The following is a 133091-nucleotide window of genomic DNA, read 5'->3' on the forward strand; positions in this document are numbered from 1 at the left end:
ACATTCATTCTGATTTTGAACACTGCTTCTTGTGAACTCATTCGTCAAGCTTTCCCCCTCTCTTGGACAGGTTCACCCTTTTCGCGAATACCTGGTGTCATTACTGACATGCTTGCCCTTTTCCCGAATACCTTGTGTCATTTTGGATTGTAGTGATCCATTCAAATAGCATTTACCACTATTTTGCTTTCTGTTTACGGCAAAACTTAACAAAGTTTTATTCTGAATTCAGTGAAGTTCAATATTTCTTGATTTGTTAGAAAAAAAGAAGTTCAGAATTTTACGAAATACTGTTTTTTTCAATCGCTTGAATTAGTAAATATTATATTCAGCTCACACAACATGTGCCACAATATTTGGTATTTGAAATCAGCTTGATGCAAATCTGTGCACAAATCTTACAACAATCAGTCATGCACATATCCATTATCTTGATATCGTCCTTTACACCACCAAATGACATCTGTTCCGGCAGATAATAGAGACTTATAATGTTCTGGTGTTGACGTTTTATATTTCAAAACCTAATAAAAGTTCATTCTGAATTCAGTGAAGTTAAATATTTGCAGACATCCATTATCTCCTGATCTTGTAAAAAGAACGGATTTCACATTAGAACCAGGAAAAACAACTGACATATTGTAAATGATGCATCACCAGGGAAAAATATTGACTCACGTTCCATAAACTGAACAAAGTGACTTCTAGTGACATTTTCCTGGCATAATGCTACGTCTGCTGACTCTTAAATAGTTTTGACAATGTATCTTATTTTCCAAAATGCTTATGATAGGCAATCCATTAACTTCGAAAATGTCAAAAGAGTACAAAATAACTTCACCCCTTGTGCACGGTATACTTTTTCAATGGTAACGGACACCTCACGTCAACATTTTAACAATAAAGATGGATATTTGCTTGGAGTGGAAATAACAATGTTTATGAAGACCACATAATTGACATAATGGTAATATTGATATCAAGGTTTAATCATTAACTGGCATTGAGATCCAATTCCTAAAGAAGTTTGTGCTCTGACACAAACTGGCGCAGTTTGGAATTTTCGATGTAGACTCCAGGAACTGCCGCAGCTGATCAACCACCAGAAGGTTCCGTCGCGTCTGCTGCAGAACGCTGCGGATGTGTCTCTGGGAAATGTATCGAAACATCCTTGCAGTAGTGCTCAAATGGTCCCATTCTGCGTTAATCATACTCAGACGCAGTCGAAGACGTGACTGCTTCTGCAATGTACAACAATAACAGCACATCAGTAATGTGTCATCGTGTGTCATCTGCCCTCTCCAAAGAGTTACACTGTACAACTCCTTGACGCAATGATTTAACTGAGTTCACAATCTTTGTTCTGTATTCACTGTAGGCTATATCGAGCATTAACAGCATATTCCCGATTTTTCTGTATGCAGGCTTTGGAACAGACGCCAGGTGCCGTCTCCACTCGGAGACTCTGTGTAGAGTGCTGCAGCACGAATCGGATCAGGTTGGGCATTGTCACAGGAATGGTGTCGGGAAGACAGCACTGTTACCTTTCCTGCACAATGTACAACAATAACAGCACATCAGTAATGTGTCATCGTGTTCATTTTTTTCCATTTCATTTACTTTTTCAATACAGGATCTACATAAACAAAAATTGAAAAATCTGGACAAAGTTCTTTAAAAGGGAGGAAAAGACTAACATATGTTCCTTATAACATCAAGATAACATATTTCCTTGTTCCCAACACTTTTAAGATGGCAAGATATAGCAGGTGACCTGATCCTATACTCTCAATCACAAAACAATATTAGCTAGACCCATCTATCAATCACCGACCTTCTTCATTACCAAAACACAACCAATCACCAGTGACAGCCTCAAACGGTAATAAACACTTCAAACAGCATGACACAGACTTGTTCCTGGCAATACGTCATTCTCCGTCAATCCCATGTCAGAAATTCCAAATTGACGATGCCATTTTGCCCTCCTTTTTTCTATCTGTGTCCCTCTATGGCCTGTATTTCCATGCTATTAGCCCAACGATTGATTACATCTAATGAACACCTCTTTGTATATCATCATTTCTCTTTCTTAATCAAACGCCCGACCCACTCAGTGAACCGGTCACTCTGGTCAAATACATCATTTTAATCTCACAACTGTCAATGATGTGAATAGTCCATAGCTGACAGTAAGCATTCCGAACCCTAATAGGACATTTTTATGTCTTTACGGGCCTTAAAAACAAGTAAAACCTAAATGCACCAAGCTTAAATACTATTAGGCATTCACTTCTTTATTCTGAAACGAAAGGGGTTTGTTACATTTTTTTACTATTATTTCCATAGGTTCTTTTAAAAACAGACTTCTTTTGCAAAGAATCACTGATGAAGGTTAGGATTCTGGAACATTGTAATGAAAAACAAAAAAGTTATTGTTTAGATTTCATAAAAGAAATAATTATGACTATGGTAGGAAATTACTTTTCATTTTCAATTGTCCACAAAAAGTATTTGCTGCAAAGTTGCAGGCTGTCTTATGGCTTAACTTGAAATGACTGAATAAGGCATGCATGAGTGAAGAGTTTTTTAGTAATATCCTGGAGTGTCAGATTCATATTTGGAGACCCAAAAGTGATGCATGCACACAGAAACATGTACAGCCCCATTGGGATTCCACAGTAGAATTGGTTTCCATCAGCCCTATATGACGACTACGAGGTGACTTAACTGATCTGGTGGTCTGACTCGCTAACTTGCATGATAGCATGTTCTAGTACCCTGACGTCGTGGATAATCACAGTTATTTACAGGCTGCCGTCATATAGCTGGAATGATGCTGAGTGCACCATTAACGTCAACCAAACAAAAACATATGTAACACCTAGGTATACCCTACAGCACAGGCTGAACCACCAAGGTTCATAATTCTATGTATATGTCTTACGAACCACCAAAACCAATGAGTCTCAATCTAGAGCCATAAGTTAAAACAGCAGTGACAACAACTCAGTCTTCCTGTGCCCCATAACCTATCCATGAATGGAAGACACCACAAAACATTGTTCTTGAGGTACTTGCTATCATACATACTTACTATCATAGAAACATCCTCTCTGACAATTTAACTCGTCACGATATGGCTGAAATATTGCCGATGTGACGTAAAGCATTAATTCACACACTCACTCTGACAATTTAAGTGATACGGTCTCTTGATGAAAACCTCAGAAAATATCTGTCCGTTACTTAGCCAATACCGCCTTGAACAAGCCAAATGATCCATTAATATTCTCGGTTTTCCTTTTGCCAGCGAAAGACATGATGGATAGACTGCCTATAAAATGAAAGTTAAAATTTATAATCACTGCCCATCTTCCCATTATTCCTGTCTGCTCGCCTACACCTTTTCTGACATTGTAATCACAATACTGATGCGGATGCTGACATTTGAAATAAATAGTGTAGTCATATTACCAGATGAATCATCTTCAACATTGCTTAAATTCTTTCCATATGAATTTCACCACTGCATGTAGATATACATTATATTCCAAACTAATACAACTTGTATTCAGAGTGTTGGCCCAAACAAAAATGTTTTCTGTCCCTTTCTCCATCCAAATCCCATATAATTTAACCAACAGCCCAAAACCAACAACTGTGGAGCATATATCATATAACACATGAAATATTTAAATGCATGAAATATTTTTTTCTATTTTTGTCCAAGCACACTATGATAAGGTTTAAGGTGCCAAAGAAAATATTTTTTAGCGTTAGAAAGCAGCTTGTGTCCCATGTTGGATTGGCTAAGAGGAAGAGATGGCTTTACCGGTCCCAGAGGGTAGGCTATGGACTGATCGGTTAACGGACTCTTGATGATCCCCTGGGAAGTATGCCCCCTAAAGTGAAGAAGACGCCTGCAGAACAGTATCAATTGAGCAAGCCATCACATACAGCAGTAGGTGTAATACTCAGGCAGATACACTTACACATCCAGCATCTCCCAACTCAAACTTTAGAAAGTTTCATACAAAACCACATCAGCCATTAGACACAGTGAATGATAATTACTGCCATGTCAGAATGTTGATAGAATTTGAACATTTTCTGCATTTCATCAACCTTTGATGTTGAATTAAATTGTGTTTTTCTTTCTTTTATTATGAGAACTGTGCCGATTAGATCAGAGACACAAATACATCCAGTCTGAAATTCACAACCATTACACATTAAAGAAAAGGTTGGAGCATCAGAACGTATACCTTATTCCTGTGGCGTTTATTCACGACCAGGCCCGCTCTAGGCATTCTGTTTGGATATTGTACAGAGCCCATGTTGCTGCACCATCCATTTTCAGCTTCGGTGAACTCAAATTGACTACAACTGCTGGTAAATGTTGCCATGATTTGAAAATCTATTCCAGTTCGGCGAGCCATTGCTGAATGAATAGGTGAGGAGACTGAGGTTTCTTGGCATCAGTGTATGCTAATTGTTTAACTATGTATGTAAGGTCTGGGAAAGGGAGAGATGTGCCTACGTTTGAATCAGTTACAGCTTTGGTGTATGGAATTAGGTATCAGTAACTTAATTCGTAATTAATCCTGAGCATTTCGGTTGACATATATAACATTAAACTCATGACTCAAGTGGTATCATTCAGACAGTATCATGTGACCAACAATGACTCGAGATGACAACATGACAACACTACATCAACATGACAAAACTTCTTCAAAATGATGTCAGACGGGTATTATGTGACCCTACTTCCTCAGGATAACACTACTCCAACACGACTACAGACCGATATCATGTGCCCAACCCCAGCATGACAACACAACTGCAACAAACACCAGATCAGTATCGTGCCATAAGGAAACATGACTACACTTCTTCAACATGACATCAGACAAGCATCATGTAACCCTACTTCAACATGACATCAGACAAGTATCATGTAACCCTACTTCAACATGACATCAGACAAGTATTATGTAACCATACTTCAACATGACATCAGACAAGTATCTTGTAACCATACTTCAACATGACATCAGACAAGTATTATGTAACCATACTTCAACATGACATCAGACAAGTATCATGTAACCCTACATCATCATGACATCAGACAAGTATCATGTAACCGTACTTCAACATGACATCAGACAAGTATCATGTAACCCTACTTCAACATGACATCAGACAAGTATCTTGTAACCATACTTCAACATGACATCAGACAAGTATCATGTAACCCTACTTCAACATGACATCAGACAAGTATTATGTAACCATACTTCAACATGACATCAGACAAGTATTATGTAACCCTACTTCAACATGACATCAGACAAGCATCATATAACCCTACTTCAACATGACATCAGACAAGCATCATGTAACCCTACTTCAACATAACATCAGACAAGTATCTTGTAACCCTACTTCAACATGACATCAGACGAGTATCATGTAACCCTACTTCAACATGACATCAGACAAGTATCTTGTAACCCTACTTCAACATGACATCAGACAAGTATCTTGTAACCATACTTCAACATGACATCAGACAAGTATCATGTAACCCTACATCAACATGACATCAGACAAGTATTATGTAACCATACTTCAACATGATATCAGACAAGTATTATGTAACCCTACTTCAACATGACATCAGACAAGTATGTTGTAACCATACTTCAACATGACATCAGACAAGTATCATGTAACCCTACTTCAACATGACATCAGACAAGTATTATGTAACCATACTTCAACATGACATCAGACAAGTATTATGTAACCCTACTTCAACATGACATCAGACAAGTATCATGTAACCCTACATCAACATGACATCAGACAAGCATCATGTAACCCTACTTCAACATGACATCAGACAAGCATCATGTAACCGTACTTTAACATGACATCAGACAAGTATCTTGTAACCCTACTTCAACATGACATCAGACAAGCATCATGTAACCCTACTACAACATGACATCAGACAAGTATCTTGTAACCCTACTTCAACATGACATCAGACAAGCATCATGTAACCCTACCTCAACATGCCATCAGACAAGCATCATATAACCCTACTTCAACATGACATCAGACAAGTATCTTGTAACCCTACTTCAACATGACATCAGACAAGCATCATATAACCCTACTTCAACATGACATCAGACAAGTATCTTGTAAACCTACTTCAACATGACATCAGACAAGCATCATGTAACCCTACTCCAACATGACATCAGACAAGCATCATATAACCCTACTTCAACATGACATCAGACAAGTATCTTGTAACCCTACTTCAACATGACATCAGACAAGCATCATGTAACCCTACTTCAACATGACATCAGACAAGCATCATGTAACCCTACTTCAACATGACATCAGACAAGTATCTTGTAACCCTACTTCAACATGACATCAGACAAGCATCATATAACCCTACTTCAACATGACATCAGACAAGTATCTTGTAAACCTACTTCAACATGACATCAGACAAGCATCATGTAACCCTACTCCAACATGACATCAGACAAGCATCATATAACCCTACTTCAACATGACATCAGACAAGTATCTTGTAACCCTACTTCAACATGACATCAGACAAGCATCATGTAACCCTACTTCAACATGACATCAGACAAGCATCATGTAACCCTACTTCAACATGACATCAGACAAGTATCTTGTAACCCTACTTCAACATGACATCAGACAAGCATCATGTAACCCTACTTCAACATGACATCAGACAAGCATCATATAACCCTACTTCAACATGACATCGGACAGGTATCTTGTAACCCTACTTCAACATGACATCAGACAAGCATCATGTAACCCTACTTCAACATAACATCAGACAAGTATCTTGTAACCCTACTTCAACATGACATCAGACGAGTATCATGTAACCCTACTTCAACATGACATCAGACAAGTATCTTGTAACCCTACTTCAACATGACATCAGACAAGTATCTTGTAACCATACTTCAACATGACATCAGACAAGTATCATGTAACCCTACATCAACATGACATCAGACAAGTATTATGTAACCATACTTCAACATGATATCAGACAAGTATTATGTAACCCTACTTCAACATGACATCAGACAAGTATGTTGTAACCATACTTCAACATGACATCAGACAAGTATCATGTAACCCTACTTCAACATGACATCAGACAAGTATTATGTAACCATACTTCAACATGACATCAGACAAGTATTATGTAACCCTACTTCAACATGACATCAGACAAGTATCATGTAACCCTACATCAACATGACATCAGACAAGCATCATGTAACCCTACTTCAACATGACATCAGACAAGCATCATGTAACCGTACTTTAACATGACATCAGACAAGTATCTTGTAACCCTACTTCAACATGACATCAGACAAGCATCATGTAACCCTACTACAACATGACATCAGACAAGTATCTTGTAACCCTACTTCAACATGACATCAGACAAGCATCATGTAACCCTACCTCAACATGCCATCAGACAAGCATCATATAACCCTACTTCAACATGACATCAGACAAGTATCTTGTAACCCTACTTCAACATGACATCAGACAAGCATCATATAACCCTACTTCAACATGACATCAGACAAGTATCTTGTAAACCTACTTCAACATGACATCAGACAAGCATCATGTAACCCTACTCCAACATGACATCAGACAAGCATCATATAACCCTACTTCAACATGACATCAGACAAGTATCTTGTAACCCTACTTCAACATGACATCAGACAAGCATCATGTAACCCTACTTCAACATGACATCAGACAAGCATCATGTAACCCTACTTCAACATGACATCAGACAAGTATCTTGTAACCCTACTTCAACATGACATCAGACAAGCATCATATAACCCTACTTCAACATGACATCAGACAAGTATCTTGTAAACCTACTTCAACATGACATCAGACAAGCATCATGTAACCCTACTCCAACATGACATCAGACAAGCATCATATAACCCTACTTCAACATGACATCAGACAAGTATCTTGTAACCCTACTTCAACATGACATCAGACAAGCATCATGTAACCCTACTTCAACATGACATCAGACAAGCATCATGTAACCCTACTTCAACATGACATCAGACAAGTATCTTGTAACCCTACTTCAACATGACATCAGACAAGCATCATGTAACCCTACTTCAACATGACATCAGACAAGCATCATATAACCCTACTTCAACATGACATCGGACAGGTATCTTGTAACCCTACTTCAACATGACATCAGACAAGCATCATGTAACCCTACTTCAACATAACATCCGTCAAGGACCATATAACCCTACTTCAACATGACATCATACAAGTATCTTGTAACCCTACATCAACATGACTTCCGGCAAGTATCATATAACCTTACTTCAACATGACATCAGACAAGTACCATGTAACCCTACTTCAACATGACATAAGATGGCTATGTTTTCATCACTATTCAACATGACATCCCGAAGGAAACATGTTTCAGATAACTGTTACATCTGTGTCAGATATTGTGTCTAGTTGAGTCATACAGCCACTAATACAGAATGACTGAACAATACAGATTATTAAAATTCGTCATTTTTTAAACCACAAGTAAAAACATTATCTTAACTAAGCCTATCTATCTAGCGATACAAATCCTTATAATTATTAAAATATGATTATAGCAATCCTCACTTGGAGGAGACATAAAACCGAGAAAACCTCAACATTAATGTCTTTGAAGACAGTTATCTTTCAGACATTAATGCCTGTATTGGCAGAACTGAAATGGCCTGCCGGTTCTAGTGGCACTTCAAAGAAATGCAATGCCTGCTTGATATTTCCATGTTGCAGAACATGATATGAACGATTGGAAGCCTGCTTCATGAATTGAAATGAAATAGTCTTGATTCCGCCACAGTGCACTGATAATTGAAATGTATAGCCTTCCTGCTATTCAAGAGTTGCAAAGAAATTGTAGCATATTCAACAACTTATTCTTGATATCCTGACGTTTATATTTTATGTCAATAAAATTGTAAATCATAAACACCGCAGAATCTGTGTTCGCCATTGTTCGAGTTGACACACTTCAAAAGAAAATGCTGTCTCCTCCCATATCATGTGGGATGCAAATAATCAGGTCTGGGATGGGCAAACAAGTTGTTGATTGCATGGGCAAAGATGTATGGTTGATTTATGGGTGATGCAATTCATGGTATGAGCAACGACCCATGTCGAATTCATGAACAAATATATACGACCAATTGCATGAGCAAAGACCTGTGGATGATGGCATGAGCAAAGACATATGCCATAAGAAACGAAACACCATCAGCCAGATCACATATTGTAATTAATCGAGTCTGGACCAGACAATCCAGTGATTTACATCATGATCATCGATCCACGTATGCATATACATGATATATATCATTTTTTTAACATTGATGCATGCTATTGTGAATATCTAGCAATGTCATGCGGATATACAATTAAACCCCAATTTTAGATAAATGTTGACGATGATTGAATCGGGGTTGAATTTTTAACATTGATGCATGTTATTGTGAATATATAGCAATGTTTTAAGGAAAATATATGCGCCTGTTAAAAAAATAAGCATGTGTCCTTTAGGAATGTTTACGTTATAAGGTAAACCATAACAAAATATACATGTAGCTGTGCATTACTATTGTCCCTGGACAGAGTTGAATACCCTACAACATTGTCCTACAACGTGATTAAGTTAAACCCAGGGTGCACATTCACGTCAACAAAAGGTATATTTTAAATCAAATTCTCATTTAAAATTCGTACCATTGTTGATTTATAACGGACCGTATACTCAACAAACGGGAAAATTGTACAGATAAGCTGTGTGTTAGTTTCGGCACTGGCTCTGATCAATTACCCACAACCTATTATCATTTAACTGAAGCATTAATTTCGCCATGAAATATAATCAAAGCAAATGAGATCAACGGTTCACGCGAGAAGGTGTACACAAACAACATGGGTATTAAATATGTGTAGGTATAGCATATTGTAACGTGCAGACGGTATGTTTGTTGTTTAACGCCCCACTCAGCAATATTCCAGTATATGACGGAAGGAAGACGATAATAAATTATATATTTTCAGTGGCAATCGGATATTAATGCAGGTAAAACTAAGATTATAACATCCTACAAAGAGCAGTGATGTTTTATAATAAATAATAAAACTTACTAAAGAAATATAATGTATATTCATGTATATTCCCATACAACACATTATCAGAATAAATGTTCAAACGAACTGATACGATCCTTAACCACACTGCGTTTACGTCAAATACAAACAGCTATTTCTTTTTACTGTGAACGCTAACGAAGGGAAATACTCCTCCAGACAGTGTCTTAGAAGTGAATTGTAAACATTTGGATTCATTCTGAAAGACATATAACGTCCGTTTGCAAACCACAAAAAACACTAGTGTATGACTTCTGTCAATAAATGACGTTAAGTATATTTACACGGCACTGAGAGGATAAACTTGACATTTTTATTTTATCATTTGAATGAAAAATATAATTAATTCATGTAATAAATGTTTAGTATACCATCCACATTTCCATAATCGATACGTTGCCCACTAAAAGACGCTACATTTCATACAGTATTGTGATCTAATGTTGTGCACTCTGACAAAGAGAAACTACTCGGTTTTCTAGTCAGAAATAATACTGTAGACCCATATTGTCGAATCGTTGTCTTCTACCATACCGTTTTTTGGCCTCAATTTTACCTTTCATAAGCTCCTAAGACAGGTGCGGCCCTTCCTTCCATAAAAGAGAGGCCAATTAAATACAATGAGATGTGGTTATAGGTCTGGATGTTATAACAAGATAATAACAATAATAATAATAATTTTCAAGGAGAGGCTATCTGAACGACCACTGCATCGAATTTATGTGCAGAAGATCAGCAATCCAGCATAGTCCTTCGCTTGGATGAGGTCCGCTGGCCAGAAAAGTGAAACAGAAGGCTTTCTGTTTGCTGCTCAGGACCAGTCACTTTCCACCTCGAAACCGTCAATGTGTGATTTTGCATCAAAATGTAAATATGAAATGTAGATTATGTAATAAATTTAATGAGACCCAACAATTGTCAGTGGATGCCCAGCTTAAGTGACATAATGGAGTGTCTAGATCATTTTATTACCGTCTTCGCCATGCTTGTGGTTTTGACACAGAGGTCCATCCATGGTACGACCCGGAATATGTAGAGGGCGTCATGGAAAATGATAAATACAAAATTCTTTGGAATGGGCGGCGTATCCAGGCCAACAAACATGTTCTTGTCCTTTTTGATAAATCCAATAATACCTTTATATATTATTGAATTTTCTGTCCCTTTTGACACCAATGTGATCGACAAGATTCAGGAAAAACATGGCAAATACGCGGACCTTGGTTTCGAAATGTCACGCTTGCATACCAAGTGCCAAGTTGTCCGAATCCCCATTGTTCTCGGTGCCTTAGGTTTGGTTCTGTTGACTGACATTGGGAGAGTACCCGGGTTTGCTACCAGGAATACAGCACTACTGACAATCTGGATAATGCAGAAGGATGCAGTACTGGGGAGTCTTCACATCCTCCGAAAACTTCTGGGTGGGTTTGACTAGGCACCGCTTCCTGGGAGAAGTCCCATTCGCTGTCTGGGCTGCGTGTAGAAGCGGCTAAGGCCCCGAGCTGATGATGAACCTAACCAGCCTGACTGTCCTCCACATGTCTACCATAAAACTTTTTGAAAGCTTGACTGAGGCCTTGAATGTTGTAACCTTGATCAAACTACTTCTGAACAAGGGTCGAATGACGCTCTTTGAAATCTTGGTAGAAAGAGCATGCTCGATTGTATCTCAAAAGTTGCGAAATGTAAACACCCAAGGCTGGAGCTGCTGGAATATAGCTCGAAATGGAGGGGAAATTGACAATTGGAAAGTTGAAGTCACCCCTCTTATCATACAGTCTTGTGGAGAGTGTTTTGTCACTCTGAATCTTTATGCATTGATCTAAATATGAAACAGATGAGGCGGTCTCACTGGTCTCCTTTATTTCTAGTTTAGATGGGTGAATCAGTGGATGGGAATTGGCTATTTGATTGCCATTGAACTATATCAGATCATCGATATACCTGAAGCTTAAGTTAAACCTCTTGGCCAAATTACCTTGTTTTGACTTTGCCAATCCGAACAGAAATTCCGATTCATATGCATCAAGAAACAGATCAGCAAGAAGGGGAGCACAATTTAGGTCCAAGGGGATGCCTACTTCTTGCCTAAATGTCCTACCCCCAAATTTTACGTAGACGTTATCAATGAGGAAGTCCAGCATTTCACATATTGTTTTCTCAATAAACTTCAGATTGCATTTGCTTTCATTTATTCACAAATTGTCCTGAACTTCTAAATAAAGGTACGTAACTGTATCTGTGTATACCACGTTTTGTAACAAAAGACCCATGGGTCAAGGAATGAAGCTTTTCCTTAAGTTTGTCATGTGGGATAGTGGTGTACAAAGTTGAAAAATCAAATGTTTTGACAGAATGGAACTTGGTTCTTTTCTGAGATTGCAAACAATCAAGCAAATCCTTTGAGTTTTTGAGAATCCACATGGTATGAATTCCACTTGTCTCAAATACTTTCTGTGAATATAAAGAAAGTGCTTCCTTGGTTGTATTATGGTCAGTCTTTGATACAGGGATTTAATGGTACATTTGCTGGACCCAGCAATATATCTCTCTATGTACGGTTTTATGGAGCTTTGGAATCCAGTACAAAAGAGGAATGGTCATGTCTTCAGGTTCTAGCGTCAAGTCAAAAGTTGACAGTACCGATTAATGGTTTGGGCAGATTTGTTCCTCAGTTAACATGCTGCCCTTATATGTAGCATATTTTTTATCTATCATTTATACCAAGTTCTACAATTTATGTAGTCATGCTTACATTTAACGGTTGTGTTATTTGAGGCCTTGTCAGTGGGAACAACTACAAACTTTTCATGTAGGACAGCCAGACTTTGGATAACAGCTGGCTGGGACAGAATAGGTTTATTCCAATTCAGTTTTCTCTTTTTAAGTTGGTGCATTCTACCAATGACAACATCACACACAGACTTACCCACTCTTAAAGACATTCAACAGGTTCCTCTTCTATTTTGGCTCATTTATTGGCCCAAAATTCTTCGACAGCATCCATAATGATTTTAAAGTTGTGATCACAATAGGTAGGAGGTTGCTCACGGTATTTTGGTCCATTTTTGAATAACAGACGAAGGTTGTTATTGTCAACAAAAGACTTACTAAAGTAACAATATAACTACAAGACAATCAATAACAATTTGCGGTAAATGATAAGGTTAAAACAAAAAAGTACACGCTGCCTTGGTCTCTGTTAATGGCTGGCTTTATCTTTGGATTTCAAAAGACCGTCTTAGTCTGAACTGGTACCAGCAGCCACACACGTGCATACACGTCGCTATGCAAGTGCAATAATCTTGGACTCGACGTTGAACCCCATTTCACCTCACCTCAGCATGATGATGCATAATAGAGGGACAGTTGAGACTTACTTTCCCATTTGACGCCTGTTAGCGTTAAGCATGGGAGGATCAGGTTTTTGCCTCGTTTTAAATCGAAGTGAAAATCAATGAGAGCAGCAGGAACTTTGTGGCAATGTGTTTTCCATTACAGGGTTGACACGTGTGCCGCAGGGAGCAAGAGGACCAACTTCAGGGCCCATTTACAACGTTTACATTTAGTAACAATTATTTATCATAAAAAGCGCAAAGCAAACTTCCGTATATATCAACCCCATGAAGCCACTGACTCTTTTTAGTTTATTTCTTGAAGAAAAATAGTTTCCACAGCGTAGGGGTTGTTTTAGCATGATAACATTCAACCACAGTCATATTGATTCCCCAACAGAGCTCCGTCATCTCAGATGGAACCTGTGATAGACATTTGTTGAAACCGTTAAATATTATTTGCACTTGAGTTCACAGCATTAGTCAGATTAAGACGACACGGGTCGACTACGTACGAAATATAACTGATGCTGAAATATAAACGTATACTTGTGTCTGATTTGTGAATGTCTGGTCGCAATGCTCTGAAATATTACTGAATCGGAAATAGGTAATATTGGTATACGTGTATCGATGTCTACACATCTCCATCCGGAACGGGTATATTATTTTGAACTACCGGGATCTGATGATCGTTCATTCGAATCATCATCATCATCATCATCATCATCATCATCATGCGTAACGTGACTTTTTCATCACAGGCCATCAGTTTACCCAGTCGACCAATGAGTGCCAGCACATCAACTCTGAAGACTCTTTAGACTAATCCTAATTTCCTTGTACAGACTTTGTTTGTTTGTGTTCAATACTTCCACAAATTCACAGCGGCTGTAAATTAGACACGACAGTGGTTGGTAGTATGAGCAACGTCCCATGACGTGGACAGCCATTCAACCAATCCCCCATCCTGATCATCCGATCCATTCTGTCGCCTTTTACGACACATATAGTTTACTGGGGACCTGCTCTAACAAGAAATCACCATGGAGTTATGTTACCAGATCAGAAGCAGGGGTCCTTTCCTTGCTTAAAATATCAGTTCATCTCATTGAACATGTTTTAAGGAATAACATTTGTGTTCGCACCTGAACGTATTATTCGCTAACTGTCATTTTGATTACCTTTGTTTACATCTATAATCTGCTTGTTATGCAGACATATGATAAAAGTCATTTTGTTTTGCGCTTTTTCGGAATCGACATCCATTCACAAAGCACGCACAGAATGGTTCAAATACATGCTGGATGAAACATAAAAGCAGTCGATTAGACAAAGCAAACGGGACATCATGGCCAACCAAAAGTTCATTATGGCTTGAGTCAATGGGTAAATTTTGATCTGTTGACGGACATTGTGCCTCCTTTATACAGGTCCTTGTTCTAGTAATCCCAATGGAACAACTATTTTTATACATGACAGATTTTAGATTTAATAGATTAATCGTGTTTTTTTAGGTTATGCAATTAATATTTGATTCACGTTGTGCTTTATGACCGGCCTGTCTTGACAATAAACTTGCCACACTTATGTACGAGAGGTTATACGCTAATTAGAGCTGCGTGCGTGTATGCGGCTGCTTGTATTAGTCCGGGTGCATGCCGGTTTTATCATGCTGGGCCACTCAGACACCACTGAGGCTTCCAGCCGACCAATCCTTGATTTTATCCCCTTAATGTCGAGCGCTAGGCAGGGAAAGAACACGTACCATCTTTCAACGAACCACGGACCTTCCTATCTGCGGGCAGACGCTCTGTCCACTCGACCACAGAGGTGGTCCTTAAGCAAGGAAACCGTTGTAACGTTAGTTTCAAAATAGCCTTTGTGAGGGTTATCCTACATTTTACAAACAGGTGGCTTAAGTTTTGTATTTCCCGCATATTCTCACAATCATCACGTCGATCATCTGTACATTTCCTCCTAATGTCGATTTCACATCTCCCACTTTGGGATGCGATCGTTCGGACACTGCGTTCATATGCATAGCCCAGCTACATCTATGGGGAACAACTTACTGGACACCTCCCTCTCAAAATCTTACGCCGTCCAATTTATGACGTTGCGATCGCATATTCGAATCTCCAGAAATGACGTCAAGATAGAACAATGTTTTATCGTGAAATAAACCACGCTTCGTTCTTCATTGTTCTTTGCGTTTTATCGCGTAGCTATCTTACACAAGGGGTTAGTGCCTATTGAGCATTTACAGTTCAAGTTCCTCCTTTTGATCACCGGAACAAGTCACGTTGGTTTTGCCGCGGATATCATTATGGTCACTGATGCCTCCAATTTAGAAATGTCCTCAATATGTATTGCACATAACCTTTTTTAAAAGATTTACTAATGCTTTACTTAGCTGTAATTAGTCATATGACGCTCTGTGGTTCATTGTAGAAAGTGAGTGAGTGAGTGAGTTTTGATTTTACGCCGCTTTCAGCAATATTCCAGCAATATCACTTCACGACACCAGAAATGGGCTTCACACATTGTACCCACGTCGGGAATAGAACCCGTGACGAGCGAACGCTTTAACCACTAGGCTACCCGACCGCCCCCATTGTAGAAAGAGCATGGTCGATACTGACAAGACATTTCTGTTTCACTCCACTTGGCTTATATTCCATTAATCGCGTCGGCTGATTGACAAACAATTCAGATAAACACCTTACCATGTAAAATAACGAGACACATGGTTGAAAACAAGAACGCAGAAATTTATAAATCTACATCGTAAATTATTCATGAATTTCTTCCCTGGGGGGAAGTGGGGGCCAGTCTTAGGCGCCGCGATTCGCTGGGCAGAGTCCCTTGGGCACGCCAGAAACCTATGATTGTGGGTTCGAATCACGGTTCGCCCCGATTATGTTTCTAGGTTTGTCAGCAGCATACCCGTGCTCGTGGGTTTCCCCAAAGTGGTAAACGTCTGAGACCTGCATCGCTTGGGGCTTTCCTCCCTCATTAAGCTGACACGCGGTGATATAACTGGAATACTGTTAAAAGCGGCGTTAAACCAAACTCACTCACTCACTGTTGCCTCAGACACATTTCCATATATTCAACACATCCTCAACACATGTGTAAATTTGATGCATTATTTGTTAAACGTATGAAAAGATTGGACACCTCCTCCATCTATCAATCAAAGATTAATTAGTTATGACATGGCAACCGATGGCACTTTTCTGGGCTTTTTTCTATGCAGACGAAAGGCTTACAAATACTTCATATGAAGCATTTAGTGAATCAGTTACAGACAAAGCAGGAGTACACGATGCAGATAATATCAAATAGATATGAGGGAAAGAATCTAAAGGAGAAAGAACATATTATTATACAGTGAAAATTGTCTCTGCCGACTTCTACTAAAGGCACGTGACTGCCTCCGTGGTCTAGTGGTAGAGTGTCCACCCGGAGAGCGGAAGGTCGAAGGTTCGATCCCCGGCCGCGTCATACCAAAAGACGTCATTCCAAAAGATGATATTTGTTGTTACCCTGCCTGGCGCTCGGCATTAAGGGGCTAAAACAAGGGCTGGTCGGCTCGGAGGTAGTATAGTCTGTCTGAATGGGGTATTCATGTTAAACTGCGACATGGTACCTCAGTGGGCTAGCACTTTTAAATTGGCATTACTCCGGACGAGTACAAGCAAACACACACACACACACACACACTAACACACACGCACACACACACACACACACACACGCACGCAAGCACCTTTTAAATGCAACAATCTTGGAGGTGACGTTTTACACCATTTCCCCTCACCACAAAAGGCACATACTTCAAGCAGTCAAAAATCCTTGAATATCCAGTGTATTTGTTATCCAGTCTATCATAATGTGCCCCCTGGACCCGTTTCTAACTCTTCATTTGTGGAGTGACGCCATCATCTCCAGCTCTCTCATCGGTGCAGAATTTCTCTCGCACATCAGTCTGATTTGATTGGATGGCTATTCAAGGAATCGCATGTCAGACTCAAAACGATGCCATGGCGGAGAGTAGCTGCGGGGTACTCATCATAATAGAATGGAAACATAAACATAATTCATAATTAACCGAATAATGGAGGATGTTTCCAAAGCACAGTTTCACAAAGTGATCTTAGAGCTGCGAGATGACTGTGAAATTTGTAGGTCCTGTATGCAAGCTACCTTCATTGTGTCTTAATTCAATATATACCACAGCTGTAATAAACATGAATCTGGCCACTTGACATGCAGAATGAAAACTATTTCTTTTCACAGATGGAACATCATAGCAAGTAATCGTAGACCCGCTACGTGTAGTATCAAATTCTGGGGTACGTGGAGTATCTCAAGTACCTTGGAGTATCAATACTGTACTGAACATGCTGAAGATAAAGGGGATGTTGGTGATTACAGTGCTGCTGCATGCCCAGCTAATGCAGAAACATCTACAGTGACTATGATGAACTCAAGAATACCAACACCATGCTAATTGTCAGTTGCAATGACTGAGGGAAACATCTACAGTGACTATGATGAACTCAAGAATACCGACACCATCTTAATTGTCAGTGGCAGGGGTTCACAGTCCACTTTATGACTGAGAGATAAACTATGTGTTTCAGTTACACAAGCATGTCATTGGTAATTCCATACTCACATAGCTGATATTTTGACAGAGGATATCTTTAATACTCCTTAGTTCACCTTTGCCACCCTTCAATTGTAACTTGAAATCAGAATATAACGCCGATTACTAGGTTGTTAAAATAAAAACAAATATAAGAACGAAACATTCTACAGTTTAAAGAATGCAGATGAAAATTCAATGTACATATTTCTTCATCTAACAAGCAGTCACATAGCACAGTCCCACTCACTCAGTAACAGTTTTTCCTGCAAGAAGAGTCAACTACAAAAACCAAATGACTTTCAGTCGTGACCATTGCCATCATGTCTCCTATCTTGACATGATTTACCTTGGGTTGCTGCACTGCACTTTTCCAATCTAATTACAGCTTCTTCCCAAGCATATTGGACAATAATAAACCTTTATACCTAGAACCTTAATATTCTACACCTCCAGAGCCCCAATCATTCACAAACCGTCTGGACAATGTCATGTACAATCATACATATGTACTTGTATATTCACAATACGTCCATGTTATTATTCCAATAACCGAAATCTACTGCAGGACTTGATGACGAACAAAATCACCTCTCTATATACATCATAAGGTTTAGGAGATTTTTCTTACTCAAAATCTATTCTTATGTCATAAAACATTGTAAATACGTGTACCTTATTATACAGACCACAAACACAATAACATATAAGTTGGCAAAATGTAAGATCCGATAAGATGGATTTCTAACACAAGTCAGGTATGTTGATGTGATTAATTATGACATCATTTTTGGCATCAAAATGGAGACACGGAGCTGAGTTCCATGCTGAGGTTTAACAATCGCTGCTTTTAATTGTAATTATACAAATGTAATAACTGAACGCGCAAAAGACGGTGTACAATAGTAGCAAACAAATAGTAATTCAACAAAAATCATCCATTATCAACAATAAGTTACATAAAACATGGTGAAGACTTAAAGTGAAAAAAAACGATTAAGAATAAAAGACAAACCATAAGTTCTTTTCGGTGTTCTTTAAGCACTTATTATATTTGCAACATCAATAGTTAGTTATCTATCAGTATTTATCCTTTCTGGTTACAAAAGTCTAACAGGTTAACGTAAATATCTTTCTTAGACCTAAAGCACAATAATGGCTATCAAAATGTGCAATGTTGAGCATTTTCTCCCAACTTCACACGATACAAATGTCATCACTGATGTTCAGTGGCCGATTCATATTATTTTTACCACTCTTTTGCCTTTTATGCCCAATGGAAACTTTTTTTTTTCAGATAATCGAGACTGATTATTCTCTGGCGTCGATGTTTTATAGTTACATAGTTTTACATATTCCCCCAAACAGATTCATCCTATTAAATCATAACAATCCATTTCACATGATTAAAACATGAATCATAATAATAGCATTAAAATACGTTATCCTGTTGGAATTATTAAATATTTTTCCACATATGCAATGATTATGAACACTAATACACCATGATAAAATGTGTTTAATTTACAGCACATTGATACCAAATCTTTATAAAATTAATAGTGTATGACAACAGTCATTACAATTGACTCCAAAATTCCAACCCACTTCCTGCTTACATCGGCTATCTTATATCAAATATTAGACAACAAAAACAGATCCAGAAAACCAATCACATCCTTATCCAACGATTTGTACCTTGAACTTCATTTATAAGCAATGAAGCAATGTTAGCACAGTTTTTCTTCATACAACCACATTCACACAAATATTCATAAACATACTCCTCAAATCTTAAACAACAAACTAACAATTCCTCAGACATCTGTAACGGAAACCTTATAACTGAAGTATTTGCTCTGTCCATCGTCTTGCTCTTTTGTCTACAATAACCTACCACCAATAATAAAGTAATCAGTAAATCATTTAAAAAGTATCAAACATTCATTCAGAATTACCCATAAAAATATATGTGTCGCTTTGATTTCCCAGTTCCAACCATTTTGAGTACAAACTGACATCATTAATGTTTCAGGTATAGTTCATCTTCTGTCTTTGAACTAATGCAGTTTCATCCGATTCTGAACAGAATATGTGACTGGCAATAATCCTAAACAAGACAGTACCACTGCTAGGTAAGCTACAACTACAATGCATATACCAAGAACATCAGCAAGATTCTTACAAAGGGAACGATATACTTAAACACTGCTTAATGGGCAAGTAAAGTCAACATAGTAACTTTGCATATTTTAATACTTCAGGGCATACTTCATCACAAATGCCTGACCAAACTTAAATTTGAATTTCGGAAATAGTGCAAAAAAAGAGTATAAACAACGACACGCGAAATCGTCCCCCAAAACCAAAAATATCCTTCTGTCAAGGGAATCCTCTTCCTGGAGCATAAATTCAACGATCGGGGCGGCGCCCAGTCTGCCTTGTGGTTCATTAGGGGTCTTCCTACTTGTCCCGCACCTACTTGTTATTGGTGCAAATTTAGATATGTGATAAGAGTTGTAATGAACAGACACCTAAACTTTTAAATCCATTATTAATTTCAGAGATTTAAACAGAAACTTGAAAGTAAGAACTCAAATGCTGCCTGGTTAAAGTTTCATTCAGACACTTCTACACCATCAAACACGAAACCCTCTCTGCCTCCCCTTCATAAAGTTTCCTTTGCTCATTGTGATCATGTAGATCTCCATTCCATTGCTTGTCAGGATTCAGTACAGGCATCATTTTGTTGTATGCATGTATCAAAGGACAATGCCCGCCATATTGAGACTTTAACAAGAGGTCACATAAGAACTGACCTGTGGTTGGATGCTAGGAGTGAAAGGTTTACTTCTTCTAAATTTGGTGATGTGTTGATGCGATACGACACAAAGCCGCATAATCTTCAGAAAGACGAATGTGGCTACAGAGACTTTTCTAATATCAGTTTTTTGTGAATGGCCATGATCCTGCAGCACGCAAGGTCTGTCAAACAGCAAACAAGTGCTGAGTCTGTGTGGAACAGTGTGGTCTTATTGTTAATCCAAAGTATCCACGAATAGCCCAGGTGGTTTGATACAGACTGTTGATGGACATACTGGTGGTGTTCTCCGGGTAAAGTGTCCTGCACGTTGTGACTTGATTGGAAATGGGTGGAGCCCAAGGGGTGTGCCACTGATCCTCGATTCTTCTGATCTGTTCATGAAAATTGCTGTGTTCTTTAAAAGGTTTCATAAGTATTATTATCAAATTCAGGGTCATATGGCTGTTATGTCATCGTATCCCAATCACTGGATTGTCTGGCCCAGATTCGATTATTTACAGACCGCCGTCATAAAGCTGGAATATTACTGAGTGCGGCGTTTAACACCAAACTAACAAATACTATAACCAAAGTGATCGGTGTTCTTTCCTATTGTACATTTACAGTGAAAACATATATCATGAATTCATTTCAATATAAGACAAAATATTTAAACAAAAGTCCAAAGATGAGCTGTAATATATAATATATGGTTCATATGAATCACTTTGTTGTTTTTTCTCATGCTGAGTTCTCAAAAGCTTTGTCAACTTGTTTTATAGCTTATAATAATTATCAGCCTAGCAGGTCAATTATATAGGTCATGCTTTTAAACATGTACCTGACATAACCATGATAACCAAGACACACATAGATCACTATCACTATGTTCAGATCAATATTGACTCACTGTCAACAACATGGATTGCTGTTGAACAGCTAGAGAGACATTCTTGATACAGTTTCATATTCAATGTGGTTTTTTTATTTCTTATGAAGTTCCTGGACCATTTAATGTAATATATTCAAGTCAAGTCTTTCTTGCAGTATTTAGGCCTCGGGCTAAGAGAATATTTTTATAAGCATAACTATAAATTATATGAAACATCACTATTTGGTATTTACATATGGATACCTTATTTTAACCGTGCACAGTTCACAAGCTTTCTTACTGGTTTATTGTATAATATAAACAAAAGCACATTTTCAAGCACAATATTTCAATATTTTAAAATATTTGTCCATACTACACTTGTGGCCTGACCTGCTCTAGCACTTGATATGTTCCCATGACACCACAGAATTCTCAGACGTCTTTATAATACACTCAATCTTCTGGTGGTATTCACACCATAGAGGCAAAGCAAAAAACATTTTCTTTTTAAAAATGTCTCATGATCACAAACAAGAAAATACAGACCATCGGAAAACCTGAATGAATCCTTTCAGCAAATAGGACATCGATTATCTCATGTACATGAAAATACCTCCAGTTGTCCGACCTTCACCAGAATAGTACCAATATGTTTCAAAGAGAACACGGTTTGGTAATATGCCTGACAATATGTTGCAGGCCTAACGAGGTCTGAACCCACTATGTCAAACAAACTTACATAATTCACAAAGTCATTATTTACAAGCTTTTTAAGTCTACACACATTACCAGAACTAATGTTAGAATTATTAATTGGCCTGACCCCGGTGGCAACTTTGCAATTTTTCAAACAAACACATATGCCATATTTCTGTTACCTGTGAAGCCATGTGATGTGAATAGTACCTTGTATTGTGCGAAAGTTTTCAATTCCTTCCATTAAACGCCCAACATGAATCCTCAAATGGGTATTATCTTGGTTACATACACCTCAGGTTGAGTCAGTTGGTGCTTTTTAGTTTTCATTGGGGGAATAATGAGATCATTACCTTGTCAAATCGGAGATTAAAAACTTTATCTACCATAATAGCATCACATTGCTCACACAGTTCAACAAGACCACTAAGCCTGGTGATCTGTCAGTCACTAAGCCTGATACTACCACAATACAAATCTGAATAGAATACTACAACATCCGAATCAATGCCTTCTAGACCACATGTGACTTGTAGTGACTGTATAAGAGTGACTTGGGCTGAAGTGAACTAGGTGTCTCTGTCCTAATATCTGTGCAATCTACAAATACTCTAGTGGTAGAACAATTTCTACCAAATGAATCTGGCAAGGTTGCATTTATTTTCCAAACTTGGCCACTGCACCAAAAATGAGAGCTGAACATACAAATAGTCAAACAACCTGTTTCAGAGTCTGCTGCATATTGCTCGTGAAATTCTAAATCTGTATGCTAAATCATCTAGTAACAGAAATAATCTTAGTCTCATTAGAATCATGAAACAATCATCCATCTCACTCACAGCATGTAGCGGCACACCATCAGATATGAGAGGGTATTCGGCGATTCATCATACATTTTATCAAACAAAGTCTCACATGTTGCCGAATCTGGAACCCCAGTGTAGAACACAACACATTCACTGAAACACATGATATCCTCATAGGTCAGTGTGAGTGTGCCAACTTGAATACCAACACTGTGAGTTGATGATTTATCTGTTTGAGTGCTTGCATTACAAAAGGTAATTGCATTGTCTAATGTCCAGGTGATGTGACTGGTTTTGAAAATGTTTGAGTACATGTATTAACAGAGAGACTGATCAACCACAGTTGTCATGGTGACTTAGGGAACGTTCCAGTCTTGATACAATCCCTGCAGGTAGACGTGAATCCTCTGCCGACACATCACTTAGACTTGTATCCTCCATATACGAAGCTATCTCATCAGCATTATCACTATACATATTCTCGCCAAAACCTTGATCCAAAACAATCTCACATATGCTTCCAGGCACAAGATGGGACGCATTCCGTTGAAGAAGAAGATAAAATAATCAAACATCAGCGGTGAAGTTTTTTAGAAACGTGTGTAGTTATTCAGGGGGAAATGTTATTTAATTCATTGGAAATACTGAAAGAGATAAGGTTCCCATACTTACCAAAATGTGTTGTGGCAGATATAATTATGTATATATTTTATTTGGAATTCCCATTTATTAAAGCCAAATTTACCCAGACTTAAATAAGGACTATCAAACATTAAACACAGTACTTGATTTAAATATGTACATACTATACGACTAGGCTCCTAAGGGACCAGTATCGCTGTTTTGACGGCATCTTGACCTGTGGCGTACTCAACAGCGCGAAATCCTGGAAGTAGACAAGCATTGACCAGCACATGCGCATCGTGTGTTTTTTATTGCGGCCACCGAGGACAGATAACTGACGTGAGAGATGGCAATAGCTGTCATGCATCACAAGTCAGCAAAATTATCAGCCAATGACAATGTCAGTAGCACTGTCACTTGATAAAAACTTCTGCTAAACTTCGGTCTAATACTGAGCCAATACTACACCGTACAAGCGTAAATGATCTATATATATTATCGGTTTTCATTTTGCCGGCTATAGACATGACAGGTAGACTGCCTATAAAGATGAACCTTGTCAGAAAGTTGAGAGAACATTTTGTGCAACCTTTGATGTTAAAATAAATTGCTTTATTCTTTCTTTTCAATATGAGAACTGTGCCGCTTAGATCGGAGACACAAATACATCCAGTCTGAAATTCACAACCATTCCACATTAAAGAAAAGGTTGGAGCACCAGTACGTGTCCACTATTTCTGTGGAGTTTATTCACGACCAGGCCCGCTCGAGTCAGTCTGCTTGGATATTGCATTGAGATCATGATGCTGCACAGCCATTTTTCAGCTTGGGTGAACCCAAATAGACTACAACTGCTTGTAAATGTGGTCGTGATTTAAAACTCTATCCCCGTTCGGTGAGCCATTGCTGTTGGAAGAGGTGAGGAGACTGAGGTTGGTTTTGCATCAGTGTAAGCTAATTGTTTAACTATGTAAGCAACGTCTGGGAAAGGGAGAGAGGTTTTAGGCCCTTGGTTTGACCAGATAGCTGCTTTCGTGAGACGTCAAGAATTTAGACGTTAACTATCAGTGACTCAATTCGTACATAATCCTGAACAGTTTGGTTGATTGATATCACATAACTCTGGGATATGTCGACATTGCCCAGGTTGCATCATTCAGATTGTATCATGCGAGTCAGTGAGTCTACATCCCCATGGCAACACACCTCCAATAAAACACAAGGCAAGTATCATGTGACCCTAGTTCAACGTGACAACACTACTCCAATAAAACACCAGACATGTATCATATGACCCTAGTTCAACGTGACACTACTTCAACAAAACACAAGACATGTATCATGTGACCCTAGTTCAACATGACAACACTACTTCAATAAAACACAAGGCATGTATCATGTGACCCTAGTTTAACGTGACAACACTACTCCAATAAAACACAAGACATGTATCATGTGACCCTTGTTCAACATGACCACACTACTTCAATAAAACACCAGACATGTATCATGTGACCCTAGTTCAACATGACCACACTACTTCAATAAAACACCAGACATGTATCATGTGACCCTACATCCTCATGACAACACCACTTCAATAAAACACCAGACATGTATCATGTGACCCTAGTTCAACATGACAACACTACTTCAACAAAACACCAGACATGTATCATGTGACCCTAGTTCAACATGACAACACTACTTCAACAAAACACCAGACATGTATCATGTGACCCTAGTTCAACATGACAACACTACTTCAACAAAACACCAGACATGTATCATGTGACCCTAGTTCAACATGACAACACTACTTCAACAAAACACCAGACAGGTTTGTGACCCTAGTTCAACACGACAACACTACTTCAACAAAACACCAGACAGGTATGTGATGCTACTTCAACACATGACAACACTACTTCAACAAAACACCAGACAGGTATGTGATGCTACTTCAACACATGACAACGCTACTTCAACAAAACACCAGACATGTATCATGTGACCCTAGTTCAACATGACAACACTACTTCAACAAAACACCAGACAGGTTTGTGACCCTAGTTCAACACGACAACACTACTTCAACAAAACACCAGACAGGTATGTGATGCTACTTCAACACATGACAACACTACTTCAACAAAACACCAGACAGGTATCACGTGACCCAAGTTAAACATGATGTCTGATGACTACTTTAACATGACACGAGATTGCTGTGATTTTATCTTACTTCTTTTAACATACTTCTAATATCTGTAAAATCAGCACAAAACAGATTATTTGCGTTCAACAGTTTTTACACCACAAGGCAAACCATATCCTAGCTAAACCTATCTATTTATCGATACAAAATATAATAAAACGAATCAAGAGACTTAAAACCTAGAAATCCTCAACATAAATGGCTTTGATTTCTTTTATGAAATTAATGCCTGTATTGGCAGAACTGAAGTGGCTCGCTAGTTCCAGTGGCACTTCAAAGAAATGCCATATCTGCTTGATAATTCAATGTTACAGAACATAACATGAACGATTGTCAGCCTGCTTTATGTATGAAATGAGGTAGTTTTTATTTAAAAAATTAACAACTCGTGGTCGTTGTTGATTTCCAATATGAGATAACAACATTTGGTTCAGCCTCATTAACTAAGTTCATATAATACACAAGCTTCAAAAAAAGTTACCCGTATTTAAATAATGATTATTTCCTGAATACAATCCGACCAGTTTATGAACACGGGGTCATGTTTGGTATTTCCCTGATATTCTAAAACATTTCACGTCCATTCTATGTACCTTTTCTCCCAAAACAGATTGTCATATCGCTCCCACTTTGGGATGCGATTGTCCAATTTACGATGTCATCAAGTTGCGGGAACATGTTCGAATCTCCAGATATGACGTCATGACAGAACAATGTTTTATCGTAAAGTGAACCAGTTCTTCATTGTTCTTTACGATTTATCGCGTAGCTATCTTATATCGTACGATAAACAAAAAACACGAGTCGTTTTTTTCTTATATGAGATAGATAGTTTTATCATGAAATAAATAACGCTTCTTCATTGGTTTTTGCGATTTTATATTACGTAATAATGTTCTGATGATTGAAATGTATAGCCTCCCTGTTGTTCAAGAATTGCAAACATTGTCTATTTCAATACTGCAACAGCGTTTCCAGACATGGGTTTCTGCTGCAATACCGTGCATCGGCTCTTTGTCCTAATGTGAGAAACACATCTTGCCAAATTCACTAGTCATTTTACTCCAAATGAGAGCGAGCGAGCGACTTAATACCACTTGAACATTATAGCAACTACTGTAAATCGACTGCTGACCACTGGCCAAAAATGCGACACAAAAACTATGCGCCTCCCCCTACTCCATCCCCAGTGGAATGATACCAATCCTTACCTCGATCCAATCAAACAGCAAATAACACCGCTTATTGATGTTACACTGTGATAACAATAAACTGTTTTCCTAAAAACATCAAGCATTAAGACAGTTCAAAGGCAATAAAATACTTAAATCAACAACAGTTCACTGATGCCTAGTTTGACACGAGTGGGTAGAACTCTTGACCCCAGCAGTGATAACTCACGGAATGTCTATTGTGTAATTACTATTCTTTAATTGACATTACTATGTACCTGTTACAACTGCTGCTCAATAAACCGTGTTCGTTATTTCCGCTATCCAAAGTGTGCGGTGAAACCGTCTTACTGTTGATAGTCATTTTGGTAGTCCAATCCAAATGCGAAGTTTCATTGATGCGAACAAAGACCACTCGCATTTTTTGCATTTAATTCACGTTCGCGTTAAATTCAAGATTTACAGTATATCACGCGTCAGTTTATGCGGGAGGAATGCCCAAAGGAAGTAGGTTGTAGATGTTTAGCCCATTGTGTGAAACCCACTGGTGTGGTGCTGTTAAAACAAAGGATAGGGACGATTTTTAGATTCAAACCTACATGTTTGTCCAACGGATCCTGGTATGGCTAAGGGACACAACTCTGTACAGCAAATCGCGGCATATTCAACAACAGGGTCACTAAAACTAAGAAACTTTCATGGTTTCAAATATAGTGAGTCTTGATATCATTACTTCATATTGGTAAAATTGTAATTCATTGTCCCTGCAGAACTCCTCTTAAGTTATAGTTGACGCACTTAATAAGACAGTGAATGTTATATCATACACAAACTGGGATAATCTTCCGCAGTAACTGTATCATGATACAGTTAGCAGTATCTGATTAGCAATCAGACTGCTAAGGGCCATCAAAATAGTGAAAACATGGCGCTAAGTACTTCTATTGTAATAACGCCCATTCGTTTCTTTTAGTCTTTTCTTTTATGTATGGTACAGTAAATACTTGGGTTACACTTCCTTTTGTTATGCTGTTTTCTTCATACATGAAACAGGGGTGGTCGGGTAGCCTAGTGGTTAAAGACACCGGTTCGATTCCGGTACAATGTGTGAAGCCCATTTATGGTGTCCCCCGCTGTAATATTGCTGGAATATTGCTAAAAGCGGCGTAAAACCTATCACTTACTCACTCATACATGAAACATGAACTATCCACACCCAATGTCCGCATCAACACGATTACTTTGTGATTATCTAGTGTATTTCTGGTTACACAGTAGTGTACAGATTAACAGAGCACTCGTCCTGTCGTTACACTTGAAGTGAATATACTATACGTTACATTACATTATTTAGGAAACTCAACAGTTTAGCAATAGCCTTTCCATATAACATACAATGCATCAAAAAAGGGAAATTGTTGGAGAACACAATAACGATGCTGTAAAACTGGTTGTCGACGTCCATATGCAACTGATAATCTGATTTATAGAGTCTCAAGTGTAATCATAACCAATTACAGACCAAAATATGTCTTATTATCTTATAACTGCTGCGTTATGTCTGCCATACCGCTTGCAGAAAGTCAAAGGTCACCAAAGAAGAACAGGGTCACTTGTGTCCCAGAGGTAGGATAGCAGATCTGGTAGAAAGGCAAAGGACAAAATGTTCATGTCTTCTTCAGTAAGGGCAAACCACTTCATGTTAGTGTTGACATGCTTACCTTTTGTCGTAAACAACTTGTGTCATCACTGATTTTCAGTGATTCATTCAAAAAGTATTCACCGCTATTCGTAACTTTGCGCTCAAGGGAAACTGACTGATGACCGAGACTGATTATTCTCTGCCTATGATTTTTATATACGTATAATTCTGTCAGCACTACTCCAGCTATTGTGTGGTAACCTATAAAAAAACAGTCTTGGCTTAGAGCATGAGCAATAAGAAAAGTGTTTGCATTATATGCAAAAACAGAAGCAGTCCAATCCAAACCGTGTGCCTCTAGCTACCTTAATTAGAAAGTTACAAGAGGAGATTGATGCAGAGCATCAATTGTTCCCCGCCATATAATGTAATGTGGAGAGGAAGGAAGTGTAAGCTATGGGTGGAGAGAATTAGTGTAAAGTACAAATTGGTTGTTATTAATGTAGTTATCTTTGGAAAGGACAATAAAAGAAACAGTGTCTTTAAATGGTCAAGAAAATCCAGGCAAGAAAACTGAGCCTGTCAGGCAGAACATGATAGACACCCACTATTAGTACCAATGAAATAAAAAAAATAATTAATTACAAATCCCATATAGATAACACAACAAATGTCGTTCTTAAACAAGCTTTGGCAACAAATATCAATATTTCTGGTCAAAATATTGGTTGGGTTAAATAAAACAAACTATTTAAATAGTAAACACACAAAAAATGTCATGAATCCACTGAAAATAAACTTGAGTTCAAATGTAAAAATTCCCCCATTCATTAAGGGATTCCCATTAATCTAACAGCAAGTTAAGAACATACAGGTTGGTCAGGTCATCAGTAAATATGAAGAACTATCTTACATATTGTTAAACCAAAGGTCATTGGTCAACATTTCTAAAAACTTCGTTTAAGTAATCACAAACTAAAAAATTAAACTGGTAGATATACAAAACACCAACCCCATTGGAACAACGTCTCTGTAAAACATGTGATGTCTCAGAAGATGAGCAACATTACGCACTGTCCTGTTTAAAATACAACCAAGAAAGAGAATCACAAATAATCCTCAATCATGATAAAGAACTTGGTACACTCTGTTAAAAAGGAAACGTTAATAATTTTACCCACAGTTATCCAGAAACAACTTCCAAGATCTGTTATCATATCAACAATAAGAAGCAAATTATTTGTATGTACAACATTGCCATAGTTTTGCTCAATTCTCATATTGTTTCTATATCACTATAATACATTTGGTTTAAAATAAAATTGTTATAATGTACATCCTTTGTATTTTGAATGTACCTGTGTTTTTTTAATTGTCACTTATTGTGCATATATTTTGTAGTTTGTGATAGTGTAATATTGCCACTGTTTCTTCATGGAATGTTACGCAATACATATCTCATCTAAAACATCTTTGGGCCAAACGCCTAAGGGGCTGCTACTCGCTATGCAGAGTTGGTCACGCCAGAAACCTATGACAGTGTGTTTGAATCCCGGTTCGCCCAGTTTCATTGTCAGCACAAAACCCGTGCTCGTGGGTTTCACCAAAGTGGTGAACGTCTAAGACCTGCGTTACTTCGGGCTTTCATCCCACATCAAGCTAACACGGAATATTATTCAAAACGGCGTTAAACCCAACTCCCTCACTCACTCTTGAGTACGGTTCCGTTTTATCTGGGTTTGTGTTGTGATTGCTTCCAGTTTAGATTTAAAGTATGTTTAGAAGAATGTGACTATGTTCAACCCGAACATCGTGAATATATCATGCAACAGTATTATTGTTTAGGAAAATAATTGCAAACTAGAGACCAACCATTTGATTTCCTATCACACTCTGGCACAACGATGGCTTAGCATAACACCACTGCCACAGGCTAATTTGCATATCACGTGACCGGACTTTTCTCTTGTTTGTAAACAAACGTGCTTTTTCAGAAATCAGTATAGAACGGACTTATGCAAGAATTTGGGGGCTCTTTACATATTGTTTTGCATAATTATATAGATATGCTTCTATAACTGCGACAGTGAGTTGCATGACAATACATATTTACACATCAAAGTGACCATATCGCTAGCTCTCCGTTGGGCTTCAATGACAGCACGTGGAGCCGTACAACCAATGTAAACATAGGATAACTACGCAAATGGAAATAGTTTTTCACGATTTAGGATATTTTCTCAATGAAAGTTAACAATTCCATGACATATGTTTATCTAGATATGTAGACTTGTCAAAAATGAAACAGATGAAAAACATGTGCAATATCTTAAATTGACTGTGTAGGATGTGACGAATCGTCACATGGCGCTGGATTGTGGCAGATGTACTATGTTGGTCGCGTGGATTCTGGGTAGGAGAGTGGATTTCCTATGTATCCAGAAGCAAAGAACATATACGGGTGTATAATCTCTGTCGGAAATTCCTCCCTGGAACCTTTCTCGATGGCTGCCTGAATAACATACGATACATTGCAAAGGTGGTGCGTTATAGAGCTGTTTGGGTAAGGGAGATAATCACTCACTCTCAGTGATACGATGTACAGCATTGCAAGGTCAGTGCAAGGTTCATTAAAGGGTTTCCCGTTCAATTCTTCTTTCAAGTCCAATACTGAACAGGCTTAATATACACACACATGCAAGTTTGTTTTCACAAAGCGTGATTGATTAACAATATAGTGAGTGAGTGAGTGAGTTGGGTTTAACGCCGCTTTTAACAGTATTCCATTTATATCACGGCGTGTCAGCTTAATGTGGGAGGAAAGCCCGAAGTGATGCAGGTCTCAGACGTTTACCACTTCGGTGAAACCCACGAGCACGGTATGGTGCTGACAAACCTAGAAACATAATCGGGGCGAACCGGGATTCGAACCCACAATCATAGGTTTCTGGCGTGCCCAAGGGACGCAACTCTGCACAGCGAAACGCGGCGCCTTAGACGACTGGGCCACCCATGCCCCCCGATTAACAATATAACGATGAAGCCTGTGGGATTAACGAAAGAGAAGGCAGTTAATAACAAGGAACTGATATGGTAACAACCCAACAATAAGACAGTCAGTAAGTTCATTTGTGGTTAAAGATGGGGTTAAAGCTCAGTAGAGTACACACTGGGCATGGGAGGCTTTGATCTCTGTTAATGGATTTCTGTTTAGTTTCTATTTTTGCAGTGATTAATACGGATGTTTGTATGGAGAATTTTGGTTTGCTGCCAGGAAATATGATGATCAGGATTGTTCATGACGGTTTCTGAAAAAGGTCTTGTGTTCTTGCATTTTCGTGGCAATGGGATGTGAAGTCTCTCCAATGTATTGCTCTCCCAGGATGCATCCTACAGGGTCTAGACCACCAATATACAATGTACCTAAAGCCAAGTTGAACTTAAAAGCAGAAATTCTGACTTGTGTGCATAATGAAATAATGAATATAACAACTATTGAATGCCTTGCTCGCCAACGGTACCATGTACGCACGGGAAATATAGTCCTCGATGTGCCTTCGTATATGATGATACAATGAAGTCAGATATGTCACAGGTCTACTATACTGGTAATCGAGCCAAAGTAGAGGTGAGGTGAAGTGAGGTTTAAGGTCGCGTTCAAGACTATGCACTTATATAGCGACGAGCATGCACGTGTGAGCTTGTGAGTGGCTGCTTGTACAAGTCCAAGACTAATGCCGATTTTATAGTGAAACAGTGCCACACTTTAACATGAATACCATGAACACAGTATACTGACTCCGAGCCGACCAGTCCTTGTTTTAGTCCCTTAATGCCGACAGGGTAACAACAAGTACCACCTTTTGCCGTCTTTTGGTATGACGCGGCCGGGGATAGAACTCCCGACCTTGCGCTCTAGTCTAAATAGGCTAGTTAGAGGTTGGGATTAATAAAGCACTAAACAAGATCACAACACATAGTTCATCTTATCAGCTTCTTATTCCGATTTATGCCACCAACAAATTGCACACCATGCATCCAAATCATATACTTGCCAATAATACCATGTGTTTAATGCTTTTCATATCAATTTAACTGAAATATTACAGAAGGTTCATTATTGTCATATAGAAACTACTATCCGAACCTCAGCATGATGAGATATAATAGAGGGACAGTTGAGACTTACTTCCCCGTTTGACGCCTGTTAGCGTTAAGCATGGGAGGATCAGGTTTTTATCGTCTTAAATCGAAGTGAAAATCAATGAGAGTAGCAAGAACTTTGTGGTAATGTGTATTCAATCACAGGGTTGACACGTGGGCCGCAGGGAGCAAGAGTTAAAATGCACCGTTTACATTTGGTAACAACTATTTTCCATAAAAAGTGCAACCTCATGAAGCCATAAACTCTTTTTAATTTATTTCTGGAAGAAAAATAGTTTGCACAGCATAGGGTCTGTTGGAGCATGATTAAAATCAACCACCGTCATATTTATTCCCCAGCTGAGCTCCGTCATCTCAGATGGAACCATGTGTGATACATTTGTTGAAACCGTTAAATATAATTGCACTCGAGTTCACAGAATATTGTCACGGGCCGACCACTTGCGAAGCATAAAACGTATACTTCTGTCTGATCTGTGCATGTCTGGTTGCAATGCTCTTTCGTTACGTGGCATTGAGACTTTTGAAATTGCTTATGACAGAGAGGGGGCACGGGTTGTCCACTCGTCTAAGGCGCCGCGATTCACTGTGCAGAGTTGCGTCCCTTGGGTACTCCAGAAACCTATGATTGTGGGTTCGAATCCCGTTTCGCCCCAATTATACGTCTAGGTTTGTCAGCACCATACCGTGCTCGTGGGTTTCACCATAGTGGTAAACGTCTGAGACCTGCATCACTTTTGGCTTTCCTCCCACATTATGCTCACACGCCGCGATATAACTGGAATAATGTTAAAAGCGGCGTTAAACCCAACTCACTCACTTATGACAGAGCTCTGAAATATTACCGAATCGGAAAAAGGTAATCTTGACATGCATTCATTGATGTATTATCTTGAAGTACCTGGATGTGCTTTTCGTCTATTCAAATCTCCGATTGTCACCACAACGAACCTTTAGAAATGAAGAACACTGAGCTTTTCTGTGTGAGTTCAAGGAAGTGTTACATTATTATCACTATCACCATCATCATCATCATCATTGTATCACGTGACCTCATCAGCCGTTATCAGTTTACTTATTCGACTTATGGGTGCCAGCAAATCTTTTTTCAGAAGATTCATTACGTCCTTGTACAGGTTTGTTTGTTTGTTAGTTTGTTTTCCACACACAGTAATACTCCAGCAAATTCAGGGCGTCTGTAAATCAGACAAAACAGAGGTTGATAGTATCAGCAACGTCCCATGAAGGTGAGGTACGATGAGATCCATTCCGTCGTCTTTTAAGACACGTATAGTTTACTGGGACCTGTTCTGACAAGGAATCAGCGTGTAGCCATGCAGAGGTTATCAGATCAGAATCAGTGGACTTTTTTTCACTTGAAGCATCCGCTCACTGCACAAGCTTTATAGCTTTAGAGATAAACCAATGAAGAACATATTGACGAATATGAACATCCTATTCTCAAACTCTTGAATGTTTAAACTTCTTTGATAGGCATTTAGAAGTTGGAGTACTAAGTAGAATAAGAATTTATGGATGAACAACTTCTTTATTACAATTAACGGAACCTACACCGAAACGTCGCTCTTAATTGTAATAAAGAAGTTGTTCATCCATAAATTCTTATCCTTACTCTTGAATGTTGGACAGGAATTTAGTAATAGTCCCTTTCTTTCGCACTTTTCCATAATGGATGTCCATGTTCAAATGCACACAGAATAGCTCATAGAATGCAACAAAATAGCAGTCCCTTACACAAAGCAAACGGGACATTTTGACCAAACCAAAAGTTGATTATGTCAATGTTTTATAGTCCCAGGTCACTCAGGCACATTGAGACTCCCAACCGACCAGTCTTTGATTGTATCCTTTTTATGTCGAGCGCCAGGCAGGGAAAGAACAAGTACCATCTGATTTTAAAATATTTTTATTCCGTGAATCTGGATCGGTAAAGAAGCCAAAAGGTTTATGTTAATACCTCTCCAGTACAAGTTATATTCATGAAAGCATTAAACAAAATAATACATGATGATCAACTAAATACGTTAACAAGAGTGGTCATTGACAACAGTTTGGTTTAATGAGTAGAAAAAATAATATATAAGCGGGATTTATAGTCTCACGTGAGTTTAAACCTTTTGGAATGAAGTATGTATGAATGTACTGATTTTAAGATTAAGATTAGATTAGTTTTTGCAACATTAGTATTACCATTCAATATAGTGTTAAGATCAACTCCCTCAAAGGAGAAGAATGAATCATTTCTCACTTCATTATAAAAGGGACAGGAAAAGAAATAGTGTGATACATTTTCATATCCATAAGAACATGCTGCATTGTCAGAAATGTGTTTTTCATTTCGATGGGCATTTAGATCGCTACAATCAAGTCTGAGGCGAGAATGTACAATCTGACAAAATCTACTTCCAAAATTAAGATCAATATACAAATTGGTATTTTTATTCTATTTTGAAACTCTCTTAAATTTACCAACAGTTTCTGCATTAATAACGCCATCAGGCAAATGGTTCCAACGCTTAATAGTGTCTGGTAAAACGATTCAGCATAACAATTTGTCCTTTATCTCATAGTCTAAATTTTGACTGTCTCTCAGTCTATAGCTACTGTTAGCAGAGACATTTCGGGGTATGAGGTGAGAATGATATTCAGGCACGAAGCGATCGATATTTTTTAGAAAAGAACTAGTTTTGAGTTATGTCGTCTCTGGACCAGTGGTAGGAAATTTGTCTCAGCAAACAAGTTATCGTGACTTGTACTGTAAATAATCGAGTCTGGACCAGACATTTCAATGATTGATATCATGAGCATCGGAACATATTGAACAAGTTACAGTAGGATTTGCCGCGGACATCATTTTGGTCACTGATGCCTCAATTTGGGAAATGTCCTCCTTATGTCTAACACATATTTTGTGAGAGCAATACAGGCGCATTGAAAGCTATACTTAGTCATATAATTAGTTTCTTTGATTTCATTGAATAAAGGGACACAACCTTTTGGATATCCAATAGAAATATCTGCATAAAGCAGAGTTGATTTACGATTCCCACTATATCACGAGCATGTGTTTATGAATCACTATCAAATAGTAATGATACCAGGTGTTCGCGAAAAGGTGAGCGTATCCTGTCCCACGGATGACACCCGTCACAAACACATGTAAAGGCATGTCAATTGGTCACCTGAAAAAACACATTAACATGTGGTATAAGAAAGAACATGCTCAACACAGACAAGGCATTTGTGTTTTAATCCCTTTAAAATATGCCATTACTGCTTCAGCACAAACACTGTAAACATTAAAAATACTTATTTTGAGGTCTATGTTCGTAAAAACCCAAACGATTCTTTAAAATGTTTATGAGGAGGCGTGGTTTAAATAGCACGGCCAGCTGGGCCAGCAAGATGATTGGGTATTATCACCTATAGGGTACAGAATCTCGTTACACTAGTTGTGGGGGAGACCTTTGTTGTAAACCGGTTTGGATTCTACGCATGCAAAGAATACGGCTAGTGGGGGCTTATCAAGTAACCTTAATTTAACGTGAATTTTTAACATTGTAAGATGTTTGCCTTTCAATATTTTGTAATGTCTCCCAAGACCATATATGGAGCCTCTGAATATAAAAGGCTGTATTTTCTCTTCAGCCTTAAAAGTTTGAAATTGATAGACAGAACAACAGTACAAATAAGACGTCTTTACGCGCCGCTTTCGATGTTGTGGATACATTATTTGCATTTACGTTGTTACGATCTATCTAAATCTACAAAGTTGTATATACCAATGAGACTTGCACTTTAACATGTTAAATAACAAGACATTTTGGTCGAAAATAAGAACGCAGAATTTATTAATGTAGGTCGTAAATTATTCATGAATTTCTTCCCTCAGATACATTTCCTTATATTCATCACATCCTCAACACGTGGTGTAAATCTGATGCATTACTTGTGAAACATATGAAAAGATTGGACACCGCCTGACATCTATCAATTGTGAATTAATGACATGGCAACCAATGGCACTTTTTAGGGGGGGGGGGGGGGGGTTCTATGCAGACATACGGCTTACAAATACTTCAAATGAAGCATTTAGTGCATCAGGACACCAAAACAGACGTACACGACGAAGGTAATATTCAATACATGTGAGGGAAAAATCAAAAGGAGAAAAAATATTACTACATGCTGAACTTTCCCTGTCTCTTCCACTAAACGCACATACTTCAAGCACCCAAACATCCTCGAATATCCAGTAATTATCTCTATTCTACATGTATTAGTTATGGTGTCTTAAGTTGCCGTATACGTGTCATATTAGGTAAGCAAGAAAAATATTGTGAGCCGAGCCCAATATTTTTTCTGCTAACCTAATATGAAACCGTATAAGGCAACTAAAGACACCATAATGAATTTATTATGCCGAAAACTTTACATTATTTGGTATCTTTATTTATCCCACATGTCACGTCAAAAATGAAAACTTGACACTTACATCTGGTATAAACGACAGGACCAGTACATATGTTTTCCCGATACAACGCTTTAATGTAAACATAAACGTTAACAATGGAATATATAATGCACTAAATGTGAACGTTTAAACAAGTTTTATAGCTAAAATGAATAGAATTATCATAAAAATGCCCGCATCTTAACAGAAGTCTACGGGCCACTGTAACTTGATAACAGTCCGCTTTTCCCTAACGACGGGCTGCTATCTGCTCTATTGATGTGGCGTCATTGGCGTCACGTTTCTTGTTTGTGACGTCATCCTATATTATGTTCTATGATGCTCCTAATTGTAACTTAGTGACTTCCGTTGTAAGCTATTTTTCTCAATACGTTTTATTAATAAAGTCACGAACGTGATTTCTTTACAAATTAATGTTTTTGTACCTTACAAATAATGATATTAAAACATAAAACAGTGTCGAAAAACGAATTTCTGTACAAGAATTTTCAATTGAAATCTGTGAGGTGGGTGTCGGAAAATCTAAATGGCTGTTACTGACGGTCTACGGTCGCATATTTGGTCAGTAACAGCTATCTTGGATTTTACTGACGGGAAACGGGCTCATATGGGGTAAGTAGTTCTGCTCTCTGATTGGTCAATGTTACTTTGAAGCATAATAATATTATAATGTGCCCCCTGGACCCGTTTCTAAATCTTCATTTATGGAGTGACGTCATCATCTCCAGCTCTCTCATCAGTGCAGAATTTCTCTCGCTCGTCAGCAATATTATGGAAATAGCCTTGATCTGTGTAGTTCACTAAGCTCTAGTTGATTCAATTAATACCGAGGAAGAGTAATAATAAGATTGATGGTTGGTAAGTTTTTAGTTTGTTGTTGTTTCAAAGTAAACCTCAATTAGTCGAACTAGCATTTGCTCTTTACTTCATATTAACTTTACTAGTGATGCACTTCTACTGCGCTCGAATACATCCATTCATGTTGATTTGTAGTCATTCCCACCAATAAGAATATAATGTACTTCATTTGATTGAAAGTAACAAGAATGGGGACATACACGTTAATGCCCAAAATACAATACCATATAAGAAAAAATCACTCAAACATATCATGTGCAAAATATCAAACTTATTCTAAATGTAATAAACACGAATCTTGTTATAAAATTGCCATTTGACATACTGTATGAAAAATATTATTCTTTTCACAGATGGAATATCATAGCGAGTAATTGTAGACCCGCTACCCGCACACTTAGCAAGGCCAGGTTGTGGCCCCGGTTCAGTAATATGGAAATGATTCATCAATTCAATACACTGGTTGGTTTGCCATGTTCATTGTTCATCACTGAAAGTATTAAGTGCCCTGTTCGCTGCACTATGTGAGAAGAAGGGATTGTCTTGAAAAATTACAATCTCAACAAGTTCACTTGGAAACAGATTCTTACAGACTAAGCTATACATCGGTTCTGTTTCCATCTGCACATATCCCATAAACACATACAAGTATTTACATATGTATATACAACAAATCATCAATTCAGAATTAAAAAACTATGTGCTTCAGTTACACAAACATTTCTTTGGTAATTCCATACACACAGACCTGATACTTGGACAGAATATATACTTAATACTTCTTAGTTTACCTTTGCCATCCTTTAATTTGTCACTTGAAATCAGCATTACGCCCACTGCTATGTTGTTACAATAAAAACAAATATAAGAACAAACATTCGGAGCAGAAGGAATGCCGATGAAAATGCAGTGTACATATTTTCTTTATCTTACATTGTAAGTTACACAACACAATCCCACGCAATTAATAACAACATTTGTTCTGCAAGAAGCGTCAACTCCAATAACCAAATGACTTCCAGTTGTGTCCCAGTTGAATTAACGTCAGATGACAAAATTGGTTGTGAACCGTAATCGTAAAGGAAGCTATGCCATCATGTTTTCCTGTCTTGACATGAGTTACCTTGCATTACAACACTGCACTGTTCCAATTACAGCTACACCTTCAGAGCCCCAATCACCCAATACCAGTCTTGGTATTGTCATGAATAATCATACACATGTACTTGTATATTCACAAAACGATTAAGTCAATAGTATCATTATAATAACTGATTCTGCTGCCGGACTTGTAGGTACTTCATGCCAAACAAAATCACTTCTCATATACATCCTATTAGGTTTAGAAGATTAAGATCCCTCCAAATCTATTCTTATTTCATATAACGCTGTCACTACGTGTACCTAGTTATAAAGAGCACAAACACAATAACATAGAAGTTGGCAAATGTATTATCCGACAAGGAGGATTTCTAACACAAGTCAGGTAAGTTGATCTGATCATGACATCCTTTTTGGCATCAAAATGGACACGGGGGTCGGTACCATGCTGACATATTTCCATCATTGCGTGAAATTGTATTTAGACAATTGTAACAACTTTGCCCACAAAACACTCTCTACCAGAGTCCAAACAAATAGTAATTGTCTTGAGTCGATTATCAATAAAGGTTGCATAAAATACGTTGAAGAATTAAAATTCACGACTAAAAACAGACAAAAAACGAAAGGTTCTTTTCGATGCTCTTTTAATATCTTTTTATACTTAGTTAACTATGAGCACTTTTTCTTTATGAACATCTGGTTACGAACATCTGATAACAAAAGGCTACTAGATGTAACTTATTTATCATTCTTGAACGTAAAGCATAAACATGGCAATCACAACGTGCAATGTTGAACATTCTCTTTCAACTTCTCCCAAATCATAATGATCAGATTGTGACAAAGTTTCAAAATAATAGCCATCAATGAAAAAAGAAGGTTCTCCAGAAACCTTTCAGAGGATATAAATGCTTGTGGATTTTCGTGAACACCTGGTGTCATCACTGATTTTCGGTGATCTATTCATATAATTTTCACAACCATTTTACCTTTAACGCCAGAAGGAATCTGTTTTGACAGATAATCGAGACTAACCATTCTCTGGGGTCCATGTTTAATATCTACGTTCTAATACTTAATCCCAAACTCTATTGTAACATTAACATATTCATTCACAACATTCATTTCACCTTATTATACTATAATTCAAATACAAATATTAAAGTAAGTTATCTAACTGGAATTATTCAATCTAATTCAGATTGTTATTTATCTGTTGTTTCCTCATATGCGATGGTTATAAATTCAACAACAATACACCATGAGAAACTGCATTTAATTTACAGAAAACTTATAAATTAATAAATTAATAGTATATCATGACAATTAGCAATCACGATATATCTTCAAATTTCATCCCACTTACTTCTTACATCAGCTATATATCTTATTCAGTTCTATAAACAAAACTTAATCCATACAACCATAATCACATCATTAGCCATCAGTTTGCACTTTTAACATCACAACCACATTCACACAGATATTCATAGGAAATACAAACATACCCCTCAAATCTAAAACAACAAACAAACATTTCCTCAGACATCAAGAATAGAAGCCTCACAACTTAGCATTTGCTCAGTCTCCCGACTTATATTAGCCATCAATGAAAAGGATTGCTCTTCAGAAACCTTTCACATGACATAAAAGGCCCCTGCAACTACAGCTATACGTATGTGTGTGATACCCGTCCCAACCAGTTGGGTGAATTTGTCCAGCTTTCATCTTTTATCATTTATAAAGGTACTTTGGAATTATTAGATTAAAAATATAAAAAAGCGACATGTGACATGAAGAAATAAGTTTCTACTGCTAGTCATGGAATGCAGTGAAAACCGGCATGGACCAGTGGATTAAATGTGTGATATGTGATGTGTAGTTAGTGCTGAAGATCTGTGTGTATACAATTAATCTGATCCAGTCTCATCAAAATCAGATCTGAGGACATCCCATTACGGGTCACGTCAGAACGACCTCTCGCGAACTTTGATCGATAAATGAAATGAAAGCTTTCTCGAGTTTTACGACACTAGTTTCAAACTGGCGACTACGTATTTTTACTTATTCTCGCTTAAAAAATGTAAAACTGATAAAAAGAACATTCTTATGGCTTACAGATGGTCTAGATTGTATGGATATAATTAAAAAAAACGTAACTGTCGTTCGGAATACCCTCTGTTAAATATTTCGAGGTTGCATGATCAGAAAATACATTCCGTCTGTCACTTTCATGATCTGGTAAGCGACGCCCTGATTGGTTGGATGAAAGGTCGTTCTGACGTGACCCGTAATGGGATGTCCTCAGATCTTTGTTTAGCGATAGCCGTTTCTGTTGCCGTTTTGACTTTTTTCTGTGGCCGTTTTGACTTTTTTTCTGTGGACGTTTTGACTTTACCGTTGAGGCCTTCTGACATGGGGCAGTTTTGACCCCCCCCCCCCCCCCCCCCCCCCTTACTATCATACATACTTATCATACAAACGTCATTTGCATCTTCCCTGACAATATCAGTAACACTGTCTCTTGATAAAATCCCCTACTGAGTTAATACTACCATACTACCATGCCCAAATGATCTATTAATATTCTCTGTTTTCCTTTTTACCGGCTAAACACATGATATGTAGATTGCCTATAAACATAAAAGTCATTTCTTTACAATCGCTGTACATCTTCCCATGATTCCTCTCTGCTCGCCTATAGTGGGTTTTTTTTATAATGTAATCACTATACTGATGCGGATGCTGACATTTGAAATAAATAGTATAGTCATATTACCAGATGAATCATCTTCAACATTGCTTAAGGTGTCACCATTGGAATTTCACTACTACAAAAAAAATATTTCTGTCCTTTCTCCATCCAGCTTTCATATAATTTATTCAACAGCCAAATACAAACAACTGTGGAATGACAAGCCAAATGGGAGCATTTATCATAAAACAGATTTATTTAAATGTAAGAAGTACAAAAAATCCATTTTTTTCCAACCGCAGAAGATTGGGTTTTAGGTGCCATAGAAAATATTTATTTTCGTCCGAAAGCAGTTTGTGTCCCATGTTGGCTTGGTTTAGAGGAAGAGCTAGCTTTAGCGGACCTAGAGTACTGTCGGAAATGCTAGAAAACTGCTTTTTGCCTGTTAAAAAAGGACATATTTTTCACAGACTGTTGTTATTGAAATATCGAGTAACTACCGATCGCCCTACCTGTGGTTTGAAGTATTTCAGTCACAAGGAGTCCTATCGACAAATTTACAGGAGACAAATTCGAACTAAAACAGGAAGTTCACATTTATTCTCCAAGTCCAAAGATGGCAGTCTGAAACGGACTATAGAAACATGCGCACGTAACTCCGTTATAATGATAATAATGTAGTCTTCATAAAACATTTAATACACACAAAAATCATTTTGAGAAAATTCTAGAAGTGCATCTTCTAAAATGACAAAACGACGCTGCGTTTTTTGTTAAAATTGCTCCCATGATGCATGTTACATTACACTTGCACAGCCATAACAATGGTACACAATATGGAGTCTGTACTGGGAAATGTATACAAGTTCTTTACACTTTAGAGAGATAGAGGGAAACCATTTATCAATTTAGAGGGTGAATTACCGAATTGCCCAAGCTATGGGGTTTTCAATTCATACCACCAAGTCTTCGGTATGATAAGAAAACAAAACAGGTATAGGGGTCGTCTCAAAAACAAAACTGGGATGTAAAAGGATATTAGACAGCTTTGATACAAGGTGATTAGGCGTATAGGGTATAAGCTTTATGAGCAGAAGGTAACCCTGACTTGTAGTAGAATTTGGGAGGAATTAAAGATACGATTAATGTTTCCCGGACTGCACTAACTATTGCTCTCCAAGAGATGGGATTGCGATACATTGCGCGTGGCGATGACAGAGCACTATTCAGGGGGAAATATTCCATGCTGTCTATGAGGTCACATTATCTCCGAACCATTCATAACTATAATAGTCAGGGTGTCCAGATAATGTACCTTTATGAATCATTCCACTGACTAGGTTTGGCTATCTGCAGATGGACAAAAAGAACCCATGGTACTAACAACGCGAGTTGATTAATTAATAATTTGCATACTCGTATATGCAAGAGGCGACGTATGGTTCTCAGTAGGAAGTGACAAGTCGGAGACGATGGTTGCGGTATATACAGTTTTACTCTATACATGTACATCTATACATACAAAAGACACTATGTGCCAGGTCAGCACATAGTGGTTGTGGTTGTTGTCTAGGTGCCCAGGAGCACCCAGCCTAACCCTAGCTAGGCTAAGGGTAAGACCTTTCTTTTCTCCTTCTCTCTGGACCAAGGCTTATATAGTCAAGGTCACCTGACATTTAGTAAGTTATAAATATAAATGTAAACAGTAAATCATCAGTGACATACTTACACATCTCATTCAGGATGGCAGACGGTCGATGTACACAAAAATGGGGATTAACAAATAGGATTAGCATTAGCAAATAACAGCAATTAAGTGTTTCAAGGCATATAGATGTCATGGCTCCAGGGTAATGAGCCTTTGCAATTAAATGTTCTTCAGACAATGGGTGTCGTAGATCAGTCGCTATGACAGTACCAGCAGGTAAAGGTAATCGTGTCATTGTTTTGCACGCTGCAACCCATGATATGGGGCTTATTGATGGATGTGTGCTAGTTTTCGAGGCGAAAAAGAAAACTGGTGATTTTCATAAGGAAATTATAGGAGGTGATGTGTTCATAGACTGGTTGTTACTTCAGCTATTGCCCATTGTCAACAACGCCAGTGTTATTGTCATGGATAACGCCAGTTACTATAACGTCCGGGAATCAGATACTGTCGCCCAGACCATGAGTAGTCTGAAGGCGACCATACAGGAATATATGACATTGTGGACTTCAGACCATATGAAACGAAAGTTCAACTCATGGAGAAAATTCGGCTGAATAAGAAACCAGTAAAGTACAAGGCACTACACGGTAACGTTGTCTTACGTACGCCAGTCAGACATTGTGAGCTCAATCCTGTTGTGCCCATCTTGGCTAATCGCAACGGGTTCGTGGCAAGACAACATTCAAAAGTACAGATTCATATACGTCATCAGTGGAGATAAATGCTACCTCCAGAAACCATCTGTAGAACAACAAATACTTCTGGATTCCAAAACCGCAACCTTCTAATACTCATTCCGTTTCATAGCTCTTAACTAGTCCATCATGTTTCCAAGCAAATATAAAGCAGTACATATCCTAAATTGTTATCCCATCAACGCATGTTAATTAAGTACATTAACAGCAATATTTTGAGACCAACCCCAACTCGGTGACATTTGCACCTGGGAGAATGCACGGGACGGTGTGAGATCATCACCTCGGGACAGGTGTTAGGTAATTACCTCAGGTTATAGACCATTTCATACATGCATGACAACACACGAATATTTTCAAAGTTTATTATCCCTTTACATTTTAAGGGTAATCACCATGTCAGTTAGGACAGGCTAGATTAGGTCAATTTGCGTTATTTTGATATATGCTCTCTTCATAGTCCCATGACTCGTATTTATTAAATGAAGCCAGAAAAGCAGTATTCTAGCATTTCCGACAGTACTTTCGGGGGAGTTTCTGTAACGGACTGATCGGTTCCTTGGTGGAAATATGCCTTCTAAAATAATGAAGCAGCCTGCAGAACAGTATCAGATGAGCAGGCCATGCCACATACAGCAGTAGGTGCAATACTTGGGCAGATACCTCATGTGTCACACTTACACATCCAGCATCTGCCAACACAAACTTAATGAAGTTTCATACAAAACCACATCAGCCATTAGACACAGTGAATCATAATTACTGCCATGTAAGAAAGTTCATAGAATTTGAACATATTCTGCATATCATCAACCATTGATGTTGAATTAAATAATGTTTTTCTTTCCTTTATTATAAGAACTATGTCGATCAGATCGGAGACACAAATACATCCAGTCTGAAATTACAGCCATTATATATTAAAGAAAAGGTTGGAGCACCAGTACGTTTCCACTATTTCTGCGGCGTTTATTCACGACCAGGCCCGCTCGAGTCAGTCTGCTTAGATATTGCATTGAGACCATGATGCTGCTCAGCATTTTTCAGCTTGAGTGAACTCAGATAGACTACAACTGCTTGTAAATGTGGTTGTGATTTAAACATCTATCCCAGTTCGGTGAGCCATTGCTGTTTGGGGGGCACGGGTGGCCCAGTCGTCAAAGGCGCCGCGATTCGCTGTGCAGAGTTGCGTCCCTTGGGCGGGCCTGAAACCTATGATTGTGGGTTCGAATCACGGTTCGCCCCGATTATGTTTCTAGGTTTGTCAGCACCATACCCGTGCTCGTGGGTTTCACCGAAGTGGTAAATGTCTGAGACCTGCATCACTTCGGGCTTTCCTCCCACATTAAGCTGACACGCCGTGATATAACTGGAATACTGTAAAAAGCGGCGTTAAACCCAACTCACTCACTCACTCATTGCTGTTTGAATATTGAGGCGACTGAGGTTGGTTTAGCATCAGTGTAAGCTAATTGTTTAACTATGTATGCAAGGTCTGGGAAAGGGGGATAGATTTTTGGCCCCTGGTTTGACCAGTTACAGCTTTGGTGTGTGTGGGATGTCAAGAATGGGATGAGCTATTAGTAACTATATTTGTAATTAATGCTGAACATTTTGGTTGAAATATCTAACAAAAAAAGTCATTCATGAGACACGATGTGACAATAGTTCAACATGCCAACACTTCTTCAACCAAAACACCAGACAGGTATCATGTGACCCTACTTCAACATGGCATCCAACAGGTATGATGTTATCAATATTCAGCATGACATTCCGAAGTAAAAATGGTCCTTATATATGTAACATCTGTGCCCGATAGTCGCTGTGCTATACAAGCACTAATAGAGATTGTCATGTATGTCATGTCAGCATAAACCAGATTATTAAAACTCCGCATCTTTAAAACACAAGCCAAAACATTATCTTAACTGATTCTATCATTTTATCAAAACGAAACCCAACAATTATTAAAATATGATGATTACAGTCCTCTTAGTTCCCGGAGACTTTCAACCTAGAAAACCTCAACACTAATGGCTTTGAAGACAGTTATCTTTGTGACATTAATGACTGTATTGGCAGAACTGAAATGGCAAGAAAGACTGGCAGCCTGCTTCATGAATTGAAACGAAAATAGTCTTTATTCCGAAATAATATACGAATGATTGAAATGTATAGCCTTCCTGTTGTTCAAGAGTTGCAAACAGCGTCTATTCCAAAGCTGCAACAATGTTTCTAGACTGGGATTTCTGCTGCAACACAGTGCACTGCGTGGCTCTTTGTCCAAATGTGAGGTATATGGCTTGACAAATTCATCAGACCTGTTTCTCCAAATGAGAACGAGTGGCTTAATACCACTTGAACGTGATTGCAGCAATATATCGCGTCAGTTTTATGTGGGAGGAATGCCAAAAGGAAGTAGATTGTAGATGTTTACCCCTTTGGGGGAAACCCACAGATTGGGATGGGGACGAGGGATTGGGACGATTTTGAGATGCAAACCCATGTCCACAGGTCCTGGTACAGGACTCAACTCTCAACAGCAAACTGCGACATCTTTAATAACTGGGTAACTAAAAGTAGGAAACAATGGTTACAAATTTAGTGAGTCTTGATATCATAACTTCATATCAGTCGTTATCAGTCTTCTTTTCTTTTAAGTTATAGTTGTTACATTTGACAAGACAGTGGATGTCATATATATCATATACAAACAAGGATAAATTCCTCTATAACTGACATACTACTGATTAGCTACCAAACTGATAAGGGCAACCAAAATGGTGAAAACATGGGGCTAAGTAGTCATATTGTGATAACACTCGCTGGTTGCTGTTAGTCCTCTCCTGTGTCCTTATGTCTCGATGTATGGTACGATAAAGACTTGGGTTACACATCATGTCGTTACGCTATGTTTTCAAACAATACATGAATTTCGCGACATATATTCACACCCAATCTCCACATCAACAGGATTAATTTCTGACTTTACAGATAAATAAAACACATGTTACATGCTACTTTTCTGGATTTATGACAGAAGAGTTTTGCAACAGCCTTTCCATATAACGTACAATGCATCAAAAAAGGGAAATTGTTAGAGAACACAATAACGATGCAGTGAAGCTGATTATCGTCCTCCGCACGCAAGTGCAATCTGATTTAAAGAGTCTCAAGTGTAATCATAACCAATTACAGACCCAAATATGCCTTATTAGCTTTAAACTGTTGTGTTATGTCTGCCAAGCGGCTTGCAGAAAAGCAAAGGTCACTAAGGCAGGACAAACAAACTAATGCCCCAGCGATAGGATAGCGATCTGGTAGAAAGGCAAGGGACAAAGTACTCTTCTTCTTCAGTAAGGGCAATCCACTTGATGTGAGCGTTGACATGGTTACCCTTTTCGCAAACACCTGGTGTCATCACTGATTTTCAGTGATTCATTCAAAACGTTTTCACTGGAATGTAAAACTGTTACGGCCGATATTCTAGACTGGTTATTCTCTGGCGATAATGTTCTTTATATTGATGTCCCAATCGTTTCCTGAATTACCCACAAAGGTGCTTCTCGCAACCTAAATAACAAAGTTATAAGCACTTCCGGATTAATAATTTCGCTTCAGGTTTGGGAAGAAATGTTCCCAATGCAGTACAAGTTTGAAACAGAACGCCTTGTGCTGAAGCTACCTTATTAACAAATCATTGTTTGTAACGCCATTTCAGGGCTACTGCTTTCCCCTTTATCAGCTGAATATTGAAAACCATCATCATTTAAGGATTACGCCCACTTCTGCGAAGTTAACCCTAGGCCTAATGGGTTAATATATATATATGCAAATATGTTTAAGTGTAATTGATGTAAAAAGATAACAATATAAGAAGGAAGCCAATGGGAATAACGAAAGAGAAGCCAGTTAAATAGAATGAAGATGTAATAACGGAGCTGCGTGTAAAATATTTACGCCGCTTTTTGCAACACCAGTTTTCACAAGGGAGTGACTCTGTAACAATAAAACAATAAGACAGTCAATATGTTCATTTGTGGTTACAGAAAGGGTTAAAGCTCAGCGGAGTACACACCAGGTAGGTGGAAGCCTTGGTCCCTTTTAATGGCTTGCTGCTTTCTTTGGATTTCAAATATTTGTTGAAGTTTCCTCCTTTTCCAGTGATTGACGTTGGTAATTTTGGTTTGTTGCAAGAACATATGGTAGTCAGGATACTTGGTGAGGTTTTCCGAAACAGAGGTCTTGTGTTGTTTCATTCTGGTGGGCATGGGGCTTGAAGTTTCTGCAGTGTATTGGTCTCCACAGAAGTCTTCTGACCTGGGGGCGGTCGGGTAGCCTAGTGGTTAAAGCGTTCGCTCGTCACGCCGATGACCCGGGTTCGATTCCCGACATGGGTACATTGTGTGAAGCCCATTTCTGGAGTCCCCCGCCGTGATATTGCTGGAATATTGCTAAAAGCGGCGTAAAACCATACTCACTCACCCTTCTGACCTGGTGACTGGTACGATCTTGGTATTGGACGTTGATTATGATAGGTGATGGAGCTGGTTTGGGCTTGGAATCGGGACATTTTCTGGCTTTCCTGAATAGCTTTATCTTTCAGATGTTTGAAAGCTTACTCTTAGGGCGCTTTCCATGTTCTCTTATATTTCTAGGTCAGATGAGTAAATGAAGTGGAGGGAATTGACTATTTGACCATTATTAAGCTTAAGAGCAGAATTTCTGACTTGTGTGCATAAAGCAATAATGAATGTAATAACTAATGAATGTTGTGCCTCGCCCAAAACACCATTCATTCACGGGACATATATCCTCGATGGGGTGCTAGGATGAAGTCAGATATATCATAGTCGATCTAATCGGGTCTAAGTGGACAAGTTCAAGGTTGGGATCAATAAAGCACTTAACAAGATCACAAGAAACAGTTTATCTCATCAGCTCTTTATCCCCATTTCTGCAACCAACAAACTGTACATCATGCATCCAAATCGTATAATTGTCCAATTACTAGTACACCATTTGTTTAATGCTAGCCATGTAACGAGCCGTTAACGTCATGAGTTAATGTGATGTCACAACTGAACTACTGTGGTAGGTTCATTAAGGTATTACCGAAACTACTATCCCATAATGTAGGACTCCGATTCTAAGCATGATGATCCATAATAGAGGGACAGTTGACGTTGGACGCCTGTTAGCGTTAAGCATGGGAGGATCGGGTATTTCCCTCGTCTTAAATCGTAGTGAAAATCAATGAGAGCAGCAGGAAGTTTGTGGCAATGTGTATTCCATTACAGGGTTGACACGTGGGCCGCAGGGAGCAAGAGGACCAACTTCAGAACCGATTAGAGTGAAAATACGCGGTGTCGACGTTTTGATACATTTGGTAACAACTATTACAAAATCAAAAAGTGCATTTTTCCTGTCACTCTTTTACAAAAATCTAACGCAACGCATTTATTCGTAACTTCAGAACCCATTAGAGTTAAAATGCAACGTTTACATTTGATATCAACTATCGGTACATATCAACCCCATGAAGCCATAAACTCGGCTTTTTAAACATCGTTAAAACCAACCAATTGCAACGTCATATTCATTCCCCAACAGAGATCCGTCATCTCAGATGGAATCACGTGTGATAAAAGCGACAAACCCTGTACATATTCTGACATTTCTGCCCAAAATGAGTCGCGTGTACGATTCCGCATGTATTTATGAATCACTATCAAATAATGATGATACCGGGTGTTCACGAAAAGGGAATCGTATACGGCTATACCAATGGCACCCGTCACAAACACATGCAAAGGCAAGTCAGTTGTTCACCTGAAACAATGGTCTCCCATAAAACTTTCTAATAGCTTCACTAAGGCCTTGGATGTTATAACCTTGATCAACTTCTGAGCAAGAGTTGTTTGACCCTCTTTGAAATCTTGGTAGAAAGACCATGCTCGATTGTACCTCAAAAAGTGTGAAATGTAGACACCAAGTGCTAGAGCTGCAGGAATATTGCTCGAGATAAAGTGAAAGTTGACAATTGGAAAGTTGAAGTCACCCCTCTTGTCCTACAGCCCTGTCGAGAGTGTTTTGTCACTCTGAAACTTTATGCATATATACACATGCACAAAAGTTAAGCTCCACCCACCATATTTGAGAGCTGTTACTTTTGGCACTTAATGATGACTATCATAACGAGATGTACGATTGTTATAAGCCGTATATGTAAACCTCATGTGATGCAAAAGTTGTCCCAAAGCAAGTTTATCTTGTGTTCCAAAAGAATATGAGCAGAATGGAATTTTACCGAAGACCAGAAATTGAAGGATTAGAAAACATTGAAAAACTTTTTTTGTCATGTAACTGTCATGATATCAGCTGACCATATCAAGTGTCACATAGACACCCTAGGGAGTGCAGAGTCTATTGCAAGACAGAAACGTCAGTAACGTCAGTGTGTATGATCCACGGACATTGACCACAGTTTCAAACCTACGCCTCATACTCATTACAAGTCGTTGAATGCTTCTCTGAGGCAAACAGATCCATTCTCCATGAAGTGCGGTTTCAAATCAAGCGAGATTTTGAACTGGGGGATCACGATGTCTGATTTTCCGGCCAAGGATGTCCCAGAGATGCTCAATCGGATTAAGATCCGGACTACAGGCTGGCCAAGGAAGAGTGGCAAAAGCTTCTTGACGCAAATAAGCCAAAACTGCCCGAGATCTGTGTGGTCTAGCATTGTCGTCCAAATAAACAGATCTTTGGATGGTTGTCAAAATGAGGGACTACCACTGGACGAAGAACGACATCTTGGTATTGTTGGCCATTCAGGTTTCCACGAATTGTCACCAGCGGAAGTTTGCAGCCGAAGGAAACACAACCCTATATCATGACAGACCCCACATGCTAAGGTATTCTGGATGTTCCTTGGTGCAAAACGAGTGTTACGTTGCCTCCAAACACGTATTCGACCATCAACAGTTCGTAGCAGCTTTCGACACTCGTCAGACCAATGGATCCTTCTCCAGTTGGCCAAGTTCCATCGACTACGGGCACGACACCATATCAGACGATTCCGTATGTGCCTCTCAGTCAGTTGAGGACGTTTTACTGGTCTTCTGGCGTTATAACCAGCCGCGCTCTGAGGCGACGCCTTACGGTCATCGTCGAGTCTTTGATGGGTAATCCACTGCAGTCTTAAATCTGTTGGAGTGGCAAATGGATTTCGTCGGACTATCCTGAAAAGACGTCTATCCTCTCTGTTAGAGGTCTTTCTTGGCCTACCAGGCCTATGCCTGTCATTGACATCATTGGTTTGACCATGTTTGACAATCAAACGAGTGATAACACTGTGATGACGACCCATTTGTCTTGCAATGGCCCTGCATGACATGCCAGCATTTTTCATGCCTATCACTTGCCATCTTTAGAGCGTTCGTTAACTTTCTCCTCACCATGGCTGATTTTCAACCTCTATTGGAAGGGAATTGGAATCTCACACTGGAGCAAAATACAACCACGTGTCTGAAACTTGAATTTCACTATTTATAGGGTAGGGGAACTGCAGCAACACGTAAAGCACGCTTTCCTTGTGGTATCTGGACAAATTTGGGTTCATGAAACTATGGAAGCCTAATTCAGTCATACATCATCGCATTTCGTATTTCCGATTCCCACACGTGAAATAAAGAGATTATGAATATAGTGGCGCTTAACTTTTGTGCATGTGTATATTTAAATATGAAACAGATGAAGTCTGAAGCTAAAGTTAAACTTATTGACCAAAAGACCTTGTTTTGACTTTGCCAGTCCACCAGAAATTCGGATTCATATGCACAAGGAACAGATCAGCAAGAAGAGCAGCGCAATTGGTGACCATGGGGATGCCTTCGTCTTGCCGAAATTTCACAAAGATGTTATCCATTAGGAAGTCAAGCATTTCACACATTGTTTTCTCGGTCAACTTCAGATGGCATTTGCTTTCATTGTTCACAAATTGTCCTGAACCTCTGAAGATAGATATGTAACTGCATCTATGGTCACATCGTTCTGTAACAAAAGCCCCTTCGATCAAGGAAGGAACCTTTTCCTCAGGTTTGTCATGTGGGATAGTGGTGTACAATGATGTTGGTGTAATGTCAAATTGACATCCCGGTGGTGCAGGATGTGCTCACCTTTTCACAAACACTGAATTTTGAAGAGATTTCTCATGATAATAGAAAGGTTTTGTCGCTTTTAAGCTTCCTGACACTGGCGATCAAATGCATTTAAAAAGGGGTTCATGCCTCAGAGCATTTACAGTTCAAGTTGGAATGTTTACTTGAAGAAGAACTGGAACACTTGGAACAAGTCGGAATAGAATTTGCTGTGGACATGACCTTGGTCACTAATGCCTCAAACTTGAAGAAAGAGCATGCTCAATACTGACAAGGCATTTGTGCTTTAATCCACTTGAAATATTCTATTACTCGCATCAGCTGGTGGACAGACAACTCAGATAAACTCTTTAATATGTTAATAACAAGACACATGGTTGAAAATAAGAACGCAGAATTTATTTATGTTGATCGTAAATTATTCATGAATTTCTTCCCTCAGATACATTTCAATATATTCCTCACATCCTCAACACGTGGTGTAAATATGATGCACTACTTGTGAAACGTATGAAAAGATTGGACACCACCTGACATCTATCAATCAAACATTAATTGTGAATTAATGACATGGCAACCAATGGCACTTTTCAGGGCTTTTTTTCTGTGCAGACAAAAGGCTTACAAATACTTCAAATGAAGGATTTAGTGCATCAGTGACAGGCGTACATGACGCTGGTAATATTCAATAGATGTGAGGGACAGAATGAAATTACTATAGAGTGAAAACTTTCTCAATCCACTTCCACTAAAGGCACATACTTCAAGCAGCCAAACATCCTCGAATATCCACTATATTCTATCATAATATGCCCCTTGGACCGAATTCCAAATCTTCATTTGTGGAGTGATGTCATGATCTCCAGCTCTCTCATCATTGCAGAATTTCTCTCGCTCATCAGTCTGATGAATCGAATGTCAGACTCAAAACGATGCCATGGCAGAGTAGAGCTGCAGGGTACTCATCATAACAGAATGGACCCATAAACATTATTCATAATTTACTGAATAATGGAGGTTGTTTCCAAAGCACAATTTCCCAAAGTGATATTAGTGCTAAATATGCAACACAAAGATGACTATGTGAAACAGAGCCTAGTTCATATGTAATTTGTAGGTCCTGTATGCAAGCTATATTTGTTGTGTCACCATAGCAGTATGAAAATGGTTTGGCTCACGGATACCCTGGCAAGTTTCCTGATGCTAATTAATGGTTGTTGAGACATTTGGCCTGTCACAGCTAAGATACACCTTTTTAGACATAGTTTAATCCCTGAAAATAACAAAATGCCAATTTCCAAACATATTAGCATTTGCTCAAGTTGACCAGTATGTCAAGAAACATTGAACTATTCAGAACTGCCAACACAATTTCACATTATCAAATGACACATTTCTTCAACCATCTGGAATCAAACATACAGAAAAAGTGAATGAGTAACTAGTGCTTTAAGCCACAGCAGCAATAGTATAAAAAGAAATAGCCTCATTTCTAATAAGTATTGAGGAAATGACATTTTTGAATTCCCTAGGAAGTGTAATAATAAGAATGTTGGTTGGTTTGCCTGTTGTTGTTTCAAAGTAAAACTTAATTAGTCAAACTAGCATTTGCTCTTTACTTCATATTTACTTTACCAGCAATGCTCTTATACCGCGCTTAAAAGCTATGGTTCAGAGTTGGCAGCTCTGAATACATCCATTTATTTTGATTTGTATTCCTATCAATAAAAATATAAAGTACTTTGTTTGATTGGAATTACGAAGAATGAGGACATTCATGTTTATGCTCAAAATACAATACCATGTAAGAACAATTCACTCATGCATATCATGTGCAACATACAAAACTTATTCTAAATGTAATGAACATGAATCTGGTTGTTGGAGGGTCATTTGACATGCATAATGAAAACTAGTGTTCTTTATACAGATGGAATATCTTAGCAAGTATCTGTAGATCTGCTACGTGTAGTATCAAATCCTGGGGTAAGTGGAGTGTCTCCAGTAACTTTGATTATCAATACTGCACTGAACATGCTGGAGATAAAGGAGCTATGATTGCTTACAGCATTTCTGGATGCCCCACTAATTCAGAGACAATGAGGCAAACATCTACAGTGACTATAATGAACTCAAGAATACGGACACCATGTTAAATGTCAGTAACAATGGTTCATAGTCCACAACAAGAAACTCTTGGTGACAGTAGTCATTTTTGACTTTTTTATTTATGACAAAGAAGTCACAGCAAAGTGTTTGGTTTTTTAAATTTTTCATGCATCTACTTAGTAAGGCCAGGTTGTGGACCCAGTTCAATAACAGGGAAATAAATCAACAATTCTATACCAATGAAATGGTAGTCTCTGTTCATCAATGTAAGCGTTAAGTGGCTAGTTTGCTGCACTATGTGAGAAGAAGGGATTGTCTTGAAAAATTACAATCTCAACAAGTGCACTTGGAAACAGATTCTTAAGACTGAGCTATACATCGGTTTTGTTTTCATTTGCACATATTCTATAAATACATAAAAGTATTTACAAATCTATATACAATGAATCATAAACTCAAAAATAATAAAATATGGTGTTTCAGTCACACAATCATGTCATTGTAAATTTCATGTACACATAGTTCATACTTGGACAGGACATATACTTAATATTTCTTACTTTTACTTTTGCCATCCTTCAATTGTTACTTGAAATTAGAAATATGTCCATTACTAATTGTTACAATAAAAACAAATATAAGAACAAAAATAAAACAGCTTAAGGAATGCAGACGAGTGAGTGAGTGAGTGAGTTGGGTTTAATGCCGCTTTTAACAGTATTCCAGTTATATCGCAGCGTGTCAGCTTAATGTGGGAGGAAAGCTTGAAGTGATGCAGGTCTCGGACGTTTATAACTTCGCTGAAACCCACTAGCACAGGTATGGTGCTGACAACCCTAGAAACATAATCGGGGTGAACCGGGATTCGAACCCACAATCAGAGGTTTTTGGCTTGCCCAAGGGACGCAACTCTGCACAGCTAATCGTGGTGCCTTAGACGACTGGCCAACCGTGCCCCTGGAATGCAGACGAAAATTCAATGTACACATTTCTTCATCTAACATGCAGTCACATAGCACAATCCCACTCACTCAATAACAGTTTTTCCTGCAAGAAGAGTCAACTATAAAAACCATATGACCTTCAGTCAAGATCTTCTAGTTCTAGTTGAACTAACGTCAGATGAAATAAGAAAAACTTGTTGTGAACAATAACCATAAAAGAAACCATGCCATCATGTTTTCCTATCTTGATATGAGTTACCCTGGGTGGCTACAATGCACAAGCATAATGGACAATAATAATCCTTTATACCTAGGACCTTAACACTCTACACCTTCAGAGCCCCAATCATCCAATAACAGTCTGGACATGCATATGTATTTGTATATTCACAATACGTCCATAGTATCATTCCAATAGCTGGAAGCTACCACAGGACTTGCAGGTTCTTCATGCCAAACAGAATCACCTCTCTATATACATCCTAATAGGTTTAGGAGATGTTTCTGTTTCCAAATCTATAAAACATTGCAAATACATGTACCTAGTTATAATGAGCACAAACAAAATAACATAGAAGTTGACAAAAGGTATGATCCGATATGGAGGATTTCTAACACAAGTCAAGTAAGTTGATAAGATCATGACATCATTTTAGGCATCAAAATGGAGACACAGAGATAGGTACCATGCTGAGGTTTATCAATCATGTTGTTAAATTGCAATTATACTATTGTAATAACCGAACACACAAAAATACTGTATACCAGAGTGGCAAACAAATAGTTATTGTACAAAGTCAATTATCATTATACGTTGCATAAAACATGTTGAAGAATTAAAATTGCAAAAAATAAAGAACTTAAACAGACAAAATATTAAAGGTTCTTGAAATGTACTTTTTAATATTTAGTTAACTATGAGCACTTTTCCTTAATGAACATCTGGTTATGAACATCTGATAACAAAACTCTAATAGGTGCAACTTCAATATTTTTCTTGGACCTAAAGCATAATCACAGCCATCAAACTGATCAATATTGAGCATAATGATAATTTTGTAACAAAGTTTCAAAATATTAGCTGTCAATGAAAAAAGAATGCTGTTCAGAAACCTGACATAAATGCCCCTGAGGTTTCGTGAACACCTTGTGTAATCACTGATTTTTAGTGATCCATTCATATAATTTTCACAACTATTTAGCCTTTTATTCCCAAAGGAATCTATTTCATACATCAACCATTTTTATCAAATCTCAAATATTAGACAACAAAAATAGATCCATAAAACCAATCACATCATTATCCAAGATTATGCACCTTCAACATTAGTAAGTGCATTTTTTTCTTTATACAACCACATTCACACAAATATTCATATGAAATTGAAACATACTCCTCAATTCTAAAACAACAAACCAACATTTCCTCAGACATCAAGAATGTGTTATAACAAGCATCTGCTCAGTCCCCTGACTTGCTCTACTGTCTACAATAACCTACCACCAACAATAAAGTAATCAGAAAGTCATTTCAAAGGTATCAAACATTTATTCACAATTATCCCAAAATAAATACAAAATAAGTGTGCCTCTTTGACATGTCTCATCTTCTGTCTTTCATCTCATCCAGTTTGAACAGTGAGTGAGTGAGTGAGTGAGGTGGGTTTGAAGCCACTTTTGACAGTATTCCAGTTATATCGCGGCGTGTCAGCTTAATGTGGGAGGAAAGCCCCAAGTGATGCAGGTCTCAGACGTTTACCACTTCGGTGAAACCCACTAGCAGAGGTATGGTGCTGACAAACCTAGAAACATAATCTGGGGGAACCGGGATTCGAACCCACAATCATAGGTTTCTGGCGTGCCCAGTGACAGCTGGGCCAACCGTGCCCCCCAGTTTGAACAGAATGAGTGCCTGACAATAAACTTAAACAAGACATCGTTCTATCACTGCTCTGCAGCAAGACGTGCCAAGAGAAAAAATGCAACATTGTCACTGATGGCCCAGCAGTATACGGTGCTGCAATTTGCTGTACAGGTTTGCTTCCCTTACCCTTAGGTTTGTATACTAGATTCACTCAAATCATTATCCTGGACTTCATAAACCATACCCATGCTTTTCGTTTCAGGAAAGTGGTGTAAATCAATAATATGGACCACTTTGGAGTTTCTTTGTGATATAACACCATGATCAAACTCAAAAGCTTAAAGAAGCATGAAATCATTCATTCACTCACTCACTCCCGAACACTCACTACCATTCATACACTATCACTCACTCACTACTTCATTCGGTAACTGTTAAAATCACGGATTCGCAAAATAATTATCCTTTGTTTACTATCACTCACTCGCCATCACTCTTTCTCTCACTCGGTGATACCTAATTGTTCAAATCACAGATTCAGGCCATCACCTATCCTGCTTCTCCTGAGCCCAGCACCAGAAAGATGAATGCAGGTCAGATATGTGCAACATAAATCAGTCTTCACATGTGACATAATAAACTAATTGGCCTGACAGAGTGCTGTGGTCCAGACATTCCCCAGTGTGATGTAGAGCCCATCAGACTAAGCCCTGGGATGCAGCCAACACATCAGCAACACTTAACACTGACAGTTTTATGTCATACAATAGTTGCCATTTTTAATAACGAAATCTTTGGATGGCCTGGATTTATTTCTGTAAACACACATGAAAAGGTATATATGAATACCTGACAAAGTGGTATGATTTACAACGAAAAAATGCAGTCATTACGACACAATTCTATTTCATTCCAAAGCAAGGAGGAGTGATGGATCATAGCCTGTTATAATATTTGCCAATAACAGAAGATGCAGAAGTTTCGCTGAGAGTGACTGTGGCAAGTCCTGATGGCCAACATTCTATAGATGGTGATAAAAATCTAGTGCGGCTCCTGCACAAATGAATTCAACAACTCACTACAGGAATACACACCATACAATCAAAGGTATATTTTGGTGTAAGCTTTGGTCTCTCTTCCACTCAAGTTACAAATGGCCCAACTGGACCTTTTTTCAATTATTTGCAGTGTTTCTGTGTCAGAAATAAAAGGGTCCCTGGATCCTTGTGGTTTTCTGATATTTTCTGATACCCTGTTTTAAAAGTGATCCCTATATGTCTATATATGTTACACTGAGGTAATGACAAGAACATCTGACTTTCATTCTGATCCTGAGCTCTGCTTCTTGTGAACTCATATGTAAATTTTTGATTCTACATTCAAGGTAAGAGTGGCAGGTGCTACCGGTTGGACAGGACATGTTTACCATTTTTGAGAACATCTAGTGTCATGAATGATTTTCAGTGATCCATGCATATAATTTCCACTGCTGTTTTGCGTTTTACTCCCAATGGTATCTGTTCCTGCAGATAATCGAGACTGATTTATATTCTGGCGTTGATATTTCATATTTCAAAACTTAATAAAATTTCATTCTAAAGTCAGTGAGGTTCAATATTTGTTGTTTTGTGAGAAAACAAAAATTGTAGAATTTTACAAAATAATGAGTTTTTGTCTTGCTTGAATAAGTTAATATCATATTCAGCTCACACCACGAGGTGCCACAATATTAAGTAATGCAATCGGCTGGATGCAAAACTGTGCACAAATACTCCAAAGTTATCACAACAGTCTGTCATGCACACATCCATTATCCCTTGATCTTGTAAAAAGAACGGATTTCACATTAGAACTAGGAAAAACAACAGCAACTGACATATTGTAAATGATGCATCACCATGAAAAAATATTGACTCACGTTCCATAAACTGAACAAAGTGACTTCTAATGCTGTTTTCCTGCATAGTGCTACGTCTACTGACTCTTAAATCGTCTTGACAATTTATCTTATTTTCCAAAATGCTTATGATAGGCAATCCATCAGCTTTGAAAATGTCAAAACAGTGCAAAACAACTTCACCACTCGTGCACTGTAGATGTTTTAAATGGCAACAGATACCTCACGTCAACATTTTAAAAAACATGCATATTTGTCTGGAGTGGAAATAACAATGTTTACGGAGACCACATAATTGACATAACGGTAATATTAATATCAAGGTTTAATCATTAACTGGCATTGAGATCCAATTCCTGAAGAAGTTTGTGCTCTGACATAAACTGGCGCAGTTTGGAATTTTCGATGTAGACTCCATTGCTGGACTGGAGGAACTGCTGCAGCTGATCAACCACCAGAAGGTTCCGCCGCGTCTGCTGCAGAACGCTGTGGATGTGTTTCCGGGAAATGTATCGAAACATCCTTGCAGTAGTGCTCAAATGGTCCCATTCTGCGTTAATCATACTCAGACGCAGTCGAAGACGTGACTGCTTCTGTTGTAGGCTATATCGAGCATTAACAGCATATTCCCGATTTTTCTGTATACAGGCTTTGGAACAGACACCAAGAGCCGTCTCCACTCGGAGACTCTGTGTAGAGTGCTGCAGCACGAATCGGATCAGGTTGGGCATCGTCACAGGAATGGTGTCGGGGAAGACAGCGCTGTTAGCTTTCCTGCAATGTACAACAATAACAGCATTTCAGTAATGTGTCATTTTGTGCCCTGAGTCCTCTCATATTTATCAATGTCATGTTATGACCTATCAGTAATATCTTCCCACATATCAGTAAATCATGGCATATATCAGTATATGTCCTCTTATGATATATCCATATACAATGTATCCTTTCATTATGAATCTGTGAAATGTACTCAGTCATTTATATCATGACATAACTACAGCTATGTGTAATTATGTGATACCTTGCCAAACCATTTGGAGGAATTTGTCTATCTTTCATCTTTTATCATTTTGGTACTTTGGAATTATTAGATTGAAAACATAGAAAAGCGACATGACATGTGACACGAGGAAATTAGTTCCGACTGCCAGTCATGACTGGAATACAGTTAAACCCGGCTAATCGGAACAATGCGAAATCATCAAGATTGGCCAATCACATGTATCAAGAAATCATATGTACGCAGCAAAGCCTCATTGTAAAGATGGACTTTCACAAACGTCATCATCAAGAAGGTCCTGGAATATCGGGACAGTGTTAAATCATTCAGATTAGCGGGGCGGTTGGGTAGCCTAGTGGTTAAAACATTCCCTCGTCACGCCGAAGACCCAGGTTCGATCCCGACATGGGTACAATGTGTGAAGTCCATTTCTGGCGTCCCCCGCCGTGATATTGCTGGAATATGGCTAAAAGCGGCGTAAAACCATACACACTCACATTCAGATTAGCAAATATAACACGTCAGCGCCAGAGAATAACCAATCTCGATTATCTGACAAAACAGATTCCACTGGACGTAAAAGGCAATTAATAGCAGTACTAACATGTATTAACAAATCATGGATATAAAGATGGACGTTCATGACAGATCTGGCGTCCTGATAAGTAAGGTTTGGATTGAAGGGTTTTACCGTACAACTCTATGATTCAATGATCAACTGACTACACAATCTCTATTCTGCATTCACTGACAAAGTTAGAGGCACTATATTGAAATTTTCACAAGACACGAATTGATGTCGTCATTATATGTTGTCAATATCACTCCTTTCAAACTTCAAAAACATCAAAGAGGTTTCAAGACAAGAATTTATTACAATGAGTTCACAAAATTTAAGATGGTCACTTCAAATCTTTTTCATTTACTTTACTTTTCAAATACAGGATCTACATAAACAAAAGTTGAAAAATTAGGTCAAACTTCTTAAAAAAGGAAAAAAACACTTTCAAGACGAACATCTGTTCATTACAACATCAAGACAACGGATTTCCTTCTTCTTCCTAACACTTGAAAGATGGCAAGATATAGCAGGTGACCTGATCCTATACTCTCAATCACAAAACAATATTAGCTAGCCGCATCTATCAACCACCGACCTTCTTCATTACCAAAACTCCACCAATCACCAGTGACAGCCCCAAACGGTAATAAACACTTCAAACAGCATGACACAGACTTGTTCCTGGCAATACGTCATTCTCCGTCAATTCCATGTCAGATATTCCAAATTGACGATGCTATCTGGCCCTACATTTTTCTATCTGTGTCCCTCTATGGCCTGTATTTCCATGCTATTAGCCCAACGATTGATTACATCTAATGAACAGCTCTTTGTATATCATCATTTTTCTCTGTTGATGAAATGCACGACCCACTCAATGAACTGGTCACTCTGGTCAAATACATCATTTTAATCACATAACTGTCAATGGTGTGAATAGTCCATAGCTGACAGTAAGCATTCCATAACCCTATTATGACATTTTTATGTCTTTACGGTCCTTAAATACAAGAAAAACTCAATGAAATGCACCAAGCTTAAATACTTCTCTTAGGTGTTCACTTCTTTATACTGTGCCGCAAAAGGAATTGGGTTTCTTACATTTCTAACTATCATATTTCACAGGTTCTTGTAAAAACAGACTTCTTTGCAAAGAAGCAATGATGATGTTTCGGATTTTGTTACATTGTAATGGAAAAATATCATTGTTTAGATTGCCATAAAAGAAATAATCATGACTATGGGATGAAATTACTTTCTAGATTCGTTTGTCCACAAAAATGATTTGCTACAGAGTTGCCGGCTGTCTCATGGCTGAAGTTGTAGTCCACAAGGAAATGACAGTGGTACTTTCTGAATTTGAGAAGTCTTGGGCTAGCACACTTTATCAACTCAATTTGTATGAGTTATGGAACTGATTGAATCCAAGGCATCACTATTTATTTTATCTCACAATGGCCTACAATGTCTGATACAGCCATGAACAGGACAACAATTGGTAGAGTTAACCTTCACAATTAGGATGTGGGTTGGGTTAACATCACTTTCGGGAACCAAACCTAGGTCTTGGAAGTGACAAGCAAACACTCTCACCTCTGAGCTACACCACTACATTCCCAAAGCCACATTCAGTATTTTGGACCTGTGTCATAAAGTTATACGATATGAATAAATAGGTGAGGTGAAATGGGGTTAAACGTCTCATCCAAGATTATTGCACTTATATAGTGACGTGCATGCAGGTGTGTGGGTGGCTGCTTGTACTAGTCCGGATTGAAGCCAATTTGTAGTGCCATCTCACTGAGATACCATGCTGCAGTTTAACATGAATACCTCACTCAGACACAGTATACTGACTCCAAGCCGACCAGTCCTTGTTTTAGCCCCTTAATGCCGGGCGCCAGACAGGTTAACAACAAGTACCATCTTATTACGTCTTTAGGTAAGACACGGCCAGGGATCGAACCCCGGGCCTTCCGCTATCCGGGCGGGCGCTCTACCACTAGACCACGGAGGCAGTCATATGAACAAATAAGGATTGCATGATAGAGTTTTGTAGTGATATCCTGGCATGTCAGCTTCATACCTGGACACCCAAACGTGATTCACGCAGACACAGACATTTACAGCCCCATTGAGATTCCACACTAGAATTGGTTTCCATCAGCCCATTATGACTACTACAAGGCGACTTAATTGATCTGGTGGTCTGACTTGGTGACTTGGATGATAGCATGTCATCGTACCCTGACATCGTAGATAATCACTGTTATTCATAGGCTGCCGTCATATAACTGGAAGGTTGCTGAGTGCACCATTAACATCAACCAAACAAAAACATGTAACACCTAGGTATACCCTACAGCACAGGCTGATACACCATAATTCTATGCAACTGTTTTATGAATCACCAATCACCTGCCAATCAAGGGCCATAAGTTAAAAACAGCAGTGACAACAACTCAGACAACAGGACTTCCTGTTAGCCACAAACTGCCAAATAATGGAATTTTCCACACATCATTGCAGCATCTTAGACAACAGGGCAACCTGTGCAGCACAAACTATCCAGTAATGGAAGATACCACACACTAGCATCTCATCACACTGTTCTTGAGGTACTTACTATCATACATTCTTATTATCATACAAATGTCATTTACATCTTCCTGGACAATATCAGTAACATTGTCTCTTGATAAAATCGGAACAAGCCTAAATCATCTATTGATATTCTCGGGTTTCCTTTTGCCAGCGATAGACATGATTGCTAGACTGCCTATAAAGATGAAAGTCAAAATTTATAATCACTGTCCATCTTCCCATTATTCCCATCTGCTCCCCTCCACTTTTTCTGACATTGTAATCACTATACTGATGCGGATGCTGACATATATATTATTTTTTCATGAAATATTTCATTCAGAATGTTGGTCCAAACAAAAATGTTTTCTGTCCTTTTCTCCACCCAAATCACATATAATTTAATCAACAGCCAAAAACCAACAACTGAGGAATGACAAGCCAAATGGGAGCATGTATCATATTACAGATTGATTTAAATGCATGAAATAACTTTTCCATTTTTTTTCCATCCACAGCATGATTAGGTTTTAGTTGCCAAAGAAAATATTTATTGTCGTTAGAAAGCAGTTTGTATCCCATGTTGGCTTGGTTCAGAGGAAGAGCTGGCTTTAGCGGTCCTTGGGGGGAGTTTCTGTTACGGACTGATCGGTTAACCGACTCTTGATGATCCTTGGGGAAGTATGCCTCCTAAAATGATGAAGCAGCCTGCAGAACAGTATCAGATGAGCAGGCCATGCCACATACAGCAGTATGTGCACTACCATATTTTCTTGAGTATAGTGCACACTTTTCCCAAAAAAAACACAGCTGTGTAGAAGGGGGTGATCATTAAACATGCCATAATGAGTTTTGATTTCTTTTTTCCCTAAAGCAAACACATTACCGTGAGCACGTAACACCGGAAATACCACGTCAACAAATCCATACTGAAATGGGCAAATTAATGATGTAATTATACTGTCTTGTTATAAAAAGCGTTCATTGTATATCTGGACTTATGTTTGTAACTTATTTTAATCAATTTCGTCGAAATCGTGTGTGAAGCGATCGGAAGATCGCACAACTCACCGTTATTAACAGCAACCACGGTCAGATTACCGCTATTGACGCCTTAAAACAAACTTTAGTTCTCAGAGAATGGTTACATATATCATAAATTCCATACTTTGACTCGTTTAAATTCATATTTGTTGTAGTTTCACGATTATATGTCGACATGTAGTTCTCACGATCACGTGCACAGGAGCCTAACAGTGACTTGTCAAATTGTTCCAGCTAACAAAAATAACCGGCAATCACAATCAGCTGCACCAAAGTGCTACGCTTAGGGTTATTATTATTTTAAATATATTTAATTAAAGCTGCAACTATAATAACATGATATTGGAATATATTATTCCTGATGAAAAAAAAGTTTCAGATACAATTTTTCCCGATCCTTGCATTAAAATCCTTTAAGGTAAGTTTTAACCGAATCATTGTTGATTCCAAGAAAACGTGTGTACAGCTGATTGCTGTTTCCAGCTTAGTTTACGAGAAAATACGCTAGGTAATCTTAATCCCTGGATGTAAAACAATGCCTAGCAGATAAAAAAATACAATTTAAATGGTAGATGAACATGTCCGGTGATTTTGTATCTCAAATTTCAAATTTGAACTGACCAAGTTTCTTTTCACCCATTCATTTACCAGAATTCGCTGAAGTGGTACAAAGTAATTTTTTTCTGCGCATGTTTGAATGTTTTACTTGGGCAGATACCTCATGTGTCACACTTACACATCCAGCATCTGCCAACACAAACTTTAGAAAGTTTCAGACAAAACCACATCAGCCATAAGACACAGTGAATGATAATTACTGCCATGTCAGACAGTTGATAGAATTTAAACATTTTCTGCATTTCATCAACCTCTGATGTTGAATTAAATTGTGTTTTTCTTTCCTTCTTTAATTTTGAGAACTGAGCCGATCAGATTGGAGACACAAATACATCCAGTCTGAATTACAACTATTACACATTAAAGAAAACGTTGGAACACCAGTACGTGTTCCTTATTTTTGCGGCGATTATTCACAACCATGCTCGCACTAGTCAGTCTGCTTGGAAATTACTTCAACACGACAACACTACTTCAACAAAACACCAGACAGGTATGTGACGCTACTTCAACACATGACAACAACACTTCAACAAAACACAAGACATGTATCATGTGACCCTAGTTCAACACGACAACACTACTTCAACAAAACACCAGACAGGTATGTGACGCTACTTCAACACATGATAACAACACTTCAACAAACACCAGACATGTATCATGTGACCCTAGTTCACCATGACAACACCACTTCAACAAAGCACCAGACAGGTATGTGACGCTACTTCAACACATGACAAAACCACTTCAACAAAACACCAGACAGGTATGTGACCCTAGTCACCATGACAACACCACTTCAACAAAACACCAGACAGGTATGTGACCCTAGTTCAACACGACAACACCACTTCAACAAAACACCAGACATGTATATGTATCATGTGACCCTAGTTTAACACGACAACACTACTTCAATAAAACACCAGACATGTATCATGTGACCCTAGTTCAACACGACAACACTACTTCAATAAAACACCAGACATGTATCATGTGACCCTAGTTCAACATGACAACACTACTTCAATAAAACACCCGACATGTATCATGTGACCCTAGTTCAACATGACAACACTGCTTCAATAAAACACCAGACAGGTATCATGTGACCCTAGTTCAACATGACCACACTACTTCAACAAAACACAAGACATGTATCATGTGACCCTAGTTCAACATGACCACACTACTTCAACAAAACACAAGACATGTATCATGTGACCCTAGTTCAACACGACAACACTACTTCAACAAAACACAAGACATGTATCATGTGACCCTAGTTCAACATGACCACACTACTTCAACAGAACACCAGACATGTATCATGTGACCCTAGTTCAACATGACAACACTGCTTCAATAAAACACCAGACATGTATCATGTGACCCTAGTTCAACATGAGAACACTACTTCAACAAACACCAGACATGTATCATGTGACCCTAGTTCACCATGACAACACCACTTCAACAAAGCACCAGACAGGTATGTGACCCTAGTTCACCATGACAACACCACTTCAACAAAACACCAGACAGGTATATGACCCTACTTCAACTCATGACAACACTACTTCAACAAAACACCAGACAGGTATGTGACCCTAGTTCAACACGACAACACTACTCCTATAAAACACCAGACATGTATCATGTGACCCTAGTTCAACATGACAACACCACTTCAACAAAACACCAGACATGTATCATGTGACCCTAGTTCAACATGTTGTCTGATGACAACACGACAACACTACTTCAACATAACAGATTGCTTTGATTTTATCACTAAAGAAGCATACATCTAATATCTATAAAAACAGATTATTTACGTTCAACAGTTTATAAATCACAAGTCAAATCCTATCTTAGCTAAACCTATCTATTTGGTGATAACAAAAACTACAATTATTAAAATATGATTATAATAGTCCTCTTAGTTCCAGGAGACTTTAAACCTAGAAAACCTAAACACTAATGGCTTTGAAGACAGTTATCTTTGTGACATTAATGCCTGTATTGGCAGAACTGAAATGGCCTGCCAGTTCCATTGGCACTTCAAAGAAATGCAATGCCTGCTTGATATTTCATGTTGGAGAACATGACATGAGAGATTGGCAGCCTGCTTCAGGAATTGAAACGAAATAGTCTTTATTCCGAAATTATATACCAATGATTGAAATGTATAGCCTTCCTGTTGTTCAAGACAGACAAACAGCTTCTATTTCAATGCTGCAATAGTGTTTCAGACATGGATTTCTGCTGCAGCATAGTGTACTGCGTGGCTCTTTGTCCTTATGTGAGCTTGGTATATGTTTTGACACATTCACAGGTCCTGTTTCTCTAGATGAGCGCAAGCGAGTGGCTTCATACCACATGAACATTAATGCAGCGTGAAAACAAAGGGTCAGGTCGAGTCTGAGATTTAAACCCGTACATCAGGTCCTGGTATGGCTAAGGGACACAACTCTGAACAGCAAATTGCAGCATATTCAATAACTGGGTCACTAAAACTAAGAGGTGAGGTGAGGTGAGGTGAAATTGGGTTTAACGTCACGTTCAAGATTATTGCACTTACATAGCGACATGCATACACGTGTGTGTGTAACTGCTTGTACTAGTCCCGACTGATGCCGATTTATAGTGCTAGGCCACTGAGATACCATGCCGCAGTTTAACATGAATACCTCACTCAGACACAGTATACTGACCCAGAGCAGACCAGTCCTTGGTTTAGGCACTTAATGCCGAGCACCAGACAGGGTAACAACAAGTACCATCTTTTAACGTCTTTTGGTATGACGCGGCCGGGGATCGAACCCCGGATCTTCCGCTCTCCGGGCGGATGCTCGGACCACGGAGGCGGTTACTTAAACTAAGAAACCTTCATGGTTACAAATATAGTGAGTCTTGATATCATTGCTTCATATTGGTAAAAGTGTAATGGTGAAAACATGGTGCTAAGAACTTATATTGTAAAAACACTCATTGGTGGCTCTTAGTCCTTTCTTTTATGTATGGTACAGTAAACACTTGGGTTACACGTCCTTTTGTTATGCTGTTTTTTCATACATGAAACATGAATTAGCCACACCCAATCTCAACATCAACACGATTACTACGTGAGTACTCGTCCTACCGTTACACTTAAAGTCAGCATGTAAAGTGTTACTTTACATTTTTTAAGAAACTCAACAGTTTAGCAATAGCCTTTCCATATAACATACAATGTATCAAAAAAGGGAAATTGTTGGAGAACACAATAACGATGCTGCGAAGCTGGTTGTTGTCCTCCACATGCAACTGCTAATCTGATTTAAAGAGTTTCAAGTGTAATCATAACCAATTACAGACCAAAATATGTCTTATTATCTTAAAACTGCTGTGTTACGTCTGCCATACCGCTTGCAGAAAGTCAAAGGTCACCAAGAAAGGACAAGATAACTTGTGCCCAAGAGGTAGGATAGCACATCTGGTAGAAAGGCAAAGGACAAATGTTCATGACTTCTTCAGTTAGGGCAATCTACTTGATGTGATCAGTGAGTATTGTTTATGCCCCGGTCAGCAATATTCAAACTGCTGTATGGCAGTCTATAAACAACCCAATCTGGGCTGACAGCATGCACAACGGAAAAAGTCAGCCAGGCCCATCCCAACCTTTTTCTGAATTCCCGAATATGTGCTGCTAGGTACGTTAATAACAAAGCTTTAAGCACTTCTGGTTTAATACCAACAACATATGCAGTACTATTTAAAGTAGTAATAACTACCTCAATCAGAAAATGATATACCATTCCTGTTTCATAACATCCCTGCCAGTTTAGGAAAATACACGACCAATGCAAGTTCAAAACAGAAAGGCCTCTAATTACCTTAATAAGAAAGTTACCTGCACTACCTGTGGACTGATATTACTTCCGGTTGAATAAATATATGGCATATGCAGAAACAGAACGTCCCACGCCTCTAGGTGAGTGAGTGAGTGAGTGAGTGAGTGAGGGAGTCTGGTTTTACACCGCTTTTAGGAATATTCCAGCAATATCATGGCAGGGGACACCAGAAATGGGCTTCACACATTGAACCCATGTCGGGAATCGAACTCTGGTCTTCTGCGTAACGAGCGAACGCTTTAACCACTAGGCTACCCGACCCCCCTCTAGGTACATTAAATTACCTAGAAAGTTGCATTCACTCAATCCTGAGTTTGGAAAAAAACTACCTACCTCAATAACCTTGACCCTCAATTTCAGCCAATAACATGTTTGATTATTTCTTGTTGAAAACATGGGTGCCTGCTCTTACAAACATCTCATACAAACTCCATTACTGTGATCTTGACCTTCTCTGACTTTCACTCAGGACATTACAAATAAGAATTATATGAGCCAACTACAGTGAACACTTCTTGATTTCACACGAACATAATACATTTTTCAGTGCATGACTTTGAGAGTAAATTTGAACTTCAATCTCAGTGACAAGTATTTTAAGAACATTCCAAAGGGCTGTCCAGCACATAACCCAAATATGATGACTCTTGGTAGAATTCAACATAACAACAATAATGTAGCATGTGCTACTCATAAAAAATGTCACCGTGAACTACATTTGATATCAAATGATCGTCATTACTTGTAATACATAATTATAAAAGCAAACAAACAAACAGGTACAGGTACAAGACTTCTAAAACAAATGTCTACTGAAGAGGGGAAACAAATTTTATTGAATGACCTTCACAGTCAACTTGACATTATACGTAGGTCACCCACAACCTTTTCAAATAGTGTCCACAACCAAAGCTTGGCATAACCCAAATTTCATTTACATACAGTAAATGTTTTTTCAAGTTAAGGTTTAAATGTTTTTCTTCAAGCTATGCTTTTAAGGATCGACATGACTGATGAATGTGTCAAATCAATATTCTGAGGGCTATAAGGGCGATATATATGATATAATATCCTTGGCATGTCAAAATCAAAATCACAATGTAGTCCCCCCACCAAATCCCAAAGTGCAACGGTCTAATTGAGAGCCCACCCTAATCCCAGTCATTATTTGTTTCATAAAAATGGGGTTGGGTGTAACTGAGATTCCTCTCATAACCCCATAGGATCCACGTAGAAGTAATCCCAGAAAGTTCCATATTCCAGTGACATTTTTGTAGGGGTGACGGTGCTCATGATATCAACCACTAGCAAATTTCATTGGCCAAGTGTAGCCCGGAATATTGCTGAATTGGCTTGAATCAACATTCCCTCACTCACACACTGATATTCAACATTGCTGAACAGTGGTTAACCTCAATGACGCACATCACACTTAGCAGGCTCTGCCATTTTCAATATAAAGATTCACTGTTTCTAGAACACAACCAAAGTGACCAAAAATATATACGGCCAAATGCTTAAAATTTGAAGCTGAGAAATATTAACTGAAATTACTCACATATTAATCTTCTTTAAGGCAACATTGGGAAGGGTTTGAAAATTGCTCACATCATTCACTCTGGACATAATACAGTCTTTGCCAGCAACACATCTGCATCAAGGCTCTCTATAATCATCTCTATTCTAGGTGCTCCTTATCAATACGTGATGAAAGAAGCTTGCATGGAGTGACACTTTCTGTAGTTACAACGAAATTATTCTTCATTCAGATATATCACTGTAGGTCCCCCATCTAACCCCAAATAATCACTCACAGCCAGAATAACAGTCTGACAGTTTTATTATAGTTAACGATGCTTCGACAGATTCAAGGGACTATTAATGAAATAGCTCTTTACATTTTACAGGTTGAATAAAGCAGTTTTTGTTATTTCTGTCGAGGCTATCCCTGATGTAAGGACCGGTGACAATTACTCGGAAACAAAAGCCACTAAAAGTAAAGTTATCCCTTCTCCCTGGGTGACAGTTCAGAGTTCCCAAGAAAGCCTTCACTAATAAGTTCCAAGTCTGAGGGGACCTTAGCTGTGTTGAGGACCTAAGGATCAAAATTAATTGAAGTTATACGGTATTCTTGCCACCACTTATGAAGATGGATGTGTTGATACATGACGGATGGATGCTATCCATGAAAGTCATGTCTTTCTATCAAGGAGCTTAAACTCAATGCATCTTCCCAGGTTCAATGTCGATACATCTCTCTGGTAATCACCCAACCCTCCCTCCCTCCCTCCTCTCTCTCTCTCACACACACTAACACACACACACACACACACACACACACACACACACACACACACACACACACACACACACACACACACACACACACACACACACTAACACTAACACTAACACACACACACACACACTGACACACACACACTTACACACAGACTGACAGACACACACAGCTCCAAGTTGCGTATTCCCCCCCCCCCTAAATAAGTGTGGTAAGTTTCTTGTCCAGACACACACACATAGGCACACACAGAGACAGACATGGAGAGATTGAGGAGGATGAGTTTGAGGGGCTCAAAGAGACTAGAGCAATATATTTTGTCACCATACCATATTTATTGTCACTCCCATTGAGTTAGAACAGATTCATTTTATGTGGGAAAGAAGATGGTAGGATGGGGGACCCCTTCTTGACAGATTTAATACTTTTTTTCCTGCATGGCCAAACTCAGCAATATTCCAGCTATATGATAGCAGCCTGTAGACAATCAAGTGAATGTTATTGTGAGCCACAATCCATGCCATCAGAGTACTGGACACACAATCAACCCAGACACTGAGTCCATTATTGACCAGCCTAAGTTGATGGGGACCTATGTCACAGGATATATCCTGACGTACCCTATTTTCAAACAGTTAAGATGGCTAATATTTCCAGGGATGAGTGACTCAAAACTCAAATTCTGCTTCATACCATAGGTGAATTCAGCTACTTTCCGAAAGATTTTGTTTGTTTGTTTGTTGTTTAACGCCGCACTCAGCAATATTCCAGCTATATGACGGCGGTCTGTAAATAATCGAGTCTGGACCAGAAAATCCAGTGATTGACATCATGAGCATCTATCCACGCAATTGGAATACGATGACATACATCAACCAAGTCAGCGAGCCTTTCATGGCAAGCATTGGTAGCTGAAGACCTATTCTACCCCGGATCTTCACAGGTACTTTCCGAAAGAAAATCCGTCCTCCATAATTGGCGTTACCTCCATTGCGTCATCTGTAAACTTCCGCTGCACTCAAGTGACGTCGACACAGGTCGACATTAAAATCAAAACGTTATTGAAAGTTTGAAACCTTGTCACAAAATATAAATATTCATCAAATCATAGTGTTCACACTACTATTTCACTCCTCTTCATCATGACACAAGCACCAGAATTCTGAATGACATCGGACTTTTCTAACAGGTATACAACACTTCACAGGAACGCAAACTATCATGATATCATATATGATTGTCTATATTTTCAATATCTTTTGATTGTTTGATGTAAAGGGAGTGGATTTTGAATAATGTATAATTGTTGAAATGTTACACACTGTATTTTTTTTAAATGTGAATAAAGATTTAAATAATAAATATAAAAAAATACTTCACATAAACCCACTTTTAACGGGAAGAATGTCTGCATTCTCAAGTCGGCAGCTTTGATGATGTCACACATTTCATTACAATGCAACAAATCAATATCATATACTGCTGTTTGAAAATAGGTGTCATTTGAAAATAAGGTACCCAACAAGTATTATATTATAACATGAATGTAAATAATCCATCTTTATTTCAATCTGTCTTGAAAATAGATTCACAAATAAAAGTGGGGAAAGAGAAAGATCACAAGCAGTCCTAAAAAGGACCCAACCTTAACACAGAACACACAGGAAAAACACAACACTCATTATACAATTGTTGTGCACACAGAAACGCTAAGGGACCATAATCTTTTTGTTAACAAATAAACATGTTCCCCTAGGTCTGCAGACAATTCCCATCCCAGTCACTCACAAATGACTCATTCCAAACTTGACAAAACCACATCAACTTCAAACAGGAAGTAAAACACCCAGGCTTGAAAATTGGGCGAGTTTCTTATCAGGAACATAAAACGGTAGTGTCATTTATTGCAAAAAGCTAACACTCAGGTCATTTACTTCTACTTTGATGTTGAGGAGTGATCTAGTCACGTTCCACGACAGTTCAGACGATTGATGGGAGATAACCCATGTCACATTTCTTCACCTCCGTTACCCATAAAGCCCTCCATCCTCCCAGCTAGCATCGAGAGTAATTAAGAGTTGTAATTGCAGCTTGTCTAGCACAATACTTTGTCTAATCAGAAGCAAATAAAGAGTACAACTGAGCTCGTTTAAGCTGAGATTAAGTGGAATCTCATAGATTTCTGGAGATTGGTGCCGCCCATAATCACTATGAAGCCATGTTTACTTAATCTTGCCGCTAAGTCATACTAAAGGGATAACGATTGTAATCAGACAGTTGGATGTCCAATCAGAGTCAACAGTCAAAGACGATACCAGGAAACTTTTACACTGTAGTGTTAAAGGAGAGGTGGTGATTTATTGCATATCAGATTCGTACACAGATCAATACTCCTTCTTTTATTATAGCGACATTTGCTGTTTATTGCGACTCACAAGCACTGTGGGGATAGCAAAGCGAAACTGTGTCGGGGGCAAGATGGAATTGGGAGACAATGTTATCACAGTAAGATAACCTCTGCCCTACACTGTACTGCATTGTAGTTGTGGCCAGTCATCACAGCAACAGCTCCATCAGAGATCAAAAGGTAATGGCAGTATGGGTGCTGCTTCTCAGCTTCGTCTCATCTGTCAGCAAGCAAATGCTGCCAACTTCAGAATCGGAATGCTTACACAGGCAGAGACAAGTAGCAAAATATTGCCAATTCCAGCTTGGAACCATGTGTGCTTTATGGTATTGATCACTATGGCTACAGGCACCATCACAATAACTACACACTTGGAGAGAATGGGTCTGTGACTCTTGTAGAAATGGGGGCTTGTACTTCCTGAAGAGAACCCTTCAATCACATTTCATGATATTGCCAAGTGATGGTGTTTGTTTTTTCTCAAAATAGATTTTGCAACTGTCTGTATACGATGTACACAATTCAGGCTTAAATGGGGCTATTTCTGTGGGTGAGTGAGTGAGCGAGTGTATAGGGAGAATGAGTGATTCAAATTTAAATGTCAATAGTAGAACAAACCTACTAAAAGTTTGAGAAGTGAAAGAAAAGTGAAAATGCTGCGTTTGAAAACGTTTTTTCAAACAAATTGTGTTTCTGATGTTGAGATTAATATCTTGTCAAAAACTCTTTAATCGTTGGCCTTCTGAATTATTTTTTACAAGAAATTAATCTCAAATCAATCATTAACACACGTTTTCCTATCTTATTACTTTTGCCTCCATGAAAATCTGTAAAACAAACTTAAATTGGGGTGGCCTAAGAAAGATGCTTTGACCAGTATGATGCAGAAGAGAAGTCTTTCAAATTAAATATCTATGTTAAAATGAAATCAGAAATTCTCTAACATTTCCATAATTTTTTCAATCTGTAGGTCAGCTTGAGAATATCCTCAAAGTGGAACTCAATACCCCTGAGACCATTGTAATACTTCATTCATTTGATGAACTCGCCAGCTTGCAAAGCAAAAAGCACCTTTTATCTTTCCACGAGCATACTTGTGTCTCCAGGATTAATATCCCAGACATTTTCTAAAGGATAAAATCTCTTTTTTCTTTCTGCTTTGAATATTCTAAATGACAGTTGAGACCATATACAGACAACTCGATGCCACTGACCTCACCAATTGACTATATGCCTTGAGAGATGACAATTTTCATAATAGGTAAGACTTGCATTTGAAATGTTAAATCAGGACTTCACAGCTACATAAAAAAAACATCTCAAATCTATATTCAAGACAGAAAAGGATTCATATAAAAAGTCATTACCATGAAAAGAAGAAAACATCTGCATGATAATCCTTCCATCCTCACTAAAGGCATACAACATTCATAAAATAATTTGCATTTTGGTTGTCATGTTATTTTTGCTTGAATATGTATCACTAAATTATTTAGCAATGACGGGAAGAAAGGGGAGAACGCATGCACGCACGCACGACTCTATCCAGTCACTCACCTTCCACATCCACTCACTCACTCACCCTCCAGATCCACTCTCACTCACACTCCAGATCCACCTACTCACCCTCCAGATCCACTCACTCACCCTCCAGATCCACTCTCACTCACACTCCAGATCCACCTACTCACCCTCCAGATCCACTCTCACTCACCCTCCAGATCCACTCTCACTCACACTCCAGATCCACCTACTCACACTCCAGATCCACTCACTCACCCTCCAGATCCACTCTCACTCACACTCCAGATCCACCTACTCACCCTCCAGATCAACACACTCATCCTCCAGATCCACTCTCACTCACACTCCAGATCCACCTACTCACCCTCCAGATCAACACACTCATCCTCCACATCCACTCTCACTCACACTCCAGATCCACCTACTCACCCTCCAGATCCACCTACTCACCCTCCAGATCCACTCACTCACCCTCAAGATCCACTTACTCACTCACCATCCAGATCAACTCACTCACCCTCCAGATCAAGTCACTCACACTCCAGATCAAGTCACTCACACTCCAGATCAACCCTCACCCTCCTGATCGCTCGCCACACCGAAGTCCCGGGTTCGATTCCCGGCACGGCTTCAATGAGTAAAGCCCATTCCCCCCCGCCACCCCGCCACCCCCCTTTGATATTGCTGGAATACTGCTAAAAGCAGCGTAAAACCATACTCACTCGCTCACTAACCATCATCAACTCGCTCACACTTCCAATCAACTCACTCACTCTTACATCCACACCCTCCAAATGATGCAGTTCTTACCTGTTGGCTGGAAAGAAGATGATAGCTGGAAAAGACTCTACTGTAAATTCCCATGGAAGATCATTGGTATCACCATTTAGCCTGCAACAAAATGGCACAAAATGAAGACTCAGTCAGGCAATGCTTAGGTAGCCTTTCACGAACGCAACCATAAGTCCAGAGTGTTGATGGTAAGGCGAACATGAGTTTCAAACTGAGGGAAACTGTTCTTTGGTGCCCTGATACTGTACATTACATAGGCTTTCCCTCTGAGAAACAGGATTTGATATACCCTCTGTGTTGCTGTATACCCTGAGCTCTCTACATGGGTTACACCAAATCATATTTCCCTGAGGGATAAGTCCACAAATTTATCGAACCAGCATGTTTATCACTTACGACAGTCTAAAAACTAACGCAGATTGAGATGCAGAGCGTTTGCTTGTCACTATATTGCCAGTTGAGCTTCAGACAACAATGTGTTCATGTTTGGGCTCTGTGCATTACATACACATTAAATGCACCATTTCACTGTACAGGGCTTGAACTGGCGACATTACAGAGTTAGGCAAAATATTTCCTTCTGTGATGGCAGGGTGTATTTATTCCAGTTGTATCCTTTAGAAAGGTGATTGATTTGAACAGTATTACAGTAATGTCATGGCATGTCAGTTTCATAAGGGAGGAAAACCCCAAAGTGATGCAGATCTGAGACCTTACCACTTTGTCTTAACAGATGAAGATGCTATTGGGCTGATACACCAAGAAACACAATCAGAGTGAATCTGCTTCTTGGCAGTCCTAGAGGGGTGAGGTGAAATTGGATTTAACATTGCGATCATTGCATATACGAGGGGTGTTCTTTAAAGATTTCCCCTGACCCACTTCCGATGGACCTAGTGGAATGAAACTTGGCATAGGTATTAATCTTTCTCCACATAGGAACCACCAAGAGTTACACACTTCTCCCATCGTCTTATGCAACTATGTGCCCCCTCATAAGCTTATACAACTATCTGGAGCACTGAGGTCTGCACAGTCAACTGTTATGCTTCAGACATCTTAGACTGGGTCACCTGTGCCCCCTCATTACATATACTGGCTATCTGGAAGCACAAATACAGATGCAGACATCCCCTATTCCCTCTCTCTTGTCACATGATATAACACTAATTGTCTCTAATCCGTCGGGAGACCCAGCCCAGCATGATACATCCTGACAGTATCACCACATGACCACATGGCCACTTGACTCTTATCTGACTTGGAAATAATCTCCCAAATTATGTGTATTGATGGGCCTGTCAAGTCATTATGTGTTCTCTGTAGACATGCTCGGTGTTGAGAACCTCTGCAACACAATTATTAAGTCGTACATCTATGTAACTTATACTTTGGCTCAAGCTAAATTCACAAACACACTTTCAACATAAGGCTATGAAAAAATAAACTGTTTCATTCTCATTTGGCAAAGAACTTATTCAAATTTGTGAAAATGACAGCGGGCTGTAAATAACCAAGTCTGGACCAGATAATCCAGTGATTGACATCATGAACACAGATCCACACATTTGGGATACGATGACATGCAATCAACCAAGTCACCAAGTCTGACCACCCAATCTATTTAGTAGCCAGGTTGCTAGGGACCTACATTCTTACCCCATAATCCCCATGGGGGAAAGCCAAAAAGGATATCAAAACAAGACCAATGTCTACCTGAATGAGTATATAGGCTGTGATTGGATGACTCTAAACAGAGCATTCTTTGAGCTTCTGTATCAAATGGAAACAAAAAGTGACCTTTCTAAAATTTGTTGAGAAGTAAAATTGCTCCCGCAAAACTTAACAATAACTTCAAAATGGTTTTGTGCATAGAAATGTCTCCATTTATATTCGCATGTGTAGACAATCAGATATGGCTGAGATTTATACATTGTTTGGCTGCTGTCTGCAAAGCATATTCCTGGAGTCAGCTGCGTGAACCAGTTTAATATCATGTGTTAGTTTGTTGTTTAACATTGCACTCAGCAATATCACAGCTATATGACGCCATCTGTAAATAATCGAGTCTGGACCAGACAATCCAGTGATTAATATCATGAGCATGGATCCACGTAATACATGGATCAACCAAGTCACAGAGAGCCTGACCAACCGATCCCGTTAGTCACCTCTTACGACAAGCATAGTCACCTTTAACGGCAAGCATGGGTTGCTGAAGACCTATTCTACCCCGGATCTTCACGGGTCCAGTTTAATATTACGATGATGTGAGAGGCCTATCATTAACTTTTCCACTGCCTTACAGTCACGTGCCACAAAGATAAATATGATTTTCACATGATATCAGTCTGGCAGAGGAGTGTGGCCACACTGAATGACACTGATGACAAAATAGCATCAAAATAACTGGTCGTAATATACTTACAAATACTCTTTTTGACAGGAACACATATACACACATCACAATCTAGTTTTTACCATACTTTTTTTATGTCTTGTATGGTTCGAGTTTTGAATAATATCAATTTTGAAGAAAAGAAACTAATATGTTTTTGTCACTTTTTTTTTAAAACAATGTTACAGGAAGACGCCTTACTTTTTATATGGTTTGAGATACAAGGCAACTGAAAAACTTGAAAACTTGAGAAAAAGAGATTTATCATCAAATAAACAGGGCACCTAAAAAATATTTTTTCCACAGTAGTCAAGAGGAGAAGCATCTGAAGGATGTCTACTTGTCAGTGATCAAAAGTATAAACAAATATTATAAAAAATGTGTTAGTAATCTTCAAGTTTGTAAACCTATAAAACTGGTAAAGCAAAAAGTCAAAGTCATCGATATACCCTGCCCTTTTAAATGGGTGTATATATATTTTGTTTGTTACTTAACGCCATACTCAGCAATATTCCAGCTATATGACGGTGATCTGTAAATCATCAAGTCAGGCCAAACAATCCAGTGATTGACATCATGAGCATTGATCTACACAACTGGGATACGATGACATGCATCAACCATGTCAGTGAGCCTGACAACCCGATCCCGTTAGTCGCCTCTTACGACAAGCAAAGTCACCTTTTCGGGCAAGCATAGGCTGAAGACCTATTCTAACCCGGATCTGAGTGGGTTAGATCACTGACTTTGTGTGCTGGTGATAAGGTGCCTCACTCGGAGAGTGTGGGTTTGAATCCCGAATGGGACTCAATGAAGTATGCTATCTTCCAGACTAACAGTGTTCCTCTACAGCCTTCCAATGAGCACAAGAGGGCTGGAAACCCCGGTCCCCACAGGGTTGTCTTGACATGGAGCAGAGTGCTCTTGATGACTTGAATCTTAATCGATGACTTTCAGCTGCACTGCTTCAGCAATAGACCTGAACAATGCTGTTAGGGTTCAACGATACATGACAGTTGGAGTAGAGTGGTCAACACCAACTCATTCCAGCAGACACGCTTAACTTAAATTCTTGGCTACATGACACTCCATGTCCACAATTACCAGTGTTCAGTCAATATTAAAGCCAAAGTTGATATCAGAACTCATCTTCTCTCAAACACAATGATCTGCATTGATTGGAATCAACTCACCTGGCAAACACAATTTTCTGCACTAAAACGCAGTATTTAGCTCACCTAGCAAATACAATGTCCTGCACCAAACAGCAGTATTTAGCTCACCTGGCAAATACAATGTTCTGCACAAAAAAGCAGTTTGTAGCTCACCTGGCAATTACAATATTTCTAGCAGTTTTCAACTTATCTGACAAATACAAAGCTCTGCACTCACTGGAATTAATTAACTCACCTGGCAATAACAATGCCCTGCTCTAAATAGCAATATTTAACTGTGAATACAATGCTCTTCACCATCTAGCAGTGATTAACAAACACAATGCTCTAAACCATCTAGCAGGAATCCACTCACCTGGCAAACACGATGCTCTGCGCTGACTGGAAGTACTTGGCCAATGAGAGGTAGACATGATTGATGTTGGCACAGAAGCCACACCATGAGGCATACACAAACAGCAGTACATCCTGTGAACAGATGAATTAACATTAAACCTCTGGAAGCGCTCATTAATTTGCAAACTGTAGAAAAAGAACAATAAATCAATACACCATCAATATATAGTAGCAGAATTGTAAGTCTTGAATCATCCACCAGACTACCACAAGTACAGAAGCTCACCTTCAGCTCAATGAACAGGTTTCTTGCTTTCAAATACTTTGAACTGCCTTGATATGTCAAACAACAGCTTCTTATATGCTTATAGGCATTTGGAAGTGATTCACATAAGATGAAGAAGTAAGCATATACTACGAAACGTTGTGTTCCTCATAATAAAGAAGTTGACATCCATATATTCTCTTCCTTATGTTCAGGTGAGGTGAGGGGAAATGGGGTTTAACGTGCGTCCAAGATTATTGCACTTATATAGCGACGTGCATGCACGTGTATGTCTGGCTGCTTGTACTAGTCCGGACTGATGCCGATTTATAGTGCTAGCTCACTGAGATACCATGCTGCAGTTTAACATGAATACCAGAATCAGACACAGTATACTGACTCCGAGCCGACCAATCCTTGTTTTAGCCCCTTAATGCCGAGCGCCAGACAGGGTAACAACAACTACCATCTTTTAACGTCTTTTGGTATGACGCGGTCGGGGATCAAACCCCGGGCCTTCCACACTCCGGGCTGACGCTCCTTATGTTCAGAATGCTGTATGTATATTGGAAAGAATATTGAATACACCACAAATGTCCCCTATCCTGGTCAGAATCGTCGGACAGGTAGGATATTTCTTCACCAATAGCTTGAACTGAACATCTACAAAGAGGAACCGAGCCAGTGTGTGCCGGTCGAAAAGATGTTACATGCTGATTAACAGTAAATACACTTTAAGTCCTATCCTTATTTATGAACTTTTACAAAGTCAAATATTGCAAAAAAACTGTTATGAGTAACACTAAATGATCACACTGTGGTACAATTGTATCCTTCAGTGAATTTATGGCCTTGATAAACTATGAGTTAGGCCTTGCATTATTTATTTGGGTTACAGATCTGAAAACGAAAAGTTTTGGCAAAAAAAGTTTGATTAGTTACACATTGTTTTGTTTTTGTTAATTTTATGCTGTTTTGATAACTAAAAGAATCTCAAAGTATTTGACATCGATTGAAAGTTTGAAACGTACCAAGGTCATGAGGGCATTCAAAATTTAAAACACAGCTATCTATAATACTGGTGTCAAAACTTTTTTAAGTGCTTGTGGCACATTGATTGAAGTCCAATGTCTTGAGTGGGCTGTCATTTTGAATCGAGGAATTACATACAATAGTCTGTTAATAATTTAATAAGCTTTTTCTGAAGTTATTATTGTTGACATATCTATATACGTCAAAAGGTCGCGTTTAAAGATGTATAAATGATAAATTCGGTGTGCACACTTTGTGCAAATCTGCTACCCAGATCAACACAGCATGCACACCAGTTTGAACCTTCACACTTCCATAACCGAAAACAAATATTGAAGTCAATTCTTAATAATCGTCTACCTGTAGACAGGCACTGAAAGTGTGTAGCACAGCTTCTTCATAAGCCATGTGGCCAACCCTGAAGAGTGTGTGAGTCACTGAGTTGGGTTTAACACCGCTTTTAACAGTATTTCATTTATATCACGGCATGTCAGCTTCATGTGGGAGGAAAGCCCAAAGTGATGCAGACGTTTACCACTTCGGTGAAACCCACGAGCACGGGTATGGTGCTGACAAACCTAGAAACATAATCAGGGCGAACCAGGATTTGAACCCACAATCATAGGTTTCTGGTATGCCCAAGGGACGCAACTCTACACAGCGAATCGCAGCACGTTAGACGACTGGTCCACTCGTGCCCCCCAACCCTGAAGAAACTGGACCAAGCTTGCAATATTTAGTTACACATCACCCTTATGGCACCACAAAGTACAAGTAGCCACACACAATCATGCCTCCATGTTACTATACAAGTGCAATGATCTTGAACGGGACAATAAACTCCATTTCACCTCACCACACACAACAAAAACTAGAAACACGTTTTTGGCACATGAACATGTCAAGTTGAAACTGATACCCTTTTTTATTGGTTTAATGACACAAAACAATGAAACGCAGCATTTGCAATGGCCATATAGCCGAAAATAGTTTCATTGCAATGACAACAAGAAGCAATAATAAGGTTTTTGTTTTCATCAAGTTTTATGCTGGCAGTAAAAATGAAACATTCCCACATAGAATCTGAAGCATGAGTTACTTGACTGCTGATAACAGTCATGCAACAATAATCAGCATCCAAAGTGGTATAATGATAAAAACAATTGGGAGATATATCATCAACAAAATCATTGTATAACCAAATTAATTTCAGCACTTGCTGATATTCAGTAGAAATTATATGTATTAGGGTTAATTAAAACTGTCGATATTTTTATCACCTTGAAATTGATACGGACTTGCTCCATAGAGAAAATACCATGATATAAAATATCATAGAAAAATATTTGGAGACATCCCCTCAGTAAAATCATATCTGTTGCTGATGGATGCATGCGAGGAATATTCAAAAGAGAAGTTTTTGCGACTGTGTACAGTATATCACACAGAGTTGCATGTCATTTTTGCAAGAAACTTGCGATTTACAGCACAGGAAAGTGTTGCAAGCAACACCAGGCTATAAACCTAGTGAGTTATAAACCTTTTTTACCACATCAGAGAAGATATGAAAGTCTACCCACTGATCCAAGGTAGCTAATGGCAAAACAGACCTGTGGGGCTTTCAGAAACTCTCTTAATGCTAACCTTGTGCATCTGAAACTACAGATGTAACACAGTCCTGGAATTTTATTAGAGTGGGATGTTGGACTTATTCTGAAAATTCAGGTGTTCATTAGCTTTTTTGAGTAGCATAATATTAATAATCAGTTAGGGTGGCCTCTTGCCGACACAAGAAGTTCTTTTGCCTGTAAGTTCAGCACAAAAAAGTCAACCTGTAACAGTAAAGTTAGGCAACTGAATGTGATGCCTCAAGGTAATGCCAGTGAGTGAGTGAGTGAGTGAGTGAGTGAGTGAGTGAGTGAGTGAGTGCGTGGTTTTAAAGCGTATGGTTTTACGCTGCTTTTAGCAATATTCCAGCAATATATTTGACGGGGACACCGGAAAACAGGTTTCACTCATTGTACCCATGTGGGGTTGACAGGCCATCGCTTTAACCACTAGGCTACCCCACCGCCTCTGGTTATGCCAGTACTAGTTGATGCAATAGTCCTTGGCAACCTACTATGTTTATACAATGACATCTTGACCAGCCAGACATTTTGTTTCTATTAAATTAATTCTTGAAAAGTTTTTCAGGACAATGAGAATTGTGATGAACAGTCGACAAGGTGATCTCAAGACTAACTCACTATCATCATCACTACAATTAATGATAACTGACAATCTGACTAAGTGGTCGGAAAATAAATCCTGAATAAACTGACTAAAGATCTGTGACTTGTCCAATCATCTGGAAGACCAATTCATTGATACAATTGTCTGGGCCGGTTCGCCCCGATAGTGTTTCTAGGTTTGTCAGCACTAAACCCGTGCTCGTGGATTTCACCGAAGTGGTAAATGTCTGAGACCTGTATCACTTCGGGCTTTCCTCCCACATTAAGCTGACACGCCGCAGTATAACTGAAATACTGTTAAAAGCGGCATTAAACCCAACTCACACACACACACACACAATTGTCTGTGAAGGATTTCAGATTGATGCTATGATTGTTGCTTCTCCTAATTAACATTCAATTAGAAACTCCACATCATCAGGGCAGATAACTCTACAAGTAGTCTATTCCCAAGGTTAAGTTTCCAGAACATCCCAATAAGATTCGACTCATCATCATCATTGTCGATGAAAGTCTCATGCTTATATCGATAATCCTTCAGTGAGTGATTGAGTGAGTGAGTTCGGTATAAGACAGCTTTTCACAGTATTAGTTATATCGCGGCATGTCAGCTTAATGTGGGAGGAAAGCCCGAAATGATGCAGGTCTCAGACGTTTACTACTTCGGTGAAACCCACGAGCACGGGTATGGTGCTGACAACCTAGAAACATAATCGGGGCGAACCGGTATTCGAACCCACAATCATAGGTTTCTGGCGTGCCCAAGGGACGAAACTCTGCACAGCGAATTGCGGTGCCTAAGACAACTGGGCCACGGTGCCTCCTGATAATCCTTGACAGATGATAACGAGATATAGATGAGTTTAACACAACACTCGTAAGTCTATGTTGAAGTATGGAAGTTACGATCATCTTAGTATTAAGATCACTAGGTAGAACAGGTTCCAGAATCGGTCCCTAGTTTTGTTTACCGATACACATGATACACAGATTAATGTGGAAAGGCTGGATTATCGCAGACTGTGAAGTAAAACAATATTCTACGAACTTGGAAAATACTCAATTTTGATTGGTCAGAGGAATCAAATGACTGTCAACTCCTATTTTAAAGTCTAACTTGACATCTGCATTACCTGGGAAGCTAATATCTTGTAGGAAAGCAGTTCTTTCTCAATCATAGTTGGAAAGCACTTTCTGATAATAATATGAAGGTTATGAAATACATTGTTGCAAGAAATTTTGCTGTTCTTACGATATTAAGGTATGTTTGGTAATAAATTTTAATCAGAAGAGCTGTATCACACGCTTGAATGCCTGTTTGATTTGCGAGCAAAATAATATTGTTGTAAAAAGCAATGTTTTAGAATATACTAGCTGCATGTTCGGTTCAAAATTCAATTTACTGCAATCAAATCTGCAGGTAACATGGGGCTACAAAACACAATATGTTCATCTCCTTATTGACACACTCCCACTGGACACTGATGAATGTGAGATCCCCGTGGGGACCAGGAAATGCATCCTCATCAGTCTGCTCGTCGTAGGTGGTGACTTATTTGGATCAGACAGTCAGACCTGGCTGACTGTGGTTGACTTGGTTGGTTGACCCTGATCAAAGGAAAGGTTGATAAAAATACCAACTGGTTTGACTGGCCAAGACTCATTTATTTAAAGGCCGTCATGAAAAAGCTCTGAGCTCCAGGTAAACTGTGTATGTGAATAAAATACACACAATAACTCACCATTACAAAATTAATTTTGAGTTGCTTGTGCATACAAAAACTACCAGTATAACAACACTGCATAACTACCCAATGTATCCTCATCAACTGCACACACACATGATGCACACTACTGCAGTGAATACAGGCACTACATCTCGCTTAAGCCATGTATTCGCCATTGTGCTTATGTGACATGGTACATACTTTGGGCAGCACACAAACAGAAGTCACTTGAGTGAGTGAGTGAGTGAGTGAGTGAGTGAGTGAGTGAGTGAGTGAGTGAGTGAGTGAGTGAGTGAGTGAGTGAGTGAGTGAGTGAGTGAGTGAGTGAGTGAGTGAGTGAGTGAGTGAGTGAGTGAGTGAGTGAGTGAGTGAGTGAGTGCTCTTTTTAACAGTATAGAAGTCACTTGGAACAACACATAAGGCAGAATTGTTTAAAATCAATGTCTAACCAAATTTACAGATAACAATTTATTTAACATAATATTAAAGTGATGATTCCCTATAGATCATTACTCCGTTATCAAGCGGTATAAGGATATACACCGAAACATAGATTTAATACATGTAGTGTAACAAAGAGGTTGTTATCCACTAATTGTGTCTAATTTGTCATCCATCAACAATTCAACGTCTAATCTTTTTTGTAAAAATACACAATAGACTTGACAAGGGGAGTATAAATATATTGAATAACAAAAAGAATTATCACTACCCAATGTGAACGAATACATGTGAGTGTCTACTACTCCATGGCTAAAACATATATCTGGGGCCCTGATAGTAGTATAGTGCTGACTGCAGTGTGAAGCAACAAACAAAGCTGAAGTGAAGGACGCAAGTTCTTCACCCCTTCACTCAGTTCTTCTTCTGACTGACAGCTTCTACCACAACACAATCAACACTATTGATTCCGGACACAGACCTGTCACTGCCCCACTGTGATACTGGCAGTTCTTCTGTAACACAAGCTACTAGGCCTTAAGCTCCATGTTAAGCTAAACGTTTTATGTAGCAAATTATAACTTTTTAGCGGAAATCTCATAAATGAACAATATTACAATTATACCCTTATGGTGTGGAAGCAGTCCTCAAATAGCTTCAGGAGCCATATTGTAATTAAGAAACTTGAGCAATAATTGAAAATGTCTTCCTATTTAATTTAGTGAGAAAATTGTGCAATAACTTCACTGTAAACTAATCAATACTGAGATTACATTGGTGCTTTTTCTGTCGCTGTTTTTCAGTGGAATTGGCCAAAGGCTCACACCAATATCTGAGACGGGTTTCTTATCCCCTTTTGAGGGGAACCTGTCATCATTGTCAACTTGACACTTCACAGATGCTCTTTGAATGTATTTTCAATTTTTCATGTGCAGGAAGATGCTTTGTATTTCTGCATAATTGCCCCTTGAAAGTGTCACAAGACAGTATGAGAAGCAACAGGGTTTAGATCATTTTACTCTGTTTGATTATCACATTCAAGGAGCGATACTTGACTGAAAACATATTCGGCAGCTTTTTAATTTTCTTAATACTCTGTCAAATTTTCAAATAACTGCAACATTATGTATTGATTTTCTGAAAATTACACATTAAAGTCTTGAAGGAATTGAAAAGAGAGATATTTACAGTCAGTGAAATAAAATATGGATGAAACAAAATCAATAATTTCATCACTAGACTGCAAACCTCAACAATTAATAAAGATGATGGTTTTATGTCAAGTCTTTTGCTCAGTACACTCCACCACACCACAACACGACCAGCTCCCATCCATCCAAACCAACACAACAACATGACCAACTTACACCCACCCAAACCAACACAACACAACACAACACGACCAGCTCCCATCCATCCAAACCAACACAACAACATGACCAACTTACACCCACCCAAACCAGCACAACACAACACGACCAGCTCCCATCCATCCAAACCAACACAACAACATGACCAACTTACACCCACCCAAACCAGCACAACACAACACGACCAACTCCCATCAATCCAAACCAACACAACAACATGACCAACTTACACCCACCCAAAACAACACAACAACATGACCAACTTACACCCACCCAAACCAACACAACAACATGACCAACTTACACCCACCCAAACCAACACAACAACATGACCAACTTACACCCACCCAAAACAACACAACACAACACGACCAACTCCCATCAATCCAAACCAACACAACAACATGACCAACTTACACCCACCCAAACCAACACAACAACATGACCAACTTACACCCACCCAAAACAACACAACAACATGACCAACTTACACCCACCCAAACCAACACAACATCACACTACTAACCACACACACACATCACACTATTAACCACACACACACACACACACACACACACACACACACACACACACACACACACACACACACACACACACACACACACACACACACACGGCCAAACCTACACAACAAAGCGACCAATTACCACCCACCCAAACCAACACATCATCACTTAAAACCAACAATACATCACTACCCTCACCCCCAAACCAAAACAACAACACTATCCCTCCCCACCTGCCCAAACCAACAAAACATCACTACCCCCTGGCCAAACTAACACAACATCACTAACAACTCCCACCCACCCAAACTAACACAACATCACTACCCCCAACGGCCAAACCAACACAACATCACTACCCCCATGCCTAAACCAACAAAACATTGCCAACAACTCCCATCCACCCAAACAAACACAGTACCACTACCCCCTCACACACACACACACACACACACACACCCAAACCAACACAACATGACCAACTCCCACCCACACAAACCAACACAACATGACTACCCCCCACACCCAAACCAACACAACAACACGTCCAGCTCCCAACCAAGTAGAAACTACTTTCAGGCTTTGTACATCAATGCAATAAGTGCTTGTTCAATAAACTATTGATTAACGTTCCCAATAAGTTTAGATTGGATTTCCCGATGTGTATGTGTAGACAAACATGCCTACAAATCATGAATGGGGCAATTTACTCAAATTTAGTGTAATTACACAGTTTCTACACACTACTTTATTTAATAAACAATGTTTATTCCAAATATATGACATTTATGCTACAGAACACACTCAGCTAATAATCCCTGTTTACAAATACTGAAAGTTTTTTGGTTTTTTTTCAAAATTGATTAAACAGCTGGGGTTTTTTTATTAAAGAATCGAACTGTCAGATCATCAAACTTATCTTATTTTCATTTTTTTACAATGATTTTATACAATTTATAACATCAAATGATCGCATAAGTTATTCTGCTTTTAACAACAAATAATGAGACTCCCATATGCTCGTTTGTTTTCAAAAGTCATTGTGGAGGGAAGTCCATTTACTGGCGCCAAGACATCTAATCCAGTAAGGGGGTCCCACTCTTTTAATTGTTAACCACAGATCTGCAGCATTAAACTAAAAAAGCATAGCGACACAGAGTCTGAACATTCAACAGATTAAATATATAACACTTGTGCCGCCAACTTTCCGAGCAACATCAAATGTGCTTTCCTTTAGAACTAGCAAAGACTGCTTTCATTTCAAAACTGAACATCCATCTTGCTGTAAGAATGCTGGCAATGAGAGTCGTCACCCTAAATAACCTAACCTAAATTCCAAGGATGAACATCATAGCACTGGAATGTTTTATTGTGTTTATATGGACACAATTCTTTTGAAATTTGTCCTTTAGACAGTTTCCATTCATCTTAGTATCAAATTAATGAGCAGTAATCATGCATTTCACCTTCTAAGATCATGAATAATGTTGGCCAATTCATAAAACAATATAAAAAGTGTCAATTAGTAGTTTCTTCAGTCACACACTTAAACTGTCTTCCAGTCTCCTAAGCTCATATAAGATATACATGGCAAGGCTTGCTCCAATGATAATTATGCAAATAGACAAGCTCGGCCTTGCAGACTCAAATCATCTTCCCAAAGCTAGGGAGTAAACTAACTTTAACAGTTCAGTTTTCACCCTTGCCGAACCAGGCTGGAATTATGGAGTTAAATTTTGGCTGGACTATGCATAGTCCAATCAAATTCCCGAAACGAAATCAATATCAGGTTCACAAACAACATTGCAACTGCCGTGCCAAATTCGTTCAATCGCAGGATTTGTCGTAGCATGTGAACCATCAAATGGGCATTGACAGATATTTATCAAATCTTTTCATGTTTTTAATCCAGGTACTCAAGAGATCTGATGCACTTTGTGAGGTTAAACCTGTTTCATTACAATAAAGATCTTTATTATGGAAGTGATCGTCTTAAGTGGGGGCCACCATTTTATTTGAAATGCAAGTGACATGAGTGGTGAAATCTGATTGGTCAGAAGGGGGGACATGGAAGGGACTTAACTCCTGATAGAAACTGGTGGCGTGAGAATCAATCCATCTTCGTTCGGCAAGGGTGGAAACTGGAATTTTAAAATCAGTTAACTCCCTTGCCTCGGGAAGATGGACTCAAATAGTCTGGCACAGGCTGTATAACATGACTTCTTCACAAATGAAATGAAAAACAAGACTACAGCAATATTGAATTTGGTGAAACAATACACAACACAGTTGGTTTTGTATCAATACATATCATGTCCCTCTTTTCAACTACATTGTTCACACTACGTCATTCACAGAAACTGACCTTGAACTACCTTTTATAAACATTTATGGAAAAGTCCAAATACATAATAAAATGTCTCATATGACGTGTCTTTGGCAATAATAACACGTCCGCCACACATTAACCAGTCTAAACATGCATCAAGTTTCAAGAATAGCACTAATCTGAAATTCAAGTGACAGCTGACTTCATTGATGTGATTTTATATCCAAATAGTGACAGCCGAAATACAAAAGCTATTTCAAAACAGTGCTTCAAACTTCATCAACGAACAACCATGACTACAGGCATTGGAACTTCTGCCAATCAGGAGACAGATGCCTTCATTTACAGTCACACACTTCCAAACAAATCAGCATACAGGGAAAAACGTAAAATTTATTAAGCTTTGATCCGATAAAGATTCCTATTGACAGGAATTAAGGAACATTAAAGATCCAGTCAATCAGGTGTCTGATTAATGGCTTTCTAAGCACAGGGACAAATTTCCAGACAATTCTAGTTCAATTTTATTGAAAAAAATAATTAAAACAGCAATATGGTCTGAAAAAAAAACTACTTTCAGAAAATTTAAAGGTGACAGCTTGGCTGCCATATTTGGTTGTTGGTTAGTTTGTTGTTTAACGCCCCTCTCAGGAATATTCCAGCTATATGCATCGGTCTGATAAAAATTGAGTCTGGACCAGACAATCCAGTGATTGATATCATGAGCATCAATCCACGCAATTGGGATTGATGACATGCATCAACCAAGTCAGCGAGTCTGACCACCCCATCCTGTTAGTTGCCTCTTACGACAAGCATAGTCGCCTTTAACGGCAAGTATGGGTTGCTGAAGACCTATTCTACCCCGGATCGGCTGCCATATTTAATTTCAGATGTTGATGTAATGAGGAGACTCAGAAACACATAAAGCAAGTTTCAGCTCAACCATCATGAAACTACAATATGTTTCCAAAGGATGATGTTGTTCAACAGCAAAATATGTGGTGACAGGAGAAGAGGTTTACAGATGAAGCTGACAAGCAGGCCATGATATCAGCTCACTTCACTTTATCCTCACAAGGGTACAACATGTAGTGAAGTCCATTTCTGGTGTCCCTTACAGTGATATTGCCGGAATATCATAAAACCACGCACTAACTCAGCTTTACTCAGTCACTCACTCACTCAGCTTCACTCACTCAGCTTCACTCACTCACTCAGCTTCACTCACTCACTCACTCACTCAGCTTCACTCACTCAGCTTCACTCACTCACTCAGCTTCACTCACTCACTCAGCTTCACTCACTCACTCAGCTTCACTCACTCACTCAGCTTCACTCATTCAGCTTCACTCACTCACTCAGCTTCACTCACTCAGCTTCACTCAGCTTCACTCACTCACTCAGCTTCACTCACTCACTCAGCTTCACTCACTCACTCAGCTTCACTCACTCACTCAGCTTCACTCACTCAGCTTCACTCACTCACTCAGCTTCACTCACTCACTCAGCTTCACTCACTCAGCTTCACTCACTCACTCACTCACTCAGCTTCACTCACTCAGCTTCACTCACTCACTCAGCTTCACTCACTCACTCAGCTTCACTCACTCACTCAATCAGCTTCACTCACTCACTCAATCAGCTTCACTCACTCACACAGCTTCACTCACTCACACAGCTTCACTCACACAGCTTCACTCACTCACTCAGACTCACTCACTCAGCTTCACTCACTCACTCACTCACTCAGCTTCACTCACTCACTCAGCTTCACTCACTCAGCTTCACTCACTCAGCTTCACTCACTCAGCTTCACTCACTCACTCACTCACTCAGCTTCACTCACTCACTCAGCTTCACTCACTCACACAGCTTCACTCACTCACACAGCTTCACTCACTCACACAGCTTCACTCACTCACACAGCTTCACTCACTCTAACAGCTTCACTCACTCACACAGCTTCACTCACACAGCTTCACTCACTCACACAGCTTCACTCACACAGCTTCACTCACTCACACAGCTTCACTCACTCACTCAGCTTCACTCACACAGCTTCACTCACTCACACAGCTTCACTCACTCACACAGCTTCACTCACACAGCTTCACTCACTCACACAGCTTCACTCACTCACACAGCTTCACTCACACAGCTTCACTCACTCACACAGCTTCACTCACTCAGCTTCACTCACTCACACAGCTTCACTCACTCGCTCACTCAGATTCACTCACTCACACAGCTTCACTCACTCACACAGCTTCACTCACTCACTCACTCACTCAGCTTCACTCACACAGCTTCACTCACTCACACAGCTTCACTCACTCACACAGCTTCACTCACACAGCTTCACTCACTCACACAGCTTCACTCACTCGCTCACTCAGATTCACTCACTCACACAGCTTCACTCACTCACACAGCTTCACTCACTCACACAGCTTCACTCACACAGCTTTACTCACTCACACAGCTTCACTCACTCGCTCACTCAGATTCACTCACTCACTAAGCTTCACTCACTCAGCTTCACTCACTCAGCTTCACTCACTCAGCTTCATTCACTCACTCACTCAGATTCACTCACTCAGATTCACTCATTCACTCAGCTTCACTCACTCACTCAGCTTCACTTCAAGTCAGGTGAGCTAAGATCTGTTTGGGTAAAGGAGCCAAACTGAGATTGATACAGCCACTCAAAGGGAGATAACTGTAAACAAACCATAAACCTGCTATTCATCACAGTGCCATTCTTTTATTGTCAGACCAACGCCTTGCATGGGAAATCTCACTGTAATGGATCTCTCAATATCACCATGATCTCCACTTTTGACTTTATTTTTCAAACGTAATAAAATGATTTCAATGAATCCTGACTTAACTTGATGTTGCTTTTGACAGTGAATGTTTGCAAAGAAGTGTTTAGTTAAATTCATTTTGAAGCATCACATAGCAGTTAATGCCTGCTTAATGACGACACTTTGATCCTTTGATAAGAACATTAGTGTCATATATTGCAAGGAATATTCAATTTCACACTGTTTAATCACAACTGCTGATCACAAAGATTTTTCTATTTCATGTCCAAATTTCTTTTTTCAAAAGAGACAATGCTGTAATCAATAAACTTCAAACAAAAGCCTCAAGAAGAGGTACATAAAGTGAGTTCGAGGCTTTGAGAAAACTTTCCTCAAAGCAATCTACCATATCAACCAACAGTCACTTTGTTAGTCAGTGACATCAGCACACATGCTCCACACTTATGCACCACTTTTTAATTAGCACCTAAACTGAATATCTTGATTTTTTTTTCCTGTTTCAAAATATCAATTTGTATGGAAACAAAATCAATATCTCCCACTCTAGTTCTCAAGTAAAGTTCTGCCAGGTGCAGCTGAGTGGAGACTGTTGATAAACAAATTTCAATATTAACTTTAAGATGTTGTTCTTTTTAATTCCAACTCAAATGAGTGAGTAGTGTTTTACGCCGCTTTTAGTAATATTCCAGAATACAGCAGAAACATGCTTCACACATTGTACTTATCGTGGGAAATCGAACCCGGATCTTCGGTGTCTACTCAAGTGAAGTTAGAGAACACCTGATGACTTCATATGACTATGGTTAATCTGTAATGGCTAGTGGGTATAGCAACACACAGCCTTCCAAATTGTGGATGTTCTTTAACTATTGTTTAAGTAATACTCACACGCACACGCACACGCACACGCACACGCACACACACACACACACAGCACAGGCATATAATAAATGCATACAATAAATGCATGTTTTAATAATCAGATTTCCTATGATCTGAGACTAATTGTCTGCTCTAAAGAACACATAGCCTGTAGACTGACTGTTATGTAGGCTCACATCATACCTCACTTCCTTTGACCCTACATCACAGCTGAGTTGGTTGGTTGGTTTGTTGTTTAATGCCGCACTCAGCAATATTCCAGCTACATGACGGCGGTCTGTAAATAATCAAGTCTGGACCAAACAATCCAGTGATTAATATCATGAGCATCGATCCACATAATTGGATTGATGACATGCATTAACCAAGTCAGCGAGCCTGACCACCCAATCCCGTTAGTCGCCTCTTACGACAAGCATAGTCGCCTTTTTCAGCAAGCATGGGTTGCTGAAGACCTATTCTACCCCGGATCTTCACGGGTCAATTACACCAAATGATTTCTGGAAATTTAAAAAAAAATTCTGTTTTATGACTGAACAGTGGATAAAGATATAGATATTTCCCTTTTGATAAACGTCATCTATTCATTACGAAACTGTAAGACTGTCAGACGCCATCACTGCCTTCAGGTAGCCAGTGCCAAACTGTGGATCTGGTGGACAGTATGGTGACCTCACTGATGGTATATCGTCAATCACTATCGGACTATCTTATCCACTTCAAAATACATGTTCTGCAAATAAATGTGTGGTCCTTGGATGACTCCTAGTGCCCTGCGTCAATCAACAAATCTTCCTATCTCACCTTATGAGGATCCATGACGACAGTGTGGAATGTATTAGACGAGACTTCGACAACGCATACACTGGTCTCAGTTTTATCACAGGTAGAGGGGGCATAGGTCAGTGACCGCAGAGAACGGCCGGCATGACCACGGGTGAAGTTCAGGATAAAGGAGGCTGAAACACAAAAACAGAAATGGAAACCAGGCTCAAAAGAAAAACACCTAAATCATTTTCTGTTGTCTGGGTTAATAAGTCATTGCTTTCATGAATACTGCATGAAAACTGCATGAATACTGCATGAATCAGTGGAAAACCTCCCGTGACAACGTCTCATTCCTGCTTGTCGACCAAAACTAACAAATTCTGACACTGGTATAACATAATGTGCCACAAGCTTAGGGCTACAGTCCCTATACCAGTGGTCTGAAAATCTCGTCTCACACAACCTAGGATCTCAAAGTCTACAGTCCACCAATGACGAGTCCGAAAGTCTACAGTCCAACAGTGAGGAGTCCGAAAGTCTACAGTCCCACAGTGAGGAATTTGAAAATCTACAGTCCTACAGTGAGGGGTCCGAAAGTCTACAGTCCTACAGTGAGGGCTCTGAAAGTCTACAGTCCCACAGTGAGGAATCTGAAAATCTACAGTCCCACAGTGAGGAATCTGAAAGTCTACAGTCCAACAGTGAGGGGTCTGAAAGTCTAGTCCCACAGTGAGGAATCTGAAAGTCTACAGTCCTACAGTGAGGGGTCTGAAAGTCTACAGTCCAACAGTGAGGGGTCTGAAAGTCTACAGTCCCACAGTGAGGAATCTGAAAGTCTACAGTCCTGCAGTGAGGAATCTGAAAGTCTACAGTCCCACAGTGAGGGGTGTGAAAGTCTACAGTCCTGCAGTGAGGGGTGTGAAAGTCTACAGTCCTGCAGTGAGGAATCTGAAAGTCTACAGTCCTACAGTGAGGGGTCTGAAAGTCTACAGTCCTGCAGTGAGGAATCTGAAAGTCTACAGTCCCACAGTGAGGAATCTGAAAGTCTACAGTCCTGCAGTGAGGAATCTGAAAGTCTACAGTCCCACAGTGAGGAATCTGAAAGTCTACAGTCCTGCAGTGAGGAATCTGAAAGTCTACAGTCCCACAGTGAGGAATCTGAAAATCTACAGTCCTACAGTGAGGGGTCTGAAAGTCTACAGTCCCACAGTGAGGGGTGTGAAAGTCTACAGTCCTACAGTGAGGAATCTGGAAATCTACAGTCCACCAATGACGAGTCCGAAAGTCTACAGTCCAACAGTGAGGAGTCCGAAAGTCTACAGTCCCACAGTGAGGAATCTGGAAATCTACAGTCCTACAGTGAGGGGTCCGAAAGTCTACAGTCCTACAGTGAGGGGTCTGGAAGTCTACAGTCCCACAGTGAGGAATCTGAAAATCTACAGTCCTACAGTGAGTGGTCTGAAAGTCTACAGTCCAACAGTGAGGGGTCTGAAAGTCTAGTCCCACAGTGAGGAATCTGAAAGTCCACAGTCCTACAGTGAGGGGTCTGGAAGTCTACAGTCCCACAGTGAGGAATCTGGAAGTCCACAGTCCTACAGTGAGGAATCTGAAAGTCTCCAGTCCCACAGTGAGGTGTGTGAAAGTCTACAGTCCTGCAGTGAGGGGTGTGAAAGTCTACAGTCCTGCAGTGAGGAATCTGAAAGTCTACAGTCCTGCAGTGAGGAATCTGAAAGTCTACAGTCCTACAGTGAGGAATCTGAAAGTCCACAGTCCTACAGTGAGGGGTCTGAAAGTCTACAGTCCCACAGTGAGGGGTCTGGAAGTCTACAGTCCCACAGTGAGGGGTCTGGAAGTCCACAGTCCTACAGTGAGGAATCTGAAAGTCTACAGTCCCACAGTGAGGGGTGTGAAAGTCTACAGTCCTGCAGTGAGGGGTGTGAAAGTCTACAGTCCTGCAGTGAGGAATCTGAAAGTCTACAGTCCTGCAGTGAGGAATCTGAAAGTCTACAGTCCTACAGTGAGGGGTCTGGAAGTCTACAGTCCCACAGTGAGGAATCTGAAAGTCTACAGTCCTACAGTGAGGGGTCTGAAAGTCTACAGTCCCACAGTGAGGGGTCTGGAAGTCTACAGTCCCACAGTGAGGGGTCTGAAAGTCTACAGTCCTACAGTGAGGGGTCTGGAAGTCTACAGTCCCACAGTGAGGAATCTGAAAGTCTACAGTCCAACAGTGAGGAATCTGAAAGTCTACAGTCCCACAGTGAGGGGTCTGGAAGTCTACAGTCCCACAGTGAGGAATCTGGAAATCTACAGTCCAACAGTGAGGAATCTGGAAATCTACAGTCCTACAGTCCTACAGTGAGGGGTCTGGAAGTCTACAGTCCAACAGTGAGGAATCTGGAAATCTACAGTCCTACAGTCCTACAGTGAGGGGTCTGAAAGTCTACAGTCCTACAGTGAGGAATCTGAAAGTCTACAGTCCCACAGTGAGGAATCTGAAAGTCTACAGTCCTACAGTGAGGGGTCTGAAAGTCTACAGTCCTACAGTCTAATCTGGTATTTCTTGTTCCAACCCATTCAGTGGTCAACAATTTCCTTTGGATTCACCACACATTGTGTTCAGGACATCCTGTATGTCCACACATTGTGTTCAGTACATCCTGCATGTCCACACATTGTGTTCAGGACATCCTGCATGGCCACACATTGTGTTCAGGACATCCTGCATGTCCAGTGAACATTATTTTGGGCAGTCAAACCTGAGCACAGTGTCAATGGACATTCATTATGTGCTGCCTCTCCTTATGATACTGTTTTGCTGAGGTCAGCTTTTTTTCACCATAACATGGGAATATCAAGTTCAATCAATGATCATGTTTTGTTTGTTTGTTGTTTAACGTCACACTCAGCAATATTCCGGTTAAATGTCTTTGGTCTGTAAATAATCTTGTCTGGACCAGACAATTCAGTACATGACATAATGAGCATCGGTCTTTGCAACAAGGATATAATGACATGCATCAACCACCCGATCCTGTTTGTAGCCTTTTATGACAAGCATGGGGGGCTGAAGACCAATGTTTTCATCAATTGAACACAGTGGGTATCATGAAAGGCCTCTCAAGTAGTCTTGTTATGGCTAATGTGTATACATAAATTGAGAGGAGTACACTTTCCTCACATTAGATTAGGTCCTCAGATTAGGTCAGGAACTGAACTGAAGAATCTGGTTAAGATACAATTTGAATTTAGACAAAAGTTTGTAAAGACTCCATTCCCATAACATTTGGGAAAACTCTTTGGGCAAGTCTTAATTTAAGCTCATGCCTTGAAATCCTTAAACAGTCAATAACTTAATGTGTTAAAAAACATACTGTCCAACACTGTATCTCTGGACTTAAAACCTTGAAGAGAGGGCCTTGAATTTTTTAACATTATTTCCAATTCTTATCTTCACATTGTACAGTCGTTCAATAACTGGTACTTAGAAATAATAAAACCAAATGTGAATTCAATATCAAATCATAAACAGTTTCAGTTTGTAGCCAGAAGAAATAATTCAAAGTGGGATGATATGCTTAAGGGGAAATAACTCCTGTCCAAAATTCCGACAAAGCTCATCTCTCAATGTGTAGTTTCAGGCAATGGTTAAGAGGCAATAACTCAGGACTACACTTCACGACAAGGCTCCTGTTACTTTCTAAAATGACTTGAATAAGAAAAATATATTTGCCAACAACTCACCAACATTTTTGGCTGTAAAATTTTCTTTGAGCAAGTACTGTTCTTCATTCTATAAGTAAAACATATGTAAACTGTTGCTGGCAAATTCCAAACCAAAACAACACATCATGCATAAAACACATATTTCAAATTCTATTCTACATATATTGTACAAAACAAAAATCTGCTGGAATGTTTCTCCTTGTCATTTAAATTTATGCACCTTCACTTTGGAACTGTTGAAAATATGAATGTCATTGAATGATTGTCTCAACAGCAAGTTCTGTCGCTCTAACATTGGAAGAGATTAGCCAGAGAAACTGTCTGTAGCAGAGATGCTGAAAACTAACCGTAACATACACACAACATGTATAGAAACTGCAATTGACTGGAATAATATTAATTGTATTAAGCACTGAAAGAATTTCATTATCATCATCATCATCATATGTTTCATACTTACTTCCTTATCAAAAATAACAACCGCTGGATTCTGTGGTAAGGTTGACACATCCACACCAAGCCTCTCAGCAAACACAGAGTGCCGCACAGCATCCATTGCATAGAAGTTCACAGTCCGGTTACTACGACAACCCAAACCCGTAAAATTGACTGGAAGGGACTCTTCAAAGTTATAACTATTTTCATAAGGCACATGGCCCTGTAATTTCTGTAAAGTCAACCTTTTACACAACCGTTTTGGCTTATTTTCAATTTCTTGCCACACATACCTATCAGTCACTCTACGCTTCCCTGATCTGAAAGACATGGGTAAAAAGTCTGACTGGAGGACAGGCACTATGGAGGCAGTATCATCACCACACCACTGACAACAAAGACTATGATATTCATTAACATTATAATTCCCTATAGAGTTCCTACAGAAGTTGGTGTGCATCATAGTCCACTCCTCTACTTGAGGGTCAATGTCTAAACTGGAACACCCCGGCCCCATCTGTCTCGGTCGGTGGACACAGTATTCGCAGACATTGTGTGCCTTGCTGGACATCTCCTCCAGGGTTTTGGAAGCAAGGGAGACACAGCATTTGAAGTCGTAGAGTCCTACGTTACGTTGCTTGCGGTAGTTTGCACAGAACTCGACGACCTGGTGGTACTGGACCTGGGCGGACCTGACCTGGCTCCTCCAGTGTGAGATGGCATCCTCTAGGTTGTGGATCTCTTCACAGCTGTGGTACTGCAGCGCCAGGTCCTTCATCTGGAAACAAGGGACGAGCTGTGGGAGTGGGATTCACAGACACACGTACTGTTTCACCTTCACTAACAAACCTGGGGATCCACAGGACCCAATAATTATTTTAAGGGTACTGTAGTGTACATTTTGATGATTACTTTAATTTCAGGACCCTTCAATTTCTTGTCAAGAATTTGGTACAATGAATATTTTTGTGTGTCCCTCAGGACGCAACATATTCATTTATCTACATCCATTCAATATATTTTAACATTCTGGGTGCACATATTTGCGTCACGTAAAACCCTGAACACGTTTCCAGACAAGTCTCATTACTTAGTCAACTTTCTTTGTTCAGTTTGTTACATGTACCGTGGCTGTGCACAGTAAACGTTGAGGTGGGATACCGAGGTCCTTGTTAGGCCCACTGGATAGTTATGTTTCTTAACTATCAACTTTGAAAAAATGGTGGGTGGGTGAGTTGGGTTTAAAGCCGCTTTTAACAGTATTACAGTTATATCACGGTGTGTTAGCTTAATGTGGGAGAAAAGCCCGAAGTGATGCAGGTCTCGGAAGTTTACCACTTCGGTGAAACCAACGAGCACGGGCATGGTGCTGACGAACCTAGAAACATAATCGGGGCAAACCGGGATTCGAACCCACAATCATAGGTTTCTGGCGTGCCCAAGGGACGCAACTCTGCACAGCGAATCGCGGCACCTTAGACGACTGGGCCACCGTGCCCCCTTGACATGTACAAATTGCTGACAAAACTAGCCTTATTTCATTCTTCTGACATGATCAAATGCATGAGTTTGGCAAAAACGAGTGAAATAGGCTGATTTTTCTTTAAGAGTAGCTGTAAAGGGTGGTAAAATTAACAAAGTCTAGTTATCATTCATATGAGCAAGCTGATAAGTTATATATTTCTCAATTTCTAAAACATTTTGCTCAATTGATAACTTTTACAGAACCTGTGGCCAATCATTGCCCTCACAGTACCACCACTGTTGTTCAACAACCTGCATGTCTGCAGCATGAGGGCTAAGTATGCAAAGACAAATCTCATCATTCAATATAATGAGGCATTCTTTCTTTCATGGTACATCTCTTGTATTGAGATCTCACCATCATGATACTTATTGCATCATGAATTTGTGTATCCTTCCAAGTGAACTGGGGTTTCATGTTACTTTAAAGTACAGGATAAATCATGACTCCATTTTCTTGTTTGAAAATGTAAAACCGCGAGCGAGCTCAAGGTTTTACACTTTCAACTAAAACCAAAGTTGAGTGTTTTATCCAAAAATACCAGAAAAAAATTGACATACCTTGTAGTGAAACAATACAGTGTATCGCGGTATAAAAGGAACTCACTCAAACGTCCGAGAGAAAAACCATGTGCAGCATGGACTAGCTGGAGTCATGACATGCTAAACGGAACAACTTCTCATCACCTCCCTCGGTGGCTCAGTGGGACAACAGTGGTTTACAAAGCTTAACACGATATGTGAGGTTGCAGGTTCAATTCATGTTTACAGAATTTTCATGTTTAAAAAAAGAATTTGACCTTTAACCAATCACCAAACACAATTATGTTCACATCAACAGGAAAGTTTATAAAATGTTAATTGTAAAACCAAGGTTGAAATTGAAATGTATTCATCAGGTCCTGGGCATTCCACCGACATCAACATTCGTCAACGTACGTTGTACTCCATGAGGAATCAAACACAGGCTTTCGGAATGATGAGAGGACACATTGACCACTAGGCTACCCCACTGCCCCTGTCAGGTCCGGAATCCCCATGAGTTAGCAATGTACACACAAGGGAAAAGTTGATTATCAATAAGTTGTCCCCACATTATAAATGTTGTGACATTAAATCAAATCAGTCTCTCTGCCCACCATCACCCCGAGTGTCTACAAAGGAATCGGGGCGGTCGGGTAGCCTAATGGTTAAAGCGTTCACTCATCATGCCGAAGACCTGGGTTCGATTCCCGACATGGGTACAATGTGTGAAGCCCATTTCTGCTGTCCCCCGCCGTGATATTGCTGGAATATTGCTAAAAGCGGCGTAAAACCATACTCACACACTCACTCATTACAAAGGAATCATCACAAAGTATCTAATTAAGTTATAGTCTACTTACCACATGATATGGTTGGTTGGTGTCAAACAAGGGATTGAGGGCATAGAAGGCAATCACGGCTGGCCCCTGAGCCATCTCCTTTGACAATATCAAACTCTTCACTCCCAAAGGTGCCAGAGACCTTACCATAGGCTGAAAACAAATCAATAATTCATTCACATAAAAGTGTATCTTTGTTTTTTGTTCACCAACCTGGTCTCTGTGTGTTTAACGTGTCATGAAAGAATACCTATCAGTTTAAGAGATGACGCTCATTCAACCAAGTCACTGAGTCTGACCACCCAATCCATTCAGGCGCTGATTGGTTTTATTTTGTTCACCCTATGCTGTCTATGTCGAGCTATAAATAACTATCCTGAACACAATCTGAACCTAATGTACAAGAGTCATCAGGACATATTTCTTCCTCCCACCCGCCCCAAGTCTGATGCAGTTCGGAAATGGAGTTTGGCTACTTATACCCCCCTTTTGCTTCATTGTCATTGGATACCTTCAGGTAAGGGAAGAAAAAAATAATCCTGTTCTGTATTTTTCAACATCCTAGATCATCAAACAGTGCCAGTTCACCACTAGACTGTTCAGTATAGCATGTTCTGCTCCAGAAAACGAACACTACCATCATTTTGCAGTTAAGTGTCGTCATGAAAACAAAAAGACAATATAATAAAAATCCCTAATCATCAAAAGGCACCAGTTCTCAACTAGACTGATCTGTATAGCAAGATTCATCTAAACATATTCAACTGTTTTGGATTTGTGCTCCTGAAAACAAGCACTACCCTCATTTTCAGTGAAGTCCAACTTGTCATCATGGAAAAAAAATACAGATCCCATCATCAAAAGGCACCAGTTCACCTCTAGACTAATCTGAATAGCAAGTTTCAAAATGGGGGATAAAAATGGAAATGGAACAGAACATGATCTTGAACATTCTCCAATCAACTATTTATGCTTCTTACACTGTGTAGAGAATACTCACCATTGACGTTTCCTTGAAATGAATAAAAAATATAATACCTCCTTCCTCACAGGATAAAATGGATGATAATCTAATTATTTATCATATATATCTTACAAACCTATCATAATTATCCCAAAAAAAAATCCAAAAAAGTCACTTTGATCATTAGAGCAGAGTGTGATCAAGGTGTTGTCAGCAGTTGACAGGAACATACTTTTTGTCGATGTTGAAGACTCCAGGTCACAAGCTGGGAGCTGGTCAAGTTAAATTCTCGAGGATATTTCTGAAAATTAAACATTTCTATAATTATTTTATGTACACTAAAAGAAAATTAATATAAGAGACAACATATCATTATGATCAAATCATAAATATTATTGGTCTCCATTAATGAACGGAGGTAAAAAATCAACTTTGCCATGATGTTTTTCTGAAAGACAAGCATGAGTTTCAAACCACCCTCAATGGTTTGTTTATTTATGAAAAATCAGTTATTCCTGATGAGAGAAACAAAAACAACAAACAAAACAGAAACAAAAACAACAAATGAACATTCCGTATTCTGGTTTTGGCAAGGGTACATTTATGTATACAGAACGTTTCTTGGGTACATATCTGTAGAGCATGTGCCGACAACAACCCCTTCAGCGTCACTGATACACCTCAAATATTGTTTTGTTTGTTTATTGCCCCACTCAGCAATATTCCAGTAACATGACCACAGATTAGTAAATAATTCAGATTGGACCAGACAAATCAGTGATAGATATAATGAGCAATGATCTATGCTGCTGGTGTATGTTGACACGGCATCAGCCAAGTCACAGTCCGACACGACCTTTTTAGTTGCCTTGTACGACAAGCATAGGACCAACTGTAACCCAGAATCCAACAGGCTGCTCACATACTGGTAACAGGCATTATGTACTACTCCAAGGAAGTGAGTGAGTGAGTGAGTTGGGTTTAACGCTGCTTTTAACAGTATTACAGTTATATCATGGCGTGTCAGCTTAATGTGGGAGGAAATCCCCAAGTGATGCAGGTCTCAGACGTTTACCACTTCGGTGAAACCCACAAGCACGGGTATGGTGCTGACAATCCTAGAAACATAATTGGGGCGAACCGGATTCGAACCCACAATCATAGGTTTCTGGCGTGCCCAAGGGACGATACTCTGCACAGCGCATCGCGGCGCTTTAGACAACCGGGACCCCGCACACACACACACACCCCCCCCAAGAAAGTGAAAGAAAATAATACACCAAACACTCAATAAAAGTGAAAATAAGCAGTGAAAAATGTAAATATTTTCATCCATTGTGCCATACTTGACACTTCCAACCGTAAATTGTCAGTGTGCCAGGTATTTGGCCATCCCATCTATGAAAAAGATGGCTTTCAGACCACAGATAAAGAGCTAATGCAAGTATCATGATATGTATCGGATCGTGCATCTTCCCGAGGCAAGGGAGTTAACTCACTATAAAAGTTTCATTTCCTCCCTCGCCGAACTAGGCTGAATTTTCTGGGCTCAATCGAAGCACCACCAGTGGCTATTTTTAAGCGTTATGTCCCATCTATGTCCCTCCTATTGACCAATCAGGTTCCACCTCTCATATCATTTGCATTTGCTTCAAACAAATTGGCCACGCCCAGTGAAGATGATCAGATCGAATATCAAGATCTATGTTGTAACAAAACGGGTCTCACTTCGTGAAGTGCATCAAATCATGTGAGCACCTTGATTAAAAACATTAAAAGATTTTTAAAATATCTGTTGACGCTAATTAATGGTACCGGTACAAATGTTTAGCAAATATGCAGGGCATTTTACGGACAGGATGTTGATTCTTTAACTTCTTTTGAGGAGTATACAACACTCTGTCTTGTCCCTGATTGCTGTCAGGCATGTTACAGTCCTCACCAGTGTGGAGTTGGCAACACGCAGTAACATCACATCGTTACTTTGTGTCAAGTTGTAGGACTCTGCTAAAGACTTCCCCGGGAAGATGCAGAACTTGATCTGGTTGTAGGGATCTAATTACAGAAACAGTCATTGACAAACATTATCACTGCATTGATAAATGTCAGTTATCAAACAACTTAATCACAGAAATAAATGTGCTAGGAGCCTGTGTGAGGCTACACCAAATTCAGTAAAGTGCCACTGTTTTGAGACAGTATCCGACATCATTAGACTTATTGTCAAGCTATAGTTTTCTATTTGAAGGGATGGATCCAAGTTGACGAGCATCAATACCCCACATTTCAAACTCCTACTGGCATAACTGAATAGATTGAAATGTTAAGCAATGTTAGTCTCTGCAGTGCTTGATGTCAGCAAAGTGTTCATTGATTCCAATTGTATTGTGGACATATTTGATGGTGCAGAATGCAGCTAATAACGCTTTTTCTCTGCAAATATATAATTTTGATAGAAACATATAACTACATTTGAATAGAAAAGGAGCCCCAACAAGGTGGGAGATTGCACTTGAGGAAAATCTAGACTTGCTTCATTTAGGGCTCTGCATCATAGAAAGGGCTGGGCGGAAGGGAAACCAATTTGACTCAGAGAGTGTGAGACAGGCTACTAATAAGGTATGTCACCTTGATTGTTTTCACAAATCAGAAGCAGAGATGCCCAGGAAAGATTTGCCTGTATGTAAACTTGTGAACCTCTGAGAACTGTAAATATGTTGACACACTCTGCATTCCAAGTGTGTACATACATACAGGATGTGTGTACAATTAGCAGGATGTGGCTAGTGAGGACAGATAACTGATTCTAGCCTTCAGTCAGTTCAAGATTCTTAACTTTGTATGTGGTCAAATCTATTATAGCTAAAATGAATAAAATTATCATTAAACCCCCTGTTATCAAAAATGAGCGTGCCACTGTAACTTGATAATTGGGTATATTCTATGCCAGGCCAGAGGAAGGCCAAGATAATCAGTAAATAAATGTGTATATTCTATGCCAGGCCAGAGGAAGGCCATAATTATCAGTAAATCACTGTGTATATTCAATGCCAGACCCAAGGAAAGCCATAATTATCAATAAATCACTGTGTATATTCAATGCCAGCCCCTAGAAAGGCCATAATTATCAGTAAATCACTGTGTATATTCAATGCCAGGCCAGAGGAAGGTCAAGACTATCAGTAAATCATTGTGTATATTCAATGCCAACCCCTAGGAAGGCCATAATTATCAGTAAATCACCATGTATATTCAATGCCAGCCCCTAGGAAGGTCATAATTATCAGTAAATCACTGTGTATATTCAATGCCAGCCCCTAGGAAGGCCATAATTATCAGTAAATCACTGTGTATATTCAATGCCAGCCCCAAGGAAGGCCATAATTATCAGTAAATCACTTGTGTATATTCAATGCCAGCCCCTAGGAAGGTCAAGACCAGGGGTCCGGAAAATTTAAAATCAATTGCATTTAGGCCACGTCCCCTTCAAATATTGTATTTTTGTACGACTTTTCACACACATTACAAGTTGTTACGTACAGTGTTCCCTCGTTATTGCATGCTTCGGTTATAGAGCGCGGTAAAGCATAGCTCCCAAAATTTACTAACATTTTTGATAAACTCAGGTTTTCCAATGACAGCATGTTTTTCCCCCATCTCAGAAAACATTATCAGCTGATCACCGCGATCATGTAACACCGGAAATACCAGTCAACAAATCCGAACTGAAGTGTGCTAATCCTATCATTATAATATCTGGTGATAAAAAAATTGTTCATTGTTTATCTGGACTAGAGTTTGCAATATATTTTATTAATTTTATTCAATATTTCATTCAATAATTAGATCTATAATGATGTTTAGAAAATAATTTCGGCGAAATCGTATACGAAGTGATCGGTAGATCGCACAATTCACCGTTATTTACAGCAACCACGATCAGATTACCGCTATTGACGCCTTGAAATGAACTTTTGTTGCAAGAGAATGGATACACATATCATAAATGCTGTACCACGACTCGCTAAATGTCATATTTGAGGCAGTTTGACTATTAAATGTCAACATAACGTTTTCGCAGTTGAAATACATGTTGCGCGAGAAGTCCCTACGGTGACTCGTCAAAATCATTAGATTGGGAGCAAATGTGTGCACAGCTGATTGCTATTTCCGGCTTAGTTTACGAGAAAATACACACTGTAATCTTAATCTCTGCATATAAAACAATGCCTTGGAGAGCAGGAAATACATTTTTAATGGTAAATCATAATAACTAGTGATGTCTTATATCAAATTTCATACTTTTATTGACCAAGTTTGTTAAACCTGTTTATTCACCTGAATTCGCTGAAGGGATACAATAATGCTCATCAATTATTTGGACCCTGAAGGTAGCGGTGTTTGTTTTTTAAAATGTCCGGACAGAAAAATTTAAATGTCCGTGAAGCAATATTTTAAACCGGACGTTTGAGATTCCCAATCGGACATGTCCGGCGCATATGACCGTTTCCAGACCCCTGGTCAAGACTATCAGTAAATCAATGCCAGCCCCTAGGAAGGCCATAATTATCAGTAAATCACTGTGTATATTCAATGCCAGCCCCTAGGAAGGTCAAGACCATCAGTAAACCACTGTGTATATTCAATGCTAGCCCCTAGGAAGGTCAAGACCATCAGTAAACCACTGTGTATATTCAATGCCAGCCCCTAGGAAGGTCAAGACCATCAGTACACCACTGTGTATATTCAATGCCAGCCCCTAGGAAGGTCAAGACCATCAGTAAATCATTGTGTGTATTCAATGCTAGCCCCTAGGAAGGCCAAGACTATCAGCAAATCACTGTGTATATTCAATGCCAGCCCCTAGGAAGGTCAAGACCATCAGTAAACCACTGTGTATATTCAATGCCAGCCCCTAGGAAGGTCAAGACTATCAGCAAATCACTGTGTATATTCAATGCCAGCCCCTGGGAAGGTCAAGACCATCAGTAAACCACTGTGTATATTCAATGCCAGCCCCTGGGAAGGTCAAGACCATCAGTAAACCACTGTGTATATTCAATGCCAGCCCCTAGGAAGGTCAAGACCATCAGTAAATCATTGTGTATATTCAATGCCAACCCCTAGGAAGGCCATAATTATAAGTAAATCACTGTGTATATTCAATGCCAGCCCCTAGGAAGGTCATAATTATCAGTAAATCACTGTGTATATTCCATGCCAGCCCCAAGGAAGGCCATAATTATCAGCAAATCACTGTGTATATTCAATGCCAGCCCCTAGGAAGGTCAAGACTATCAGCAAATCACTGTGTATATTCCATGCCAGCCACTAGGAAGGCCAAGACTATCAGTACATCACTGTGTATATTCAATGCCAGCCCCTAGGAAGGTCAAGACTATCAGCAAATCACTGTGTATATTCCATGCTAGCCACTAGGAAGGCCAAGACTATCAGTACATCACTGTGTATATTCAATGCCAGCCCCTAGGAAGGCCTACCTTGTTCAAGCATCCTCATGGAGGCGAAATAGAACTGTTGGTAGCCTGGTGGTTGTGGGGAAGCGTTGAGGTCAAAGTAGCCCACCACAGCACTCTGGAACATGGAACAAGAAACAAGACATGAGATTTGTGACAAATTGTTGGATAAAATAAAATGCCAGAAAGTCATTTGACAGAAAAAAACTATTGACAAAAATCATTAAATTAGATCTTCACTTGAAGAAAGTAACGATTTGGGGATTCCGGATCAGAATGGGTCCCCAGTACATGATGCTCATCGCCATGTGTGAATTCCAGGTCAGAATATCAGGGTTTTACTTGACACAGAATGTGCCCCCATTATGCCCAAATGTATGAAATGAACATAGAAAAATATATATATATTGCATTGCGAGGGACGTAAATAATATTCATTGTACCAAAATTCTTGACAAGAAATATAAAGTTCCTGTAATTAAAGCAATTATTAGCTCTGACAGTACTTTACACCACAGTATCTCATTACTTTACAGGACCATCCTTTTTCCTGTATGGCCCTTTGGAATTAGTAGGTGGGGGTCCTCTGGACCCCTAGTTTTGTAGGTCAAGGTAAGACCCTGGAATATGTCCTCAATATATCAAGCTTGTCTTAATGTGGGGATTCTGGGTCAGAATAATTCCCCAGTACCTCATGCCTATCCTATCATGTATCTAAAGCTGGATCAGGATCTGTGACATGGCAAATCGTATGTCATAATGCCTTGACTTTGTTGCAGCTAGCCTTGATATGGCTCAAATGTTAACAGTGACATTGAGCCCGCTCACTCACAAGAAAAAACAAAAGACACAAGTCTTCTCCACAGTAGCACATGGAACACACTTACCTCCACTTTGTACTGTTTGTTTGTCGCTTAAAACCACAATCAGCAATATTCTAGCTATACCACAGCAGCCTGGACCAGACAAACCAGTGATTGATACAAAGAGCAATGCCACAGGGGTATTGACGCCATGCAATCGAAGGACCTTTACAGTCGGACAATCTTAGGAACATCATGTCGCATTGTTCAACTTACATCATGCCTGGCCACAAAGGCCTTCACCTGGTCATGAGAGTGGAAGGCTGTGATTGGATAGGTAAGGTCCTCCACAAACGTCACCATGTGCTCGGCCGCCATCTCACCTGGAATATGGTAAATGACATCATGAACAAAGACGAATCAAATAACACATATTGATGGTAAATAAGTTTCAAGAATTTCAGGTTTCATGAAGAGGAGTGATATCTTCCTCCAGAGACCAACACAACATACATGCATGTGCATTTCATTCTCCATCTATCCCCATCTTTTAAAGTATCCTGTGCCTGTATAGAGAAAGAAATTTCATTTCAAATGTGCCAGAGCATACCCAACAATGGTGGCATGAAATGGGGTTCAAGATTATTGCACTTATATAGTGACATGCACTCACACGTGTTTGTGTGTGTGTATGTGTGTGCATGTGTGTATGTTTGAGAGTGTATGCATGCGAGAGCGTGTGTGTGATTGAGTGTGCATGCACATGTCTACTTGTACTGTTCAAGACTAAATGCGACTTTAAAAGTGATAGTCCACTGAGATACCATGCTGCAGTTTAACCATCTTCCCGAGGCAAGGGAGTTCACTGACTAAAAGTCTAGTTTCCACTCTTGCCGAGTTAGGCTGGAATTTCTGGGCTCAATTTCGTTTAGCGATTTCGAATGGACTATGCAAAATATAACTCCATAATTCCAGCCTAGTTTGGCAAGGGTGGAAACTACACTTTTATAGTCAGCTAACTCCCTTGCCTCGGGAAGATGCAGTTTAACATGGATAGTATACCCCACTCAGACACAGTATGCTGACCCCAAGCTGACCTGTCCTTGTTTTATGCCTTTCACACCCAACAAAGTCTTTCAATCCATCTTAGATTTCAGTGAATGTCAATTTGCAGTGAATGGGATGATAAAAAAAAGTTTCCTTCCTTGTCATCGAGGTTGAGAATACACTTCAGCTTCTAAATCACAATGATTACGGTATTCGTCCCATTAAGCCCCCAGGGCGCTTAAAAAAAAGATGCTTATTGGGGACAAAAGGGTGGGCGCTTATTGGGGACAATTCAGGTCAAATTGGCGTAAATTCATCAGTAAGCCTTACCGTATTTTCTTGAGAATAGTGCACACCTTTTTTCCAAAAAACACAGCTGTGTAGAAGGGGGTGCGCATTATACACGAATTAATGAGTTTAGATGTTTTTTTCCCCATGGAAAGACATTACTGTGAGCACGTAACACCGGAAATACCATGTCAACAAATCTCTACTGAAGTTCGCAAATTATTCATGTTATTACACTGTCTGGCTATAAAAAGTGTTCTTTGTATATCTGGACTTTTGTTTGTAACTTATTTCATTAATTTTACTCAAAATTCCTTTTAATATTGTTTTAATTAATTTCGGCAAAATCGTGTGTGAAGAGATCGGAAGATCCCACAACTCACCGTTATTAACAGCAACCACGGTCAGATTACCGCTATTGACGCCTTGAAACGAAATTAAGTTGACAGAGAATGGATACATATATCATAATTGCCATACTTTGAATCGTTAAAAGTCATATTTGTTTTTGTTGGAGGATTCTATGTCAACACGTAATTCTCACGATCACGCTATCAGGTGCACGAGCCTTGACGGTGACTGGTCAAACTGGTTCCATGTAAAAAATAATACCTGGCAATAGCGATCAGCTGCTTCGCTTAGGGTTATTACTATTTTAAATATGTTTAGTAAAAGCTGCATCTAAATTAACAAGATATTGGAATATATTATTCCTGATGAAAAAATAGTTTCAGATACAACTTTTGCCGATCCTTGCATCTAAAATCCTGTAAAGTTATATCATTGGTGTGTCTTGACCGAATCACCGGTAGATTCCAAGAAAACGTGTGTACAGCTGATTGCTGTGTCCGGCTTAGTTTACGAGAAAATACACAAGGTAATCTTAATCCCTGGATATAAAACGATGCCTAGCTGAACAAAAAATACAATTTAAACGGTAAATCAACATGTCTGGTGATTTTTTTTATCTCAAATTTCGAATTTGTATACTGACGAAGTTTCTCATCACCCGTTCGTTTGCCGGACGCTCGGGGGGGGGCGCTTAATGGGTCGAATACAGTATTTAAGAACACTTATCACTGACTTTCTATCATAAACATTTTGGTTAACAAAACAGCCTTTCTAAGTGTGTCATTCAGGCACTGAGAACTTATTTTAACATGTTATTACAATAATACACAAACAGCATCTTTTCCCATCTAAGTATCTGAACCCATCTAGATGGGTGTGATACACAAACAGCATCTTTTCACACCTAAGTATCTGAACCCATCTAGATGTGTGTGATACACAAACAGCATCTTTTCACACCTAAGTATCTGAACTCATCTAGATGTGTGTGATACACAAACAGCATCTTTTCCCATCTAAGTATCTGAACCCATCTAGATGGGTGTGATACACAAACAGCATCTTTTCCCACCTAAGTATCTGAACCCATCTAGATGTGTGTGATACACAAACAGCATCTTTTCACACCTAGGTATCTGAACCCATCTAGATGGGTGTGATACACAAACAGCATCTTTTCACACCTAAGTATCTGAACCCATCTAGATGGGTGTGATACACAAACAGCATCTTTTCACACCTAAGTATCTGAACCCATCTAGATGTGTGTGATACACAAACAGCATCTTTTCACACCTAGGTATCTGAACCCATCTAGATGTGTGTGATACACAAATAGCATCTTTTCACACCTAAGTATCTGAACCCATCTAGATGTGTGTGATACACAAACAGCATCTTTTCCCATCTAAGTATCTGAACCCATCTAGATGTGTGTGATACACAAACAGCATCTTTTCACACCTAAGTATCTGAACCCATCTAGATGTGTGTGATACACAAACAGCATCTTTTCACACCTAAGTATCTGAACTCATCTAGATGTGTGTGATACACAAACAGCATCTTTTCCCACCTAAGTATCTGAACCCATCTAGATGTGTGTAATACACAAACAGCATCTTTTCCCACCTAAGTATCTGAACCCATCTAGATGTGTGTGATACACAAACAGCATCTTTTCCCACCTAAGTATCTGAACCCATCTAGATGTGTGTGATACACAAACAGCATCTTTTCCCACCTAAGTATCTGAACCCATCTAGATGTGTGTAATACACAAACAGCATCTTTTCCCACCTAAGTATCTGAACCCATCTAGATGTGTGTGATACACAAACAGCACGGGGAACATCAGGAACTTGTAGCGTTTCCGACACTGCCCATCCGGCCACCAGCAATTCACAGCCACAAACTTCACCTGCAATAAGATAAACACACTATACCAACTAATTCAGCAGTAGAAACAAACAGTTTTAATCCACTAGTCCTTATCGTCAGTGAGTTTGATTTTACGCCGCTTTTAGCATTATTCCAGCAATATCACGGCGGGGGACACCAGAAATAGGCTTCACACATTGTACCCATGTCGGGAATCGAACCCGGGTCTTCGGCGTAACGAGCGAACGCTTTAACCACTAGGCTACCCGACCGCCCCACTAGTCCTTATAATGATAACATATAGCAAAACCCTTAAAAAGAGCAAATTTCTACTAGTCCTCATGATACCATTACTATTGGGCAGTTTGGCAAGGACTATAGGACTAGAGCCAATTACTACTGTTGAACATAGTCATGTATACAACTAACAAAACAAACCTCAAATGCAATTGAAAAAAAACTAAAAACTTTGCTGCTCAGAACATTCAAAGGGACATATGTTTTTTATTTCAAGTCAATCAAGAATTATTGAATGAATATATGTATTTGTACATTATGTATGTTACATTTGCCACAAGACACAATAGCAGCTCTGAATATGCTGAAATCGATTACTTATTTTCCGATTTCCACAACTAGTTAATGACATGTTTATAGCCAGAAGTGAAACTTAGGCAGAGGTCTGGTGTACCTTATGATTTACGTGTATACTGTAATTGCATGTATAACAAAAGTGATCCTTGACGTAAAATATTCTAAGGCCTAGTAGAATTTTAGGCCTTATAGTTTTCGGGGGTGTTCTTATACATATTAAAGATGTTGGACACAATAAATGAAACCCGCTACAACGCTCTGAGATGTAACATGAAGAGAGTGTATATAGTATACTTGTACCGAATAATAAACCCAATATTACCTTTCCATGCTATATTTTGTTGTAGGTGGCACCCACGTATAGTGGGGTAGGCCCCAAATGACATGATTTACCATCACTATTAAAAATTACTTAAGTTGACTCCTTGAAACACATTAACCTAATAGTGTAATTAAAACTTACTTTGTAGTATTTATTACTATTTAAGTTTGTTAACTACATACAAGTATTGTGAAAAAAGGACAAAAAATAGAAACAGTTGAGGAAAAACAGCAACAAATTCAATGTGGCTCGGGTATCAAAGGAGCAAGTACTCATGTAAATAGTTATTAAGAAGATCAAAACCCACCACAAAGTCACCATTTTCACGCATTACGTACAATATCCACCAAGCAACATAAATTCAGAAAAAAAATCTGAAAATTCAGAGATGCATTGAAAAAGTTATTTTTTATTACTTATCGGCTCATGTTTGGGAAGTATAGCAAAGGTACATGTTTCAGGTTTCCACAATCATAAACAGACATGTCATTGCTTCTACCACCAATTATGTAGAAGACGGCGCATCAAGGGAGGTCATTCGTCACGGTACAGCGTGAACTGAGGTGTGCACGAACTCTTGTATCCAACGTCTTTAACTATGTCATCACTACTCTGGTTAGTGAAGCTCTCAGGTTAAGTGGCATCTGTGTCTTATATGTTATTAATGTCTATCTTCTCCATAAATACTGTTAATGTCAACGTGTATAATATCAGGAACAGAATATGTGGATGTCAACTTCTTTATTATGAGGAACACCATGTTTCGTAGTATATGCTTAGTCATTCATCAGGTGAATGAATATACTCCGAAACGTTGTGTTCCTCATAATGAAGAAGTTGACATCCACATATTCTCTTCCTTATGTGAATCACTTATAAATGCCTTTCAAAGACCTGATATATAATATCACCACAATATTGTGTAGGTTATTTATAACAGGAGATTCAATGACAATACTGGGTAAAATATTAACAATGACAAAATAGACAACACAGTCTCAACTGATGCAACTTTAGAAGTTAATTGCACATTTGCAACACAACCTTTATCAAATACCCAGGTTTAAGCGACAGGGTGAGCCATGCATGTCAAATTGGACACTGAAACCTCTTCTAATCAGCTGGATAGTTCAATGTTGAAAATCAATGAGAATTGTTCAGGTACGCATGCATTAGACTTAAGCAAAATGGATGCAAGAAATAATTCATTTGAGTGATCATTTATTCATCAGACTCCAATCCCAGATAAAAGAATCAATTTCACAACCCCGATGCATAAAGCAGTCACTGTGTTTAAACTGTCAACTTCAGACCTCAAAAACACTTTAAGTGTAGTGGCAGCAATAAGGCCTCGTGGAGTAGGTTCATAACAATAATAATGAGTACATTTCTGTGGCTCCAAATTCAATACCTGCTGTCATGCTCATAGCGAGTCAATGGATCACTGTACTCTCAATTTTCATTCTCAGCTCCCTGGGGAGTACACAACCCATGCTATTAGGCACTAGAAGGTCAAAAATCACTTTACCATCTCGCCCTACCATGTACCCATTTGCTGTTGAGTGAGCTGAGGCATATTTCAAACAAAGCTACCTTCCTAAGGACAAAACCACATATAACATCTGTGTCAGTGCAGGGCCCTTGAAACTCTCTGGAGTAAGGCTTGCAGATGCTCACCCATCCACCTACTCTCACCTGATTTGTGACACGTGAGCTGTACACATGACCATGTAACACTTGTGCACCCAAAAGGTATTCAAACAATAAAACTCTTGTTCTTAGATCAATTAGTCCCCAAGAAGAAATACTAGAATCAGGACAAAGGAAGAGTGAGTTGGGTTTAACGCCGCTTTTAACAGTATTACAGTTATATCACGGCGTGTCAGCTTAATATGGGAGGAAAGCCTTAAGTGATGCAGGTCTCAGACGTTTACCACTTCAGTGAACCCCACAAGGATGGGTATGGTGCTGACAAACCTAGGATCCGAACCCACAATCATAGGTTTCTGGCATGCCCAAGGAACGCAACTCTACACAACAAATCGTGGCGCCTTAGACGATTGGGCCAAACATGCCTCCTACAGGTTCTACTACACCAAATCAGAACTGGTTGTGACAGTGCGGTTTTCGTAGGGAGCCTTCAGTGCAGATCAAGAGACATCTGCAGGCTGTGATTGGATGATATTGTGTAAGATTTTTATGTCTTTTAAATGTACATCCATCCAGCAATTAAAACTGCCCATATTTTTCAATATTTGGTGCTGACTTTTTTAACAAGATGACTTGTGCTTTATGTGAGCACAGATATTTTCAAGTAGGCGACATTTGGTGCGGAACTGGGGTTGGTGTGTTCAGCTTCCTGTACTCGGAAAAGGAGCTGACTAACCTAGCCAAAATTTGTGTTTTTATTGCAGCTTTAAGGCCAGACTGTGCATATATGTAAATGTAATGGCTGTTGAATGCCTAGTTATTTTTTAAAAAGATATAACGTTACTATAGAAGTCTATGGGAAAACATTTGGTTGTGTGTAACCTACAAAGGAATATAATTTATGGATGTCAACATCTTTATTATGAGGAACGCCCATTTCTGGTGTCCCCCGCCGTAATATTGCTGGATATTGCTAAAAGCGGCGTAAAACCATACTCACTCACTCACTATTATGAGGAACACAACGTTTCGGAGTATACGCTTACTCCTTTATTAGATGAATGAATGCTACGAGGCAGAGAGCATGTATATGTACAGGTAAGAACAACAAAAGTAAAAAGATAACAAAAGGTGGAAACTCACAAGGGAAGCCAACAGATAATTGGCACTGATCGGTGAGAGCAATAGACAATGAAAGCCAACACTCTACAGTAATTAGCATGTATAATGTATATTGCTTCTAATTGCCTATAAAAGACAAGAATCAATTCTTTGAAATGTTTGATAGGCATTTCTTAGAAGTTGACGGTTGACAAAGTGGACACAATTTATGGACAACAACTTCATTATTTTACTGTAATGATAACGTTTCAGTAAAAATCCTCATACCGTTATTAAGCAAGTACAAGGGAATAAGGAACTATACCGAAACGTCGCCATTACAGTAAAATAACGAAGCTGTTATCCATAAATTGTCTACTAAGAATCAATACACATTCCCCAAAAAGTTCAGATAAATAAGATTTACAAAATGTGCCATTACTTATACATCATGCACACATTCCATAGACAGTTCTTGACCTTAAGTCAATGCATTATGTTCATCAATAAATGATATTTTACATGTTTTGTTTACGTAGTAAGGATCGCTGGAAACATGAAACTTCCAATACTGACTGTACTGAAGCAGGACAGTACTGCATTATCTTCCACATTATGACCAAGGACTTGCCCTTATTAAACTGCAATCACACTTCTTTCACTGGGGATCGACCATCACGTTTCACTGGTCTATTGTCTCTCTTTGATAAGCTAGCCTGAGCCATTATCCTTTCTTTAAGACACATTGTACTTAAATGCTGTCCATCTGATCCCCAACAAAACCCTGCCTGGGTCTGCTTATCTCTATAGTCAAAGTCATACCAAAGTACTGAAGCCCATGTGTAACGGCAGACTAATTCTCCAATCTTAGCAGTGTATGCGAGATAGCCAGTGATCTGGTCCCCTTGCAACTTATCCTCAACATCCTTATCCTTGACATCAAAAGCATGCGGTTTCTGGGTTTCTTTTTTGGCAGCAGCCGCACTATCAAAGAGCTTACTCATACGCAGCGCCCCTCAGCGATTTATGTATAGACTTGTTCATTCGTTGCCATGATTAATTTTTTCCATACCTCATGTTGCCATGATTAAATTTTGCCGCCACTGTATGCTTGCCAGCCACCGGATATGGAAGTACGCTAAACTAAAAACCGGACAAGCCTGTCCTAGGGGAGGTAACTCCTACCGTTTAAATTTTTTTCACTCTGGAAAAACACATTATGACCAAGGACCTGGAATACTTTCAGTGCTTAAACATTGCTATCAGTGCTATGATGTAGTAAAATATGCTTTAAGTGAACAGTTGTCTGAAACATAATTACTTAGGCTAGGTCTTTGAAAGGCATTTAGAAGTGATACACATCATCACACATTCTGATGAAGGAGTAAGCATATACTACAAAACATGTTCCTTATAATAAGGAAGTTGACATCCATATATTCTCTTCCTTACTTAGGCTAGCTTCGAATATTCAGGGATTTCTCAAGGATTCCAAACTTCGTGCCCTTGGCAGGCAAATTGGGTAAAAAATCTTGATATGTTCAAAATTGAATGTTTTTACTCAGTAATGTTCTTATTTTTGTACTTTCTGAGGAACAGTGAAATTTCTAATTAAAATTGGGAATTGTTAGTACTATTTCCTGCAGAAATTAACAAAATGGTGAACACCTGTTGGAAAAAAGCCTTTAGGGATACTCTAAAGACAGTCTATCTGTTGCCCCCTCAGCCTGCATCCTGACACGTACATGTCTCTGGGCAAAGATCACGATTTCCAGGTTACAAGCTGATCAAACACGATACAATACTACAAAAGGATCTTAGCCTTCTTGTTCCAGCTGTATTGTAGGATAGAACATGTTGGGAAGAATGTTGACCGAACATCGATTGTATCAAACATTGTATCAGATCACTTGTTTGATAGGCATTACTTATTGTATCAGATCTTAACATGTTTACTATCCTCATTTTTCTGTGAAAAACAATATTCTTACATTCGTTATCATGTCTGAAGTTTACAATTCATGAAACATGTTAAATTCCATTTGTTCACTTTCTTTAGTTTTCAAGTCATTTGATTAGGAAGTTCTCAAATTTGATCGTATTCACACAAACCCAAAGACAAATATCATCAACAAATCTTGTACATTTAAAGAAAATATATAAATAATGCTGTGTCAGGAAACTTTAAAATATATTGTATAATCAAATACTTATCCTATCTCACACTACACATTTCTTCCTTCTTTTTTCAATCCTATGTGGAAACTCGCATGAACAAAGTTTCAGCTTCAAAAAAACAAATCCTGGGGACTTTCTGAATCCCATCGGGGAGAAGAATTTGGGAGTGAGGGAAAGGATTTGGGAGAAGGGAGGGACTTGGTTGAAGAGAGGGGTCCTTACCTGTCCTTGCATGTGTTTTGCTGCCTTGTGGAACTCCCAGCGAGTGGCCATGGACCGAGAACACCATGGAGCATAGTACATGAGGAATATAAGCTCCTCCTTGGCAAGAAGACGGACCACCGGATCAAGTTCTCCATTAAAAAAATCATAAACTGGTGAGTTGTTTGGGAAAAATTTCTTCGGTGGTTTTGGTGGTACAGTGATAGGCTTCGGCCTCAAACTGAAAAGAAATGAACTGTTCACATCACACCCCAGCCTGTCTGGGTCTGCACAAAGTGTGTATGGGATCTTATATATCATTATGCATTGAAGTTTCAAACAACAAAGAGGGATCAATACACCAATCAGAATTATCATCTAAATGTTCAAGTTAATCCACAAGGTAGAAAAAGAAGACAATGTCATTTTGTTTTGTTCCTACGCCTTGTGAATAATTTGAGAGCATCATGAGACTGATTAAAGGATAAACAACATCGCCTTTTGCACTTCACAGTACTTGTACAACATATCTCAGCAGTGGTTGTGGATGAAATTACCCCAGAAAGGCTCATCAGCCAAAACAGTGATAAGAACACCTGCTTGGCCTGAAATTCTACCAGTGCAAATTTGTATCCCAGTGACAGATCCAGATTAATATCATCAAAGTCAGTACTTTTCGCAAGGCCGTAGTTAACTTTTTTTGACAGGGGAGGTGCAAATATTTGTACAAGTATCACTTGTCCCCAACTCGATTCAAATAAAACTGTTTTCTATAAAAAATATAGGGTGGCAATTGCCCCCCCTGCCCCCCGGCTGGCTACGGCACTGTTTTGTAATATTCAATCTTTAGGAATTTTAAAACAGTAATTCTAGTCATAAAAAAGAAATAGCTTCAAAATTTGCTATGTAATCTGACCTAAATACAAGGCCAAAGTAGGCTAAGATCCCATTAAGCTTAATAAATGTATAATGTTTACTATCTGATAACTGAGAACACCCCTAATCAATTCTTCTATAAGACGTTGCATAAATGGAAACCGCACACCAATGGCATAATTCAAATATTATTGAACAGCTGTCAAGGTATTGCACTTGATGCCACACATGAAACATCACTCGACATTCAAGAAGTGAGCTCTCTTTGAATAAACTTTCAAAACATTAAACACGTGAGTTTATCATGCGTGACAGGCACATAGATAGTCGATCATGTATAAAATCTACCTGCTCCCATATCGTGAAATGATGGTCAGCGACAAGCCAATAACAATCAGAAACAATTCTGGGTGTTTCGCCATCACTCTTCGAACTACATTTGTCGGGGCAGTGAGATCCGAATGAACTGCCACAACACTCGCCATTGGTTTCACTCCACGTCACATTAATTAAAACTACTTGCCTAAATACTAACTAGGGTAACTTGCAAATATATGTTACTAAATTACCATATTTATGACTATGGCTAGGTAATTTCATAATAAAATTGGAATTTTTTCATGTACGGTTTTAAATTGTTATATGTTTCAAACTCAGTAGATGTAACGTTCTCAAAACAAGGAAAATGCCAAAACACGTAGCCAATAACGGTGTAAGTTGTGTGGAATATAATATATTATTCCGGGATGCGTCGTAAAATCTCAAATACTAAAAGAGATCTTTTCTGTAGCAGCCGACGCAAAGAATTTTTCGGCTTCTTCTGTACCTTTTCAAAATTAATATATTCATTTACATATATAAATCCGTTGAATCATTATTACCTAATGACACAATACTAAGTGGATACGCGGGTATCTGCTGCAGAATAACTGTTTTAATAGGCGATGATCAAAGGGGGCGTGGCCGACCACACCTATGCCGGTTCGTGGATGAAATCGATATTTTGTTCTGCATTTTGAAACCACACGCGTGTTTAATTGACATGAACTTGGATTTTTCTAAGAGTAGTTTAATAGTGTATGAAATCGTAAGATCGCATATATTCTAAGTTAACTATAGTCTAGACAGGGTTTGGTGATTCGATTGCTGTGGCTGCAATAGTCTGCCAATTAAACAACGTTCAAAAAAGGTACTTATTGCCGTTTCGTTGCCTGGTGCTCGGCATTAAGGAGGTAAAACAGGGAGTGGCTGTCTCAGAGTCTGTATAATATGTTTGAGTGGGGTATCCAAAACTATCCATGTTAAAACAAAGGTGTGGTATATATGTCTCAGCATAGGACCATGTAGTCGTGCACCATGACCGTGGAATATATATATTTTATGAAAAAATAATAATCTAGATATGCATACAAAAGCAAGTCTAGCCAGCTCAAGCTAGCTCTATTCCACATCAGCATGCATAAGGATTTTATTTTATTTTTAGAGTCAAGAAGGATATTGTGTAATATAAGATTTCGGAGACTAAATGTTAGTCTAAGGACCATGTAACTGATAGTCTTCTAATGTAGAATATTAGTGACATTGTCCTGTGGTCTCACGAGTTAGCGCTATGAAACCGGTCGGGTCCGGCCTAGTACGACCAAGTGAAAGAATGCCAAACACCATTTCGACCTCACCTCATCTCAATATACATGTATATATGGGCCCAAGAATAAGATATATATCATGCTGGGAAGTGTAGTCTGACTCGCAAGGCAAATCGATTATTTGTTGTTCCGACTGATAGTATGCCAGTATTTGGAATTACTTAGAATATAACATTTGACCAGTTAGGCAAATAAACGCCAGTGTGATAATTACTTAACGAATTGTCTTCTTCGACATTTAGCATATATACAATAACAATTTGGTTCTCTAATATTATGGCTATGTCTGTGATAAACAGGTACCTGGATGGCCAGGTTGGCATCTGAGTATCCTTAGAATGTTGGGAATCAATTAAGTGGAAGATGTGTGGGCGGAGACAACTGCTATAAGTCCAAGAGGACAGAAAGAAGATATGTTGATTGACTACATAGTCATCCCTTTCTGGATTAAGTTGTGTATATCAAGCCTTAATGCAACCGTTCTCAGGAACAGAAGATGACCTAGCTGTATTCAACACCTGAGGGATTGAACGATCATTGTGAAACACGTTTGAGGATGACTAACACCATTCGAACTTTACAACCGTGTGGGTTGACACAGCGTACAACATCTACCAGATGAGGCAAACTTTTGTTTGTTTTATTTTGTTTGTTGTTTGAGGCCGCACTCAGCAATATTCCAGCTATATATGACGGCGGTCTGTAAATAATTAATCGTGTTTGGACCAGACAATCCAGTTATTGACATTATGAGCATCGCCCCCACGCAATTGTGATACGATGACATACATCTACCAAGTCAGCGAGCCTGACCACCCGATCCCGTTAGTCGCCTCTTACAACAAGCATAATTGCCTTTTACGACAGAATGGGTTGCTGTATCTTCACGGGTCCTTTCATGAATGGACTTGATTGGCCAGAAGAGGGTCAAATGTGAGGAAGTGAAGACAACAATTTGATGGTTACCAGACTGTCCCAAAAGAAAGTGAAAAATAAATTAGGTCGCTGATATGGAAGTGAAGAAACAACTAGATGCCCCTGACAGGCAAGGAAGAGGCGACTGGGTGGTAACTAGATGCCCCTGACAGGCAGGGAAGAGACGACTGGGTGGTAACTAGATGCCCCTGACAGGCAAGGAAGAGACGACTGGGTGGTAACTAGATGCCCCTGACAGGAAGGGAAGAGGCGACTGGATGGTAACTAGATGCCCCTGGCAGGAAGGGAAGAGGCGACTGGGTGGTAACTAGATGCCCCTGGCAGGAAGGGAAGAGGCGACTGGGTGGTAACTAGATGCCCCTGGCAGGCAGGGAAGAGACGACTTGGTGGTAACTAGATGCCCCTGACAGGCAGGGAAGAGGCGACTGGGTTGTAACTAGATGCCCCTGACAGGAAGGGAAGAGGCGACTGGGTGGTAACTTGATGCCCCTGACAGGCAGGGAAGAGGCGACTGGGTGGTAACTAGATGCCCGTGGCAGGAAGGGAAGAGGCGACTGGGTGGTAACTAGATGCCCCTGGCAGGAAGGGAAGAGGCGACTGGGTGGTAACTAGATGCCCCTGACAGGAAGGGAAGAGGCGACTGGGTGGTAACTAGATGCCCCTGGCAGGAAGGGAAGAGGCGACTGGGTGGTAACTAGATGCCCCTGGCAGGAAGGGAAGAGGCGACTGGGTGGTAACTAGATGCCCCTGGCAGGAAGGGAAGAGGCGACTGGATGACCACTGAAGTGAAGACAACAATTTGATGGTAACCAGACTGTCCCAAAAGAATAGTGAAAAGTAAATTAGGCCTCTGACATGGAAGTGAAGAAAAGACTAGATGCCCCTGGCAGGAAGGGAAGAGACGACTGGATGATCACTGGATGCCCTGGGTAGGAAGTGAAGAAACAGCTGGATGATCACTGGATGCCCTTGGCAGGACGTGAAGAAACAACTGGATGCCCCTGGCAGGAAAGGAAGAGATGACTGGATGATCACTGGATGCCCTTGGCAGGAAGTGAAGAAACAACTGGATGATCACTGGATGCCCTGGGTAGGAAGCGAAGAAACAACTGGATGATCACTGGATGCCCTGGGTAGGAAGTGAAGAAACAACTGGATGATCACTGGATGCCCTTGACAGGAAGTGAAGAAACAACTAGATGATCACTGGATGGCCCTGACCGGAAGTGAAGAAACAAATGGATTGTCACTGGATGCCCGTGTCAGGAAGTGAAGAGACTTTGATTAGAGGAGGCCAATGACAGGGAGTGAAGAAACAACTAGGTGATCAGAGGACGCCCCTGACAGGGGATGATGAGATAATAGGATAATAGGCTGAAGGCTGTTGGATGGCACTGCCAGGAAGTGCAGTCAGAATAGCTCGATGACCACTGAAGAGACCGCAATAGAATGTAAAGCCGCAAAATGTGTCAGTGACCCATGACAGGAAGCGAAGGGCAACTTAACGACACCAGATTGTCCCTGCTGGTATTAATTGAAGGGACACAACTTGATGGTCAGAGTCGTGTCTTGTCATAATGTGAGATGGCAAATAGAGGGGGATTCGGAGGCTACTACTGGAAACGCAGAGACAACAGCATATCTTCAGGGGAGGGTACTGCCGCGCAGTGAGGTGAACAGTTGTTGCAAGTGAGTGCATAGACAACTTGACTGCCACTAGATCCCACAGGTCTTTACGTGAAAAGATAAAGCTGAACCGTTGTTAGAGAATACTGCAAGGAAATAAGGAAACTTCAAGTTGATTGTAGCTTGAGGCTCCTGACAGGAAGTGAAATGACTTCAGATTGGTAGACACTGGAGGGCCAAACAGGAAATGAAAAGACTACAAGTTGATGGTTACTGGAGGCCCCAACAGGAAGGGAAAAGACTACAAGTTGATGGTTACTGGAGACCCCGATAGGAAGGGAAAAGATTACAAGTTGATGGTTACTGGAGGCCCCCGACAGGGAGGGAAAAGACTACAAGTTGATGGTTACTGGAGGCCCCAACAGGGAGGGAAAAGACTACAAGTTGATGGTTACTGGAGGCCCCAACAGGAAGGGAAAAGACTACAAGTTGATGGTTACTGGATGGCCCCAACAGGAAGGGAAAAGACTACAAGTTGATGGTTACTGGATGGCCCCAACAGGGAGGGAAAAGACTGCAAGTTGATGGTTACTTGAGGGCCAAACAGGAAGGGAAAATACTACAGGTTGATAGTTACTGGGGGACCCCAACAGGAAGGGAAAAGATCACAAGTTAATGGTCACTGAAGGGAAGTTTTATGCATATGATTACAACTATGATATCTCCATTAAATTATAAATCAACAAATTTAACATTTATGCCTATCATCATCATTTATCTCAGTGGTTTGCAATGCAGATTTCCCAAAATATCCTCTGGGTTCGTGAAGCTAGACCTCTCAAATGTTCCCTCAGAATTCTGATAATTTTCACATTTTGACTTATTATTTGAGCAAAACATCAGTGCAAACACAGCAATAGTAAGTTCACCATCTATTTGAGGCTAGTTTACTTATACATCAACTCAGTATACAGTGTGTTACTATTTTGATGAAACATATGGTATGCTCTTTGCTTATTTGACATTATTCATCTCTGTGTAGACTTTGAATCTTCTACTTTTTAAGACTCTGTTCTTCATTCAAAATGTAGTAGGTACTTTCACAACAGATATATAAAGAGGCAACTAATGGGATCGGGTGGTCAGGCTTGCTGACTTGGTTGATGCGTGTCATCGTATCCCAGTTGCATTGATCGATGCTCATGATTTTAATCACTGGATTGTCTGGTCCAGGCTTGATTATTTACAGACCGCCGTCATATAGATGGAATATTGCCGAGTACAGAGTTAAACAACAAACAAACACAACAGATGTACTCACTATTAATATGTGATTTTATTGTAAAGAACCAAATTACATTTTCAGCCTGCATAAATTCTGAAATTCTGTGAGAAATGTTAAGAAAACCATTGTTAGGGGTGGGGAACTGTTAGAGTTCTCCATCACTTGAGGTTCTTCATTACCTGGAGTTATCCTTCTGCCAAAGTAACATCAACTGGATGTTTTCATCAGTTGGACCCGAGTGGGATTCCAGGTTAGAGAAAGGTCCCCAGCAACATGTTTGTCATCTTCCCGAGGCAAGTGAGTTAACTGACTATAAAAGTCCAGTTTCCACCCTTGCTGAACTTGGCTGGTATTATGGAGTTACATTTTAGCTGGACTAATGAGTCTATGCATAGTCCAATCAAAATCGCGCACCAAAATCGAAATCCGGTTTGTAAAATGCAGATTTCGGTCGACTGCATAATTTGCAAAGCATGTGGAAACTTGACTTTTAAAGTCAGTTAACTCTCTTGCCACAAGGAAGACGCATGTTTGTAGTAAGTATGGTAAGACTTGACTAGACAGTCTGGGTTGTCAAACTTGATGTCAGGTGATTTGGTGCAGTGCATGACATCATAGGGCATTGCACATAACATCAATTACGGGTTTGTCTGGACCAAACTCACTTATTTACAGGCCACAGTAATATATAGCTGATATATGTCTGAGTGAGGCTTTACCAACGAACACATCAAAGCTGATGAAGAGCTCCAGCTGAGGATATCTACCTTTATGAACAAAACAAACCAAATCAAAGAGCGTCATGACATTTATTCAATCAGGATTTAAGTACACTGTACATGGAACACTTTGGTAATGATATATGTACCACGATTGTAATATGTATTTATGTATATATAGTTATATAACAAATATATAGCCCCACACCCTGATTGCTATGTTGGAAACCTCTCCCTTCAGTCTGTCTCTTGTACCTTTACTGTGTGAACTTGTACATCAGTGACAAAAGCCGAACAACTTCCTTATTTCCTGTACATTTCTCATTAAATTTCATTAATGGAGTATTTCAACCCAATACATTTTTAACATGAGTATTCCTAATGTGATGGATGTTATTACAGATACTAGTTCCCTTCAACCGTGGGTTTCAAAATTCAAAGAAATGTTCGTCTTGCCACGTGTGAAATTGAAATGTCAAGGCAAAGCAAATGTTTTTTGGCAATACATACAAAAGCACTTGTATCACAAAACTTTCAGGAGAGAATCTGCACAATATATATCTCAGATTAAAACAGACAGCTTCACATAATTGTAAATGTGCCAATTCATACAGTATATTTACAAAAAGAATCAAAACATTTTTCAAAAAGCATGAAAGACAAAAGTCTTCTGTATAGGCACTATGATATTTCAGCTTTCACAACCATTCACACAAACTAATGGAAAGTAATTCAATAAAATCTGTCTAAACGTTTCGTTAACAATACATGACCAATGTAAGGTCAGGCAACGTATTGGTGAACTTCATCACACTAGATCACAACAGATCATAATTTCACTCTGATACAAGAATCCTTGAAATCTATATGATCATAACAGAATTAAACACATTTGTTTACTAAACATTGGACGAATGCTCAAGCTGCTGTTTGAAATAGACATTATAGAAAATTAACAGCTGCTTTGTATAACTGCTTTCTGTTTCAGCAGTCAGGACGGTCTGTATTCAGGATGAAGATCGGTCACAGTAATTCAATCCACAATTCAATATGACAAATATACACAACCAGGTTTGTACATACATATAAAAAAGCATGTCTCAATATGAAACTTCAGTCAATATTATCGTCCATGCATACAATTTGACAATATTATAAAGAGATGTTTGTTAAATTTATATTCAATGGATTATGAAACCAGCAGAAATGTATTCGGAATGAGTGACACTTTACTTAACTTATAAACATACTTTGACCTCACAAGAATGTTTCAAAACAATTTTAAGCACAGTAGGATCTTAATCACCAGTAAACATATTGGGAAATGTCCTGTTAGGCAAAATGCCTGCAAGAAAAACATGATTCACTTTACACAAACCATGCAAATAGCAATAAAACTTCAAATGTCAGCATTTTGAGACAAATGTTCTTTAATTGTTTTGTATTTTTGTGACAAAAGACGGTAACACAGGTTTATGTCTGGATAATGAATTTCAACATTTACACATATTTATACTATGGTATATACACAATGAGATACAATCTCATTAAAATCAGATCTTAGTTCTCGCTATCGCTAAACAAAGATCTGAGGACATCCCATTACGGGTCACGTCAGAACAACCTTTCATCTGACCAATCAAAGCTTCACTTACCAGATCATGAAAGTGACAGTCGGTATGTGTTTTCTAATCATGCAACCTCGACATTAACACAGGGTATTCGGAACGACAGCTACGGCACGCACGACTGATATCGTCAAAATTATTGTCTATCTTTTGCTTCCGTGGGATAAACATTTGAATGGAGGAGGCGTTGCATAGTACATGGGAAGCACTGCCATACAATCTCAACTATATATTAGACATTCTGGAATGTTCGTTTGTTCAGTTTTCAAAATTTTAATCGAGAACTGTGTCAACATATTTTTCAAGCGTAGTCTGAAATGGAAGTCGCCAGGTTGAAACGAGTGCCGAAAATTTGAGAAGGCTGCTTTCTAATTGGCTGATGTCGACTTCGTGTTAGTCGTTTCAGTGGTCAGTCAAAATTCGCGAAAGGTCGTTCTGACGTGACCCGTAATGGGATGTCCTCAGATCTTTGTTTAGCGGCAGCGAGAACTTAGATCTGATTTTAATGAGATTGAATCAGATATATCAGGGCTGTCAAGCACACTCATGCCATTAATACCACCTTGGTATTGTCTCAGCTCAAAATAACCAGAGGCAGATCAGGGGGGTACGAAATGCCCATTTTTAAGTTATGGAGTAGGGTGAGTCCCATTTTCATATTTATTTCTTGTAGTTTCAGGAGTTTTTTAAGGGGTGTTCACATACGAATTACATTATGTCATTTTCAAAATGTGTGCTTCATCATGGCTAAATGTTAGGCTGATGTTTCAAGTCAGTCGTGCTGTAACAGTTGACCACAGACTTTGTGTACTGTGATATTCACCTCAAGGATCCTTCATTCTGTATTGTTTCCCAAACTGTATGCATTACTTGCACATCAGGTTGTTTTCAGATATTCTTGATATTCAAGCTTCATCATTTGAAATTCATGTGAACTACTCAAAAGTCGTGCCATGACAGATTATCTACAGTAATATGAAAGATCGGGTGTTCCTTAACCTTTTTGGAGTAGAATATAATCTGACCATGTACTGGAGATGTCTTAAAATAACATGAACGTTGATTCCAAAAATCTATATCAAACCTATATCAAATTTATGCACTAATACTCACAATAGAGTAAAATATTGTGATAAATTATGCCAATATATGTCAGTTTACTGTTTCATCCCTTTTCATTTACAAGAAAGTTTCAAAATATTTTTCAAAGACCTTTCAAATTAATTCAAACAAAACCCAACTATTTGAATATTAAAAAATTATATTTTCTTAAATATTTTTACTGAAATTTGAATAACTACTCCTACACACATATTCAATATTTGGCAGTGTTTTTTTTCCTTCTGACTTCACACGACAATATGTAATGTTTCATGATTTTAATAGAGAAAAACTTTTCCAGGCATTATGGACCATCTCTTCGGAAAGAATTGATGTGTCTTGGGACTTTGGCTACAACATTCATTAATAATGCATGATCTTAAAGGTTTCTCTTTGTATTATTAATTAACATTTTAAGGTATCAAATTAAAAAAAACTTACAAAATGTCAAATTTATTGTTCTGAAAAAAAGCACACTATGAATTCGCAATGTAACAGAGATAAATCTGGGATTCCAAACTAAGTGCCCTTGGCAGGCAAATTGTGACTTTGTTAAAACTTGGATTTTTATAGCTCTCATTTTCATAAATTTATTAGGAATTGGGAATATTTAATGACATTTGCTTCAGATTTTGGGTTGTACATGTATATCAGCCACTGAGCAGATCTTGATAAGTCCCTCTCATGAACAGTGAATGAAGTTCTACCATATTGTCCTCACAACCACACAATACATGTATGTCATTCTCAAATGACAGGTTTGAGAACCACAAAATGTAACCCCAAAGCGATTCCAGGTTAGAATGGGTCCCCAGAAACCTACATGCTGGTCGTAAGAGGCAACCAAATGGATTGGATGGTCAGGCTCTGTGACTTGGTTGATATCATGCCCTGACAGCTTGGACTGTTGCTCACATCACTGGATTGTCTGGTCCAGACTGGATTACTTAAAGACCGCCGTCATACGGCTGGATTATTGATGAGTGTGGCTTTAAATAACAAACAAAACAAACAAAAATACACATGTGCAAATATCAAAAGCAATAACATGAGCTCGATGCTTTGTCCCTTATGGATAACATGTAACTTGAAAGTGTTCATGTCACAATATGTACATCCATACAATATCAATGTAAGGATTAGCATTGTTAATGGCAACAGAAAATGTAAGTTATACACTTGTAGAGAGCATTCACAAATCATCAGTCATGTCAACATGATAACAGCTCACAGTAGACGAGGCATTATTACAATATATACTCGCTTGTAACTTGGAATTCATCTAATTTCAATTAAAATATATGTCTAAGGCTTAATACATTTCACATCTGAACTATTAAAAGTCTGCACATCATATGATGAGTTTTGAGCCAGACTACCTACAATGGAGTAAGAAAGTGAGTAGGGCTTCACACAGCTTTCAGCAATAATAGAGTTGTAGACATCAGAAAGGGGAAACACATTGAACAAGGGGATTCAAACCCAGGCTCAGGCATGATCAGCGAACACTTGCACCACAAGGCTATCTCACCCAATCCTATACTGAAGTGGATGATCATAGGGGTTAAGTCATTTCCTGGAGCACCATGGGATACCATGAATCCCTGAATGAAGTGAATGATTAGGTGTACAAGGGTTTAAGCAATATTGCAGCCATGTCAACTCGAACAACAAGCTAAATGAATAATAATTAGTGTTCAAATTTAAGTGGGGTCCTTGAGATTATCTCCTATAGAATTTGAATCTGGGGATACCTTCAATATCTAACATTGAACATCAAACAATGATTATCATTGTAAATCATTCTAAGAACACTACCTCTATTACATCAGGACACCTCCAAAAATATCTGCTTAAAGATAGCTGGTGTTGGAAATAAGTGGGGTTTCCCGCTCGCTTTGTGCATGCACAAGAGGCCTAGCAGCAAGATACTATTACTTGCACAACTGATTAAAGATAGTTGACAGTGAAGAGGACTTCTGTTGAAAATCTGAACCACTAGCATGATACACTATGCATAGAATCAACACAAAAGTAATATGATACACTGTGCACAGCTTCATCATAGCCTCAAAACAGCATCATCACCACATGAACACAGCATATATTACCAAGGCATCACAGACGCAGAAGTTTCCATTCAGGCACTTAGTGAAAGTCGGACAAAAAAACAAAACTATAACATTTCACAACTACTTACACAAGTACTAGTATTACAATCATGTTGTGAGATTGTTGTTTCAGAAGAACATAAACTCAATACGGTTTGGACAGCATATCACATGATATCATTGTAGCTTGAGGTAGCAACAGCTTCATCACATAGAATTAGTCCCTTGGGCAAAAATAGGGTTGAGTAAGCCTCTCTGACATGTTTTTTTGTTTCAACACGATAAAAAAAATTGAAACTCATATCCATTCTTGGATACCCAGGAGCCACTTGCACAAAGAAACCTTAGCACTAAGACTGATGTTCTGTTAAACATATGGGAGTTACACCAGCCTCAATGCTGAGATTGCTTTGTGCATGTGGGCCCTGAACACATCTATTCACAGATGTTGTGGTCGGCCATCTCTACCATTTCAAGATACAAAAATAATATGAATCGAGCCACAACTGTGTATACAATTTTTCAAAATATGGTCCCTAATTTGCTAGAAACCTCTTAATATGACAAAGAGTAAAGTTTCAAAACAACTTGTAAAAAATTGTTTAGCCATAGCTTGTCCGACACCATGAGGTTTCACAACTTCAAAATCCTTGCTGGGAATTGAACTTTTCTCTTCAGTGTCACAAGCAAGTCCACTAACCACTGCACTACTGGGAGAGTGAGTGGGTTATCAAACACACAAGAGAGACAATATTGCCAGGTTCTGCAGGGTTGAGAAGCAAAGATTCCATTACCGCTCTGTTCTATAATCATGTGACAAAGGACATGTGAAGGACAAAATGGCTATTGTCAAAGTCTCAGTCAGGTGATAAGCAACAGTTAGAATCACAGGAGATCTCGCAGAGCAGATCATTTCCTGTCACGTGATTAGCAACATGGGAGATCTTGCAGATTGGAATGTGTACTGCTCACATACTACATCCCACACAACTGACAAGACAATGTTCACTTGCTGAGAACTTAAGCAAATTAAATAATGGCAGAAATCCAAGGTTGATACTCCTCCTGTGTCTCTTAATGACAGGAGAAAAAGTCATACATTGTAGAAGACATCAGCACAATATAAGAAAATAATCCCTTTTCTTCATGACCTTGGAATACAGTTTGTATTACTAGTGCTGACGCTGTGACTTGCAGTGATAAAGAATACTGAAGCAGTCCCAAATCTAGAATACTAGTACATAACAGAACAACAAAAGATCGGGGAAAAGATACTGTGAAATGGAATACAAAAGTTTGGTCGGACAAATTAATTTTTTTGTTTTAGATTGTCATGGTCAATATGCTAAGATGTCGTCGGAAATTAGAACATTTTCAGGACAGAATTGAGGATAACTGGCTTTAATACAACCTGATTTAATGTTTTTAACCAAAAAACAAACAAATATTTTTAAAAAACATATTTTTCACTCAAAAACAGAATTCTAATCTTATATTTACTGTTTGAAAAAAAAATCAGTCATATATAAAACAAGAAATTATATAGTCTGGTCTTATTATGAACATGATTTGAGATTATCAGTCCAAAGAATGATTTGTCAAAATATTTCAAATGTGTAACTTGTAACATGTAAAATGATTCAATTTTTACAAAGCAAATAATGCAAGAAACACATATTCACAACTGATGTCCACAATGAAACAATAAAGCACATAAGTTGAAACATAGACGCCAATATTTACTTGTGCAAGTGCATTGTATAGAAACTGGGGCATGAACAGTTCTAAGGAATACCAGATAGTTAAACAAGCTAATCTCCATTATTCAAAGCCCTGGTAGATATTCAAGTTTGATAAGCTGGGCATATCGTCTTGAATAGAGTCATATCAGTCACTTCTACGTATCTAAAATATTCATGACCAGTCTGTCCGTTTCCCTACAGATTCTAGTTACTGGAAATAAATATCCTGGTGAGATTCACAAAGCAATTGGCATAACCATATTTCCGCATGATGAATTAAGAATTTCATTGCAAACTTATCATCTACATTACACACAAGGCCTGTTGTCAGACTAACAGTATCTATACAGTATGACTGACAATGTTCTTGCAACTGGGATGTCAATAACAGTTTAATTCACTAGTCCTTGGCCCAAGTTCTAAAGTTCTAAGAAACTGTAAATTGTACAAGCACTCACATTTCATTTAAGCATTTTGATTTGGACTAGCAATATATTGCTACATAATACACTGAATTCAACAGGCAATTCAACTCCTGATATACATCACGTACAGCGTGGATCTGGGGCCGTATAAACCCACTGTATTAGCAAATAACTTTAAAATTGTGTTTGA

At 39.1% G+C, this 133091-nt stretch overlaps 1 protein-coding gene and 1 pseudogene across 3 annotated transcripts; both read right to left on the bottom strand.

The window, feature by feature from the left end:
- Positions 1–23529: 23529 nt before the first annotated feature.
- LOC139467582 (uncharacterized) lies at positions 23530–24422 on the bottom strand (annotated as a pseudogene).
- A 28998-nt stretch (positions 24423–53420) lies between these two features.
- Positions 53421–120169, bottom strand: LOC139468015 (thioredoxin domain-containing protein 11-like). Of its 3 annotated transcripts, none has more exons than XM_071249671.1 (14): positions 120031–120169; positions 118828–119047; positions 112680–112800; positions 109470–109576; positions 108415–108508; positions 104856–104968; positions 103146–103214; positions 101971–102102; positions 99087–99839; positions 98645–98693; positions 94940–95094; positions 80517–80629; positions 76607–76687; positions 53421–60631 (listed from the first exon to the last, which is right to left on the bottom strand). In XM_071249671.1, the coding sequence occupies exons 1-14, from the start codon at positions 120165–120167 to the stop codon at positions 60190–60192; spliced, it is 2586 nt and encodes an 861-aa protein (XP_071105772.1). In that variant the 5' UTR covers positions 120168–120169; the 3' UTR covers positions 53421–60189. The 3 variants fall into 3 exon arrangements, with proteins under 3 accessions (XP_071105772.1, XP_071105771.1, XP_071105773.1); XM_071249670.1 differs by having other exon boundaries at positions 118828–119062; XM_071249672.1 differs by lacking the exons at positions 112680–112800; positions 118828–119047; positions 120031–120169 and adding an exon at positions 111784–111817.
- Between the last annotated feature and the right edge of the window lie 12922 nt (positions 120170–133091).

This window comes from Haliotis cracherodii, unplaced genomic scaffold (assembly GCF_022045235.1).
Source record: "Haliotis cracherodii isolate W230 unplaced genomic scaffold, xgHalCrac1.p SCAF_2, whole genome shotgun sequence".
In the NCBI taxonomy this organism is placed as follows: Eukaryota; Metazoa; Mollusca; class Gastropoda; order Lepetellida; family Haliotidae; genus Haliotis; species Haliotis cracherodii.

Bases quoted from the DNA above. Each gene is read 5' to 3' on its own strand.
- LOC139468015 (XM_071249670.1), bottom strand. From the start codon at position 120,167: ATGGCGAGTGTTGTGGCAGTTCATTCGGATCTCACTGCCCCGACAAAT. The intron at 102,103-103,145 runs GTATGTTCCTGT...ATTTGTTTTCAG, and splicing joins GTCTTCAACATCGACAAAAA to CCTATGGTAAGGTCTCTGGC. The intron at 76,688-80,516 runs GTGAGTGGATTC...ATTTTGTTGCAG, and splicing joins CAGAGCATCGTGTTTGCCAG to GCTAAATGGTGATACCAATG.